This window comes from Cervus canadensis, chromosome 18 (assembly GCF_019320065.1).
Source record: "Cervus canadensis isolate Bull #8, Minnesota chromosome 18, ASM1932006v1, whole genome shotgun sequence".
In the NCBI taxonomy this organism is placed as follows: domain Eukaryota; kingdom Metazoa; phylum Chordata; class Mammalia; order Artiodactyla; family Cervidae; genus Cervus; species Cervus canadensis.
Window position 1 is genome coordinate 24,392,885 of NC_057403.1, and position 116,047 is coordinate 24,508,931.

General features: G+C 54.2%; 4 protein-coding genes and 1 non-coding gene across 10 annotated transcripts; 3 read left to right on the plus strand and 2 right to left on the minus strand.

The window, feature by feature from the left end:
• Window positions 1–14,695: 14,695 nt before the first annotated feature.
• On the plus strand, window positions 14,696–16,965 carry LOC122420868 (galectin-7-like). The gene is made up of 4 exons (XM_043436417.1): window positions 14,696–14,767; window positions 15,164–15,252; window positions 15,941–16,142; window positions 16,779–16,965. Exons 1-4 carry the CDS (start codon window positions 14,753–14,755, stop codon window positions 16,890–16,892), a joined length of 420 nt encoding a protein of 139 aa, XP_043292352.1. The 5' UTR covers window positions 14,696–14,752; the 3' UTR covers window positions 16,893–16,965.
• A 5,464-nt stretch (window positions 16,966–22,429) lies between these two features.
• On the plus strand, window positions 22,430–22,501 carry TRNAE-CUC. The gene has a single exon. It is a non-coding gene; the product is annotated as a tRNA-Glu (tRNA).
• Window positions 22,502–25,917: 3,416 nt separating this feature from the next.
• On the minus strand, window positions 25,918–27,117 carry LOC122421283 (DNA-directed RNA polymerases I, II, and III subunit RPABC5-like). Its single transcript, XM_043437148.1, has 2 exons — window positions 27,111–27,117; window positions 25,918–26,186 (listed from the first exon to the last, which is right to left on the minus strand). The coding sequence occupies exons 1-2, from the start codon at window positions 27,115–27,117 to the stop codon at window positions 25,918–25,920; spliced, it is 276 nt and encodes a 91-aa protein (XP_043293083.1).
• A 1,381-nt stretch (window positions 27,118–28,498) lies between these two features.
• CAPN12 (calpain 12) lies at window positions 28,499–41,943 on the plus strand. 3 transcript variants are annotated; one of them, XM_043438024.1, is made up of 21 exons: window positions 28,499–28,746; window positions 29,608–29,677; window positions 29,848–29,966; window positions 30,142–30,275; window positions 31,010–31,187; window positions 32,222–32,296; window positions 32,370–32,455; window positions 32,527–32,601; window positions 33,354–33,517; window positions 33,601–33,830; window positions 34,328–34,339; window positions 34,538–34,746; window positions 35,064–35,106; window positions 35,229–35,288; window positions 35,763–35,820; window positions 36,173–36,243; window positions 36,333–36,395; window positions 37,239–37,317; window positions 40,101–40,217; window positions 40,322–40,380; window positions 40,465–41,943. In XM_043438024.1, the coding sequence occupies exons 1-21, from the start codon at window positions 28,510–28,512 to the stop codon at window positions 40,489–40,491; spliced, it is 2,166 nt and encodes a 721-aa protein (XP_043293959.1). In that variant the 5' UTR covers window positions 28,499–28,509; the 3' UTR covers window positions 40,492–41,943. The 3 variants fall into 3 exon arrangements, 2 of the variants coding, with proteins under 2 accessions (XP_043293959.1, XP_043293961.1); XR_006263574.1 differs by lacking the exons at window positions 36,173–36,243; window positions 40,322–40,380; window positions 40,465–41,943; XM_043438026.1 differs by lacking the exons at window positions 36,173–36,243; window positions 36,333–36,395; window positions 37,239–37,317; ... (1 more) ...; window positions 40,322–40,380; window positions 40,465–41,943 and adding an exon at window positions 35,995–36,160.
• On the minus strand, window positions 40,895–115,687 carry ACTN4 (actinin alpha 4). Of its 4 annotated transcripts, XM_043438023.1 has the most exons (22): window positions 115,422–115,686; window positions 70,214–70,328; window positions 69,903–70,022; window positions 66,307–66,393; window positions 65,280–65,367; window positions 63,348–63,426; window positions 62,037–62,118; window positions 61,237–61,322; window positions 56,663–56,755; window positions 54,815–55,045; window positions 54,164–54,311; window positions 49,772–49,922; window positions 47,281–47,389; window positions 47,013–47,153; window positions 46,737–46,919; window positions 46,511–46,645; window positions 45,342–45,521; window positions 44,396–44,542; window positions 43,492–43,572; window positions 43,118–43,183; window positions 42,331–42,489; window positions 40,895–42,226 (listed from the first exon to the last, which is right to left on the minus strand). In XM_043438023.1, the coding sequence occupies exons 1-22, from the start codon at window positions 115,581–115,583 to the stop codon at window positions 42,068–42,070; spliced, it is 2,802 nt and encodes a 933-aa protein (XP_043293958.1). In that variant the 5' UTR covers window positions 115,584–115,686; the 3' UTR covers window positions 40,895–42,067. The 4 variants fall into 4 exon arrangements, with proteins under 4 accessions (XP_043293958.1, XP_043293957.1, XP_043293956.1 ...); XM_043438022.1 differs by lacking the exons at window positions 43,492–43,572; window positions 61,237–61,322 and adding an exon at window positions 60,192–60,277 and having other exon boundaries at window positions 115,422–115,687; XM_043438021.1 differs by lacking the exons at window positions 43,118–43,183; window positions 61,237–61,322 and adding an exon at window positions 60,192–60,277 and having other exon boundaries at window positions 115,422–115,685.
• Between the last annotated feature and the right edge of the window lie 360 nt (window positions 115,688–116,047).

A 116,047-nucleotide genomic window follows, 5' to 3' on the forward strand; every position in this document is an offset into this window, starting at 1 on the left:
GTTGTTACGAAGCCTCGGTTTGAGTTCCCTGAGTCATTAATGGTTTTTTAAATGTACAGTTTGGACTTCCCTGGTGGTCTCGCAAATAAGACTCCGCACTCCCAATGCCTGGGATGCAGGTTCCATCCCTGGTTGGGGGAACTAAGATCCCACATGCCAGGCGTGCAGGGGTGGAAGAATGAAAATTTAAAAAATAAATGTACAGTTCAGCGGCATTAGTGGTAGAGAATCCCCCCGCCAATGCAGGAGATACAAGAGACATGGGTTCCATCCCTGGGTAGGGAAGATCTCCTGGAGTAGGAAGTAGTAAACCACTCCTGTATTCTTGCCTGGAAAATCCCATGGACAGAGGAACCTGGTGGGCTATAGTCCATGAGGCTGCAAAGATTTGGACACGACTGAACACACACACACACACACACACACACATACACACACACACACGTATATTCACTTTGAATATCCCCAGATGAGGACTTGGAGAGCAATGGAGACAAGAACCTCCCTGGAGGAGGAACCAGAGCCAGCCTTTGGTCTTCATGTCCAGTGGGCTTGATCTATGCCATGGGCCAGTGTCTGCTGCAAGTATCCATGCTCCCCTGTTTCTGAATAAGAAGCCTCCCCGACCTTAGTGTATTGGGTGTCTGGGCCCAGACTCAGCTGGGGTTGACAAAGAGGAATATGTCTTCCACCCAAATCCTGGACTCCGTGTTGGACATGGAGTTTAAACTTGTCTGCCCTGAACAGGGAGGTGAAAGGCCTGGGTAGGGGAAGAACAGTACCTGTGAATCTCATTGTAGCCAAAGGGGTCGACTGTAGCAGGGAGCACCTGTTGACCATCCACTATTTATTATCTTTCGTTCGTTCTTTCTTCCTTACTTCCTCCCTCCCTTATTTATTTATCTCTATTTTTTGGCTTCACTGCACCATCTCCACAGTCAAAACTCCGAGTCTTAATCACTGGACCACCAGGGAATTCCTATCACTTTCTTTCTTAGTCAAAGACTCTTGACTCAATCCAGGATGGCAATGTGGCTGTTGCATTTCGCAGGGTTCCAGTTACTTTGGTTGTGAGGCTGATTACCCCAAAGCTTTGCAGCTTAAGATGACCATTGTGTATGTGTGGGGGGTGGTGCTCTTGGCCGCTGTAGGTCAAGAGTTTGGATGGGGCACATGGAAATGGCTTGTCTTAGTCCACGATGTCTGGGCAACGTCTAGTGCTAGAGGCTGGGATCATCTGGGCCACCTGCACTTAGCCTCCCTAGGAAGCCTGAGCATCCTCAGAGAAGCCAGACTACCTCCATGGCAACCCAGGGCTCCAAAAGCTAGGGCCCCTTCAGCTAACGTGGTGAAACCTGCCTCTTCATTTCTTTTTAAAGGTTTTTATTTTTTTTTAACATTTACATGATTTGAATGGATATTGATATGATGTGTGCCAATTGCTACTTTGTTTACTTATTTATTTTTATCGGAAATTAGTTGCTTTAAAATGTCTTAGTTTCTGCTGTGAAGCATAGTGAATCAGCTCTATGTTTACATACATCCCCTCTTTTTTGGATTTCCTTTCTGTTTAGGTCACCACAGAGCGCTGAGTAGGGTTCCCTGTGCTATCCAGTAGGTTCTCGTTGGTCATCTGTTTTATACATAGCATCAATAGTGTATACATGTCAGTCCCAATCTCTTAAATCTCTCAATTTCTCTTCCAATCTCTCCCTTTGCCCACTTGATGTCCATACATTTGTCCTCTACATCTGTGTCTCTATTTCTGCTTTGCAAATAGGTTCACCTGTATCGTTTTCCTAGATTCCTCGTATACGTGCTAATGTATGATGTTTGTTTTTCTCTTTCTTACTTCGCTTTGTGTATCACTCCTTAGGTCCATCCATTATTTACAATAGATTTTAAATAAATAATCTATTTATTGCTACTTCTGGATTTTCTGTAGGGGCATTATAGATTGACTCCCACTCAGGGGCCACAGGTGACACTGGTTTAGTCCCTGGGTTGAGAAGATCCCCTGGAGGAGGAGATGGCAGCCCACTCCAGTATTCTTGCCTGGGAAATCCCTTGAACAGAGAAGCCTGGTGGGCTACAGTCCATGGGCTCGATAAGAGTCGGACACGACTGAAGTGACTGAACAGGCACACACAGAGAGGAGGGGGATGTAGCCCTCTTTCCTCTCCTCGCCTCCTCCCTATTGCTGTGTTCATGTCCCTCTTCCCATTTACCAGCAGACGTACAAAGTCACTGTGGCTAGAGCGGTGTTCAGTGTTCACGTTCATGTGACTCTGTTGGCACCATTCTCCAGCCAGCCCTGTGGTGTGCCTGTGAAGGTTCTCCTTTGTGTATAACCTTGTGTTCTCCCTGGAATTAATGATCATCTTGTTTTGTATTTGTTTAGCTTTCTCTGTGCGTGCGTGTGTGCTCAGTCGTGTCCGACTCTGCGACCCCATGGACGGCAGCCCATCAGGCTTCTCTGTCCATGGAGTTGTCCAGGCATGCGGGGAGCGGCCTGAACCAAAAGGCTGGCTCTGGGAGCTGCCTTGATCCTCAAGGGTCTGTTCGCAGACATAGCTCTCTGTCCCGCCACCCCTCTCTGGAATTTATTATCCAAGTTAAATCTTAACAGAACATTAGCAAGCCTTGAATGCACACATGACGCAGATGGATAAGCCTTTCACGACCACCCTTAAGATAAACGGGATGCCCTTCTTATCCCTTGACGTTATCAGAGAGTTCTGGTGATTGTTATCTCAAAGTGATGTTTATGGAAAAATATTTTCTCTTCTTAAGATTCTCTTCTTGGTTTAGTATAAATGTAACCCTGAGAAATAAAGAATCATCGCTGACTGCAGCGATCCTCTCGACCCCATCTGTTCTGTGTCTTTAATTCTTAGCCTAAAGGAACGTGACGTGTTGCTCGCTGAAATCTTCCGGCTGGCCCGGCACAGGCAAGAATATGGGAGTGGGTTGCCATTTCCTCCTCCAGGGGATCTTCCTGACCGGGGGATTGAACCCATGTCTCCTGCGTCTCCTTCACTGCCCGAGGATTCTTTACTTCTGAGTCACAAGGGAAGCCCTCAATACTTTCAGATGCACCTCATTTTCCATCAGTTTCACTTTCTTGGAGATTTTGCCCGAAACTTTCCTTTACTCCAGTCCTCTCTTTCCTCCTCCGTGGAAAGGTCGCTGAAGCCCCCAGGTAGCTCTCTTTCTGCCCAGCTCTCCCTTCTCAACCTCCCATTTTTAGGCCTGGAGAAGCACCTGGTGCCGTGGATTCCTGGGCTGGGCTGTTTGGCAGTTCTGAATTCAATGAGTTTCTTCTCTACTTTTTCAACTCCGGCCTAGGATTCAATTTCTGGGGTCTAAGTTACCATATATTCAGTACCTAAATTTGTCTTCTCTCTCCTCTTCTTTGTCCCTGAGGGTTTACACCTTTAAAAAATCCTTTAGGGACTTCCATGGTGGTCCAGTGGCTAAGACCCTGTGCTCCCAATGCAGGGGTTCCTGGTTCAACCCTTGGTCAGGGAACTAGATTCTGTGTACCGCATAAGACCCAGCTCAGCCAAACTAATTAATTAAAATAGCTTTTAAAAATCCTTTAAAACATAATGGTTAAGGGCCAGAAGTCCAAGATCATTTTTTTTGGTTCGGCATCTCCTGAAGACAGTTGCTTTTCTCTTTATGTTGGTAAATCAGGGGTAACAGTGGTCCCTACTGCATAGATTAGATAAGATTAGAGTGAGAAACTAAACGGTGAATGTCGATAAAGCGCCTAGAGCTGTGTGACACACACCAGGATATGCCGTTTGCCCTGGAGTGGCTGCCTCTAGTGGGTTTCAGGAAGGGAGTCACATTACACACTATTGTTTAGCACATCACTCCCAACCTAGAAGCTTAAAATAACCATTTCCTTTTGCTCAAGGATCCTGTGAGTGAGGAATTCAGCTAGGGTATAGTAGGGATGGCTTGTTTCTGCTTCTCAATGTCAGGGGCCTTAGCTGGGAAGACTCAGTGGTTGGGGTTGATGTGAAAGCCTGGGGCTGGATCATCTGGAGGCTTATTCACTCAAAAGTCCATCTGTAAGTCAATGCTGGCGGTTGACTGGGATCCGACTTCCTTGGTGGCTCAGACAGTAAAGCATCTGCCTACAACGCGGGAGACCTGGGTTCGACCCCTGGGTTGAGAAGATCCCCTGGAGAAGGAAATGGCAACCCACTCCAGTACTCTTGCCTGGAAAATCCCATGGACAGAGGAGCCTGGTAGACCATGCAGTCCATGGGGTCCCGAAGAGTTGGACATGACTGAACGACTTCACTTTCACGTTCAGCTGCATGGACCGGTGGACATGAACACTTTCTGGATGGCTTGCTCTTCCTCATAATATGGCTGCTCACATAGCAGCTCAGAGTTCCAAAAGGACCATCCCAGGTCACAGGAGGGCAACCTTTCCTAACAGTCTCACTTCTTCTGTACTCCACTGGTTACAAATGAGTCAAAAGCCCACCCTGACCCAAGCAGAGGTAGGATACCCATCCTCCCTCCGTGGGAAAATTGGCAAAGTCATATATCATAGAAAAGCCTGTGGGACATGAGATAGTTTTGTGGCCATCTTTGGAAGCTACAGTCATCACATTTCTCAAACTTTTATACATATATATATGTAAAATTTTGTTTATTTATTTTTGGCTGTGCTGAGTCTTTGTTGCTGTGAGGGCTTTCTCTAGTTGCAGTGCGTGGTCTTCTCATTGCAGTGGCTTCTCTTGTTGCAGAGCGTGGGCTCTAGGGTGTATGGGCTCAGGAGTTTCAGCTCCAAGGCTCTAGAGCAAGGGCTCAATAGTTGAGGCCCACAGGCTTAGTTGCTCTGTGGCATGTGCCATCTTCCCAGACCAGGGATAGAACCCATGTCTCCTGCATTGGCAGGTGGATTCTTTACCACTGAGCCACCAGGGAAGCTCTCCTTAAAAAAAAAAACAAAGAAAGAAAGAAAAAGAAAAGATTTATTTATTTGGTCTTAGTTGCTCTGTGGCATGTGGGATCTTAGTTACCCAATCAGGGATCAGACCTGGGTTCTCTGCGTTGGGAGCATGGAGTCTTAGCCACTGGGACACCAGGAAAAGGGAAGTCCCCCTTCCCTAGTTTTCTTGCCTACCGGGGCCACAATGCTTGTAGATATTCAAATGACAGCAGATTATGGTCTGCACATCTCTTGTCTTGCCTGACTGCGTGATCAGACTTTTGTAATGCATTTTGTTATTGTCAGGACTTCCCTGGTGGCTCAGATGGTAAAGAATTTGCCTACAGTGTGAGAGATCCAGGTTCAATCCCTGGGTTAGGAAGGAAGATCTCCTGGAGAAGGGAATGGCTACCCCTTCCAGTACTCTTGCCTGAAGAATTCCATGGACAGAGGAGCCGGGTAGGCTACAGTCCATGGGGTCACAAAGAGTCAGAGTGTGACTCTGACACAAAGAGACTGAGTGACTAACCCTTGTTATTATCATTGGGAACATTTTTTTCTCTCAGTTAATTCTATATATCTGTAAATTGTTTAACTATAGAGATTATCAACATGCAAAAGTCAACAAAACAGAGGAAAATGAATCTCTCACCCTGCACAACTCCTGCCAAAGTATAGCCAATCTTGCCTGACCTGCATGTGAACCCACCTTCTACCTATTAAAGATAACATTCTTTATTTTTATTTCTGATATACTATTAAACCCAACCTCTTAAAGTACACAGTATTGCACAGGGAGCTCTGTTCAATATTATGTAACAACCTAACTGGGAAAAGAATTTGAAAAGGAATAGATACATGTATCCTATGAATCACTGCATACCGGAAACTAATGCAACATTGTTAATCAACTAGACTCCAATATAAAATTTTTATATCCAATATAAAGTTTTAAAAAGTGCACAATTCCATGGTTTTTGCTGTCTTCACAGGTTGTACAAGCATCACCACTCTCTAATTCCAAATATCCCATCACCCCTCAAAAGACTCCGCAGATAATAGAAGTCATTCTCCATTCTCCCCTCCTCCCAGCTTCTGGCAACCACCGTCTCCATGGATTTGTCTTTTCTGGATATTTCCTATGGAATCATGCAATATATGGCCTTTTAGGTCTGACTTCTTTCACTTAGCAGTGTTTTCAAGGGTCATCATGTTTCAGCATGGATTTATACTTCATTCATTTCTACTGCTGATAATTTTCCATTATGTGGATATACCATATTTATACCATTATTTATACCATATCCATCATTAGTTGATGGATAATTGGGATGTTTTCACATTTTGATAATGAATACTTTGTTTCAACTATTATAAGTAATACTTCCATGAGCATTTTTATTTATTATTATTATTTGTCAGGCTGTGCAGCTTGTGGGATCTTGGTTCCCTGACTTGGAACTGAACCAAGGCTCCGGCAGTGAAAGCACAGAGTCTGAACCACTGGACTGTCAGGGAATTCCAAATATATAAGTTTTTGTGTGGACATATGTTACCATTTTTCCTTGGGTATATACCAAGGAGTGGGGTTGTTGGTCATTGGGTAAGTTCACATTTAATCTCTGGGGAACTGCTAGAGTGTTTTCTACAACTGCACTACTTTACATTCCCACCAGCAGATTAAGAGGGTTCCAGTTTCTCCATGTCATTCTTTTTTTTTTAATTCATATTTCTTTTTTTTTTATTTGGTCTTAGTTGCAGCATGCGAACTTTCAGTTGCGGCACGTGGGATCTAGTTCCCCGACCAGGGATTGAACCCGGGACCCTTGCTTTGGGAGCATGGAGGCTTAGCTCCCGGACCACCAGGGAAGTCCCCACGTCATTCTTTACAAAATATTTATTTATTTATTCAGCTGTGTAAGGTCTTATTTGCAGCATGCAGAATCCAGTTCCCTGACCAAGCATTGAACAGCACTGAACTCGGGCCCCCTGCATTGGGAGCTTGGAGTCTTAGCCACTGGACCACCAGGGAAATCCCTTTCTCTATGTCCTTATGTATAGTTTTTATTATCTATCTTTTTTGTTGTTGCCATCCTAGTGGGCTAAAATGATTCTTTTGTAAGATGTTAACTTTGATGTATTAAGTATGTGTAAAGTTTTAAAGAACTTTGGCATATTAAAGTACCCAACTGAATAGCCTTGTGATTCCAACTTAGAGTATATGATTGAGTTATGGTTTATGCTTGTGAATTTTACTTAACAATATGATTTCTAAAACCAGTGCTGGGACATTCAAAAGGACTACAGACTACTTAAGATTCATTATATTTTTTCTTCTTTTTTTTTTAAATTGAAGGATAGCTGATTTATAATGTTTTGTATTAGTTTCAGGTCTACAGCAAAGTGATTCAGTGATAAATATAGGTGTGTATATATATGAATATATAGGGCTTCCCTGGTGGCTGAGACAGTAATGAATCCACCTGCAATGCAGGAGACCTGAGTTCGATCCCTGGGTCAAGAAGATCCCCTGGAGAAGGGAATGGCTACCCACTCCAGTATTCTTGCCTGGAGAATTCCAGGGACCCAGGAACCTGGCAGGCTACAGTCCATGGGGTCGCAAAGAATCAGACACGATAGCGACTAACACTTTCACTTCACTTTCATGCATATATGTGTGTGTGTGTGTATATATATATATATATATGAATTCTTTCTCAGATTATTTTTCATTATAGTTCATTACAAGGTATTGAACATAGTTCCCTGTGCTATACAGTAGGTCTCTGTTGTTCACCTATTTTTAAAAATAATTTTATTTATCTATTTGGCTCTGTTGAGTCTTCATTGCCTCAAGAGGGTTTTTCTCTAGTTGTGGCGAGCGGGGGCTACTCTGTAGTTGAGATGCTCGGACGTTTCACTGCAGTGGCCTCTCTTGTTGCAGAACATGGGCTCTAGGACGCATAGGCTTAGTAGTTGCAGCACGCAGGCTCCAGAGCTCGGGCTCAGTAGTTGTGGCAAATGGGCTTAGTTGCCCCCTTGGCATGTGGATTTTTCCCAAACCAGGGATGGAACCTGTGCTCCCTGCATTGGCAGGCAGATTCCTTCCCACTGGGCCATCGGGGAAGCCTTGTTTACCTATTTTATATGTAGTAGAGTGTATCTGTTAACCCCAAATCCTAATTCATCCCTCTCTCTCCCTTTCCCCTTTGGTAACTATAAATTGGCTTTCTATGTCTGTGAAGACTCCTTATATTTTGATATCACTCAAACATTTGGAAACAATTGCAAACTTACAGATTAGTTGCAAATACAGGACCATGTAAGCCAGTTGCCAACAGACAGCCCCACCACCCTCGAATACGCTAATGAGCGTGTGTGAGGGGTAAACAAGGACAGTCTCTCCCACCTACCAACGGCAGGGATTCACCCTGGGGCCCCTACTGCCACCTGACCTTCGGACCCCTGTCCAGTTCTGCCTGTGGTGCCACCGTGGAGCTGGTAGCAGAGGACCCAGTTCAGAACCTGGCATTGATTTGGCTGTCATGTCTTCTTAGTTTCTGTCCCCTTCAGTCTGGAATATTCCTCAATCTTTCTTTGTCTTTCAAGACCTTGACAGGTTAGAAGGTTACAGGTTGATGTTTCCTTGTCCTTAGATTTTTGGGGCAGAAGTGTCCCTGTGTGCACCTATGAAGCTGCTCACAACCTCCAGGTATCCTGTTGCTGGTGGTGTGGACTCTGAACATGTGATTTGCAGTACCTGCCAGGTCTCTGCACCATCAAAGACATTTGGTCTTTGGTCATTAGTAAACACTTCGTGGGGAAGCACTTAGAACTTACTGCAAACATTCTTCATCCCATTTTTTATCGTTTCTGTCCTTTCTTATGCACATCTGCTACAGACTGAATGTTCATGTTCCTCCCCCTAAGTCCCCATGTTGAAACCTAATCCCCAGTGCCATGGTATTTGGAAGTGGAGCCTTTAGGAGGAGACAAAGGGCTTCCCTGCTAGCTCAGACAGTAAAAAATCTGCCTGCAAGGCAGAGACCCAGGTTCAATACCTGAATCCTGAAGATCCCCTAGAAGAGGGTATGACAACCCACCCCAGTATTCTTGCCAGGAGAATCCCATGGACAGGGGAGCCTGGCAGGCTGCAGTCCATGGGGTCACAAAGAGTCAGACACGACTGAGCGACTGATACACACAAAGTTATGAGACACAGGCCTTACGAGTGGGAGTCTCTTATAAAGGGACCCAGAGGGTCATCCCTGATGGTCCAGTGGTTAAGATTCCACTCTCCCAATGCAGAGGGCCCAGGTTCGACCCCTGGGTAGGGAACTAGATCCCACATGCCACAACTAAAGATCTTGCATGTCATGATGAAGATCAAAGATCCTGTGTGCCAAAACTAAGATCCGGCACAGCCAAATAAACATAAATTAAAAAAAAAAAAAATCTACCTGCCAATCCCTGGTCTGGGAAGATCCCACATGCTGAGGAGCGACTAAGCTCTTGAGCTGCAGTGACTGAAGCCTGGGCACATAGAGCCTGTGCGCCCCAAAAAAGAAGCCACGCCCATGAGAAGCCCACACACCGCAACTAGAGAGCAGCCCCCGCCCAACGCAAGTAGAGAAAACCCGCGTGTAGCCACGAAGACCCAGCACAGCCAAAAATAAATAAAGGGACCTAGAGAGTTCCTTGACCCTCTAGTCAAGGGGGGCTAGTGAGAACCAGGAATCAGACTCTCAGTAATGATAATGGCACCTAGGTCTTGGACTTCTCAACCACCAGAACCACGAGAGATAAATTTCTGTTGTTTGTAAGCCACCTGGGTGATGGTATTCTTTGTCATAGCAGCCCTAACAGAATAAGACAACATCAGGATGGGCTCATGGCTTCCTAGTCTAGTCACGGGGTTATCACTCAGGAATCTCATGGTCCCAGATTCAGTCTGTGGGAGTCCTTCAAGTGATTCAAGTGAGTTCGTACACCTGCCCCAGATGCCCCATCCTTTTGTAAGCGCTTCTTTCTTCTCTGACATAATCAGTTGTTCTCAGCACATCTTGCATGCTCCCTGTCTGAGCCTTGGAAACAGTCATTTCTACAGTAGTTCCTTCAGTAGAGAAAGATATGGTCCTTAGGAACCAAGATCTGGGTGCCAGTGTGTGAAAAGTGAAAGTGGTCGTTGCTCAGTCGTGTCTGACTCTTTGTGACCCCATGGACTGTAGCCTGCCAGGCTCCTCTGTCCATGGGATGCTCCAGCAAGAATACCGGGGTGGGTAGCCACTCCCTTCTCCAGGGGACCTTCCCGACCCGGGGATCACACTCAGATCTCCTGCATTGCAGGCAGGCTCTTTACCATTGCAGCCACCACGGAAGCCTGAGGGCAAGTGTGCTCACTGCCTTTCAGATGTCTCTGCTCCCAGGCCCTCTGGGGGGACCAGGTGGGAATACAGGAAGACAAGTGTATGTCTACATATGGTAGGGTAGGCAAATTTTTACCTTTATCTTCCTTTTTTTTTCCTTTCTTTTAGCAAGGCCTGAGAATTAAACTGACATACCAAATCAACACAGAAGAAATGAATACACATTCAAATGTTTTACATGATCCTGGAGCCCTCATAAGGAAACAAACACAAAGAAGCAGCTACTCCTACAAGTTAAGAACAATGAAAGGAATTGTGGAAAAGTAACTAAACTAATATGTGGGGAGGCTAAAGGAAGATATGAATCTTTTTTTCTTTTTTATAGCTGCAATGACCCTGTATGATCTTAGTTCCCCTGAAGTTAGAGTACAGAGTCTTAACCACTGGATTGCCAGGGAAGTCCCAGACAAGAATTATTTTAACAAGGCTTTCCTAGGTCTCACCTTGCTGATATAATTGTTACTTTCTTAGGGTACAAGTAGAGCATCTTTCACTTGGCAGTTTTTATCTCCTGTTTTCAGGAGAAAAGTGGAGATTAGAATGACCTTCCTGTATTTGCTGTTTTTCAAGTGCTGAAACCTCAAAATAATCCTTATAACCAAAAGGCATATTTTGGGTGATGTATTTGTCACCTTTCAACACACACAGGTATTTACAACTGACTTTCTCTTTTATGTGTATATAATGCTCATCAGTCACAGAGGGCAAGTATGACTCCACTTATACAAGGTACCAGAGCAGCCAAATTCACAGAGGCAGGAAGTAGAATGATGGTGGTCAGGGGCTGGGGATGGGGGAAGAGAAAGTGAGTGTTTAGTGGGTACAGCTTTCAGTTGGGGAAGGTGAAAAAGTGCTGGAGATGTTGGTGGTAAGGGTTGCACAACATGGGAATGTACTTAAGGCCACTGAACTGTACATTTAAAAAATGGTTAGAATGGGGGACTTCCCTGGTGGGCCAGTGGTTGAGAACCCGCTTTCCAGTGCAGGGGATGTGGGATCAATCCCTGGTCAGGGAACTAGGATCCCACATGCAGCAGGGCAACTAAGCCGCAACTAACACCTGACTCAGGCAAGTAAATACACAAATTTTTTAAAATAAATTAAAAAGAAAAGTCCAATTTGGGGGCATTCCCTCGTGGTCCAGTGGTTAGGACTCAGAGCTTTCACTGTCGAGGGCCCAGGGCAATTCCCAGTCCAGGAATAAGATCCTGCAAGCCCAGTGCGTCAAGGCCAAAAAAAAACAAAAAACAAAAAAAGAAAAAAAATCAGATTTTTAAAATGCCGTTTTCTTCACTGGAAAGGTAATTTACGAAACCAAAGCAGCTCCTGGGACATCTTCACTGAATATGAAAACCAACCCAAAGTCACCAAGAAGCTGACATTGACAGAGCCTGGATTCTCAATTCCTAGAGCCACTGTGGGGGTCCTTAGTATTACTTCTCGCCCCAGTTGTTTCTTTTTATTTTTTCTGATCTGGGTCTTCATTGAAGAATGCCGGCCTTCCCTAGCTGTGCTGCACGGGATTCTCTTGTTGCGAAGTATGGGGTCTAGAGCGCTTAGTTGTAGCACACATCGCCCTAGTTGTTTCTTTTTTCTTTATGTATTTTATTTTTTGGCTGTGGTGGGTCTTTGTTGCTGCACCCAGGCTTTCTCTATTTGCAGAGAGTGGGGCTCCTCACTAGCTGTGGTGGCCAGCTTCCCTTTGCGGTAGCGCTCTAGGCACACAGGCTTCAGTAGTTGTAGCATGAAGGCTCTAGAGCGTGGGCTCAGTAGTTGTGGCCCACGGATTAGCAGATCCTCGGCATGGAGGCTCTTCTGGGACCAGGGATCAAACCGGTGTCCCTTGCATTGCAAGGCAGATTCTTAACCACTGGACCACCAGGGAAGCCCTCCCCCAGTTATTTCTGCAGGAGGTGATTCTGGAAGGTAGGAGAGACACACACAACCTGCTGGGCATTCTTCTTTTTATTCTCATGGCAAATGAACGTGTTGGCTCAATGCTAAGGAATGACAGTGTGTCCTGGGGCAGGTGGTAGGGGGCAGACTTTTTCAGGAGATAAACCTTGACTGGGGTGGTGGTTGCCCGGGTCTGTATATTGTCAAGACTCATGTTGAAACCTGGGTGATCTGACTTATGAGTATTGCATATAGCTTGGGAAAACAAAAAGAGTATTGGGAAATACCTATGTTCACCACTTATTTAAAAGTTAAAAAAAAGATAATCAACACAGATGAATAAGAATGCATTCCACATCTGAGTTATGAGAAGTGAACCAGCAATCAGACTGATAACAGATTGAATGCCTCATTTGACCAAACAACAAAAACAAGCCTGGACATGCAGGTCGGCAGCATGTGGAGAAATATCCAGAGACAATGAAGAAATCAGGAAAAGATAAACTACCAGGATACACAGCAATATACAGAATGACATATACAAAAGGTACACGATTACTGATCAGAGTAACAGAACCCATCATTCTGGGAAACTCTCCATCTGAATGGACATCGATGTCATCACCTTAAACCCCACAGTCCTCTCCAGATTTAAAAATATATTTATTTATTTTATTTTGGGTGTGCTGGGTCTTTGTTGCTTCTCTAACTTCAATGTCACTGCTGCAACGTCTGGGATCTTAGTTCACTGACCAGGGGTCGAACTCAGGCCCTCTGCATTGGAAGTGCTGAGTCTTAGCCAACCAGGGAAGTCCTTGTCCTCTCTATTTAAAATCTGCATGAGGTGGGTGTCCTTGGCACACAGATCAGCTCCAGCCCCTGGCCCTGTCCTCCCCATGAGGCCTTGGGGAGAGGCTGGCCCTCTCTAAGCCCACTTTCTCTTCTGCCAAATGGAGGTGACTATAGCCCCCACCCAAATGCAGTTTCCCACCCTTGCTCTCTGAGACACTTGCCCGCACCCGCTGTACCAACTGTGCAGTGATGGGGCTGGAGGCTGAGAGGCTGAGGGCGGTGGATCAGGTTCTGATTCTGCACGTCTCCACCCAAAGTCTCCATTCCTGACTCAGCCCCAGGCCTTTTCTCCCTCTGCTGGGTGGGGCACCAACAGGGGTGGGTGGGGTGGGGAGATGGAAATGGAGTGGTGGGCTGCCGGGGCTTCTAGGAGGAGTTTCTGCTCAGCTCCGCACTGCCCTGTTCCCTGCCTTCCAGAACCCTCTATCAGCATTCTCCCTCTCACACCACCCTTCATACCTGCATGCCCCTTCAGGAGCCTGGGGCTGTGCGGACTTGGCCTGGGCAGAGGGGCCCACATTTTTCTCTTCCTTGGACTGGGTTGGGGGTGGGTCCTGAGACACCCTTCCCCTCCACCCCTCAACTCCCTTCCCTTATCCTGAACACCAGGTGGGAGAGAGAAGGCGATTCTGGGAGGTGGAAGGAGAGAGACTCAAAGAAGAGAAACAGACAGGAACATGTGAGGACAGGAACAGGGGAGGACAGAGACACAGGACAGCCAGAGAGACTAGAGCATCCTGGAGACAGACTAAACCAGGGAGGAACTTCCAGAGATGAAGAAAGTCAGACACACGGTCCACGTGGTTCTGCTCAGCTGTGTTTCTTGGGCAAACTGCTTCTCCTTTCTGAGCCTCAGTTTCCTTATCTGTCAGATAAGGGTGATCAGCAGCCCTACGCTCAGTGGCCTGTCAGAGATCAGTGGTCGCTCCCACATGCAGACAAGCCCGAGGCTTTGTCAGTGGCCCTACTCGTTATCTTTTCTTCTTTCTTTCTCCACATTTACTGAGCACTCACTCTGTGCCAGGCACTGCACTAGGCACCAAGGATACAGCTTTGACCATTGGGCAGAATATCCTGTCCCGCTTAGCTGCCTTTCCTATTATTATCCTTGTTGCCATGGTTATTATTACATTACAGAAGCATCAACTGGAATTTCAGGGGAGACCCATCCTTAGCCCGGAGGCAGCAGGTCCTAACCTGGAAGAGAGGCTGCAGAGTTTCAGCTCACACCTTCACCTCTCAGGACTCAGATTTTCCAAGATGAAATGGATGGGAGAGTCTTCTGTCTCCACCAGGCAGCAGGAAGGCAGGGCTGGAGGGATGGTGTCTCAAGGAGCCTTCCGTGCTGTGTGCTGCTGTTATGATGATTATTGTTAACTGTTCCTATCACTATTAGCTCAAAGGGGACGGACCGTACACCCGGGAATCCGCGGGATGGCAGGGGCATCAGAGGCCCTAGAGAGAGGGTGCTGGGCCAGCATGGCCTCAGGGCCAGGGTCTGTGCCAGCTGTGGGTGGTGGGTGTGGAAAGGGTGAGTCACCAGGGCCAGGCACACCCTGCTTTTACTTAAGGTCCCAGCAGCCATACCCACCACCGCCACTGCCGTCCCGCTGTTCCAGCCATGGCCGGGAGCTTCGTGAGTGCTCAGGGGTGTGCAGGTTGGGGGGTTTGGACCCAAGGCTGCGCTGGCAGAGGGGAGGGGCTGGGGCTTGGCTGAGGGCTCCTGTTTCAAGGAGAAAGTGGGTGTTCCGGGGTGCTGGGATGTTCTGGGCTGTGGTTTCTGGGTTCATCCCACCCAGCCCCATGCTCTCATCCCTCCCCCATTGGTTTCCCCTTCCTTTCTATCTTTCTATCCCTCTGAATGTCTTCCTGCTGGTTCTCTGTGTTCCTCTCTGCCCCTGGCTCTCTTTCCCGTGTCTCTGGGCCCTTTCTCCTCCCTGATTCTGCTGCTCTGGGTCCTGGTCATGTTCTCCCCACAGCTGACCCACTTGTCTCTCTCCTCTGCCTCCCTGATCCACTCTGGCTGCTGCAGAACGTCCCCCACAAGACCTCGCTGCCCGAGGGCATCCGAGTGGGCACCGTGTTGAGAATTCGTGGTTTAGTCCCCGACAAGGCTACCAGGTGAGACCCCCGAGCCTCAGCGCTAACGGGTGGGAGGTTTCCAGGCTCAGTGAACCCCACTTTTACAGCCCAGAGAACAAAGCCCCAGGCCAACTTTGCCCACCAGGATCTTGGAATCCCCAAGCTATTTCTGCCCTTCTGGAATCTGATGTTTTCACTCATCTGTCCCATGACTGTGAGGGTGGGGTCCCTACATCAAAGAATCTGGGGGTTCCAGGGCAATCATATGACTTCCAGTCCAAGACCACAGCCACTCTAGAAATATAACCTGTGATTCAGAGGTGCCCTGGGCATGTAGGAGGCCTAGGCAATCAATCCTAGGGCTTCCTGGGTAGGGATCTTCAGGATTTCTGAGAATCTACAGTGCCTGGGAATTTCGGGGTCCCTGGTATTGTCCCAGCCCTCTGGAAACTGGGAGCACCCTGGTCTTCAGGACCATGAGTCCTTGGCATCTCCCAGACTCTGGAAATGAGGGGGACCCAGGCCACAGCACAGTGACCATGGTCTAGGTGAATGTGTGTCCAGGTCTCCGGTTGGTTTTCCGGTGCCCTGCAATCTGGGCCCCATGGCCTCCAGTCCTCCACCCCTCTTTCCCTGGTGTGTGGCTCTCAGGTTCCTGTAAATATGGATGTGCCCTGGCAAAAGGTAACTCCTCTATCCAATGCTCTTCTTCTCTACCACCTGCCAGGTTCTATGTGAACCTGCTGTGCAGTGAGGAACCGGGCAGTGATGCTGCCCTGCATTTCAACCCCCGCCTGGACGAGTCCACGGTGGTCTTCAACTCCCTGGAGCGCGGCACCTGGGGCGCAGAGGAGCGGGGCTCAGGCATTCCCTTCCAGCGCGGGCAGCCCTTCGACGTGCTCCTCATCGCCACTGAAGATGGCTTCAAGGTGCGTCTCTTCCACAGGGGCGGGCTCCGACGCCCACATCTCTTCCCTTGGCAAGGCCAGGAAGGCCCTTGGCAGAGGTTGGGAGCAAAGGCGTGGCCAAGGTGGGCAGGGCCTCCCCAGTTCCTCACCTCCCCTGGCGCAAGCGCACTACTGTCAGAGGGCAGGCTTGTGTGGGTAGCAAGGACGAGACAGTGAGAGCCAAGTGCTCAAAGGGTGGGTGTCCAGCCGGAAGATGTGGACATCCTCTATCTTGTTCCCTGTCCACTGGCATCGGAGGTAGCAGTTCTGGGACAGGGGAATGGACGACTTGGAAGACAGGACCCAGAATAAGTCCCAGCCGGGGGTGGTCACTGAAGACCCTCCACTACCCGCGCTGTTCTTCACTTTCTGTGCTTCCGAGGAAGGCGATGGATCCAGGAATCCTGGCAACTGTATCCACTGCCAAAGCTTAAAAAGCACTCAGGTGTCAACAGTGAACCCATTTAATCCTCATGACAAGGGGTTTCAGTGAACTTCAATGACTTCTTCCTCAATGCGGGCTTGCGTGCGTGCCCAGGTCACGCCGCGTGGGTACGAGCCGGGAATAACCCCGCAGTTGCCTGGGGAGCCTTAAGCCCTGTCCCCTTGCCCCTGCAGGCGGTGATCGCAGACTCTGAATACCACCACTTCCGGTACCGGATCCCGCCAGGGCGCGTGCGCGCGTTGGAGGTGGGCGGGGACCTGCAGCTGGAGTTGGTGAAGATCTTCTGAGCCTTCCCAGGAGGGCGGGCGGAGACCCGGTGCAGGGGTCTTGGATGGCGAATAAAGTCTTCAGTCGGTCGTCTGTGCGCCTCCCTTGTGTCCGTGTCTCCTTCGTATAGACGAGAGTAGCAGGTTCAGAGAGGGGAAGTGAAAGTCGCTCAGTCGTGTCCGACTCTTTGCGACACCATGCACTCTCTATACAACCCATGGAATTCTCCAGGCCAGAATACTAGTGGGGAGCACTTCCCTTCTTCACGGGATCTTCCCAACCCAGGGATCGAAGCCAGGTCTCCCGCATTGCGGGCGATTCTTTACCAGCTGAGCCACAAGGGAAGCCCAAGAATACTGGAGTGGGTAGCCTATCCCTTCTCCAGAGGATCTTCCCGACCCAGGAATCGAACCGGGGTTTCCTGCATTGCAAGGGGATTCTTTAACTGAGCCATCAGGGAAGAGAGGTAAAGACACTGGCTAATGGTCACAACGTGGCCCAGGTGGTTCCGACCCTGAATCTCCGAGGGCAATTTCTGTTCCTGGAGGCTTGGAGAGGGTGCGGGTGGGGCTTTGACTCACCTTCCTGCTGCACGTTACGGAGGAGCCAGGTGATAATGCGGTGGAGTTGATTGAGGGAGTTTGGAGGAGCCCAAGCCCTCACCAAAGCGATGGACATGAGTTTGAATAGGCTCCGGGAGTTGGTGATGGACAGGGAAGCCTGGCGTGCTGAAGTCCACGGGGTCGCAAAGTGTCGGACACGACTGAGCGGCTGAACTGAACCGAAGCCCTCCCTTGGGCTTCCCAGGTGGCTCAGTGGTAAAGAACCCACCTGCCAGTGCAGGAGATGCAGGAGACACGGGTTCGATCCCTGGGTCTGGAAGATCTGGAAACGGAAATGGCGACCCACTCCAGTAATCTTGCCTGGGAAATCTCATGGACTGAGGAGGCTGGCGGGCTATACGGTCCATGGGGTTGCAAAGAGTCTGAGCACGCGCTACTACTAAGCCCACCCTTGGCGCCCCCTCTGCGGGTACAACAGCCCCCCCCCCCCCCCCCCCACCCCCCGCCCAGTTGGTTCGCCTGCAAACTGGTCCCTTGGAGACCCCGGTCTCGCGGAGATGATGTGTGAATCTCGGCCTCTCTGTGCAGTTGTCCCCGCTTCCAGGCTCCCCAGGCTTTCCAGCCCTCCGCTGGGGCGGGTTCAGGCTTGGAAGGGATCCGGGCGCTGCTGGCCTACTTCTCTGCCCCCAAGATGGGACAATCTCCGCCAGTTCGCGCCCGGAGGCAGACGCGCACTGGCGGGGCCTGGAACGGGAAGTGCCGGCTCCCGTGTCCCTGCTGCCGTCTAGGGCGCTGTTCTCACACTTCTTCCTCCTCGGCTCGCCTGTTGGCCCTGCAACTGCCCCTTCCCCCAGGGATCTTGGAGGGGGAACGGGGGGGTGGGGTACACTCAGAAGCCAAGTCAGCCCCGAGTGCCAGGTGGGGATTTTCTGGCCACTATGGGGAGAGGAACCCATACCACGGGAGCGCCCCCCGCCCCTCGCCAACTCCCGCACCCTCTCTGAGGTGCTCGCAGCGGCGGAGGGTCTCAAGCAGTTGATGGAGAGAGGTTGGAGGGAGCGTGCACAGCACACCAAAAATTGGAAAGTCCAGAGCCGCTCCCCTGGCTGGATGTTTCGCAACCCAGAACCTTGCGAAGCCAGTGACATGCTGCCCCCTCCTGGCCGCTGCCTACATCGCAATCTTGGGTCGGGGAAGATCCACTGGAGAAGGGAATGGCCACCCACTCCAGTATTCTTACCTGGAGAGATTCTCATGGACAGAGGAGCCTGGAGGGCTACAGTCCGTAGGGTCGCAAAGAGTCGGACAGGACTGAAGCGACTTAGCACGCACGCACCTTGAAGAAGGGTGCAAAATCCTGTGGGACCACCAAGCCCGGGCGCCCGTTCCAGCCCTTTCATGACCCGAACTTTTCCTATACTTTGCAAACCAACTGCAGCTACCGATCACCATGCCCCGCCCTTCTTCTGAGTGTGTTTCTGGGCGACAGTGGAATAAGGGGTCCTCTGCGGAGACCAGTCTGGCATCCACTGGGACTACAGAGCTCATTGTTAAGTCGATTAATTTTTATTTTATGTATGTGTTTTCATGTCGTTATTGAACATTTAAAAATGTAGATAATATACCAATACGGTAAAACTTCAAAAAATAGGGTGAAAAGTAAGGCATTTTATTGGCACAACCACAAAAGTGGTTCGGTTCTGAGCAGTAGATGGTAATGATTCATCTGTGTTAATTTCCTGGCTTCATCTCTGTCTTACCATGTATATAGTGGAGAATGTTCTTATTTGCACAAAATACAGAATAAAGTATTTGGAGGTAAAGAGGCAATATATTGGCAACTTATTCATAAATCAATCAGGAAAAAAACTGAAGTTTATATTGTCTTTAAAACTTTTTTGGTCATTTCAAGAAATACATATATATATATGAATTATATCATATATGTATGAAATGATCTTATATGTAGGATTCCCTAAAATTTTCCCCGTGCATGTGTGCTAAGTCGCTTCAGTCGTGTCCAACTCTTTGTGACCCCAATGGACCATAGCCCACCAGGCTTCTCTGCCCACGGGATTCTCCAGGCAAGAATACTGGAGTGGTTTGCCATGCCCTCCTCCAGGGTATCTTCCAGACCCAGGGATCGAGCCCGCATCTCCTGTGTCTCCTGCATTGCAGGCAGATTCTTTAAGGCTGAGCCACCAGGGCAGCCCAAAGTTCCCCTCACCCTATTGTTAGAAGTTTAATGAATGAATGCAGCAAAGTAGCAGGACACATAGTCAACACACAAAAATCAGCTGCATTTCCCTACACTGAGACTTTTCGTCTTCGTTCTCTTTGCTGGCTTCCCAGGGCTCCATTGCAAGGAGTAGCACAACTTATGCCACTTGAAGCCCCCTGGATGTCTACCGGTGTCAAAGCATCCCTTGCATACAATCTGTAGTTTTTCAGTTTCCTTGGACCTACATCAGCCCACATCAGCTTTTATCTTTTTTTACAACCTCCATTGTGATTAGAAAATATATGCATATTTACCGTACAATCTTTAGCAAGAATTTTTGAATCACCCACAATTTCACCACTCTGAAATAACCACTTGATATATTAGTGTACTTTCTTCTAGGAATTTTTCTGTAATAATTTATCTACATTGTACATTCTGGGGAAGCTGGAATATATACATATTCATATACAAATTTAGCTAGTATTTCCTGAGTCCCTACTATGTGTTAGTCGCTATGCTAACCGTTCGTTAAGTCCTTAAAATGACACTCGGAGATAGGTACTTTTTTTTTCATTTATAGAAAGACCATAACTTTTAATTTTTTTAATTTTAAAAATTATTTATTTTTCAAAATGAAGTATAGTTGATTTACAGTGTTGTGTTAATCACTGCTGTACAACAAAGTGATTCAGCTTTACAGACAGACAGACAGACATACAGACAGACAGACAGACATACACACACATACATACATACAGACAGACAGACAGACACACATACATACATACACACATACATACATAAATAGAGATTCCTTTTAAAAATATTCTTTTCCATTTATGGTTTCTCACAGGATATTGAATATAGTTCTCTGTACTACACAGTAAGACCTTGTTATCCTATATATATCCTGTATTAGCCATCCTATATATAATAGTTTACATCTGCTAATCCTAACCTCCCACACCATCCCTCCCCCAAACCCCTCCCCCTTGGCAACCACCAATCTATTCTCTATGTCTGTGATTCTGTTTTTGCTTCATAGATAGGTTCATTTATGTCATATTTTAGATTCCACATGTAAGTGATATCATTTGGTATTCTTTCTAACTTAGTTCATTTAGTATGATAATCTCTAGTTGCAATCCAAGTTGCAATCTAGTTGCATCCAAGTTGCTGCAAATGGTGTTATTTCATTCTTTTTTATGGCTGAGTAGTATAGTATAGTCTTATTATTCCTACTTTGCAAAGGAGACATCTGATGCACAAGAAAGTAAAGTGACCTGCTCAAGGTCACATATAATGTAGATGGCGGAGCAGGGACCAGAGCCAGGTGAAGGGGTTCCACAGCTTGGGTTCTAAACCACTGGGAAATCATGTTTTGTTTCTTTTTTTTTCTTGTTTAAATTTTTAAAATCAGCTTTATTGAGGTGTATTTTTTTTTTTTACAATACATACATATTAATGATTTTTATATGTCTGATCTTTTTTTTTTCTAAACTTTTTATTTTGCATTGGAGTATAGCTGTGAGGTGTATTGCTCATACAATAAAATTCACCCTGCGTGTACAGTGCCATGAGTTTTGACAAATCCATATGGTTGTGGGGCTAGCATCACAGTCAGGGCACAGAATGTTTCCATCACCTCTTCTCAAGCACCCTTAGCAACTGGTAGCCACTGATCTGTTTACTATCATCATAAACTGGTTTTTCTTGCTCTAAACTTGGTATAACAGTGTAGGATGTGCTCTTTTTTGCCTGGCTACTTCTGTTCAGGATGTTTTTGAAGTTCATTCATGTATTTGAATGTAGCAGTCATTCATTCTTTTTGTCTGAATGGTAATCCATTGTATGACCACACTGTGGTTTATCTATTCACCTGTTGATGGATTTTTGAGTTGTTTCCAGTGTTAGTGATGATGAACTAGAGTGGTATGGACAAATCTTTGTGTGGATATGTTTTTTTTTAAGATTTTTTTTAATGTGCACAGGTTTTAAAGTCTTTATTCAATTTGTTACAATATTACATCTATGTTTTGGTTTTTTTGTCCACGAGGCATGAGGGATTTTAGGTCCTTGACCAAGGATCCAACTCGCATCCCCTGCATTGGAAGGCAAAGTCTTAATCACTGGACCACCAGGGAAGTACCTGTCCATAGGTTTTGTTTAAACACGTAGGAGTTGAGTTGCTGGGTCAAATGATGAGTGTATGCTTGACTTCTAAGAAACTGTCAAATTGTTTTCTGGTACTTGAACCATGCTACATGCCTACCTGCCATGAACGAAAGCTCTGGTACCTCACATCCTCATCAGCGTGTAGTGTGGCCAGGTTTGTTGGTTTGTTTAATTGTAGCCATTCAAGTGGATCTGTACTTGTGTCTCACCGTGGTTTTAATTTGCATCTTTGCATTTTCCTGTAACTACTCATGTTGAGCATCCTATTTGCTTGGTGGCCATTTGTATATTCAGAGACTTGTTTATTCAAATCTTTTGCCAATTTTAATTGGATCGTTTGCTTTCTTATTATTAATATATGAGTTTTTTATACTTTCTGGATATAGTCCTTTGCCAAATATACGTATTTTGAATATGTAACATGTATTCTCCTCTGTGTAAACAGACTAAAAACGAAAACCTAAAGTCTTTTCATCATTCATGCTTTTCTCAGAGCAGAAGTATTTAATTGATGAGTTCTGCAATATAAGTTTTTTTGGTTTTTTTTCTGTTATGGTGTGTGCCTTTGTGTCCTATTTAAGAAATCTTTGGGAATTCCCTGGTGGTCCAGTGGTGAGGACTCAGCACTCTCACAGCCGAGGCCCAGGTTCAATCCCTGGTCAGGGAGCTAAAATCCCACAAGCCACTCAGCAACAGCCAGGGGAAAGGGGGGGGGGGACATAGAACTAAGCATAATGAAAAACTATAAATCTTCCAAATGAAAGAAAAAAAATTTTAATTAAAATTAAAAAAAAAAAAATAGAGAAGAAGAGGAAGAGACCCCAGAGCTCTCTTCTGTCTGGGAAGATACATCAAGAAGGTGGCCATGTGCAAGCCTGGCAGAGAGCCCTCAGCCGAACCTGACCACACTGACACTCTGATCTGGGATGCTCAGGCCCCAGAACTGAGAAATAATCATCTGTTGTGTGAGCCCGTAGTCTGTGGTGTTCGCAATAGCTGCCAGAGGTGATGGAGATATCTCTGAAGGTTGGTGTGAGGATTAAATGAGATCATATTTATGAAGAGCTTAGGATAGTGCCTAGTGTACACAGTCACAGCAAGTGCTCAGCAAATAGTAAGCACTTGTTATCATATTTATAACAAATATCTGCTCTCGGTGGGATGTCTTCATTTTCATGATAGCATTACAGGCAAAACCTTTTTATTTTTTTCAGTTTGGCTCGAGTGAATCCTTAACTTGGTGAAACAGGACAACACTCTGCTTTGCTGGTTAGGTCAGGAAGCAGGGGTAGAAACGGTAATTGGCACCGGACCCCTGACTCCATGTCTGTGTCAGATTCCTTACCCATAGGGAAATGAGTTAATCGACATTCGGGCTGGTGCACCGCCACAGAAATCATGCCAACTGAATTAGGAAAGTTTTATTTGGTTGACAAAAAATAAATAAAATAAAAATGGGAAAGAGAGAATTATTGACTCTGTGAATGTAAAAATCTGGTTTTGAGCACACCCAGATGGAGGGGTTCTATACCCCAGGGACTCTTTTTTTTTTTTTTTTTTTTTTTTTTTTTTTTTTTATTTATTTATTTTCCAGGGACTCATTTCTGGCTCTGCTTCTCTGAGCGGCGTCCTCATTCTCAGGCAGGGTCTCCTGACAACATGGCCAAGGTAGAGCTGAGCCACTCGGGGCTTTCATCCATCCCCCCAGCTTACGGGCCTCAGGAAAAGAGAAGCCCTGTCCTCACTTCCAGGCCCTGAAACAGGGAGGGTAGGCGGGTGGGGCGGGGGCGGGGGAGGGCGAGGCGCTCTGATTGGCTGGCTTGAGTCACATGCGCTTCCCTGGAGCAGGTGGGAGGGGCCAACCCAACCAGAGCCATGTGGCTTGAGAATAGCGGACCCGTGGGTCCCCCCAAACATAATGGGGTGACTGATTCCAGAAAGAGGTAAGGAGTGCTGGGTTCACAAACAGCCACTACAGTAACATCAGTCCGTTTTTCTTTGCTTGGCTGGGGAAAGCATATTCGACTCTGGGTTCCAGGAGAGGTTTGGGGAGTGGTAATCACAAGAACTCTTGGGGGCGGAATGGCACCTGCAGCATGGCAGCCAGCGGGGAGCTAAGAAGAGCAGCAGCCTGGAGGGGCCTTTTCAGGAGGGGCCAGGGAAGGAGCGGGAAGGAGCCCAGGGCATCTAACAGTTAACAAGATGGCAGTCAAGTTTTACTAAAAGCTTTCCCCGAGGACTGACGCTAAAGCTGAAGCTCCAGTACTTTGGCTGGGAAGAGCTGACTCATTGGAAAAGACTCTGATGCTGGAAAAGCTTAAGGGCAGGAGGAAAAGGGGACGACAGAAGATGAGATGGTTGGATGGCATCACCGACTCAATGGATATGAGTTTGAGCAAGCTCCGGGAGATGGTGATAGACAGGAAAGCCTGGTGTGCTGCAGTCCATGGGGTCAAAAAGGGTTGGACACGACTGAGCAACTACAGCAGCAACTGTTAGTGATACTTTGGGGCAAATAAAGGGGAGAGCGCTGAGACCTCGTGGATGAGAACATAGAGAACAGATGGAGGGACAGTGGAAGTGACCATGAAAATGGCAGAGATGACCTCCAGAGCCAGTGGTGATAGGTGACCATGGTTGGGATTGCAGGATGTAGTCATGATGTCGAAGGTTCACTGGTCACCAACTATGTGTCAGGCACTGTTCTGAACATGTCCCACACATCAACTTGTTTGTTTCTCAACACTCAGAGGTTAAGTCTTATTATCACCCCAGGATGAGAAGACTAGTCCTACTGGGGTAACCTAGAGTGGGGCTTCCTATCACCCCAGATCAGGGAAAATATGTCCTCTTAGGGAAGTGGCAAATGGTGAAGGCACAGTCAAAGTACATGTGCCCTTCTCCTAATAGACTTTTAAAAATATTGATTTGGCTACACTGGGTCTTAGTTGCAGCGCATGATATCTTTGATCTCTGTCGAGACACACAGGATCTTTAGTTGAGCATGTGGGATCTAGTTCCCTAACCAGGGATCAAACCCAGGTGCCCTGCACTGGGAGCACAGAGTCTCAGCCACTGGACCACTTAGGAGGGAAATCCCCTCCTAGGCAGTTTTGTTGTTGTTCAGTTGCTCAGTTGTGTCTGACTCTTTGCAACCCCATGGATTGAAGCATGCCAGCCCCCGCCCACCCCCGTCTCTCATCATCTCCTGGATTTCACCCAAATTCATGTCCATTGAATTGGTGATGCTATCCAACCATCTCATCTGTCATCTCCTTTTCCTCCTGCCTTCAATCTTTCCCAGCATCAAGGTCTTTTTCAATGAGTGCACATCAGGTGGCCATAGTACTGAAGCTTCGGCCTCAGCATCAGTCCGTCCAATGAGTATTCAGGGTTGATTTCCCTTAGAGTTGACTGGTTTGATCTCCTTGCAATCCAAGGGACTTTCAAGAGTCTTCTCCAGCACCACAATTTGAAAGCATCAATTCTTCGGTGCTCAGCCTTCTTTATGGCCTTGGAGTACTTAATGATCAAGATCAAACTGAGAAAGAGGAGGAAAGAGCTCAGTTTGAGAAAAGGCAGGCCAGGGTTCAAGCTCAACTGATGGCAGTTGTTGTCAGCCACCCCCCAAAGGGTTCAGGAAGATTTACCCATCCATTTGGAGGTAAAACCAACAAGGGGAAATGCTTCAAATGTAAGTCAACTCACCACCAGTCCTGTGGATGCCAGGAGCCCCTGGGTCATGCTCAGCCTGCAAAGAGACCAGGCTCTGGAGAAGGGAGTGACCTCAGTTGCAAATGGGAAAGGGGGGGCTTCTGCTCCTGAGATGGCCATGCTGGACAGCTGAGGTGCCCCCAGGGATTCCAGCGGCTCCCCTCTTCCCCCAAGGAGATGTCTATCTCCATCGAGGAATCCTGTGTGGTCCTGTTTTTGTTTTTTGGCAGTCCTCAGCAACATTTACTGGACCGTTATTTCCAGAGAGGAAGACCCATGCCAACAGAGCCGTGGGCAGGCATGGCTTTCGGCGCCCCACCCCCCAGGGAAACAAGCCATGGGTGAGACACCGCCTGTGGCATCGCGGGGTCACTTCTCCAGGGGCGCGTAGTTGAGCAGCTTCTCGATCAGGTCCACATGGGCAAGCAGCATTTGGCGGCAGCAGTAGCGCTTCAGGCCCAGCACATCCAGGGCGTCCCCTTTGGTGTACTCGGCCTGCAGCAGCCCCAGGTAGGCCTCCCACTTGTTGCCGACGATCTTGCCGCACGTGAAGCAGCGCACGGGGATCTGTTTTTTGGTTTTTTTTTGCACAGAATACAGGAAATTATTTCCCTGAACAGGGATGGAACCTGAGTCCCCTGCATTGGAAGTGGAAAGTCTTAAACAATGGATCACCAGGGAATCCCCCCCTGGGTGGTCCTTAACAAAGCAGATAAGATTAGTTTTAAAAATTGTTCTAAAGGACTTTGGGTTTTTTGTTTATTTTTGTTATTTATTTATTTTTGGCTGTGTTGGGTCTTTGTTGCTGCACATGGGCTTTCTCTAGTTGTGGTACGAGGGCTTCTCATTGCAGTGGCTTCTCTTGTTGCAGAGCACAGGCTCTAGGGTGCCCATGCTTCAGTAGTTGTGACCCATGGGCTTAGCTACCCCCTGGCATATGGAACCTTCCCAGACCAGGGATCGAACCTGTGTCCCAAGCATTGGCAGGCAGATTCTTAACCACTGGACCAGCAGAGACGTCCAGAAGATCAATTTTTTAATCAATACAGGAGCCATTTATTCTGTCCTGGTTTCTCAAAATGGGCCTCTTTCCTCTATATTTGCACAGTAACTGGTGTCAGTGGGAAACCTTGAACCCATAAATTCACTGTGCCTCTCACCTGCCAATTAGAACAGCGTTTGATCTCACATGCCTTTCTAGCTCTTCCTGAGCATCCTACACCACTCTGGGGGAGAGACCTTCTGGATTCCCTCTGCCCCATGTTAGGGTTAAGAGGGGCCTCAGACAGCCCCTTATCTGAGGGGTAGAGCAAGGGCCTGTTCACAGACTGACCTTCAACACTTGTCTTTTTAATCTGCTTGTTAAGTTTGCTTTTTCCAGGTTACAGCAATTCAAGATGATGGTGATAGAGGGATTCCAGTGACTCTCTGAAACCAATCCTGCTGGAATAACAGCAGAAGCTGCCCTGGGGCTCCTTGACAAGAGTGTTCCATGGCCCCAATTAGGTAGGGTGTATAAACCCAATGTCAGCCTGAAGAAGCTACAGAAGATGGACCATTGCCCGTCATCCTCCCAATAATATTTTGGGGTGTCCACGTCTCTCAGGAGGAATTTGAGACAGAAGATCAGGCCCCAGGATGAGCAGCTGCAGCTGGTCTCCTGCTGATCCTCCAAGATAGGATACCAGCAGGAGCACTGGGCCCTGATGCAGTGCATTCTTGTGGGTTTCCCAGCTCAGTGCATGCACAGAGAAGGCCCTCAGTCTAGGGGAAGGACAAAAGGAGGGAGAAGACACCAGCTGGAATCCATCTTGGTTGAGAGATGCTTGCCCATACCAGGACCATATATGGAGATAACTGGCCAGAAAAAAAAAAAACAAAACCCTAAAAACTGTCACTATTCAAGCAACCTAATCCGCCCCTATTGTGCACAATCCCTGTTGCTCTGCTACAGGTGCTTTGCTCCTAATAAACACTTTTATCTTTTTCATTGTTCTTTGTCTCTTCACTGAATTCTTTCTTCAAAGAAGACAAGAACCAAAGTCCTTCTTCCAGCCGTTCCACCAAGCTCCATCATACTTTGGGGGAAATACCGCTTCACTGAGCCCTGAGCCACAGGTGGGCAGGATATGGTGTCATGGCCACTGGTGGGCCTGGCTCCCAGTTTAGGACAGGTAGGTGCAGAGCAGCCCCTCCGTGGTCAACCTGGGGCAACCAAGTTGAGGTCTGCCTTGTAGAGGAGGGGAGAGACAGGAGTCCTGAGGGCTCAAAGTCCCTTTAGGTGACTGGGGAGTTACAGGACAGGGAGAAAAATGGCGAGGGATGGACAGTGGGGCATGCACAAGACGGACAGATACAGAGAGAGAAAGGGAATCAGGAAGAGGTGTAAAGAGAGAGAGATGGAGGTAGCAGGAGATCTAGAGACACAGATACAGATAAACAAAAAATGGAGAAAAGACAAAGTGAGCCAAGAGAGATGACATGGAGGCCAAAATAGAAGAGAGAGATATGATGGCAGGTAGAGAGAGAAATTGTCAGATGGAGAGACAGAGACACAGAGGTAAAGATGTCTCCCTCCCCAAACCTGCCTTCCTCCATCCCACACAGGGAGGTATGCAGGGACAAGCTGGCAGAGACGCACCCTCTACACTGACCTCCTTCTAGGCACTCCCACAATGGCATCTGGTCCTCCCTCCGCTCTGCCCACCTTCCAAACCAACTGCTGGCCAAGCCCATTAAGCTGCTACTCTGGCCACAACTGAAGGGCCCACGCCTTGAGGCGGAAACCACTGAAGAGGCGTCCTTGCTCCCTGGAAACCCAAACCCTCAATTAGTATTAATGAGGGAAGGTTCCTCACTGCTTAAAGACCCCCATCTGGGTTCAGATAGAGGGGAGGCCCCGCCTCTGTGACTCAGGAGGTTAAAGGGCCCGCCGCCAGCCCGTGAGCCCACAATGTCCGGATGGCGTGTGGCAGCAGGAGAGTCACCATCCAGTTGGTTAACGAGGAGACAGGGCCTGAAACCAAGGGCCCAAAGCTCTTTCGGGGCCAGAACTTCAAAGCAATCCGAGCAGCCTGCCTGGATGAGGGGATCCTGTTCCGAGATCCCTACTTCCCTGCTGGCCCTGATGCCCTTGGCTACGACCAGCTGGGACCCCACTCGGAGAAGGCCAAAGGGGTGGAATGGAAGAGGCCCCATGTAATGTGTGGATGGGGTTTGGGCTCCTGGTCTGAGGGAGGAGGAGGTTGGGAGCTAGGCCTCTGGTCTGAGGGAGGAGGTTGGGAGCTGGGCTCCTGGTATGAGGGAGGAGGTTGGGAGCTGGGCTCCTGATCCCTGAGGGAGGAGGGGGTTGGGAGCTGGGCTCCTGGTCTGAACAAGGAGGTTGTGAGCTCCTGGTCTGAGGAAGGAGGTGATGAGTCTGAGGGAGGAGGTTGTGGGCTGGGCTCCTGATCCCTGAGGGAGGAGGGGGTTGGGAGCTGGGCTCCTGGTCTGAGGAAGGAGGTTGGGAGCTGGGCCTCTGGTTTGAGGGAGGAGGTTGGGAGCTGGGCTCCTGGTCTGAGGAAGGAGGTTGGGAGCTGGGCCTCTGGTTTGAGGGAGGAGGTTGGGAGCTGGACTCCTGGTCTGAGGGAAGAGGTTGGGAGCTGGGCCTCTGGTCTGAGGGAGGAGGAGGTTGTAAGCTGGGCCCCTGGTCTGAGGAAGGAGGGGGTTGGGAACTGGGTTCCTGGTCTGAGGGAGGAGGGGGTTCGGAACTGGGTTCCTGATCTGAGGGAGGGGGTTGTGAGCTGGGCTCCTGGTCTGAGGGAATTGGTTGGGAGCTGGGCCTCTGGTCTGAGGAAGGAAGGGTCACTGTGGGAACTTCAGAGCACGGTCAGCCATCCTGGGTCAGGGGAGGCCCAGGGAAGCCAAACACCTGCCCCAGGCTTTACAAGCCTCTCACGGGGCTGGAGGCACTCATTACTCCAGAGCTGGGAGGGCAGGAGGGGGCGCAGGCATCTCACCTCCTGGCTTCTCCTTCCCTCCCCTTCCTGGCTGAGGCCTGTAATCCCTCATCACCCGCAGGAGTTTTGCACTGAGCCCCAGTTCATCTGTGAGGACATGAGTCGAACAGACGTGTGTCAGGGGAGACTGGGTGAGACCTCTGACCCCGTGTTGAGCCCCCAGATCCCACAAGTCGCAGTGGGACTCTGCAGCTGCCCCGCCTCGGCCTCCCCATCCCCATCCCACACCCCCACCTCCCTCTCAGCCTCTCCTCCTCGTGCCTTCTTTCCACCCTCCCTTAACCCCAGCCTTTCCTCCCAGGTAACTGCTGGTTTCTTGCGGCTGCTGCCTCCCTCACTCTGTACCCCCGACTCCTGTCCCGAGTGGTCCCCCCGGGACAGGGCTTCCAACATGGCTACGCAGGTGTCTTCCACTTCCAGGTAAAGCTCAGTTCCTCTGTTCATGCCTCATTTTCCCCCAGGGTGACGTGGATTTCATAGCTCACGCTGTCCCCCTGGGGCTGGAATTCCCGGACTGGTGCAGCAGGGTCCGGGGGGCGGGGGCTGGGGCCCAGCGGGGAAGCTGAGCCCCGGCCCTGCCCGTCCCCCCCACCAGCTCTGGCAGTTTGGCCGCTGGGTGGACGTTGTGGTGGACGACAGGCTGCCTGTGTGCGAGGGGAAGCTGATGTTCGTGCGCTCCGATCAGCGGAACGAGTTCTGGGCTCCACTCCTGGAAAAGGCCTATGCTAAGTAAGGATCCTGATGCCCCCAGCAGCAACCCCAAGTCCTAGCCAGCAGCCCTCAGGCCACAGGGGACCCCTGGAGCCCCCAACTTCTGGGATCCCCTAAGACACCTCACGAAAGATCTCAAACCAAGGACCCTCATGTTACACCATCACCTAATGACTTCCAAATCATGAACACTTCCCTCCATCCATATTTCACACAAAATATTCCTAGATACCCACTAAACACTCATAATTCCGAAGGAGCCTGAAATATCATGTCAGGCCCCGGTGTCACCCTGGAGAACCTGTAATCTCAGTCTCTCCTGATCCATCGAGAAATCCAAGATACCTCCAATATATCAGGTGTAATCCCTGGGACCCTCAGGTCTTTGCTTTTCCCTATTCTGCAGCTCTGAAATCCCTGACAAGGCCCACAGGGATCATTCCCAAAGCAGACATCTCCCACAGATGCAAAATATCAGACACAGCCCCCAGGAAGTCCAGAATTCTGACAGAACTCTCCTATGAGCCCCAAATCACACAGTCCTGGTGGCCCCAGGAGCCACCGGTCTGACTTTCCAGGGCTTCTAGGATATGCCTTTTTCAAGAGCCTGCCAATTTTGGGGACAGCCCCTGGGACCTCAGACTAGAACCTCACAGCCTGAGCCAGAAGCCCCACCCCACCCCGCACATCCCAGGGATTGCCCAAGATACTCAATCATGCCTCAGATGCCTGACCCTAGACTGCTCCCACAGGCTCCATGGCTCCTATGAGGTGATGCGAGGCGGCCACATGAATGAGGCTTTTGTGGACTTCACAGGGGGCGTAGGTGAGGTGCTTTACCTGAAGAAGGACACTCCAAACCCTCCGGGCCTCTTCTCCATCCTGCGCCATGCCCTGGCCAAGGAGTCCCTCGTGGGGGCCACTGCCCTGGTGAGAGAGTCAGACCCCCATGAAGACACCCCCCAACCAGGATCTGAGCACAGTAATGACTAGAAGGAGGCAGTGTCCCATGTCCTCCTCCTCTCTGCTTTCACTGTTGGCTTATTCTCTCTCACAAATCTAACACGAGCCAGTCCAAAGGACATCTATTTGCTCTCAGAACAAGTTAAGCTTCAGGCACAGCTGGATCTAGGTGCTTAGTGGATGTCGTGAATATGTCTTTCTTTTTTTTTTTTAATTCCTGCTTCTGGGTTAGATTCACTTGCAAACTTTTCTCTCACGGGCACAAAAGTGACCCCCACAGTGGTAGGTTCCTCCTACCACTCAGGTGGTATGTGCTCAGTTGCCCAGTCATATCTGAATCTTGGCGACACCTACGGACTGTAGCCTGCCAGGCTCTGAGCCTCCAGGCAAGAATACTGGATCAGGTTACCAATTCCTACTCCAGGGGATGACTAAGGGGTCTAACCCGAGTCTCTGGGGTCTCCTGCATTGGCAGACAGATTCTTTACTACTGCGCCAACTAGGAAGCCCATACTCAGGTGGGAGGAGGGTGAAAACACGTGTCTCTTTCTGAGAAGTTCCATGAAAGTTCCGTGCTCACTTTTCATGGGCTCAGTTTGGGTCACATGTCCATCTGTGACCTAATCACACACTCAAACACTGAGTCAGTCTAACTCATTCATTCATTCATTTACTTAATCCTCTACTCAGTAATTGATTGTCTTGTGCATTTCTCTGCCTCTTTTCCTCTCTGTTCTGTATCTTTCTTTCTTTTTGTTCTGTATCTTTCTTTGTTGCCATTTCTCTGTCTCTCTCATCTGTTTTGGTCTCTTATCTCTATCTGCCTCTCTCTCCCATCTCTTGCCTTCCCTCCCCAACTCCCAGACCCTCTTGGAGCCCGGTGCCATTCAGTTAGGTGCTCTGGATGACTCCCGCCTTGGTGACAGGAGGTGGCAGTGCAGAGAGGAGAAGCCACCCTCCTGTCCCCCACTGTGGCTCACTGTCCCCTGTCCTCTGCCCAGAGTGATCGGGGTGAGTACCGGACAGAAGACGGGCTGGTGAAGGGACATGCATATTCAGTCACGGGCACACACAAGGTGAGGAATCCCCAGGGTGGGCTGGCAAGGGGTGTCCGGGCACCAAACTCCCCACTGACCATGCCTCCCTTAGGTGTCACTGGGCTTCACCAAGGTGCGGCTGCTGCGGCTGCGGAACCCATGGGGCCGAGTGGAGTGGAATGGGGCCTGGAGCGACAGGTGGGATGGATCTGGGGTGGGTGGGTGGTTCGGCTCCCCCCCGCCCCCCCCTTACACCTCAGTCTCTCCAGCTGCCCACGCTGGGATGCGCTCCCTACAGAGTGGCGAGATGCCTTGCTAGTGAAAAAGGAGGATGGCGAGTTCTGGTGAGTGGGGCAGGGTCCCACGTCTGCCTGGGCGAGGGGTGCCAGGCTACTGGGATCAGGGAGGGGGCAAGTCCCGCTTGAAGGAACATGGGAGAAGTTCATGGGGATAAGTCCTAAGTGGCAGAGAAACTGACCATATCTGTGGTAATTTGGGAAGCTGGGTTCTATTTTGGGGAGCTGAAGAATTAGCAGTAATATTAGGGGAATTGGGAAGCATAGTAATCTTCAACAGGTTGAAGAGGGATGGGTGATATTTAGCACAGTTGAGGGAGAGTTGGTGACATTGGGGGCATTTCTTGAAATTTGGCAAAGCTGAGGGGCTGAAGGATACTTGCTAGTAATAGAGAGTCTGAGGGTCTCAGTATCTGGGGAGAAATCTAGGGGAGCTGGTGACACTTGTGATAAACCCACCCACCAATGCAGGAGACCTGGTTCAATCCCTGGGTTGGGAAGATCCCCTGGTGGAGGGCATGGCAACCCACTCCTGTATTCTTGCTGGAGAATCCCATGAACAAAGGAGCCTGGCGGGCTGCAGTCCACAGGATCGCAAAGAGTCAGACACCACTGAAGTGACTTACCACAGCATGCACCAGGGGGGCTGGCGGGGTCTAACTTGGGGACTGATGTGTAACTGGCAACATTTAAGGAGCTCAGGGGGCTTTGTGATTGAGGGGGTCACGGGACAATTTGGGAGACTAGGGCCCTGGGGATGTGAGGGCCCGGGCAGGGTCTGACCACCAGCCACCATCCAGGATGGAGCTGCTAGACTTCTTCCGCCACTTCGACACCGTCCAGATCTGCTCGCTGAGCCCTGAGGTGCTGGGCCCCAGCCCGGCTGGAGGCGGCTGGCACATCCACACTTTCCAAGGCCGTTGGGTGCGCGGCTTCAACTCTGGTGGGAGCCAGCCTGGTGCCGGTGAGGCCTGAAGGGGGCCCCAAAGGCAAGCGGGGGTGGGGCTGTGGCAGGCTGGGTAACCCTGTCTCTTTGTCCTTACCTAGAAACCTTCTGGACTAACCCCCAGTTCCGGCTGACGCTGCTGGAGCCTGATGAAGAGGATGAGGAAGAGGATGGGTCCTTGTGGTGCTGGGGGGCAGCAGGGGCACAGGGCCCCGCACGGGGTGCTCGCACCCCCAAATGCACTGTTCTCCTGTCACTCATCCAGCGCAACCAGCGGCGCCTGAGGGCCCGGGGCCTCAAATACCTGACCGTGGGATTCCATGTGTTCCAGGTGGGACCCCGAGCTGAGCAGAGGCAGTGGGGGGGCAAGGGGAAGACACAGAGGCATGGAGGTACAGAAGGCCAAGGTGGGATCTGAGGGGCGGAGAGGGGCTGAGGAGGCCGAGGGGGTAGTGGATGGGGGCCAAGGATCAGGGTCAGGAGACAGCTGAGGACACCAGAGATTCAAGGAGAGACTGAAGGGCTAGGGAGGGTGCAGAAAGAGACGGGGGGTCAGAGGGCAGAGGGATGAGGGGTCAGAAAGGAGTCAGAGAAAGGGCTGAAGGCAAGGCTGAGGATTTGGGAGTGGACCCGGGAGCAGAGAAGGCACTTGAGGGCACAGATGGGAGATGTGGCCAGGAGGGGCTAGGTCAGGGACTGAGGGGCAGGGCCTTTAGGAGGGGTGGGGTGGGAAGAAAAGAGAGGCAGGGATGTGGAGGGAGCAGGGAAGGGCTCTGCCTGGCGGCTGCCTCCCAGACCCCTGACTCCCGTGGCTCTTCCTTCTTGCAGATCCCAGAGGAGGTGGGTGTCAGAAAAGACCCCAGATTCCATCCATCCCTGAACCAGCCCCAGCGGCTCCTACAACCTGGGGGCCTGAGGCGCGCTTGGGGAGATCGGTGACCAGTGGGTTTGTCCAGGGTGGTGTGGAAGGTGCGGTGGGTCGGAGGTCGGATGGGGTGAACTTGGACGGTGGTGGTCACGCCGCCCTATCCCTCCCAGCTACTGGGCCTGTGGGACTCACCGCGGAGTCGCGCGCACTTGTCGGGCCTGCTGCGCGCCGACCGCTCGCCATTCTGCGCCCGCCGCGACGTGAGCCGCCGCTGCCGCCTGCGCCCGGGCCACTACCTGGTGGTGCCCAGCGCCGCCCGTGCGGGCGATGAGGCCGACTTCACGCTGCGCGTGTTCTCTGAGCGTCGCCACACTGCCATGTGAGCTGGACACCCAGCCCCGCCCCCGGGATCCCAGCCCCGCCCCTGGGCCCCCCAGCTCCGCCCCCAGGATCCCAGCCCCGCCCCCGGGACCCCGTCCCCGGGCCCTCCCCACCCCACCCAGCCCCGCCCCCGAGATCCCAGCCCCGCCCCCGGGACCCCAGCCCCGCCCCCGGGGTCCCCAGCCCCTCCTGCGTCAGCTCCGGCCCCCATCCCACCTAAACCCCACCTGAGTCTCAACTGAGACCCCGAGTGCTCCATAGCCTCAGACGCGGGGTGAGCAGCCCCCTTCCCCATCTCCCGTCTGTAATTTGCAGGGAGGTAGATGATGTGATCAGCGCCGACCTGCATGCCCTTATGGTGAGGCGCGGCTCTGGGAAGGGGCGCTATGGTGTGTGTATGTGGGCTGGACGAGACGGGGGAAGGTGGGGGGGGGGGCCTGGAACTTCTCGGTCAGAACTAAACTACCCCCAACCCCACAGGTCCCCTACATTCCCCTGGAGCTGGAGTTGCAGCAGCTTTTTCAGGAGCTGGCAGGAGAGGTGAGGAGGTGTGGCAGGGCTAAATGGGTTCCCTCCTCTCCCCTCTCTTGTCATAAACATCTCATTTTTCTTTAGTTTCCCAGTCTCTCTGTGCTTAAATATCATGAACTTCTTTTGCCAAAACACTCACAGCTCTTCCCTGCCACAGGGCCTTTGCTCAGTCTGTACCCTCCTGCTGGACTGCTTTCTCTCCCTTCACAACCCCTGCCAGGCCAAGGCCTTTTCTTTCCCCAAACATGTCAGCCACTTGGCCTCTGCGAGTTCCAGCAGCCCAGGGCTTCCCTACTGCAACCCTGACCTCTCTGTGGACACGTCTCCCTCCCTCCATGGACCAGGAGCTCTGACAGGCCCGGGGCTCTCTCAGGCTCTGCCATGTCCCAGCACCTCCCAGCATGCTGTCTGGGCCCCCCTCCCCGGGCTGTTTGTTGAATGACTGCCTGAGTGCATCCTCACAACCAGCTCTGTCCTCGCCAGGAGGAAGAACTTGGCGCCCCTCAGCTCCAGGTCTTGTTAAGCATCGCCCTGGAGCCTGGTGAGTTGGGGACCAAGAGTGAACCCCCAGAAGCCCCATGTGTGTCTATCCACGATGCTGCTGGGAGAAAGCCGCGGGAACCCTGGCCTCAGCCTGCCAGCATCTCCCCTGTGGCCGAAACTGTGGATCCTGTGATGGGACCCGTGGCCACTCATAAGCCTCCGTTCCTCTAAGGGAGAAGCAGGGAGTGTCGCTGCCCTAAGCACTGACCCAGACCGCCTTGCCTGGGTTCAAATCTCAGCTCTGCTAGTTTCCATCAGTCGCAGGACTTTCGGGGATAACAATAATCCTGAGTACTTACTGTGATGGCCAGGATGCAGGAAGTGCTGCTATCTTTTTGTTTTCCCTGTAGCCAGGGCCCATGCCCAGACCCCCAGAGAAATCGGGCTCAGGACCTGTGAGCAGCTGCTGCAGTGTTTTGGGGTATACGATGGGGGCAGTGCCCGGGGAGGGGGAATGGCCTCGGCTCCCCTTCTGGAGACATTGACCTTAACCAGATGCTCCCTCCCCAGCATGGGGGAAGCCTGGACTTGTACCACTTCCAGCAGCTCTGGGGCCACCTCCTGGAGTGGCAGGTAAGGTGGGGCACTGGGCGGGGCACCTCCTCCTGGAGGGACAGGAACCTTTACTAATAGGCCTAGGTGCCCTGTGGGCGAGCGGGATCCCGGGGGAGAAGGGGAACTGGTCAGCACTACACCAACCTTGAGGCATCTGGCTGGAATGTCCCTGCCCCCCCACCTCTCTGCTGTCCCTTTGCGTGTGTGTGCTAAGTCGCTTCAGTTGTGTCTGAGCCTTTGCGACCCTGTGGACAATAGCCTGCCAGGCTCCTCTGTCCATGGGATTCTCCAGGCAAGAATACTGGAGTGGGTTGCCATGCCCTCCTCCAGAGGATCTTCCAGATGCAGGGATCGAACCCGCCTCTCTTATGTCTCCTGCATTGGCAGGCGGGTTCTTTACCCCTAGCGCCACTTTGTCCCTTTAGGGGGCACTAAAATAGCTCAAGGATCAAGAGCAAACTCTGATCCTGGGTTGGAACCCCAGCTCCCAGCTCAGCCCCTTGCTGTCTGTGTGACCTGAGGGGGCCTTTGCTGGTCTGTGGCTGGGAGGCCATCATTCCCTCTGCTCTGGACCTCCGTGAGGAGGAAACAGTCCCAGGCCTGTCCACACTACAAGTGACAAGCCACTGTTCACTGAGCCCTTTGTGGGTAGAATCTCACCTTGTCCCCACAACCCCCCTATTACCACTGGTACTATTATTCCCACTTACGGAGTGGGCAACAGAGGCCCAAAGTGGTTCAGCTGCTGGCATGGAAAAGCCAGGAAGAAAGGGAGGTGGGTGGGAACCCAGGCCCCCTTTCAGCCTTCTTGAGGATGTTCCGGGACGTGGGGGCGGGACTGACCCAGACCTCCCTGCCCAGGCCACATTCGATAAGTTCGACGAGGACGCCTCTGGAACCATGAATTCCTATGAGCTGAGGCTGGCGCTGAATGCAGCGGGTATGGACAGAGGTCCTGGGGGCTCCTGGGGATGGATCTGCTCCCCCACCTCCCCCACACCCCTCCCCTGCACCCACAAAGCCCACACCTTAGTTTGTGCAGGAACTGGGTGACCCTAAAAGAGGCTCAAGGCGGAGACTCCTCTGTGTGGGGGGAGGAGGGCACTGTGGGAGTGGGCCCTCCCTGGAGGGGAAGGGGGTTGCCTAGGGAACTGGTGTCTGAGAGGCCCTGGCCCACAAGGCCTCAGAGTAGGATGTCCTGGACTCCTTGGGTGGCCCTGGGCTCTTGAGTCCACCTCCTGGAGCCTCTGTTTTCCTCTCTGTAAAATGGCTCATACAGAGGGTGGCCAGAAGGAGCCTGTGGAATGGCGCCCACAGGGCTTTTTGCTGGGAACTTAGCTTCCATTCGTGCAGACCAGGTCACCTAAACGAAGGCTCCCATTGGAGCCTTCCTGAGTTCTTGCAGGAGACATAGAACGAGGGTGATTTGCCCCCCACCCCACCTTGCATGGAAGGAGTGAGAGGTGGGATCAGACACGAACTGCCAGACCCCACACCCCTCCCCCAGGGCTCATCGGCCATAGCAAAAGGAAGGATGCAACAAGGAGGGATGGGAGGCTGGGGGGATGTGACCCAGAGTCTGAGAAGCAGAAGGGGGAGGTCAAAGGTCCAGGGAAATACAAGAAAAGAAAGGAACTCAAGAGCTGACTCATTAGAAAAGACCCTGATGCTGGAAAAGATTGAGGGCAAGAGGAGAAGGGGACGACAGAGGATAAGATGGCATCACCGACTCGATGGACATGAGTTTGAGCAAGCTCCAGAAGATGGTGAAGGAGAGGAAAGCCTGGCGTGCTGCAGTCCATGGGGTCGCAAAGAGTCAAACACGATTGAGTGACTGATCAACAAGAAGACAGTGGGAGAGATGGAGTCTGAGAAGATGGGGAGATGTGAGCCTGAGAAAGAGTCCCAGGGAGATAGAAGGGGAAGATGGAAGGTTGTGCTGTTCTCTCAGTATCCCTGGGTAGGGGGTTGGTGTCAGTCTAGGCAGAGAAAAGTGCTCTCGCAGGGATGACATTCTGGTGGTGCGGATACACCAACAAGCAGCGTGTCTGCTGGTGAGGAGTTCTGTGGTGGGAAAAGGAAGCAGGCCAGGGTGCTGGGACAAGCAGCAAGCGGGGTGCGGGTTGAGACAGGGTGGGCAGGGAAGGCCTCACTGAAGTGATGGTTGAACAGAGATCTGAAGGACGGGGAGTGAGCCTCGGGGACACTGGGGAAGAGCCGTCCAGACAGAGGGAAAGGCAGTGGAAAGGCGCTACGGAGGCCAGTGTGAAGGGAGAGGAGTGAACGACGGGGCTCAGTGATGGAGAGGAGGACTGAGGAGGGGATTGGGGGGATGGTATGGCTGGATCCCAGTGGGGAGGGAGAGGTGGTCACAGAGATTGGTGGGGCAAGACAGGAGAGCCTTGGGAGGACAGCTCTTTAGTGCTTACCAGCGGGAGGAGGGAGAGCTAAGTCCAGGATCAGGGTGTGTGTGAGGCTGGAGCTGGCAGGCAAGCGGAAGGCGGCGTGTAGTGGAGGGAATGCCAGGGAGCGGCCAGCGGGAAGCCATGGCCGGAAGACCCTGGCAGCTCTGCGCTGGGGGGCCTGGCAGAACCTGCTCTGACCTTATCCTGTCCACTGCTCCAGGAACACCCCCGCACCCCGCCCTGCTCCCGGCCCTGTGCTGGCTGATGCTGGGGATTCTGTGGTGATCAGGCGCCTTTCCCGGACCTCTCCCCTGCTTAGTCCCAGAGCCACTAATGACTGACAGCCTGGGAAGGAGGATGCTCAGGGCAGGGATGTGGAGGTGCAGGGAGCTGTGGGAGCCCAGAGGGGGAGCTTGATGCTGCTTGTGGGGGTGGGGCTGAGTATCTGAGAGGACTTCCTGGAGGAGGTGTGTACCAGAGTAGGACATGGTGTTCTGGGAGGAGGGAACATCAAGTGAAGAAGGCAGCAAGACAAAGCCCTAGGTCAAGTAAGGGTGGGTGGGTGAGGGGAGCAGGTGATGAGGCATAGCCTGTGTGGGCCACCAGGTGCCTAGGGACAGTGTGGGCCCTGGGGAGGGGTAACCAGGAGGTCATGGTCACTAGGGCCCAGTAACCTGGGTAAGGGGGTTCACAAGTACCAGCTTTTAAAGGCCTCTCTTGAAAGTCCTTGTCAAAGAAGCTTAAACAATATATATATATATATTTTTTTTTTGCTTTATTTTTGGCCACTCCTCATGGCATGTGGGATCCTAGTTCCCTGACCAGGGACCAGAGATTGAACCCATGCCCTGTGCAGTGGGGGAGCAGGAGCCTTAACCACTGGCCCACCAGGGAAGAACCCCAGAGATGATTTCTAAACTCTAGAAATGGCGCCTGATGTGGAGTGTCAAGATATTGACTCCATACTGGACTGGCAAAAATGCTTTGCTGCATGGAGGTATTCTCCAGTGTCTATTAGCAGAAATTCTCAGAGTCTGAAGGGGTAGCAACACTGACATAGTTAACAACGTGCCGGCGGATACTGTCCTAAGCTCTCGGCATCTAACACCTTCACATGCTCACGGGGTCAGGGCTGACCTAGTTCCCATTTGACAGATAAGGAAGTGAAGGGAGTTGCCCTGGGGCCTCACAGCTGGGACGAGGCAGAGCCCGGACTGGAGAGGTGGGGACAGACCTGCATTTCCTGGGTAGTCAGAGGGGGTGGTGCGACCCGGAGGCGGGCAGAGGGCGGCCGGGCCTCAGAGGTGGCCTCCCCCAGGCTTCCACCTCAACAACCAGCTGACCCAGGCCCTCACGAGCCGCTACCGTGACAGCCGCCTGCGTGTGGACTTTGAGCGCTTCGTGTCCTGCATGGCCCAGCTTATCTGCATCTTCCGTGAGTGCCCTCCCCGGCGCCGGCGGGGCAGAGGGAGGTGGTCTCCGGGGCCGCGGGACCAGGGAGGTGGGCCCGCACCTCACCTCACCCCTCTCTTTGCACAGGCCACTGCAGCCAGCACCTGGATGGGGGTGAGGGGGTCGTCTGCCTGACCCACAGACAGGTGAGCCTGGAATGCAGGGCGTGGGTGGCGGGAGGGGGCATGCCGGGAGCCCCCAGCCTCACCCCTCCTCTCTCCTCTGGCCAGTGGATGCAGGTGGCCACCTTCTCCTAGATCTTGGCCCAGGAGCCCTGCCTCTCCCCCTCGCAGCCCAGGCCATGGGGAGGGGGCAGCTGCTCTGACAGTGGGCCATGGTTCCCAGCGCGGCCTTGGGAGCCGGCCTGCCAGGAGCGGATTTCAGACGACACCGGGCAAGTCCCCGCACCTCTCTGCTTTGTCCTCGGGCAGGGTCACACGCCTGTCCTGTGCGGGCTGCAGGAGTTTGCCCACGTCACACGCTGAGAACAGTGGCTGGCCCAGAGTGGGTCCCCACTGGCACCCCTGTGCTCACACACTCACGGGAACGGGGACTGGGGCGTGCCCAAGCCCCCACTTCACTCTGGGAAGGGGTGCTCCATCATCACTCTCAGAAGAAGTGCAGAACAGGGATAGAAAAACAGAGGACGCTGTAGGAATCCTTAAAAATATTACATGTTTTATTATCCTGTCCCCAGAAGGGAGGTTTATCCAGAAACCGAGAAAAAACAAAATCAAGAATAAACTCAAAAAAATAAGGGTGGGGGGGTGGGTAGGGAAGGGAGAGCAAAACCATCCACTAACAGGCAGCTAGGCCAGCAGCCCACCCTCCACCTCAGGAGGGTCCCCAGAGACCCATGCCCGACGGCAGACATCAGAGAGAAATCGGTGAGGGGCTGGGGGAGGGGAGCCAATCAGCTATGTCTTCATTATTGAGAGCAAGAGGCGGCGAAAATATGTTGCTAGGTGAATATATATTTATATAATAAATCCGTAAGTTAATAAAGTAAATAGTAATTCTCTGAAAGGTTGATTTTTTTTGTTTTTTTTTTTGTGTGAATTTTTGTGTGTGTGTGTGTGGGGGGTGGGGGAGTTTTGGGGAAGGGGGCTGGTCCTTAGAAAATTTGAAGAGATACACAGGTCCAGACAAAGCAAAGTGGGGGGTTGGCTGGGGGTGAGGGCTGGAGGCTGGTCTGCCTGGCCCCTCTCCTATCGCAGAAGAGAGGGGGACTGAAGCCCCTCATGTTCTGGTGACGCCAAGTTGGAGGGGAGGCGAGACGGAGCAGGCAGGTCCTCTTTCCTGCCGGGCGGCCTGGGCACCCTCTGCAGGGCCCATCGCAGGCTCGGCGGTTCCTGGACAAGGCACGTCGGGCTTTGGCCTGGATGTGGGAGGCCTTGAAGGGACCTCGGGGGAGGAGGGGTGGGGGTGGGGTGGGGGTGCCGTTTCTAGGGCTTGGAGGGGGCCTGTTTTGCTGAGGATCCACTGTTCCCTCCACAGTTAAAAAAAAAAAAAAAAAAAACCCAAAACGAAACAACACATCATATATATTTACCAGACCAGAAGCGCTGACCCCGTAAGCCTCCCGGCCCCCATCCAGGGGGAGGGAGAGCCGTGCGGCCGGCCAACCAGAGAGAGAGGAGAGAGCCTGCCCCAGCCCCTCCCTGCCCACCCGCCCCCCAGCAAGACCGACAGAGAGTGCTTTGCATAGATACAGAGTCAGAGGAGCGGGCCGGGGGCCCTCGCGGTGCGGAGGTGGGGTGGAAGGGCTCCCCCAGCCCCTCCGGGAGGCTGTGAGGAGTGGGGCGTTTGGTCAGGGGTTCTCCGAGCGGGGCCTCACAGGTCGCTCTCTCCGTACAGGGCTGTGGAGAAGGACTTGTAGTCGAGGGCGCCGGGCACGGCATCGGGGCCCTGGTAGGGCGCCATGCGGGCGATGCAGTACTCCGCCTGGTCGGGTGGCAGCTCTCTCCGCAGCTCCTCGGCTGTGATGAAGTTCTGGGGGGCGGCAGGGTGGGAATCTGGGTCACCCCCCACCCGCCCCCGGCACGTACACTGGCCCACCGGGCCCTGGGTGCCTGCCTGCTGGGTGTCTGGCTCACCTTGTCCCCGGCCAGGACCTTGAAGGAGGCGATGACCTGGTCGGCCGTGTCTGTGTCGGTGGTCTCCCTCGACATGAAGTCGATGAAGGCTTGGAAGGTCACGAGGCCGCTGTGGTTGGGGTCCACCACGCTCATGATGCGGTTGAACTCGGCATCGCCCTGCGAGGGGGGTGGGCGGGGGACAGGTGGCCTTTGAGCAGTGCAGGGCAGCCTGGGCCTAGCCCAGTGGCTGGAACGTGGGGCCGGGAGAACAGGGCCCAGCCCTGGCACACAGGACCGGCGGCGTCGGTAGGCCTCCGAGGGTCCCGGCTCCCCTGGGGCCCACTGCCCCATGCACCCTCCGCTCCATCCCTCCCACGATCCCCACTGGGAAGTGAGGAGTTGGGGTGAGGATCAAACAGGTCTACTGCTCCTCAGCCCTGGCCCACAAGTTAGCTCTGGAGGGCGAGGAAGAAAGAGAGAAAGAGAGAGAAAGAGAAGCGGGGAGTGTGGGAGGCCTGGCCTCCTCTCTCCGGAGACTTCCAGGGCAGGAGGTGGGAGGCTCGGGGTGGGGGGTGGGGGTGTCGTCGGAGGGACCCCACCCAGCAGAGGCAGCGGAGGAGGAGGAGAAGGGGTGGGGGAGGAGGAGGAGTGGGAGGAGGAGGAGCAGGCGGGGGGAGGCCAGGCTGCGCTGCTCTGGTGGAGGAGGGTCCCCGAGGACGCGGAGACTCTGGAGGCGGTGAGGGGGTCGGGGGGGTGGAGAAGGGAGGGGAAAGGCCGAGCAGCAGGGGAGGCAGAGGCGGCATACCAGGCTGTATCCTGTGGAGATAAGCAGAGCCCTGAAGTCATCGGAGTCCATGCTGCCTGTCTGCTTCTGCTCCAGGACCCAGGGACAGCAGAGGAGGCCGGGCCCAGAGTAGGCAAGAGGGGCCGCCCCATGTGCACAGCGGGGAGACAGGACAGAGGCGGGGAGCGGGGCGGACAGAGGCGGCCCCGAGAGACCAGGTAAGGGGGCCGGTGTCCAGAGAGACACAGGGCAGGGAAGAGGCGGCAAGAGAGCCGGTGAGATGGTACACAATGGCAAGGGGTGGGATGGCCGAGGGAAGGGAGACAGAGAGAAGGAGAGAGAGAGAGAGAAGAGCAGTTAATGCCACGGTCCGCTGGGGCCCCGGGGGCGCGTACCTGCCGGTCGTTCTCCACGTCGTAGCCCAGGCTGATGAGGCAGGCCTTGAACTCCTCCGGCCCCAGCGCCCCGCCGTGGTCCTGCCGGCGGCATCCGGAGGCAGGTGTGCACGAGGGGAGGGTGGTGTGGAGACCAGGCCGGCAGAGGCGGGGCCGGGGCCGGGGTCACATGCAGAGGGCGGGGGAGGGGACACACGGGGGAAGGGAAACACAGAGTTAGAGGTGACGTGGACGAGGTGATGGCCGGGGTGGGGGCCTGGAGGGTGCTCAGAGGCCTCACCCCGCCTCCTCTGGGCCAGGGTGGGGCAGGGACTGAGAGGTGCAGGAGTCAAGTCCCAGGACTCCCAGGAGGGAACGAGGGAGCTCTCCTGGCCCCCAGGATCTGGGGTGGGAGACAGGGGACAGCCCCTCTCCTGTGTGGGATGCAGGGCCCCGCTAACCCCTGGAGCACATCCTTCCCACGGAAGGCAGGCAGACACCTCAGACCCAGCAGGGATGGCCTGGGGCAAACTGGCGTGCGGGGCCCCTCTAACGGGGCTACCAGACTATGTCTGACTTTTAAGAACAGTGAGTGTGTGTGTGTGTGTGTGTCTTGGATTCCCGGGGGTGCTGACACTTGTCCGTGTGTGTGTCTGTCTGTCTGTCTGTCTCGGATCTCCAGGGGTGCTGACACTTGTCCGTTCAGGGTTGCCCTGGCAGGTGGGTGAGGAGGCACAGCCCCAGGGACAGAGCCAGGGATTCCCCTTTCTCCTCCTGAGGGAAGCTGGGTCCCCGCCAGCCCGTGAGTGGCCTCTGATACTCAGGGACCGTGATGTGAACAGACAGACAGATGTGAAGACGGAGGGGGCAGGGTGGGAGGTGACAGCGGGGAGGGAGGGAAGACGGGGCCAAGGGAGCCGCTCACCTTGTCGAAGTGGTTGAAGGACGCCCGGAACTCCTGCATCTGCTCCTGGCTGATGCCCTTGGCGTCGCGGGTGAGGATCTGGTTCTCGACCTCGTTGATGGTGCGGGCGATGGTGGTGAGCAGCTGCTCCCAGCCCACCCGGATGTGCTGGGGAGGAACCAGGGCGTGAGTGCGGGCTGGGCCAGCGGGCAGGGGTACTGGGACAACGGTAGCTGCAGCTCAGGGGGGTCAGACTTGGGTTCTCGAGTGGGGGCCATATGTGGCCTGGAGTCAGGCTCACCCTAACTCTTTCAGTGCCAGCCCAGCCGCACACACTCCCGTGTGCTCACGTGCACACAGGGACACAGGCCCATGCCTGCCTCTGCCCGCCCACCAGGGCCCTGGCTCACGCCACACTGGTGTAAGACCCAGTCAGTCACGAGGCAGCAGAGGACAGGGGCCTGACACCCATGCCAGGATCCTCATGGGAACTCTGCAGAGATGTTCCAGGCAACGCTCATCTAGCTTTCTGGGGAAACTCCTTTCCCTTCCTTTTACTTGGTGGCACCCTCGGATTTGCATGGTCTCAGGGCTTATCACCGGGGACCATTTCAAGCTGCCAGTATGACAGCAACCAGCCCTGATGCTGGAACTTCCGCACACGCTGGCTGGACCCACGCCCTCAAGCGAGGACCAAAGAATCAAATGGCTGAGGCCATACTAGGAGGCAGGTGCTGCCTGCCCTCCCGGCTCTCCCGGGAGCTTGTCCTGAGACGTGTGTTACCATGGTGATGGGAGAGTACTGGTAAGGAAATTAACTTTTCAAAAAGTATGAACATGGGATCCAGTCTCTGCGGTCAGAGTGAAAGAGGGGAGAAAGGAAGTGGGAGCCGGCTTTTCTGCAGGGCAAAAACCACTTGGAAGAAGGCAGCAGCCTGGCTCGGGCTGGCAGGGCGAGCGGGCGCACCTCCATGGTGTAGTTGGTGTGCTTGTTGTCGAAGATGAGGGCCTCCTGGATGAGCTGGTGCTGCTGCTCCAGCAGGTCCAGGTTGGGCTTGTAGTCCACGATGCTGCGCTCATACTGCTTCAGGTGGCTCAGCTGGTCCTCCAGTGTCCCGTTCATCTCGATGGAGATGCGCCCAATCTCCTGCACAGAGGAGGGTGGCGCTGGGCTGGGGCTGGCAGACCCTCGGGCCACCACCAGCCGCTGGGAGGAGGCCTGTCGCTGGCCACCGCACTGCGGGTTGGTCGGTGGGGCGGGGGGGGACGGGGAGGCTGCTTCCAGCCTGGGGGTCCTCTCCCAGAGGACCAGGTGCAGCTGGTGATGCTCAATGACTGTCCCCCCACCAGCCCCGCCCTCCAGCACAGCAGCAGTGATCAGAGTTTCTGCCCCAGCGCTTCACAGGTCCACCCTCACCACTCCCTCCCTGTGAGGCCCCGTTCTGCAGAGGTGGAGACTGAGGTCGGAAGAGGACAGCTTATCACAGTACGAGGCAGAGCCGGGATGGGAACCCAGGCCTGGCCCACTTCAGAACCCGGGCTCCTGAGTGCCCCCATGCCTCTGGGCTGCCTACCCCAACCTCTCGGACTAGGTGTGAGTCTCAGTGAGGCCGCTCGGCCAGCAGGAGCCCGAAGGGCAGAGGGGCATGCTTCCAAGCCTCCTGGGGCTGGATCACCAGGGCGGAATGCGTATGCTCGTGAGGGTCTGAGCTCAGACCACCTTGGTCACCATGACACCGCGGTGCTCACGAGGGGGCTGGCGCAGGGCAGTGCCCAACTATTTGCTGAGGAAATGAAGTAACAGTCCCGCCCCTCTCAGGAATGACAGCGCTGAGGAGCAGAGGTTACGTGCGCCTGATTCCGGAGCAGCCGCTGAGGGCAGAGCCGACTCGAGGCCGCCTCTCCTTGACCCCTAGCACCTCTGCCCACTGGATGGCACCACCATTTCCACTGATATAACCTTCCTGACCCTCCTGATCCCACGAGGCCCCCAAGTCCACTGGCCCCACGGAGCACTGCAGACCTCCTGCCAGGGGCGGGCAGCCTCCCATTCAGCGGGGGCTCTTGCTCAATTTTGCTGAGAGTGTCCTGGGGTGCGGGGGCGGCAGTGGCTGGGCTGGGGCAACTGGCCCTCACCTCCATCTTCGTCTGGATCCAGGGCCCCACGATGTTGGCCTGGCTGGCGAACTGGCGGCGGAGGTGCTCGTTGGACTGCTGTTTGCTCTGCTCCTCCAGGAGGGCGTGGTCTCGCTTGGGCACCAGCTGCTGCACCTGGGGAGGGCACATGGGCAGGGGCAGTCAGGGGGGCGGCCCTTCGCCTGGCGGTCCTTCCCTGGCCTGCTGGTGGGTGGGGGCCGCCTACCTTCTCCCACTTGGAGTTGATGATCTGGGGGGTGACGGTGGTGTAGGGGTTGCTGCCCGAGAGCTTGATGTGGTTGCTCTCGGCAATCCGCTGGGCCTCCTTGTGAATGGCCAGGATGGCCTCGCGCTCCCTGTCAGCATCCGGCAGCGTTGACTTGAACTGGTCGTGAGCTGAGATCAGACCCTGGGAGACGTGAAGAGAAGGGGTGAGGGGGCAGCCCGACACCAGGAGGCCCCATGAACCCTGAGAAGGGCGGGTGGGTGGGCAGGGGCAGACCTCGATTTCCTCGATGGTGTGGACGATGAACATGTCCTGGAGGTCCTCCATGGCGCTCTCCATCCAGTTGTTGAAGGGGGCCGCCCGCTTGGCGTACTCCAGGTGCAGCTGGTCGATGGTCTCCAGCTGCTTCTCTGTTTTCTGGTGCGTGTCGGGGGGAGGAACAGGGACAGAGGCGGGAGGTCAGTGGGCCAGCAGGGGGAGTGCACAGTGGGCCGGGGTCTGGGAAGCTCTGAGGGCACCCACCCACGCCACCGCCACCGCTCACCTCCAGGGCTTCCCTGCGACTGTGGGTCAGAGAGCCAAGGGCATCCCACTGGTCGCAGATCTTCTGGCAGCGTGTGTTGACGTTGTGGGAGTCGTAGTAATCCAGCTCGCTGTGGACCGGGCAGAGGGCGGTGAGACCCGGTGCGGGCGGTCAGGGAGTGCCAGACCCGCCCGCCCACACGCGTCCCAGGCCCTGGTGCAGGGGGACACCAACACTTCAGAACATCAGTCGTCCACCACCTCTCTGGTCTGAGGCAGGAGGAATTGGTGGCGGGGTGCGCGGGTGGGGAGAGGACAACAGAGCTTCCTGTCAAGAGCAGCTGACGCAGGGCTCCCAGACTGTGACCCTCAACCACGGCTGCATCTGGATTGCTTTTTGCTTTTTTGGCTGAACCATGTGGCTTGCGGGATCTGAATTCCCCAACCAGTGGTCAAACCCAAGCCCCCTGCAGTGGAAGCAAAGAGTCCTGACCAGTGGACTCCCAGGGAAGTCCCCTGGATTGCTCTTTCCATTTAAAGAAAGTCTAGCAGAGCATGCTGGTTAGAGGACAAGGCTCTGGAGACAAGTTCCCTAGGCGTGAATTCCAGCTCCTGAATTTGAACGTCTGTGACCCTGGGCAAGTGAATTCCCTCTGGATCCCTCAGTTTTCTCATCTGTGAGATGGGGGTGGGGTTAGTGAGGAAACCAAGTTACTTAACACACGTGAAGTGTTTGCTGAGAGCAGTCCTTGGCGCCCAGTGGGTAAAAGTAGGAAGTTATTAAAGGATATGTTTTTATGGGTATTAGGGAAAAAAGTGTGTGACTAGCCTGCAATCTCATGCTAAGCAACTGACAATATATTCAAGAAAAAAAAAACAAGTTGATCAGGGAACAGGTATTATTGTTGCCTTGACTGAGGTTGGGAACACTGGGCTGATACCATAGCTCTTGCCACGCCCCCCAACTCCTGAGCATCAGCCCCACGCCTCCCGCTGCCTGGGGTCACACTTGGGCACTCCCAGCAGCAGGCTCCCAGGGAGTCGGCGCACAGGTCTAGGGTGACCAGACGGTCAGGCAGGATACAGGGGCCAGGGGAGCAGGCAAGGGCTGGAGGAGCAGCAAGGCGGCACTCCATGCAGGGGCCGGGCCGGCCTGGGCCCCACTCCCGTCTCACTCACTCCCTGGCTGTGTGACCCCGGCAGGGCCCGTGGCTTCTGTGTGCCTCAGTCCCAGCTCTGTAAGCGAGGGTCGATGGGGGACTGAACGAGCTGGCACCTGGAGGGCACTGAGTGCTCTGAGCTTTTGTCATTATTATTAACCGCTACGCAGCCGGGCTGCCTACCCAGGCTCATCCCAGGCGGCCCTTGGCCTCTGACTCATCTTCGGGGGAACGGACGCCACCCCAAACAACCCTCCCCTCTTCCTCCAGGGCGACTGTCCAGAGAGTTGCCTGGGGGACCGTCAGCTCCCTGGCTCAGGGCGATGGGTTTCACACAGCCATTCCCAGGGCCTGAGCTGACTGCAAGTCTGTTGCCCACCAGCATCCAAGGGCTCGCCTGTCCCATCCCCAAAACCCCTGCGGGTGGTGGGCGTCTGTGTCCACGACCTCATTCTTGGTCTGGACGTGCCAGGTACAGGGGGCTTGATCCTAGAGGAGCTGCAGGACCCCCAACAGTGCCCAGTGAGGGCGCGTGTCCCCAGGACCATGCCCGTGGTACTTTTGCCCCTGGGCGAGCACATGGGGAGCCGCAGAGCAGCTGGGCAGTGTGGAGGGAGTAAGTCAGGAACATAGCCCTCCCCAGCGTGGAGCTCCTGCAGGCCTCGCCGCTGGGCCCCCGCCTTGGAGGAACAGGCAGAACTTCGCGGATGACTGTGACAGGGTGGGAGGGGTCTGTCGAAAGGCTGACTGCAGCCAAGGATCCTATTTTTGAGCAGATGGCTATTTTGGGAGCCCTGCCGCCCCTCCAGGGCCTGTGGATTTTCCATGAAGTAATGGCCGGGCCTCCTGCTCCCTGGGCCTTGCCTGCTGCTGGCCGCTCGGCTGGGGGAATAAGGCTCCCTTTCACTGTGCTGGAGACTCAGTGTACTAATTGTGTGCACGAGTTTATCTGACTGGGGTGGGGCGGGGAGGGCAGAGAACCGGCTGCCTGGAAGCTCTTACAATAAGTGTATTCTGAGCGGCAAAGGCAAGGGGCCGGGCCGAACAATGGGCTCTCTGTGCGGCCAGAGTCCCTCGGGAGCCATGGGTGGGGGCCGTGGGGGCTAGGTCGCCCACCACCTCAGGGGGTCAGAGACGTCCCTTCTGCTGGGGAACGTAGATCCCACTATGGGTCTCATCTGGGGTTAAGACAGGTGGACAAAAGGCATCACCCCATAAGGCTCCTTCCTAGCACGGGAAAGGAGGGGGTGAGGGTCGAAAGGGCAAGGGAAACCCGTCCACCACTGCCCCACCACCGCTCCGGGCCAGGAGCTGGCAGGGATGCGGGTGATGGGGGACCGCAAGCCCACGTACTTGAGCTCCTGGGCGATGGCGGCAATCTGTTCCACGCGGTCCTGGTGGGCGGCCAGGTCACTCTCGAAGGCTTCGTGCTTGCGGATGAGGGCCTTGATGTCCGACAGGGTGGCCGTCTCATAGTCCCGGTGCTTCAGCATGGCCTCCTTCCCTGAGGTGGGGCGGAGGGTAGGGGTGCTTGGTCAACGGTGTCGCGGGCATCCAACCAGAGGGAGGGGAGCAGGGTACAGACCCGATGCCCTGCCTCGGCGAGGATGCTGCCCCCATGAAGGCCGGAAACCCTGGGAACCTTTTCCCTTGCTCCTTTGCAGGAATCTCTAAGCCCAGCTATAATACCTGCTGGATGGGGCTGGGAGACACTGTGGGGTTGGTGGGCGTGACTCAGATATCCCAACTCAGGCTCTGTGCTCTAGACTTAGTGTCTTTTATTGGTGCACACTAAGTCATTCGGAGAAGGCAATGGCACCCCACTCCAGTACTCTTGCCTGGAAAAATCCCATGGGCAGAGGAGCCTGGTGGGCTGCAGTCCATGGGGTGGCAAAGAGTCGAACACAACTGAGCAATTTCACTTTCACTTTTCACTTTCATGCATTGGAGAAGGAAAAGGCAGCCCACTCCAGTGTTCTTGCCTGGAGAATCCCAGGGACGGTGGAACCTGGTGGGCTGCTGTCTATGGGGTCACACAGAGTGGGACACGACTGAAGCGACTTAGCAGCAACAGCAGCAGCAAGTTGCTCAGTCATGTCTGATTTTTTATGACCCTATAGACTATAGAACACCAGGCTCCTCTGTCCATGGGGTTCTCTAGGCAAGAATACTAGAGTGGGTGGCCATTTCCTCCTTCAGGGGATCTTTCTAACCCAAAGATCAAACCCACATCTCAACGTCTCCTGCATTGGCAGGTGGGTTCTTTACCACTAGCGCCACCTGGGAAGCCCTTTATTGGTAGACGGTAAGAATCTGGATTGGGCTACCAAGGCTGGAAAGGTTGACACCCACCTGCGGAGGGCCTAACTGGGCCTCAGCATGCGGGGTGGGGGTGGGGGACGGCGCAGAGGGGAGGGGAAGTCTGACTTGGGGCTCTTCCAGGAGCCTGACCCCATGCCTGCTCCCTGGCCCTTGGGCGCCAGGCCCTGTTGGGGCGGGAGTCCCACCACACATCCGCTCCACGCTACCCTAAGGGCAGTGCAGTGAGGCAGGGCCCATGTCAGGCCCTTTGAAGGGAGGGAGGAACACTGTTATTAGGCCCGGGGCCTGGCTAATTATACACCCCGGGACAGAAGCTCAGGCGGGGAGCCCTGCACTCTCAGTACCGCAGAGAACTGAGGGGAAGATGCTGGGACCCCTAGCCTCTAAAGCGACCTCGGGCTACCCCCAGAGTACGCACTCAGAGACCAAACCCTCCTCAGCGGGCACCAGAAAATCCCAACAGCTGCCTGCCGTGAGCAGCCAAGCAAGCAGTCTCTCCTGGTCTGCTCCTTCTGTAAAATGGGGCCAATGCCAGCCCTCGGCTAAAGCCCCAGTGAGGTGATCTCGAAAAGGGTGGGCACCAGCCAGGCCCACCCCACCGCAGCTGTCCCAGGGATGGAGCCCCGAACCAGCGGGCAGGGGGTGGCGCGGCCTGGGAGCCTGACTCCACGGGGCCCTGCTGCCCCGGCCCCAGGGCAGCCAGCCCAACCACAAAGGCAAGCTTGCAATTCCCTTCTCCAGATCGCTTTCTCCCAAGGGTGGGAACCAGAAATAGCAGGTTACCACTTCTCTGCCTCAGCAGAGCTGCCACAAGGGAGCTGCCAGGGGGAAGACGTGGGAGGAGGGGGCCACGGCCAGGGCTGCCTGGGATCCGGGCCAAAGGGCAGCCAGGCCGAGTGAGGGAGGGAGGGAGGGGAGGGGGCTCATTTTTGCTTTCTCCCCAGACAATCTGAGACCCTGTGAGGAGCCTCCACATGCAGGCTCACACACTCCTGCAGACTGCAGGGGATGGTGAGGGGGTTACAGGGTGACGGCAGCTCAGTCTGCCCTCTGCCTGCGTTGTACTCGCAGGTAAGGAGCCTGCTCCACCCGATCCCAGGAGTACAGCGGGGTCTAGGGGCCGGCCTGCCCTGTGGTGCATAATTGGTGGTTCAGAGGACAGAGGCTTCAAGTCTTGGGAACGAGAATGGACAGGCCTGCCCAGTGGCTCCGGGCCGACGCGAGGGGGAGGGCTGGATGCCAGAGTGCCTGAGGGGAGGCGGGGCCAGGGCATGTGGAGGCTGAAGCCTGGACACCCACTTCTAAACACCTTCAGGTGAAGGCCGGCCGGGTCCCCAGGGAAGCAGCTCCGAGGTCCCGTCACCCCCCTCCCCTCGGCCTCAGGAGACCCTCTTCCCAGGGCTCTTGGAGCCCCAGGAGAGAGACTGAAGGGTTGACGAGAGGCCCCCAGGAGGCAAATCCACAGGGATGATCCTCAGAGACCAAGGAAGGAAGATGCAGAGAGACGATGACACGGATGATGGCAGGAGATGGTTCAGTCCAAGCGGGGGACACGGGTGCTCTAAAACCCACTTAAATGACAAGAGACCTCTGACAAGAGAAATGGCAAAACTGATTGGTCTCTGAGCTCCCTGGGCAGGAACCCTTCCCTACCTGGGAAACCGCTGAGCACAGCGAAGAGGCTCAAGAGGTGTTTGCTGAATGAATGAATGAAGAACCAACAAATGACCTACATGCCAACTCCCCCTCCTCAGGTCGGAGGGGCAGAACCCATGGGTGTGGCTTCCGTGAGGCAGAGGGAGGCACCTGCCTCCCAGCATGGACTTCGTGGTCCTCGCCTGGCCTTCTGACTGCCCCTGCTCCGCATCCCTCCCCTGGCACAGGAGGGCCAGGGTCCTCAGGAGCTCCTGTGAGGAGGGCATCTGCTGGGCAGCAGCCAGGGACACGGGTGACACGGGCCGCAGTCAACACAGCCTGCACAGCCTCGTGTCCACATGCCGGCAGAGGTGGACAGGCTCCATGTGGGCGCCTCTGGGTGGGTCTTAGCAATTGGCCAGGGTTGGGGCTGCCTGCCAAAGGGCTTCCCAGGTGGTGCTAGTATTAAAGAACCTGCCAGTCAATGCAGGAGATGCAGAAGACTCGGGTTCGATGCCTGGGTCGGGAAGATCCCCTGGAGGAGAGCATGACGACCCACTCCAGTATTCCTGCTTAGAGAATTCCATGGACAGAGGAGCCTGATGGCCTATAGTCCATGGGGTTGCAAAGAGTTGGAACAACTGAAGCAGCTGAGCATGCAAGCACGCACACCAAATAGCTGGGTGGGTGGGGGCTGGAGGAGGCCCCAGGGGCTCAGTGAGGATCTCGTGGGGGACCAGGAGGGTGGGAGGGATGAAGAACCACCGAGCAATGCAAGGAAGCATGAAACCAGTTCGGCAGTGGTGGCAGGAGGGCAAGGCAGAGTGGGAAGGAGGCAGCCAGAGTGGGAGGGTAGGAGCCCCGTGGAAGGCCCTCTGCATTCCCAGGCACTGGCCGTTTCCTGAAGGCTCTCAGGCCCTTGGGATCTGGGATCTCAGCCTGGTGTGGGTCCCAGCTGAGGGCCAGGATGTGATGGACTCCCACAGCCCAAGCCAAGAGAACAGGCAGCTGTGGAGCTGCCGAGAAACCGGAGTTGTGGCGGCCCTTCTGGGAGAAGGCATCCCGTGGGGGGCAAGCCCCCGGGGGGAGTGGGTGGCCCTTGGGCGCCAGGCCCTGCTGAGGCGGGAGTCCTACCGCACATCTGGGTAGAGATGTGTGGATGGGGCAGAGATGACAAAGAGCTCCCATGGGGGGGCCACACTGAAGGCTGGTCAGTGAGTGGCACCTGCAGGTCGGGCAGCAAGGCCAGGAGGTGGCTCCGTGGCCTGTTCCAAGGACCGTGCTCGGGATCCCAGACTGGCCAGGACAGGCTCTTCAATGTGAGGTCCATGGTCTCAAAGGGTGAGGGGGATGGAGGGCAGGCTGTGTGAACCCAGGCTGCTGGAGCAGGGCGAGCCTGCCCCCGGCCCCACTGGCCCGGAGGGGTGCCATTCTCGGGGGAGACGGACAGGCCTGGGGGTCACGTCCCTAAACAGCCAGCCCAGAGCTGCATTCTCAGATGACCGGCCACCAGTGACCCAGGAAGGGGCCCACCCGTGAGTGATCTCCAGGCCAGAGTGGACTGGGGGGACCTGGCCCCAAACTGTTCCTCGCTGCCCAGGGCTGGACACACCCAAAGCATCATTTGTGACACGCATGCTCGCAGGCAGCAGAAAAGGGGGCCTAGCAGACAGACAAACCCTACACAGGCAGCAGGGGCTCTGTGTGTGTGAGTGTCCGTGTGTATGTGTGAGCACACGCATGTGTCTGCAAGCCAGGAAAGGAGGGCGGGAGCAGGGAGGGCTGTACCGTCGGTCCAGGCCTCGTGGATGGAGGCCTTCTGCCGGAACTTCTCTGCCAGGTGGTCGAGCCGCTCCAGCCGGCGGATCTCGTTCAGCAGCCACTCCTCGTAGCCCTTCTCGGCCTGCTCCAGGTGCTGCCAGCCGTTGTTGATGTCCTGTGGGGGCAGGAGAGGGCGGGGCTACGAGGGGGGCTGGGGCACCCCGCGGGGATGCTCACAGAAGGCAGAGAAACGGGCCGGGGTCGCACGTCGCCCTGCTCCGCTGTACCTGCATGCCTGCACAGGGCCCCCTACACCTTCCGATTAAATGAATGAGTGACCATGAATGAATGAATGCCCCCATGGTGCTATGAGTCAGAAGGTGACTGTGCACTCCTGGCAGGGGTGGGAGTCCCAGCCAAATGAGGGTCCACATTCAAATGATTCCAAACTATGGTGTGGTCTTGGGATGAGAGTATAACTCCAGGGAGTGACATGGGGGAAATGAAACAATGTCAAGTGTCAAGTGTATGCCCCACGGCGCCTTGCACCCGGATCTGTGCATTCTAGTTCAGAAAGACTGTGCAGGCCAGACAATACACCTGAGGATGGCCTGGAGCTGCCCCTCCACCCATCATGGGGCCTGTGGCTCCGTAGGCCTCCTGGGCCCAGGCACTCACCGACACCATCTTGCCCTCGGAGGGCATGAAGGCAGGCCGGTTGCTGAGGCGCAGCTTGGTCTGCAGCGTGTTGAAGTTGATCTCCAGTTGGCACTTCTCCTGCACCTTTGGTGGCTTGTGGACCCGCCGGTAGTCGCGGAAGTCCTCCAGCTTCTGCTGCATCTCCTGGATGGTCTTCTGGGGCACGCGGTCCTCCAGCCAGGGGATGGTGCGCCGGATCCACTCCAGGAGCTGTGGGCCCACGAAAAGTCGGGGTGACCTTTGCAGGGGACCCGCCAACAGCTGACAGGGCTGCCTCCAGCTCATGGGCACGTGGGACCTGGATCTTCGCGGACCCCATCTTGGGGGATCACCCCTGCTATCCAGCCTGACTTCTCCATGATTCCCCATGGGCAGCCCATGGCCAGGGATTCTGGGAATATCACCCCTGCTAGAACCACAACTCTGTTCTCTGGCTTCTTTTTACTTCTGCCTTTGCCCTTGGTCTTCCTCCCTCCTCTAAGCAGGGTGGCTTCAATTCAGACATCCCTTTGGGGGCACCGCCCCCATCAGGGCTGCACAAGAATCCACTGTCGCCATGTGCAGCGCTGTCTAAGAACCTTGCTGCGTCCTGTTCACCAACTGTAAGCGCCCCAAGGCAGGACTGGCCACACGCCTGGCTCACTCTGGGGTAGTCAGCGCCAGGCGCAGAGCCTGGGCACAAAAAACTAGACAGTACAACTGAAAAAACAAAGTGACCTGTACTTTTATGAGCCACTCGTGTCTTTGATGGAGTGAGGAAAGGGTACAAATGAGCAAACAAACTGGACATTCCAGAACAATCCCAGGAGAGTAAGATCAGTTACTGTGCAGGTAGATATGCCTGGGGAAGGGGGTCTGAAATGCCAGCCTCAGGCAGGATGAGAAAACCGAGGCCCGAGGTTTCCACGTGTGTTCACGTCCAGGTGCCTGGTGCCTGCTGCCCTCTGGGGGGCAGGGCTGGGACTCTAAGACCCAGCCCCTAACCTTTCCTTGGCGTTAGCAGTGGTGGTGGTGCCAGGCGGCAGCTTTCTCTTGTTTAAAGTATCCTTAACTTGGCAGAAGAAAAAGTCGGCCGCTATGGGTGGGCTGGCAAATACTTTTTCGAGTTTTCCTGGTCTGTGAACTCTCAGAGTCTGGGGAACACTGATCTAGAAGAGCAGTCAAATGACTCCTCCTGGGGAGCTTAGATGCCAAGAGGAGTTCCCTTCTCACAGGGGGCCTGCCGTGACAAACAGCCATCCTGTCTGTCGCTGTGTCAGATCTCGGGTCTCTTTCCATCCTACCAAATCAGGCTTCTGTGTGCGGGACACGGGGACAGGAATTTTTGTATAGGGGAAGGAACTTTTTAAAAAGCTCCTTTAAAAATTTTTTAAAAATAAAGGGACTTCCCTGGTGGTCCAGTGGTTAAGACTCTGTGCTTCCACTCTAGGGGGTGTGGGTTTGATCCCTGGGTCAGGGAACTAAGATGTTTTTTTGCGTGGCATGGCCAACAGATTTTTAAAAAATAAAATAAAAAGCTCCCCAGATGATTCTAACGCAGTGGGGGAAACTGTCCCTAAGTATCTCTGTAGGAAGCCAGGCACGAGACGCCAGGAGTCAGTGAGCACGGTGACACATCACTCTGACCCTCAGTCCTGTGAAACCATGAGCACTGGTGTGGTCAAACTCTACTCTGTAACCCTCTGACCGTCTCTAGAAGGCCTCACTGCCATCTTTGCTCTCTCCTCTGCAGGTGTCAAAGGCCTTGGGCCAGGGTAACGAGAGGGGACCGGACCTTTCAGCTCTGGCGGGGCCACCGGGGGAGGGCAGGGGCGGGGGGTCACTCACGTCGCTGGCCAGCCTCTCATAATCTTCCATCAGGTGCTCATTCTCCTGGTTGACGGCCAGCACCTTGCAGATCCGGTTGGCAGCGGTCTCAGCCTGGGTTGGGGGGACAGGGTGGGGCGGGGGGGGGGGGGGAAGCGCACACAGTCAGAGCTGCCTGGGGGCTGCTGACCCTCCCTCCTGACAGGCAGGTCCCCTGAAAGCTGGCACGTCCGTGGCCCACACAGAAGGCCCGGAGGCAGGGAGGAGAGGAAGCACAGAGCCAGCAAGAGGGTGCCCTGAGAGGCTGAGTCCTGACAGGCCTTGCTGGGGTCCCTGGAGCTGACTGCTAAGGCCCCTGCTTGGGGAGCCGGGCCTGTGTGCCCTCTCGGCCTGGAAGTGCTGAAGCAGGGTGGCGAGCCCCCTAATGTGGGGGAAATGGACTCAGAGGCCCATAGAGAGGAGGCCTGGGTGGGGCTGAGTAGGGTCCTCCAGGCAGCTGAGCCCTGGAAGGACCCGCCCCTTGGCTGCACCAGGGAGCTGTGGGGCGCAGGCAGAGGAGGGGTGCCGGTGTCCCCCAGAGCAGGCTGGTGGTCGGTGCACGGGCAGAGCACGCCTGGCCCCTTTCCTATCCCCCGCCTTGGAGGACACTGCCGCTGGCTGGGTGGGCAGAGGTCCCGATCCACAGGGTGGAGGGGAGCCGGGGCTCCCGAGAGCGGGGAGCAGCGCCAGCAGTGACTAGTCTCTGCCCCGAACTACAGGGTGGGGGTCCTGCTGGGGGTGGGGGGAATGCCAGGACAGGAGGAGGAGGGTGAGGGATGGCACACAGAGACCAGGTACCTTTCAGGAAGCACAGAAAGCCTCCAAGAAGAAGAGTTGAAAACGGCAACAGAACAGGAACAGAAATAGTGAGGAGGGTCTACAGAGCGGTGGGGAAGGAAAACAGAGAGGCTTGGGGATGGCTCCAGGCCCGCTGGCTGCAGGCACGACGCCCGCCTCTCTCCTCCACACACAGGTGGGGAGGGGAGTGGGGGGCCAGCTGCGGCTGGTGTGTACACTCACACGCACACGCACACCTGCTGCATGCTGCAGGACACTCGCCAACAAGCCCCAGAGGGGAGGCTCGCGAAGGCCTTGGCCAGCGAACACCCAGCCCCGAGTGAGCACAGGAAGCAGAACCCAGGTAACAGCCTGCAGGGAAGTCCCTGACCCCCAGCCTGGAGAGATGACCAGACCGGCACCCCAAGTTCAGCTCCGCCCCGCCGGGCAGGCCCCGCCAAGGTGCGGGCTGACGGGCAGGGGTGTTTTGTTTCGAGGCTGAATTCCTGGCACCTGGCTCGGGGCTTGGCGTGTTTGAGGGACTCAGAGTTGATGAATGAATGAGCGAGCAAAGGACAAGGAACAGATGCTTTCGTGAGTAGAAATAAACCATCAGGAGAGGACGGGCATACGTGGGGCAAGGACTAGGGCTGCCCTGCATTCATGAAATGAAACAAAACCCAGAGAGCACTCTTTTAAGAGGCCTGATGGAGCCTCTGGGGAAAAGACGGTGGCAATAACACAAGCATTATGGGGCTCTCCTGAGAAGTAAACATAGGCTGGGGGAAGCTGGAGAGGCCTGTATTCTGCACGTCCCTGTGACCAGCAGCTCCCCAGAGGCTGGCCTTTATTTCCTCCCTCACGAGAGGGGCCCAGCTCCCTCAAAATCTCCCAGATGTTGGGACTTCCCTGGCGTCCAGTGGTTAGGACTCCCTGCTTCCACTGCAGGGGGCGCGGGTTAGATTCTTGGTCTGGGAACTAAGATCCCAAACTCCAAGGGGTAAAAAAACACCAAAAAAAAACTCCCAAATGCTCTGACCTGGGCTTTCGGGCCGGCATCCCCTCCCACAGATGCCTCCAGGCCTCTGGTCCCCCACCCTGGAGTCCTGCTCTAAGCACCAGAGGGCAGTTTGGGCAGAGAGAAGATACTTCTTTCAGGGCAGTGTGGTGGCAGCGAGGGTGGCGTGGGGCCTGCGGAGGGGTGAGGCCCACAGCAAACGTGCTATTAGTGGGGGTTTGTGGCCAGGAATCTCCCACCTCCACCCTGTTTTCCCTCGAGGGTGAGGGGTCCCCTCCACTCTCCCTGCCTGGTGCCAAAGGCAACCCCCCCAACCCACCGCCAGCAGAACACGTCAAACACACACTCCAGCCACGTGCTGGGGAGGCCATTCCCACTGCCAGGCCGTGTGCGGGGCACTTACGGGGCCGGACACTGTCCTGAGCCCTTGGCCTGCTCATTTCACCCTCAGACGATCCTGAGGAGGGCGCTCGTCCGCTCCCCTTTTTACAGGAGGGAGAACAGAGGTGAGGGACTTCTCCGAGGTCACACTGCTGAGCGATGGCAGAGCAGGGACCCTGGCAGACTGCCCGCAGGAAGGCCGTGCTGGACCTGGGGCTCTGAGGCTGGCAGCAAAGTCCCCATCCCGAGACTTGTGTCCCCCTCTTGTAAGTGGGGATAACGGGGCCCGCCCACTCCTGGTGTGAGCATGGGCCGCTGACAGCCCATGCACATGGAGTGTCTGGAGGAGGTCCTAGCATGCAGTTGCGTGTGGGCTACGTTGCTTCAGCTGTGTCTGACTCTGTGCAACCCTATGGACTGTAGCTCGCCAGGCTCCTCTGTCCATGGGATTCTCCAGGCAAGAATACTGGAGTGGGCTGCGTGTCCTCCTCCAGGGGATCTTCTTGACCCAGGGATTGAACCCGTGTCTCTTACACCTCCTGCACTGGCGGGCAAGTTCTTTACCACTAGTGCCACCTGGGAAGCACGCAGTCAGTGCTCAATAAACAGCTCATTTCTTGGTCTTCTCTCTGCCCAACCGCTAACCAGGATACAGAACCAAGTCGCTGGGAATACACTGCTGGCCAAAACCAGACACCCCGGAGGCAGGAGGAGACAGAGGTGTCCAGGCCTCCAGGCGGCAGGGGCAGCTCCGCTGTGAGGTCGGCCCAGCTCGGGGAGGGCCACCCCGGGGAACAGACACTCCTGACTCCCTGCCTGCGGTGGTGGGGCTGTGGGGGGCAGGGGCCCGGTGACCTGGGCCCATGGAGTCAGAGACGGGCCTGTCCTGGGGCGTTTGCTGGGGGGAGGAGCCGCAGAGCAGGGCAGGAGAGCCAGCATTCCCAGTGGGGACACGGCCAGTGCGGCAGCCAGGTGGCCAGGCACGGATCAGGGGAAGAGGGGGACAGCTGAGAGCAGGCACACAGGCCCCAGCTGCACCCCGCTGTCCGAGGTGATACTGGGACTCGACTGCCTCGTCCAGAGAAGCCGGGACCTGCCGCCACTTCACAGGGTGGGCTGTGTCCACGGAGGGACTCGTGGGACTGTCTGCGGCATCTCAGCCCTGGACCAGTGCTGGCTGGGCGATGGCAATGGAGGCTCAGGGTCACAAGAACCTTCCAGGCTGGCTCAGTCCTCAGGCCACAGCTCGGGCACTGGGATGGCGGTGGGGGTGGGGGGCGTGGCAAGGGTGAGTCTCCAGCCACAGCAGTGAAGGTGCTCCCGCCCCCAGCTCACCTTTTGAGCCCCTGAGAAAGCGTGGTAGAAGCAGGACACGTAAGTCATGATGGCTTTCTCATCTGGCCTCAGAGTGCCTACAATATCTGCGCAGAGAGAGAGAGAGAGAGAGAGAGGCAGGAGAGAGTGAAAGACGCAGGAAGGGTGGCCGAGGTCGGGCCCGAGGCTCATGCGGGAAGGATAGCGCTGGCTCTGGACTGGAAGCCAGACCCCGGCTCCGGCCTGCGTGGGTTCGTCTTGCCAAGGGGAAGGGGGGACATCCGAAAGGGATAGATTCCTTTCCTAACCAGGCCCGGGTTTGGGACACACTAGCCAGGAAGCCTTGGTTGGGGCTGGAGGGATCTTGCTTGCACTATTTGATCTTTCTGAAAACATATGTAGGATCCATGTCCTTTGTGACCACCTACCACCTGAGCACAAACCCCCAATCATCTCCTGGGGTCTCAGAATGAAACCCAAACTCCAGGACTGCAATGTCTCCCATAGCCTGGCTCAGTCACCTTCTCTGACCTCATCTTCCTCTCCTCCCCAGCCATTCCTTGGATGAGCCCCGCCATTGATGCCTCAGGGCCTTTGCACTTGCTCCCCCCTCTATCTGGAACACTCTGTCCACAGCTCCTGCTCATCACGCCCCTCCCCACCGGCGGCCCCAGGTGAAGGAGCCCAGTGCATCCCACCATGCTGTGTGTTCTCCACGACTCCTCTCACGCGACGTTACTTTCTCTGCGGACCTGCTCGTTGTCTGTCTTGCCCACTAGAATGTAAGCTCCGTGAGGGCAGGGGCCCTGCCTGACTCGGTCACTGACTGTATGTAACTCTCAGTGCCTGGCACTGAAGTAGGGGGGTGAGCTCTGAGGCACTCCAGAGATACCACGAGCAGACAGAGACTAAACAGGCGGTGATGCCGAGGAGCCGGGGGGGTGGCTTCCAGTTGGAGAGAGAGGCCACTGCTGTCTGCAAGAGAAATGAGGTGAGTGCGGGAGGAGAGGCAGCAGCGGCATTGGGCGGTGGCGGCGAGGTGGGCCTGCCTGGCCCTGCCCGGTACCTTCTGCGCTCCCGAAAAGGCATGGTAGAAGCTGGACACATAGGTCATTATGGCCTTCTCGTCGGGCCGGGCCGTGTTCACGATGTCTGTAAGTGAACGACAAGGGTTAAACCGCCCCAGCGGGGGTGGGGACAGGCGCTCAAGGAGATGCACGGGCTCCCCAGGCCATAGCAGGAGTCCTGGGAGAAGGACCCTCGGAGCTGATTCCATGACCCTGGGCGACTCCAGTGGGCTTGGCCAGCCCCTCGGCCCCTCCATCCCCCATGGTCACCGGAAAGGCCAAGGCTGTGGGAAATGGGATTAAGACGAGGCGACTTCCTTTCTCTGAGAACGGCCTCAAGGGGCTGCTAAACGGTCAGCCCCAGGGGCCGCTGGAGGCCAGAGGCAGGGGTCCCGGCTGGGGTGGTGCGTGGCTGGGAAACGGAGCAAAGCCGGAAAAGGAAAACAACACTCCACTCTGTGGGCTCCAGATCCTCAGCCTGTGGCAGGCAGGAAGGTGGAGGCCTTGGTTATTCACAGGAGCCGACCGTCCCAGTGACCGAGGGGTGGGACCAGTCAGGAAGGGCTTTGGCGGGAGGCCCAGGCCCCAGGGGCGGCCCTGAGAGCTGGTTCCTCCAAGGTCCCCTTCCCCACCATCTCCCTCCCAGGCTGCTCTGGCCTGGGCGCCCTGGGTGACAACACCATCATTCCCGGTTCACGCAGATTCGCTCAGGCGTTCTGGCTGGCTCCGCCAGCTCCGAGGTCACCCCAAGACATGCCCATAAAACAGCGTGCTGACAGAGCAAGGGGGATGTACTTACCCTCTGCATCCAGCATCTTGGGGATGTCGAGGTATTTCTCCGCCACTTCGAAGGCATTGTTCAGGTTGGTGACGGGGTCGTCCTGGGGGAGGGAGGCGAGGGAAGGAGGAGAGATACCGTCAGGGCAGGACGCACAAGCAGAGGGAACAAGGGCTGGCCCTGAAGGGAGGGATCCTGGGGAGGGCTGGAACTGGAAATGTTCCTTCAGGCAGTTCTCCTGTGCTGCTGCAGGGAGCTGGGGGCAGGGCGGGGTGGACACACCTGGATAAAGTCAATTCCCACTCAAAGGAACGCTGCTGGAAACCTTTGGGGGGCTGACTGTGCACCCTTCCTCCAGAAAGAAACACAGGCGTGCTCTTTCCTTAGAATTTCCAGCCATCCCTGGGTCCCAGATTAAGACCGCCTGCACTGAAACACTGATCCAGACCTGAGAGAGCACTGGGGTGTGTGTGGGGATGGGGCTGGGGAGCAGAGAGCCTCCGCGTTCTAAGCTCAGCCCGGCTCATAGATGAGAGCCCACTTCACGCCGACCCTCCCTCACAGGCCTCTCCCGCTCTCCAGCTATAGCCCATTCGATTACTCGACTAGTTGCTGTGGCCTGAGTGGGCTGAGCGCCGGCCTGGGCACCCCTGCCCCCCCATCTGGGATGATGCTTGGCCCTAGGCTGCCTCCCCCACGGGGCCTGCCCCACGAGGCCAGCTCAGGGGCGCCTTCCTTCTTCTGTAGCATGGGTCCCCCCGTGATGGTTCAGAATTCCTCACCCCTCTCCACCGGGCAGAGCGTGAACGCTTCAAGAATCTAGAGGGTTATGGAAGGGGAGCTGGGGACCTCCCTGGTGTTTCAGTGTTAAGAATCTGCCTTCCAAAGCATGGGACTCGGGTTCAATCCCTGGTCGGGGATTCCACATGCCAAAGGGGCAACTAATCCCGTGTGCCACAACGACTGAGTCCTCACGCCACAACTAGAGAGAGGCCTGCCCACTGCAACTAGGACCTGATAATGCCGTAAGTAAATAAATAAATAAAAAGGAAGGGAAGCTGGAAAGCATGGTCAGCCAGGACCTCCCATAACCCCTGGCAGCTGCAATGCTCAAGGAGGGAGAAGGGGACGGGTCCCAAGGGGACCAAAGGAGGCAAGAATCAGCCACTGAGCCTGGTTGCTGATGGCTGGCACAGGGCCCCCCCAGTCTGCCCATCTGAGCACAGAGTTCAGCTCTGGACACCAGCGACGGATGGGCTCGGGGCAGTAGCCCAGAGTCAGGGTCAGAGTCGGGGTGTCTGTGGGCCACTGAGGGGAGACAGAGACACGTACCTTTCTCAGCTTGTCGTACTCGATCAGCTCCGGTCTGTGCCGGTGGATCAGGGCATTGAAGGCAAGACCGTCCTTCCAGCTGAGGATGGAAAGGCCAAGGTTGTGAGGAGGGCCCCCGTGGTCATGAGGGACTGTGGGCCATGGGCACACAGGAATGACTACCTCCTACTTGGTGAGGTGGTCTAGAGCGTGTGCCCGGCTGGCTGTGAGCCTGCCTGCTGGAGGTGGACCGTCTGGGGGGAAATTCCACCCCTTCCGCTCTCAGTGCAACCTTAGGCAAGTCCCCTAATCTCCTGCTACCTCAGTTTCCACATCTGCAAAACAGGGATAATACAGTGCCTACACTTCATCGGGCTGCTGTGAGGATAACTGTGTGAGGCCTAGGCCGATACCTGACGCGTGACAAGCGCTCTGTGACTGCTCGTTACCGGGGTAGCCGTGCCCCGCTGAGCACTGCCGTGCGTGGCCCTGCTGAGCTGCACAGGCCTGCACTGCGGGCCCTCTGCACCTCGGCTGACTAAATGCCAGGAAGTGGCTTGGTGTGAGGGGCTCTGTTCAGAGGGAAGTGACAGCTGGTCCCAGGCCAGACTGGTCACATTTCCCTCCCTGAGAGCCTCTAAGGCAGGGGTCCCCAACTTCTGGGCTGTAGACGGGTATCTCCTGTCAGGTCAGCGGCAGCATCAGATTAGAAATAAAGTGCACAGTAAATGTAATGGGCTTGAATCATCCCAAAACCGTGCCCCTCTCCTACCCTCAGAGAAAGGAATGGTCCATGGAAAAACTGTCTTCCATGAAACCGGTCCCTGGTGCCAAAAAGGTTGGGGATAGCTGCTCTAAAGGCTGGCTCTTTCGGAGGTCAAACTTAATGACGTCTCAGACAGACCCCCTCTCTGACCATGGTACTCTTGCTGGTTACCTTCTGTCACCTTATCCTATTTTGTTGTCTTTGTTTGGCCCTTCTCACTACTTGGAATTAGGCTGGTTTCTTCACACCTTTGTGAACTACTGGTCCCCCGGCTGAGGTGTGACCTTCCAAGGGCAGGGACTTGATTTTGGCGCTGTTGTATTCCCACTCTTGGCATGGAGTAGGCACTCCATAGGTATTTAGTGACTGAATAAATAAACGAATGAGAAGTGCACGGAGGACCAGCTAGCTGGGAAGGAAGGAGACGTGGAGGAGATCAAGGGAGGGACTGCAGGCTACAAACGGCTGAGCACAATGATCCCCAAGGCCTAGTGCAGGGTCCTGGGAAGTCCGAGGACACAGCAGGACCTCTGTGGACGCTGGAAAACCCCGTTCTTCATCCCGATGTGTGTCCTCTCCCTGGACCATCCACCCAGGAAGACAGTAGAAGCTCAGAGGGGTGAAGTCACGGTCATGTCGGATCTGATCTCAAGGCCACCCCCAAAGCCTGCACGCCTAATCCCCAGGCCGTGCCATACTCCCAGATCTCCTACTGATCATGCCTGCCTTGTGGACACACTAATTTTCTGCCCTGACCCGAGGGAGAGCAGGCTTATTCCGGCTGAGTCCTGTTCCTCTAATGGACACGGGGCACATTTCCCCGACACTGAACTCACTAGGACGGCAGGTCCCTCTTGAGAGGTCAAAACAAAGGAAGAGCTTTGCTGCTCCTTCCGAGTTACCAGACTTGGGGAAGGAGACTACAGGGCCTCGCAGAGGTGCCGGGCCATAAGGCCTCCAGCCGGGACGGTGAGGCGACCGCCACCTCCCCCAAGGGACGCGGGGACTTTCCCAGGGGTTCATGGAAGCCAGTGGGGAGGGGCACTCCTGAGAGCTGGCACCTCACAGACCCTGACAAAACCACAGCAAGAGAGCTGGGGTGGGGGTGGGGGTGGGGCCAACCAGCATCTCAAGTCCCGGGAAGCAGCTTCGGGATGACGTTAGCTGGCGCTTAGCCGGCCGCTCACCTGATGTGGAAGTTCTGCACGTTGACGTTCTTGTATGGGGCCGTCTTTCTCTGGCACCAGAGGAGGAGCCCTTCCTTGGCAGAGGTCTCTGCAGAACACACAAGGATGGTGAGCACAAGCTCACAACTAGAGGCGCAGCACCCAGTGCGGGGGGTCACCCTCGGGGCTCAGGCAGAAGGGGCAGAGAGAAGCTGGGGAAGAGGCCCTGGGACGGGGCAGCCGCAGCGTGCGTGCCCCTTCCGCATCCTAGCTGCATGCCAGGCCCCAGAAGCAGTCACTCACCTGGGGTCACCCTGGACGTGACAGTGACAGGGCAGTGTCAGGGCCTGAACCTGAGCCGTTTCTGACCCCAAAGCCTATGCCTGGCAGGACACACTGCCCCACAAGCGCCTGATGCAGGGCCCGGCTTCTGAACAAGGCCCCAAGAAGGGGCTGCCCACGCGGGGGCCAGCCGCAGCTCTGAGGAAGCAGGGTGGGAGGGCCCCGGGAGGCCCCTCCGTCCCCATGGGCAGCGCCCCATGGACTGTGCTCAGCAGACTGGGCACGCTGTGAGGGCAGGCACCACGTGTGTCCTGGTCACTGCTCGGGCCTGTCACCAGGAGCCCCTCCACACGCCGGCCCCGTGGTTTCTCTCACCCTGTGGTGGCCAAGTCCGAGGGTGGGAGGTGGAGTGGAAACGTGGGTGCTGACGCCCCGGAAAACGAGGCCAGGCCTGACTCTATCACGAGTCCGCTCCCAGACTGTAAAATGGTGCGGTCATGCCCACCAGACGAGGGTGGTGTGAGGGTCCACTGAGAGGGGGTGGCCGCACGGGTCCCCCTTCACCTGCACCTGGGCCACACCTCCACTCAGCACTCCCGGGCAGGGCCAGGCCCTGGGAGTCATGTCCGGACTCAGGAAAGAGACTTGAGGCATGAAGACAAAACACCCGAAAGTCTAACCAAGTCCCCAAAACTTGGGGTGGCACTGGGGTTGAGGTTGAGAGAAAAGGCTGCTCTCTGCCAGTTGGCAGGCCCTCGGCTCTCACCTTCCACAGAGATGTCCTGGATGGCGAACCTGAGGATGATGGTCCAGATCATTCCCAGGGTCATCTTCGCATTGCCGTCCACAATCTCTGCATGCAGGGAAAGGGGCAGAGGGTGAGAAGGTTGTTGGGAAGCAGAGGGTGACTCCCCAGGTGGCCCCCGGCCCTGTTCAGAGTTCAACTCCGTCATCTGACAGAGCTGCCCAGGCCTGTCCCACACCACCTGCATTGGGAGGTGTCCCTCAACAGGAAGCGTGGTCCCCAAAGCCTTCTGCCACTTGGCACATTCAGGCTTCCACACACACGTGTTCTCAGCCACACAGGCCCCCTCTTCTCCGGGCAGCTCACTCTCGTGACCCACTGCAAAGGATTGCTCCCAGGCGTTAGGCTTGCATTTCCAGCCCCCTCACCCCTGTATGGGCAAGTCTCTCGACTAGCAGGTGCAGGCCACGCTAGTATTTGTTGAGAATCTGTCCCCTTCCTTCCAACACCAGTGCTGCCACCTCAATCCAAGCCACCGTCGTGTCCCCCAGATCTCGATGCACTGGCTCCTACGTCCCCATGATCCACTCCCACACAGCAGGGTGGTCACTAACAGGTACATCGAATCTGTGTCAAGTGCCTGCTTCAGGCCCCACCGTACCTGAAACAAACCCTGTGTGTTGGAGGTGGGCTCACAAGGCCTGCCCTGTGTGACCTGGCCCCTCCCTTCCCAGCACTCTCTAAGCTCCATCCTCTTGGCGAGCCAACGTTTGCTTGCTTTAAGGATCTCACACCTCCTGTCCGCCCACAAAGTGCACCCCTTGTCCCTTTCCTCAGAAGGCTGGTGGTCCTTCCCAGCCTGTTCTGTCTCTCTGCTTCTGCGTCACCTCCTGGCTTCCCCGGCACCCTGCTCCTGCCCTCACACGCACACACTGGCTGGTCTGTCTGCTTCTTCATGGGCTTCCCAGCTGGTACGGTGGGAAAGGAACTGCCTGACAAGCAGAAGGCATGGGTTTGATCCCTGGGTCGGGAAGATCCCCTGGAGAAGGAAATGACAACCCACTCCAGGATTCTTGCCCGGGAAATTCCACGGACAGAGGAACCTGGCAGGCTACTGCCCATGGGGTCACAAAAGAGTTGGACACGACTGAGCGACTAAGCGGCAGGAGCAGCTGCCTGTTCACCGTCTGCCTCGTGGTCAGTCCTGCACCCCCAGCACCTGGCCCGGCCCTCAAGAGGGAGAGAGAGAGAGAGCGGGAGCCGCAGGCAGCAAGGAGCATGGGGGCACAGGGGCCAGCTGCTGAGCGCGTGCTTCCTCAGTTGACTGAAAACCACTGTCCCAGACTCCCAGGGGTGAGAGAGAAGGGTCTGGACCACACGTTCCTCAGCTTCAGCAACTTGGAGAAAAACCACTTCTGTGATGCTCAGGCACCGTAGGGTCTGGGGCCGGGTGGAGAAGTGCGTACGAGCAACTGCAGACCAGAGCCCATCGGCCTGACACACCTGCAGCGGTCCTCTCAGGCCTGCAGCCCATTGCGCCTCTCCCAGTCTGGATGCAGGAGGGAGACTGGCAGAACGGAGGGATGCTTCAAGAGACCGTGCTCACCGGCCTCGAGGACAGAAAACTCTAGGTGGGCTTGATTTGAGGAGGAGGAACGAAGGTCCCCCAGAGGATGGGGCCCAGCCTTCCCGGAGGACACACTCACTAGGAGGTGGGGGGCTCTTTAGTCACCGGTGAGGCCCCCCCAGGGAAGCTGCAGGCTGCCGGCTGAGGGGAGCTCTCGGTTTGAGGGTTTGGGGAGAGGAAACACATGCAGCCAGCTGCCTGGAGGCAGGGGAAGGACACAGTGTCTGTCCGCACCTTTCCCTGGGCAGAGAACCCCAGGCCTGGAAACTAGGCTGAGCCTTCTCGTGGGGCGAGAGCGGGGATTCGTCCAGGAAATCCACGCTGTGTTCCTCCTGGGGGCTGGGCACCCCAGAGCTGGGGATGGACACAGGCTGGCGTGGCGGCCGCAGTGCCCGTTCCCAGCTGGCGCCCGAGCAGGCTGGTCACGGAGAGCTTAGAGAGTCCCCGTGACTGGGAGGGAAGGCGGCCACTCTCATGACACACCCACCAGCTGCTCCCTGGACCTGCAGCTGTGCCTCTGCCTCCCGACCCCACTCAAGAGCCCCACGAGGAAGCCATGTTCCTGCAGCTGAGACGGTGTGGAGGGACAGGGAGTCGGGGGTGGACGGGGGTGGGGGGGACATAGATCAGGGCTCTCAGGTACCCCAGAGATCTCAGAATGGCTCCGGCCGGCTGCCCACCAGAGGCCCGAAGGCCACGGATGTTGGGAGCGAAGCGGTCTGGGCATGAACGGAGAATGTTTTTAGACTGAGTTTTTCTCCAAATGAAAACTGATGACTGCCATGGGTCTCTCCTCTCACCCTGTCTGTATTTACAGGCTAGCATTTGAGCAAAATTAAAAAATGCAGCTGTGAGAAGCAGGAGGCTGGAGGGGAGCCAGGAGGAAAGATCCATGCAAGGACAGAAAATCTCAGGGCCTGATTGAATTCGGGGTTTTGTGTTTTTTTTTGTTTTGTTTTTTTTAAACAAACACCAACCACCTCGACCGTGGCATGCAAGGCTTGGCACCCCTCCTTGGAGAGAGCCCAGGCCAGGGCAGAGCCTTGGAACATGGGACGTGCATTCCTGGCCTGGAGTCCCGGCCAGACTCTCAGAACCCTGTCATTAACAGCAATTAGTTTTCTTTGTTTTTCTAAAAGCTGGGACAACATGGATGTCGGGGTGTAGGAAACCCTGCTCTGACTAATGAGCAAGACTGTGAGCCCAGGCTGATGGGGACCTTCTGGGATCCATCAGGCCTCGCCTGGTCTCCAAAGGCGCCTGGGAAGCTCAAGACAAGAGTTCTAGCTGCTGGAGTGAGGGCATGCCGCTGCTCCCGCGAGGGCCCGGAGACAAGGTCATGGTGCTGGCTGGGCACCCGCATGGGGCCCAGAGGGATCCTGGGAGTCCCGTCAAGAGGCCACACTCTCCCAGGCCACGTGGCCAGCAAGGTCGGCTCCCTGACCTCTGGACCTATGCTCCCTGCCGCAGAGCCCAGACACTGGGCCGCAAGTGTCCTCCCCTCCTCTGAGCCCCTCCTGCCCGCGGACACCACGCAGGGCCTTAGGGCAAAGGTGCTGCTGGCTCAGAGAGACGGCGGATCACCTATCAGGCCCAGCACCGGGAGGGGGAGTGAGGTGTCCAGGGTCTGAGTCAAAGCCATTCCTCCTGTGCCCCTCATGACTGGGTGAACCGGATTCTCTGCTCTTGGACTGGATTATTCTCTAGGGGAAGGAAAGCAGGGGTGGGTAGGGTGCCGGGGCTGGGGGTGGTTTGTGAACCCAACGCTGCATCAAAGGCAGTCACTGTGGTCACCACTTGGTGTATCCAGCACCCCCATCTTGACCATCAACACAACTTTTTTTCTTTCCTGGCTGCATGGCTTGTAGGATCGTAGTTCCCTAACCAGGGATTGAACCCGGGTCCTTAGCAGTGAGAAAATAGAGTCCTAACTGCTGGGCCTCCAGGGAATTCCCCCAACACCACTCTGCTCCGGGCCCAATCCACTCACCTTCTGCCCCGATGGAGACCAGCTTGACTCCTTTGCTGGCGATGAAGTCCAGCGCCTTGTTCACGTTGTTGATCTTGTGCACTCTCATCTTGCCCCGCTCTGGCTTAGGTAACCGCTCCCCTGAGGACCGAACACCATGAAAGGGAGAGAGAGAGATTTAGGATCCCCACTGCTCCCCAGAACAGGCCGATGCCGGCGCAGTGTTGCTGCAGCTGGCAGAGGCCTTGCTCTTGCCCGGCAGCCGTGGGCAGGGCGGGCGCTGTCCTGGGGGCACCTGCAGGGTGGTTGTGGGGCGGGGGGGGGTGCCTCACCTGAAATGACCTCCAGGAGGAGCATGAGCTTGAGCCCGTCTCGGAAGTCCTCATCGATGTTCTCGATCTGCGTGCCGGCCTTCCGCAGGTGGGAGTTGCACCAGGCTGTGAAGGTCTGGGGAGGCAGAACAGAGGGTGGCCGGGAGGGTGAGTGTGGCTGTTGGAGCTCTCCAGCAAAAGGGCCGGGCCGCAGCCCTGACTCTGCATCAACAAGGTCACCCTGGGGCCAGGCCCTGGGCCCAACCTCTATCTACGCTGGTGCCGATCTCCACAGCGACCCAGGCAGGCTGAAGGGAGGAAACTGAGGCTCAGGCTGGGTCCCAGACCACCGCTTGGTCAGCGGGATAATGAGTGGCAGAGTGTGGACTGGAACTCATGTCAGCAGCCCAAGTCCAGAACCAGAGCAGAGAACACCAGAGGACGGGGCCCGGGCGTGGCGTCCGAGGTGACGGGCGCTCAGCCCCCTGCTGACTGGGGCCTCTGTCATCATCGACGCCAGCGCCAGGGAAGTGCGTCACATCAGTTAAGGTGGACGTGCCCAGACACCTTCCAGGGAGACGGGCCCACGCAGCCCGGGCAGCAGGGTCTGGGAAAAAGCCCACGCCTGTTTCCCACGGGAGTCCCCTGCCCTGTCCCCGCCAGCCTGCAGGCCCAGCGTGGACTTGGGCCGAAGGCCAGGAATGCACAGGAGAGCCCACGCTGCGCCTGGGTGCAGGCAGAGGCCATGTGGGGGGCGAGGGGCTTCCAGGGAGACACTGGCCAAACACCATGTGTTTTGACAACTGTCACCAGAACTGCACACTGGGAGACTCAATGCAAGGCCCCTTGCAGACAAAGAAGCCGCCTAATTAACACGCCACAAGGTGGGTGCAAGCAAGGGTTCCCTCCAAACGCGATGATCCTTCCAAACCCGAAGAAAGGGGAAGGGTTGCGGGCGGCTAGGCTACCCCACCCGCCTCCCACCAACACAAAGAAGAGTTCCACCGCCACCACCCCAGAGAGCCAGAAACCTGCACGCGGGTGTCCCCTCCGCTACGGGCGCCTCTGCCCGGCTCAGTCCACACCTACCCCCCCTCAACATCAGCCCCTCTGGACGCCCACCCAGGCTGACCAGCCTGCCCCACCCCTCCTCTGTGCAGGTCTGTCAGAGGACCACTGTTTCACTTTTTTTTTTTTAGTATTTTTATTTATTTGGCTGTGCCAGGTCTTAGTTGCGGCATGCGGGATTCTAGCTCCCTGACCAGGGATCAAACCCAGGCCCCCTGCACTGGCAGCGTGGAGTCTCAGCCACTGGACCACCACCAGGGCAGTCCCTCTGCTTCACTCCTAACAGTTGCATGCTGTTTTCTGCCTCCTTGCAGCCGTGAGCTACTCAGGAACAGGTTCTCAGCGAGGTGCGCACGTATCCGCCTCCCCCACCTCACTTCCCTCGCTCCTTCCCCCGAGCAGCTCTGAATTCACACAAACCGGGGCCAGACTGCTGGTTACACCACTCCTGCAGGCAGGTTACCCAACCTTCCTAACGTCCGTTTCCGCATCTGCAACGTGGCAGTGAAGACACCACCTGAGTCACGTCCGGTCAGCGCAAGGGTTCGCGGTGTTGACCCCTGTGGAGCTGGGGCACACAGCAGGGGCTCAGTTCTCTGCACACCACGCCTCCCGGGGTCCCCTCCTCTCCGGACACCCTGCCCGCCTCTCCCAGAGTGTCTTCTCTGCCCCCTGCCCGCCCTCGCTACCACACACAGCCCTTGGCATCTCGGACAGCGTTCTCCAGTCATTTGGGGTCTTGCTGGATATTACGTGCATATATACGCGTGTGCTCCCAGGGGTAGAAATTTAGTCTCACATCGCACGTGCCTTTAGAATGCCCAAAGCACAGCGGCCTTGGGCCTGGGCAGTGGGCAGGCGTGGCGCTCAGCCGCCCAGTGGGCAGCAGCAGGCCAGGCTGGGACAGGAAGTGGTGGGGAATGCCGGGCCTCTGCTGTTCCCTGCGCCCGAAAGATGCAGGGGGGCAGCAAACTGGCCATCACATCCCCGGCTGAGGACACAAGACGGCAGTCCCCTGAGACCAAACCCCCAGTGCTTCTGGGCCGAAATCGAGGCACCGGGTCTGCAGGGAGGGCACCTCTCCCCATCAGCCTGCCTGTGTTACACCTGAGGTAATCCTTCAGGGCTTGAGTGCCGGCCCCTCAGCTTACTTCTGGGTTTGCAACCAGGAGACTTGGCCTACCTACACCTCAGCATCCTCCTCTGTAGGATGGACTTATCAGAATCTACCGCCTGTATTTGCTGTGGGATTAAATGGGGGGTGGGGAGGAGAGGAATGCTTTAAAACATCCACCACAGAGCTGGGCATCAGTTCCCGAGAACTCACACACCTGGGACCACATCCAACCCGGCGGATTCCCACTCCATCCCTGGGAAGGGTGGGACCTAGTCTCTCTGCAAAGTCCCTGACCCCACCACCATGGTTTGGAGAGGAAACAAGAGTCCAACCTAGGCAGGCTCTGAATGAACTTGGCCTCACTGGGCTCAGGTCGTCTGTTCTCAGAAGATCACAACACTGCCTACGCTGCACACATGGCCCACCTCCACACCTTCGCTCACCTTCTCTGGGCAGGAAACAAGAGCTCTGGCTGGGGGCTCACGCAGACCTGCCTTGCCCACTGAGGCCACCTTCCAGCGGGGTAACCTCGGGCAAGCAAGAAGCCTCAGGTTCCGTGCTGGGTGAAACGGAGACAGTAATCTCCCCTCTTAAACGATGACTAAACAAAATAATGCAAGTAAATCACTCAGGACTGTGCCTAGCACAGATGAAGTATTCAGTGTTAAACAAATGTCAAGGGAAAGACTACTTTTAGATAAATGATAACTCCGCCTGGCACTCGCATCTCCCTGGCCGGAAGCAGGCGGAGGCCCAAGCAGAATGCAGAGCGAGTGCTCGGGGAGAATGCCCACCAGTGTGGCCTCGGTGGCAAGGAACCCGACACATGATGGACGGGAAGGCCGCCGACAGGCCCCACGCCCGCACTCCGTGGCCTGTCCGGCCGTTTTCTCCTCCCGGAAGACCGGGAGCATCTGCTGACGCTGGAGACTCAGAGGGCCCCGCGCCCGGGGTACAGTGGGCAGGAGTCACGAGGCCCTCCTCGGGATCAGGCCCACCGCTCGCAGCCCCAGCTCCATGCGGCACGACTGTGAGTAGGAGCTGGAGTTCCAGTGGGACATGAAAAATTCATAGCTGCTTCTACTTGGTTACAAAAATAACATTCTGCTTATTCACTCCCTCTCCCTGCCCGGTTTAGACTGAAATGTGCGGGGTGGGTAGTGTGGAGGGTGGTTTCTATAGATGGAGGCCTCGTGGGTCCGCTGTGCCCCCGCCACTCTGCAAGCTCTGTCACAGCATAAGTTGTGGAGCGCGGCAGGCCCTGCTGGCTCCACGATGCCCAGGGCGCCGTGGGGCGGGACACCCACTCCCGAGACGGGCATCTGCTGCCTGCCGGCCGGGGCCAAGCCTGGCACTGAACCCACCACGCTGAGCAAAAGCAGACCCAGGCTGCACGCTAAGGAGCTTCCAGTGTGATGAGGGACAGAACTCATCTCATTAACCAAGTGATGACTCAACTACAGAAGTGACACCCTCAGGAAAAGTGGGAATGGTAACAACCGCAGCAGACACTCCCATAAGCTAACTATGCGGCCCGCACTGTTCTAGGCACTTTGCCACATGTTAATAACGTCTCTCATCCGCACAGCTACCTTGTGAGGTGGTTACCATTTCTGCCCCATTTAACAGGTGAGGACACCGAGGGTCTGAGAGGTAATGTGATTTGCCCACAGGTAGTCATGTACCTGTAAAGTTACAGAGCGAGATTTAAAGCCAGGGATCCTGGCCCAGCTCCCCAGGTGGCGCTAGTAGTAAAGAACCTGCCTGTCAATGCAGGAGACAAGAGAAATGCTGGTTCAATCCCCGGGTCAGAAAGATCCCCTGGAGGGAGGGCATGGCAACCCATTCCAGCCTTCTTGCCTGGAGAATCCCATGGACAGAGGAGCCTGGCAGGCTGCAGTCTACAGTCAGAAAGAGTCAGACATGACTGAAGTGACTTAGCACGAACCCTGGCCAGGCAGCCACACTCTGAGGCATCACCGTGCATTTGTCCTCCTTCCTCTCTCTCCTCTCAAAGAGGGAGCTCACGTCCCTGAGGGTCCAGCGGTTAAGACTCTGCAAAGTCTTAACCCCCAGAGCAGGGGGCCCAGGTTCAATCCCGGTCAGGGAACTAAGATCCTACAAGCCACATGGTGTGGCCAAAAAGAAAAGAAAAAAGGGGAGGAAATCCTGGGGAACAGCTCCTGACCTTCTGGCCAGGCAGACATGGGTAAGTTCCCCTATGGAGAATGAATAGGATAAAAATAAGAAAGACATTCCAGATAATGGGACCAGTATGTGCAAAGGCCCTGCAACAGCGAGAAAAGAGCCTGGCCCTGGAGAAAGGGAGGGAGTGAAGGAGAGCAGCCTGTGTCCTGAGGCTGGCAGGCCCACTCTGATGGGGCTGCTGTGTGGGGACTGAGCCAGAGGGGCAAGGGTCAATGTGCGATGACGGGTGGGGGTGGGTGGGAAGGGTAAAAAGCTTCTTCTAAGAGAAACCTGGCAGGAGGAGGAAGGCCAGGGGCCATGTTAAAGATGCCAACAGCGGTAACCAAGCAAGGCAAACTCAAGGTTTTGGTTTCATCTGGGAGGGACTGCTGGCCCTCTGAGGGAGAAGGGAAAGGCCATAAGCATCTAGAGCTCGTCTGAAGGTCACTTCAGGGGCAGCACTGGTTCTGAGCAGTGGCTGTGTCCCTAGCACCTCATCTAAGAGCTCCCGGTGCAATCGACGAGCCGACAAAGCTGACCTGGAGCCCCGATTAGGCACTGGAGGAAGCGAAGCAGACACAGAGGTTACATTCTGGTGGTGGCAGGCGGTGGGGAGGTGGCGGAGGAAGGGTCTCACTGAGGGTAAATGTGCATTAACTGCTGATTGCTAGCTCTTACCATTTACGCGTGCTTGCCTTGTAGCTCAGTTGGTAAAGAATCTGCCTGCAATGCAGGAGACCCAGGTTCGATTCCTGGGTTGGGAAAATCCCTTGGAGAAGGAAATGGCAGCCCACTCCACTATTCTTGCCTGGAGAATCCCACCGACAGAGGAGCCTGGCAGGCCATAGTCCATGCGGTCCAAGAGTTGGACACGGCTCAGCGACTAAACCGCCGCCACCACCACCATTTATCTACACGTGGTAACAGTTTAAAACCCCCAACCCCCCAAAAAAAATAAATAAAAAATAAAACCCCCAACCCCGTGGTCATGTGAGACACTATCATCTCCGCTTTACAGGTGAGGAAACTGAGGTGGGGGAAGGTTAAAAGACTTGCCCAAGGTCACACAGTCAATAAACACAAACACAGGGCGGACACCCATTCCTCTGAGTGGGATGTTCCCTACTGGCCTGGCAAAGCGAAGTCAAGAAAGGTCCTGTCCCCATCTCAGTCCCCAAGCTGAAGCTGAGCTCACATGGCGAGGAGAGGCAGGCAGGGCCTGCTTTTTTTTAAATTCTTAAAAACAAAGTTTTGATCTGGCTGCATGGCACATAGGATTCTAGTTCCCCCACAAGGGATGAAACCCACGCCCCCTGCATTGGAAGCAAGGGGTCCCAACCACTGGGCTGCCAGGTAAGTCCCCCATCTGCTTCTTAAAGGCTTGGCCTGAGCCCAGCGTGGGAGGCAGGCAGACAGTACCTAAGTGGTGGCCCTGCCATCCTGTGAAGGGGGCCTGCACACAGCCCTTGACCTACCTAGCGAGGGAGGAAGGATGTGGACTCTGCCTTTGAGAACACATGTGAACAAAACCACAGAGAAGAGCTTTCAGAACTTGCCTCTGCACACTGGCAGCCTGTTAAAGTTTCTTCTCTGGTTGTTAAAATAGCACCAGGGTGTGGGGGAGTGGGGGAGGGGGCGGGGTGGAAGAAGAGAAGACGAGCTTGTTGGTTGGTTTGGGCTCCACTGGCACATGAAGGCAAGCCTCAGGAGCACCCACCTCCCCCCAAGCTGCTTCTGCTTTGTCACTGTGTGCTGGGGAGTGGGGGGAAGGCCAAGCATCACTGGTCATAAAGTCCTTCCTGTGTCACAGGGACCCCTCCCAGTGGCCAGGATGTGGGGCGGCTGGGTGAATGAATGATGGATATTGTTTGGGAGGTGACCTCAGCGGCCAGGAATGTGGCAGCAATGGGCTTTAATGAGCCATTCATCGGTGACTCCCTCCCCCAACCCAGAGAGGTAAACCTTCTGGACTCCGGGGCAGTCCCCAGTAAGAAACCAGTGGCCCTTCAGCAGGCAGGGTGATGGCACAGGCCGAGGGGAAGGATCCTGGCGGGATGCAGCTAACCCAGCTGAAAAAACTTTCCTTCCCTTGTCTTCTCAGCGACTACGTGTTACAAGCCATGTTCTTAGTACTGGAGGGGGTGGCGTGAAAGGAAATGTCGGCTGGAGACTGGAATTCCACTAAACCCAGACTGAAGGGAGTCTCCTGCAGTCAGCTGGGACCCGAGGCTCGGGCTGGGGCACACGCCCTGGCTCTGCTGATCGTCTCTGGCGAAGGAGCTCCTGACCAGGGCTGGGGCCGCGCTTGCCCGACCGCCAACGGACGCTCACATGTGGATTCCATTGACTCCACGCTGGACGGGACTTTGGGAAAAGCCGCTGGCTGCCTCACGCTGCATCCCCGCCTTCCACTTTGTATACCGCCCACCCCCTTAGCCAGACGTCCCAGGCCAGCAGCCTGACCCAGAAGGACTGGCTGCCTAGCTGAGCCCCGGCAAACTCTCCCAGGGCACTGGCAGGCAGGATGGGGTTCCCTGGGGAGCTGGGAGTTGTCAAACCTCGCCTCTGCAATACCGTGTTGGGTTTGCCGCTCCGCTGGGGCATCAGCCGCTTTGAGGGGGAAGGCGCCGTCCCGCCTCCTGAACTCCCACCTTGCCCGCTGTGGCCTCGGCCGCTGCCCATGGTTCCTGCTTCCATGGGTCCTCGGTAAGGGTGTCCGGGGCTTGGACATAGGGGAGGGACAGCTATTTATTCCTGGGGTAGGCATCCACCCTTCTTATCACCCATCTGCCGGCTACTGCCAGGCTTTGGGAAAGGCCTGGCCCCAGCGGGGCATCTTCTCAGGTCCTGAAAGCAGGGGCTGCTCCCCTGGCCCCTGGGCTTCATCACCAACCCTAAAGGTGCTTTCAGGGTCTGAAAGCTAAGCCTTCCGGAATCTGGGTTACCAGTGGCCCAGGTGAAAAGGTGATTGACCTGGCAACACCCGCATGGATCCATCCAGGAAGTCTGTGAAGCCTCTGGAATAGCTCTGAGATTACACATGGGAGGGCTACTTTGAAGATCCACTGCCTTTAGCAGATTCTGAAGATAAAAGCCAGGGAGCGGGCTGAGAGAAGAGAAAATGAACCAGTCATGATGACATGGCCACGACCGACACAGGTGCCGCAGCGTGGGACTCGGATGGCCCCGCCGGCTCAGGTCATCGGGGCTGGCGTGGCAGGGGCACAGGGACACTTCGGTTGCCTGTCCAGTTCCCAACTGCACACGCAGCCAGGGACAGAGCTGTGTGCCTGGCCCCTTGACGAAAGAACCTAATTTGAAAGCAATTACAGGGAAATGTGGAATGCTTCTTTCTTATGTCCTGGCCTGCCGTTGCCTTATTCGGAGTTTTTCTCGGCCTACATGAAAAAGCTGACTTCCCAGTTGGAGGAGAGGTATAAATACCGCGGAGTGGAGCAGCGAGCATTCCAAAGGTCCTGCGTGTCCGTCCAGAAACCATCTCTTACCCCACTCCCTAGTCCCCTCCCGGTAGCCGGCGTCCCTGCCTCTTCCAACCCCCCGCGAGGCGCCAGAAAGCAAGTGAGTTGTTGCTGCCAAGGGCTGCCTCTGGAGTGCTGGCCATTCCTCCTTGGAAACGCTGGGCTAAGGCTTTCTTCTCGGTCTTTACAGGCTGCTCGGTTCTCATCACTCAGGGCTCCCCTCAGATGCCACTGTCCCAGCGAGCCTGCCCTGCCCCTGCTATCACCTCCACCAAGCTCTCACTTCTCCGCTTTGTTTCACTCGCCCCGCTTGTCACTATCGGAAACGAGGTTCTTTGTCCATAACCCATCTCCCTCCCACATGCAACAGATGCTCCACGAGAGCGGGGTCCTGTTGGCTGCAGAACCCACTACCGGGGCATGGTACCTGGCACATAGTAGGTGCTGCAGAAATCCTAGCACGAATGAAACAGGGCTGGGGCTTCTCGTGGCCAGCCATTTAGGACTTCACAATTTCTAATCCCATTTATGCTGGTGAGGGTTCCTACTTAGGGATAAGGCTGCTCGCTTTCAGGAACTCACAGAAATAATCCTGGGGCTGTACACTTCCCCAAAACAAGCCAGGGAAGACCCTGCCCTTGGTGTACCACCCCCACAGAATAGAGGTGCCTTCAGCAGCCCTCTCCACTCCGGCATCTGAGGCCACTGGACATGCAGAGGCCCTGGATCCAGAGGAGGGGAGCCTTAGGACTTCCCTGGTGGTCCAGGTGGTTAAGACTGCACGCTGCCAGTGCAGGAGGCCCGGGTTCAGTCCCTGGTCAGGGAACTAAGAGCCCATGTGCCACGTGGCATGGCCAAAATTTTTTTTAAAAACAAATAAGTTTTAAAAAAGAGGTGCTAGGTGAGGCAGGGGGAGGAAAAAAATTAAAAAAATAAAAAATAAAATAAAAAAGAGGTGCTGGGCTTACACAGGGGCGGAGCAGTAGGTGGGCTAAAAGGAGGCAGGCTGAGGAGCTGGTAGACACGTGAGGACATCCACCTGCCAGGGTCTGCAAGGCGGAGGGGAGGACACCATGGCACAGTGCTCCAGAGCAAGGGCTTCCAGTCTGAACAAACGTGGGTCTGCATCCCTGCTCTGCCACCCACTGTGTATGGCCACAGAAGATGACCTTCAGCTCTCTAAGCTTCAAGTTCTTCCTGGGTAAGATGAGGATAATAGACATGTGGGCACTCAACAGGATAACAAAGGAAAAACACTGCACCCACAGCCTGGCAGAGTGGTTGTTCAATAGAGCCTCTATTAATTACTGGTGATTTAGTCGCTAAGTCGTGTCCGAATTTTGCTGCCTTATGGACTCTAGCCCACCAGGCTCCTCTGTCTATGGGATTCTCCAGGCAAGAATCCTGGAGTGGGTTGCCATTTCTTTCTCCAAGGGACAGTCCCAATCCAGGAATCGAACCCTGGTCTCCTGCATTGCAGCCAGACTCTTTACCACCTGAGCCACGAGGGAAGCCCCTTTCATTACTACATTACTCCTGTTCTGGAAGGTGCCATCATTGGTATCAGCCCTGCGGTTGGTGGAGCCAGACCCCCTCCCCCCGCCACCCTGGGATTCACCAGGCTAGCTGGCTGCTTTCCAGTGACTAATACACAGCGGTCTTCCCCCAAACCTTCCCTCCCCTTGCCTGGCCACTTGACTACCAAATGAATAAACGAATATAATGATCAGCTCTGGTTCTTCTTGCTTCAGAGAGCCTTCAAATCCAGAGGTTCACAACCCTGGCTTTACAACAGAATTATCTAGGAACTTTCCTGGTTTATTTGCATTCTCTCTCTAACTGCCTTCAGCCATTAAGCTTTGAAAAGGCAATTTGTTACGCAGCAGTAGGTAACTAATACAAGTCGAGTAGCTAGATCACAGGCGTGATCTCTTTTTAAGCATGTACTCTTTTTAACCACATGCAGTTTGGAAAATCAGTTTTTTAATTGAATTATAATTCACATATCATAAACTCACCCCTTTTAAAGTATATAAAGGTCAGTGAGTTTTCGCATATTCATGAGACTGAAAAACTATCCCCACTATCTGACTGCAGAACATTTTTATCACCCCAGAACTGTTAGCATTAACTCCTCTTTTCTCCCTCCCTCCCCAGCCCGACAACCACTAATCTACTTTATGTCTCCATGAATTTGCCTCATCAAGACATTTCATACAAATGGAATTACACAACATGTGGCTTTTTCTGACGGGTTTCTCTCATTCAGCATGTTTTCAAGGTTCATTTACATTGTAGCACATTCCTTTTTGACTGAATATTCCATTGCATGGACATATGACATTTTGTCCATTCATAAGTTGATGGACATTTGGGTTATTTCTACCTTTGCTATTGCATACAGCTGCTATTATGAGTAATGCTGCTACTGACATTTATGCACAAATTTTTGTGTGAATATATGTTTCCAGTTTTCTTAAGTATATACCTAGAAGTGCAACTGCTGGGTCGTATGGTAAATGTGTGTTTAATCATTTGAGGAACTGCCAAACTGTTTTCCAAACAGGCTGCACTATTTTACATCCCCACCAGCAGTGTATGATGACTCCAATTGCTCCACATCCTCACCAATAGTTGTTATTAACTGACATTTTGATTACAGTCATCCTAGTGGTTGAGGTGGTATCTTCTTGTGGTTTTTGATTTGCATTTCCCTAATGACTAACGATGTTGGGCATCTTTTCATGTGCCATTTTCTAACTGTATATCTTCTTTGGAGAAATGTCTGTTCTAGTCCTTTGTCCATTTTTAACTGGGTTATTTGGTCTTTTCACTGCTTCATTATGAGTTCTTATATATTCTGGACACTTGACCCTTACCAGATGTATGACTTGCAAATATTATCTCCCATTCTGAGGGATGTCTTTTCACTTTCTTTTGTCCTTTGAGGCAAAAGGCCTTTTTTTTTTTTTTTTTAAGTTTTGGAGACTATAACACCTATTTTTCTTCAGTTAGCCTATGTTTTTGGTTTATCTAATAGACCATATCTAATATCTAATGGGCTTCCTTGGTGACTCAACTGGTAAAGAATCTGCCTGTAATGAGGGAGACCTGGGTTGGAGACCTGGGTTTGATCCCTGGGTTGGGAAGATCCCCTTTAGAAGGGAACAGCTACCCACTCCAGTATTCTGGCCTGGAGAATTCCATGGATTATACAGTCCATGGGGTCACAAAGAGTTGGCCACGACTGGGCGACTTTCGCTTTCTAATAGACCACTGCCTAACCCAAGGTCATGAAGATTTGTCTATGTTTTCTTCTAGAAGTTACATTTAGGTCTTTGATCCAGTTGGAGGCACTTTTTTGCATATGCTATGAGGAAAGGGTCTAATTCTATCCTTCACAAACAGTTGTTTTGGCACTATTTACTGAGAAAGCTATTCTTTCCCCAATGCATATGTCTTGGACCCTTGTTGAAATCCAAGCTACAATAAATGTAGACTGGAGAGCTTCTTTAAAAAATGCCTGAACTTCACCCCAGGACAAATGAGCCAGATTTCTTGGAGATGGATCCCAAATAACAATATTTTACAAATCTCTAACCAGAAGCTAGGGTTGAGCCTAATACAAAAGTGAATCTAACAGAAAGGCAGGGTGGAGAATCACCACTCAGACCTAACCTTTTGTTCTAAAAACGAGGAATCTGAAGCCCAGGCAGAACCAGGGAGCCCTTGCCACTGCATGTTAGTCTAGACCGGACTCTTGGAGAAGCAGGGGACAGGCAGCCCAGGGTACAGAGGTGCCCCAGTCTGGGCCTGTCTCTGTTCTCCAAGGGGACCTTTCTGGAGCCCTCTCATGCATAGAAAACCGAGCCAGCAACCCATAGCTACTCAGATTACACTCCACAAACTGGGTCCTCCCAGGGTGGGGGGAAGCTTGCTCCCCCCCCCCAACAAACACACACACACACACATGCACACACACAGAATCCACAGGGAAGCAAAGGTCTGAACTACAGGCAGGCGGAGCCCGTGGGGGGGAGGTAGGAGGCACCGCTCCGCTTTCAAAGGAGGCCTTCTCAGCAGGAAGAGGAGATGGGTGAGGCCTACCTTGAAATAGCTACCTTTAAAAGAGAGAACTTCCACTCCCAAAAGGCAGTTTTAAAATTAGGGCAGCAGCAGCAGAGGCTGGGGCCCTGCCCTCTGTCTCCTCCAGCCCCATCTGGCATTCTGCTGTGAGACAGTCGGGCACAGGAGGCCCTTCACCTGGATAACAGGGAGTCTGAGCCACAAAAACCCCCTTTATTTTCAATGGCTTACAGCGGGGCTCGGGTTTCAGCCTTGGGAAGGGAGATTAAAGATCGTCTGGTTTAAACTTTGATCCTTCAGAAAGATAGCCAAGTGAGCCAGTTCTGGCCTCGAGACTGTGAGGCTCTGAATCCGAACAGGTGCCTAAGAGGACCGGTCTTTAGAATTCGCACCTTAGCCGGGGCAAATCCGCCTGTTGGATGGGCTCGTCCAGGTAACAGGTGTTTGGTATTTGGGGAGAAAAAGTCGGCGAGGGAGGCACTGACGGGACTTGAGTGTCTTCTGCCCTGGGCCACAGCAGCCCACCCCAGGAACTCCCCAACAGAATTCAGGGGTGCAAAGAGTACCCGAGGGCCAGGGCCACCTGACGGCAGGGCAAACACACCCATTCCCACATCCTACCCTCATTCATCTTCTAGCAGACAACGTATTTTCCACTGCAGTTTACGTGATCCCTCAACTAGGCCTTGTTGGTAGAAGGGCAAGCAACTGGGGCCGGCCCCGAGTGATCCCTAACGGTGCTGCTGGCTTCCCCTTTGACATCTAAAACTCCTCCTCGGTGATCCCTTTCCTTTTTCCTGTTTTTGGGACATTCTGATTCATCAGTCAGCCAGTCAGGTCAGAAGCCTTCTCCCGCTTCCAGTGCAAAGCAGTGGGGTGGGCGACACGGCTAGGGTGGAGTGGGTTGGGCTGGAAACCTTTGCTCTGGACACACCGGGGGGAACCGGAACCCGGGCCAGCACTCACAGACGTGCACTGTTTCCTATATGCTCTGTCCCACTGACTTCTCCCTCTCACAGCCTGGGAGTAAAGACGATCCCTATGGGAAGCAGGGCAAGCCTGGAGGGTGAGTGAACCCAGGCATTTATCTGCAGGACCCATTCTCCTCATCTCAGTGTGCACCAGCACCGGCGGGGGGACCATGGAGGTGCTGGGTGCTTGTCAGCCCACCTGCCTTTGGCTGAGGCTCATACTGGATAAGAGAGTGAATGAATCCATCGGTCAATCTGGGAGGTGCCTCAGACCAGAAATTTCAGGCCTGGAGTTTGAAGTTTGCCAACAGGCAGTTGGAGGTGTTCAGAATTATCTACTCTTGCCCTGCGTCCTGCCTCGCTGACTCTGCATCCTGGTGGGGTACTAGAATGGTGCTGGGGGTGGGAGGGGGAGGCATCATTTCTGCAGAGTAAGAAATCACTCTGGATTTGGATTCCTTTTTTTTTTCTTTACCATAGGCACTCCATCTTAGACCCCTTTGACACATGAGATGGACAGTATCTTAGGAGGATTTTAAAAAAAGAAAAACCAAAATAAGGTTCTATAGCCAAAGGGTAATTACAGGACTGGGAGGAACCAGCAGAGAGAGACTGAAACCTCTGACTCATAATTGCTCTATTAAAAATGGTGAAACCATTTGCCCTGGCAGAGTGACAGGGCTAGACTGTCACCCTGGCTCGCCCAACCTACAGGCCTTCCTGGGGCTGGTACAAAGGCCTGGCTGGACCACACGGAACCACATGGCAGTCATAAGGGGCGGCGTCTCTAGCATGACATCACAGGACAAAGGGGCCCCTGCCGCTCTCGGCCGACTCCTGGCCCTGAAACGACAGAGTGGCTTGCTCTGCATGTGTGTGGGAGTACACACGGGGGGAGCTGGGGGATGAGGGGCCACTGTGAAGTTGTGGGTTCGGTTTTCCAGGGAGGGACTCTGAGGACCAGCTCAATCTGCCCCATTAAAGCTACTAAAGGGGCTGAGCCTCAAAGGAAAACAGCAGAGGTGTTTTTACGGTTGGGTGGGGTATACCTTGACACAACTGCACGGATGACTCACATTTACTGAGCGCTTACTATGTACCAGGACTTGCTCTGAGCCCTCTACATTTTACAGATAAGCCATCTGCCTGTGGTCACACAGCTGGTAGGCGTCAGAACCGGGGCCCACATGTCTCCTAACCAACCTCGGGTCTGGCCGAGGCTGTTTTCCGTCTCTGCTTCTCGCTGTGGCAGGACCCTCTGCGAGGCACCTCACTTAAGTTTCTCTCCTTTGAAAGCATACACCCAACCAAGCACAGTCCTGGAGACCCTCTGCCAATCCCACCCCCCACCGGGGCCACCAGTGCCCCTGGTGCATCTCCGGGCTAGCGCCTGCAGCTGCAGGGTAAGTCACAGAAGAGGGCGGGCGGGTCAGGTGACCCAGCAAGAATCAGAGCTATGCTGAGGTGGCCCGGTTACCTTGACATTCCTGAGATTCTGCCAAGGTAAAAAGTAACCCGAGGAGTTTGCCTTATATGGGCACAATGACAGATTTCGACTCGACAACGTGTTAACTGACCCTGTATCAAATATCAAATCTGTTCGGGGACTGCATAGGAGGTGCCCGACAAAAGCCTCTCTGACAGTATAGGAAAAAACAATTTATGATGGGCTACGGCCAGTGACTCATACCAAGGTGCAGCCATTGTGTGCCCTGACGACAAGGAAAGAGAAGGCTGGCGGTTCTCCGGCCACACGGCTCCATCACTCTCTCCCCAACACGTGGTCAGGGAGGCCTGGCTCCCAAGGCTCCCTCTGTTCACAGGGTCTGGCTCAAGGCAGGGCCCGGAGGGAATCAATTTCAGGCTGGGGTAGAACAGCAAGTCCTGCCTGGACTCCGAGTGCCCGGACCACCTGCTTCGTCCCAGAGGAGCCCCCAACAGGAGAGGCAGGGGCCGATCTGGAGGCTCTGGGGATGACAGGACTGGGTCTGAGTGCCCCGACACTGCCCGAGAACAGAGAAACTGGCCAGACCCAGGATCCCAGAGAGTTGTCCAGGCCTGGGCTTGGGCTCCCATTGCTGGCGTCGGACCCCTCCTCCCCGGGGGCCCAGCCCCCAGGAGGGGGAGACTCATGGCTCAGGAGCTTCTCCCAAACTTCACTCACTCACTTCCAGTAAAAATGCTGCTAGCTCCTCGGCACTGGGATTAAACAAACATCCCTGCCTTCACATACTCTACATTCTAGTGGAGGGGACGACACGGAAGAGAGGAAGATGGTGGTGGTGCAGTAAAACAGGGCTATGCAACGAGAGGAACTGAGGAACTGGGGAGGGAATCCAGGCGTCAAGGAAGACCTCTCCCTGAGCCAACAGAAGGAGCCGGGCGGCTGACAGCAGGAGGGAGATTCCAGGAGGAGAGACCCCAGGTGGGGACAGGCCCGGTGGGTGTGGCTGGAGCCCAGAGGAGGAGCAGAAGCCTCACAGGCCCCTGGAGGAGGGGTGGGGACTTAGAGCCTAAGAGTTGTCGCTGTAGCCCGCCAGGCTCCTCTGTCCAAGGAATTCTCCAGGCAAGAATACTGGGGTGGGTAGCCATTTCCTCTTCCAGGGGAATCTTCCTGACCCAGGCATCAAACCCACATCTCCTGCGTTGGTGGTTTATTCTTTACCGCTGAGCCAGCAAGCAGGGAAGCCCATTCAAAGAGGGGCAGGAAGCTTTTGCAGGGGAGGGGGGCCGCAGCATGACTAGATTTAGGTTGTGAGAAGACCCCCTGGTGGCCGTGGGGACAGCAGGATTATAGCAGTGAAGATGGAGAGAACCCTGAAGGCAGAGCCGGGAGGACGCGCCCATCCTATGTCAACGCCTCCTCCTTCCCAGATCCAGGTGATGGTTACTCCACACAGCTTCGAGCAGACCCGGGAACCCCCCCCACTCCCCGCCCCCACCAAGTCATCTTCTTTAGAAACACACAGGCCTGAGAGTGAACCCCAACAGGCTTCACAAAGGGACAGAGGACCTCCTCTCTCAGCTGAGAAGCAGATGTGATGCCCAGCGTTCCGAAAGAGCTCAGCTGTGAGGGGTGCCGGGCGGAGGACGGGTGGGTAGGGAGGGAAGCTGCCTCCCTACTCTTTTAACCTCAACCGCTATTTATTCGATTTTATAACATGGCAGATCCATGTGGGATTCGACTTGAAAGACAGCTGTGCCACTGAAAAAATGTCACTGCTTTAAATCTTAAACCCCCCGTGCAAAATCTATTCCGAATGGCTGCAGCCCCTTCCACAGTAGCCCCTGCGTCCCACGGGAGGGAAGGAGGGGAGGACGGGGCAGGAGGAACCCCATCAGTCCCGTTCCCGCCCCTGCCTGGGCCTTTGATCCTCTCTGCGCTGTGGGTGGCAGGCGGCTGCAGGAAGGCAGACACGCCATGTGCTGCCGTCCTGTCTGAGATGACTGGGGCCCGCTCCCTTTGGTAAGGTGGGGCTACAAACAAAAGGAGGATAAGAAGGCCTGTATCCCAAAGTGCACCCCACCACCGCCCCCCAGCCGCTGGCCTGCTGCCCACAGATGGAACCTGTTGGATAGAACCAGGGAAAAGGCAGCCTGAATTCACAGCAGACAGACCAAAGTGGGCAGCTGTTTCCCCTCACTGGCGGGAGCGAACCCTTGCCATGAGTCTTTAACTTCTACAGCATCCTCTCCTCTTGGAGAAGAAAACAAAGAAAAAAAGGAAGTAACGGAAGGTGGAGAGAGTAAGAAATCCCGTTTACGTAATTAAACATCGACAAAGGTGACACTGGCCTTCAGGTAGCTTCCCATCTCCTAGAGGAACAGACTCAGGACAAATAAAGGGAATCACGAGGGTCTGGGGAGACTACAGAACTGGCCGGTCTGCCCTGGAGGAGGGCACGGGCCGGCTGGGGAGGGACACCGGTGAGCCAGTCACTGCGGGGCAGCGTGATCCGAGGACAGCAGAGGTCAGGCGACACCGGATCCGGGCACTGAAAGAGGAGCTGTTCTGATAGGTGGTGACCTGGGAACAGGGTCATCCCACACAGTGGGAACGTCAAGAACAAGACGACATAAATGTGCAAGAGATCTTCGGGGAACTCCTCAGGGAAAGATGGCTTCCCTTGTGGCTGAGCTGGTAAAGAATCCGCCTCCAATGTGGGAGACCTGGGTTCAATCCCTGGGTTGGGAAGATCCCTGGAAGAGGGAAAGGCTACCCATTCCAGTATTCTGGCCCAGAGAATTCCAAGGACTGCATAGTCCATGGGGTTGCAAAGAGTCGGACACGACTGAGATACTTTCACTTTCAGGGAGAGACGCAGGAGATGGTGGCAGCTGGGGTCAGGAGGTAGAGAGGCTGAGGAACTCAGAATTTGTCCTCTGGGAAGATTCCTCCGAGTGACCCGGTTAGATATGAGTCACATTCATGGAGCCACCGAGATTAACTGGGAGATTGGAGCAAAGCCAGTTAGGAGGCCGCCGTGGGAGACCTGGCCTGGTGTGGCCAGGGTGGTGATGACAGAGCCAACGTCAGAGCACTTCCCGTGTGCCCGGCAGGGTGCAAAGGGCGCACAGCACCAACTCGCTGGAGACTCCCCACAGGCCTTGGAGGCAGTCATTACCCTCACGGAGTGGGCAAGGCATGTCCCTGCTGCCACCCAAGCTCAAGGTAGCGAGAGCAGCAGCACTTGCAGTTTACCCCCAGGAGATCTGACTTCAGAATCTGCATTTTTCAAGCATTCACTAAGGGGCCCTGCGTTAGCAGTAGCAAAGAAAAGGAAGAGGGTCAGGATTCTGATACTTGAGACAAAATAAATAAGTAAAATCTGGTGCCCGTGACAGGCTGAGGAGTCAAAAGATGATTCCAATGTTTTTGACTTGGACATCAGACCTGGATATGAAGAACCCAGGGAGAGGGGCTTGGGAACGAGTCTGGTTTGGGACATGCTGAGTGTGAAGTATGTGCTACAGAGCTACTCGGCGTGTAAGTTTCAACTTACATCTAAAGCTCAGAAGAAGCGGCTGAGAATTCAAATGCCTTTCAATGCAGGGGACGCGGGTTCGACCCCTGGTCAGGGAACTGAGATCCCACGTGCCGTGTGGCAACTGAGCTTGTGCACTGCAACTAGAGAAAGCCTGTACACTGCCATGAGGAACCTGTGCAGCCAAAATAAAAATAATTAAAACAAAAAAACTCAGCAGAAAGGCCATTTGTTTGCACATGCATTCACTCAGTCATTCATTCGAACATTTTCTGAGCTTCTCTTAGGGTAGGGCATGGTGCTGGGGATACAGAGAGAAATGAGGTGGGGTTCCTCCATGAAAGCCCTCAAATCTAACACGGCACAGAGACACATTAGCAGACGAGACTGCAACAGAGCATCAGACTAGAGGAGTGAGGACTAGAGACCTGGGAGTCATCCACTCTGGCGTGGGACTGAAGGCCAGGGGAAGGCGGGAGACGAGATTCTGCTGGGACTAGCGTGCTGTGAGATGCCCACATTTCAGAGGTGGGGAGAGGGAAGGGATTCAGAGACTGAGGATGGGAAGGTGGGGACAAGAAGGGGGAGAAGGCGATGTCAAGGAAAGCGAAGGGGAGAACTTTCTGTTTTTCTTTTTCCTTGAGACATGCTCAGAAGCATCCAGTACAATGGTGTGTGGCTCCGTCAAAAACACAGACACCGTATCCATTAGAGAAACATACGGAAGCAGTTAGGGGTGATGTCTGGGGTTGCCTTTAAAATAGTCTGAGGGGGGAGTGTGCTGGGAGAAGCTGATGAAATAAGTTTGGCAGAAGGTTAGTAACTGTTGATGTTGATGATGGGTACATAAGGATTCCCTCCGCTTTTGTATATGTTCATGAATGTGTTGGTGTGTGTGGGGGGGGTGGGTTGAAAGGACCACGTACTGCAGAGAGGCTGACAAAGAGGGCAGGGGCCCCTGCCGCAGCCCAGCACCTAATACAGTTCCTGGCACTAATGAGGCGCCTAACACATCCAGAATGGGTGCTGCTGTGCCCACACCCTCAGGGGTAGTAATTAGCCAGTCTCTGGAGATCTCAGAGAGGACAGATTCGGGGGAGCGGCCAGGCTGGGAAGTATTTGGGAAGTGAGGAAATGGAATCAGCCAGTAGAGGCTGACACATTTTTTAAATGCATCGAGGCCAATAGCCAAGCATATATCTTTCCCCCAGGATAGAACCCAGCTGCTGGACCATCCAGCACTACTGTACTACTTTCCTGCAAGGGACAGACAGATCAGGCTGCTCTGAGGTGAACTTCTCCCCCCACCCTCACCGCCCCCGTCTCCACTCCCCGCCTCAGATTCCCACCAAGTCCCCCGTATTCCTCTCCTCTCATTATCCGGCAAAGGCTGCCGGGCAAACGGGCCCTTTGCAAAGGTGTATCAAGGACACCTCACTATCGTCACACGAACAGGCACTTCTTTCTCACTTTTCTCCTCTCCTGCAGAACAAAGTTGCATTTAAAAGGAGACACAATCTCAGGTTTTGTTCTCCGGAACAGAGAGAAGGTCCCAGGGGCCCGAACTCGGAACACGGAGCAGCTCATTCCCCGGGCGTCGCTCACACAGACAGCGAAGGAGGTGTGGGGGGACGAGGGCGAACACAGCCCAGGGCCGAAGCCGACAGCAGATACTGGTGGCTGGGTCTCGCCCTGGGTCCCGTGGCCCCGAGAGCCCGAGGAGCTATCGAATTCTGCTCAATGGCACCACGGAGCCTCTCTCTTTCTCTAGATTTTCCACGGTCCTGACTACTCTGCCAATGCCCCACAAATAACAATGGCCACCAAAGATAGCCCAGACCGCGCTTCCTCTCCTGGTACCCCGCATCTCCGGGCTCTGCTCAGGACATGGAAGCGAGTGGGCTGCCCCAGGGCACCGTACCACAGTCAGCCAGGCTTCGGGAAGGCGGCCAGCAGTGAAACCACAGGGCTGGGTTTTTAACGTCTGCAGCTATCTCGAGAAACAAAACACTTTATTGTCTCTTGCTATACTAAGTTAATTTGCCCTATAGGTAGCAATCTTTGTATAAAAGGGAAAAGTTAAAAAAAGAAAAATTTAAAAAAGGTCTCCCTGTGTTTAGCCTCATTTTTTCAGGGCAGGGGACTTCTCCTGTGTTGTATCCGGAGGCCTGGACCACTGCCTGGCACACAATGTGTGCACACCTAGCTTGGGAAGTGTTTGCACAAAATGGGATGAATTCTGTCCCAACAACGTCGTCTCTCCCACTCTCCAGTGACAGTGATGTCTCCCCTCCTTTCCCCACCTGAAAAGCATCCTCTTTGTGTTTCGTATCTGGCAGGCACTGATGCAGAAGTCAGCCAGGACAGCTGGCTGACCCCCTGGGTCTGGGGAAGGACGGCTTATGACCTTCTGGAGCACATGGCTTACCCGGGGCCTGCAGAGGGACTCCTTCCCAGAGGAGCTGAGGGTGAGCGATCTTTACCCTTAACACCAAGCCGCTCCAGACGAGGCACTCAAACAGTGGGTGAACAGACAAGCGGCAGGTCCATTCGACTTGCCTGATGGACTGGCTAGTAATCCACGTGGAACAGATATAGGTGTTTGCTGGAGCACCTGTATCTGTGCCACGTGCTAGGAGTACACACAGCAAGTGACAAAATGAGTCTGCTCTCATGGTCCTCACAGCGTCATGGGAGGGTGGAGAGATCACAACATGGGTAAAGCTAACCGGAGGAAAGCAGGTGACCGGCGTGCCCCCTAAGACAGAGACCTAGCCTGGAATGGAGGGGTCGAGTATGACTTGCTGACAAACAGTGGGGTAGAGCTGCAGATCTCAGGAATGAGGAGGAGCTGCGTGGGGATCCAGTGAGTGAAACAGCCCTGCAGGTAGCAAAGAGTGTGGCGCAGAGGCCGCCGGTGTGCCCGAGCACAGAGATACGAGCGGGGGTGGAGACAGACAAGGCTGGGGAGGGAACAACAGATCCCACAGGGCCCGGGGGCTTCCAGACTTGGGACACGGATCAAGATTTCAAGCAGGGTATTTTCTGTCTCCCACGGGGAGATGGGATGGGGGCGGTCACTGTCGTTCAGGCTTCAGGACGGGCCCTGGGGCCACACTGGTTCCGCTGCTGCTCGGGGACAGTGAGGCTGCTTCAGGGGAGCCGGTGGGACCTCAGGGCTTCCTGAGATGAAAAGCCACAAGCCGGGCCTTTCCGGGCTCCACTGTGGTAAAGAGCAGAAGGGCTGCCTGTTTACCTTTCACATCCGGCCCTGGAGGCCCTGCCCGGGTAGAAGGCTTCCCAGAGGGAAGGACGCATGGGGCACTCTGCAGGACACACAGTACCCCATGGAGCCTCCCTGAGGCCCGGCGGGGCTCCTCTGGCCCACTCCCAGGACACCGAGGTAGTAAGCACGTGGCCCATCCCGGCTTTGCTTTCTCGCCCAGAGCCTGCCCATGAACCACGGGGCTCCATCCTCCACCCTGGGCCTGAGACTATTAAGGATGAGCGAGACACTGCTGCCTCTTTCTAGGATCCTTACTTCCAGGCCCCCTTCAATGCTTAACACGTCCATATCCAGCAACTGAACTTGTTCGATCTCTGAGTCCATCTTCAAAGAGCAGGGGTGCGGGGTGGGGGGGTGGCTCAAGAGGAAGAGGATATATATATATATATAAATATAATTATGATCGATTCGCAATATTGTACGGCAGAAACCAACACAACATTGTAAAGCAATCATCGTCCAATTAAATTAAAGGCCTCATCTCAGCAAAAAAAAAAAAATTTTTTAAGTCAGACAACGAATATTAGTGGGGAAAAAAAACACAAAAACCAAGAGCAGCTGGCTTCATATTAGAGACCATAAGAAGCTCTATCATCTTAATTCTCTGGCTGCTGTTTCCAAGTTGAACAAAGGTTCCCGGCATCCCCTCCAACCCCCAAAGCATCACTCCTGGTGGGACTCCAGACCCCACAGGAAGAGACCTCGCGAGGACTCCGTCCTAACCACCCCCCCCAGTAGACAGTGTCTGAGCAACAGAGCCACTGTCTCTGCACCTTGGTAAACATGCCCCACCCCATTGCTTTACTGAACCCTGGCCCTGAGGTCAACACATTGTAGACGAGGAAACTGAGGCTTCCCCGCCCAAGGTCCAGCTGGCAGTAAGTACAGCAGCAGGGTTGGCATCTGAGCCGCACCCTGGCTCCATGGCCCGTGTCTGTGAGACGCCATGTCTGCAGGGCAGGGGAGCCGGGGAGCACACGTGGGCCCAGCTTTGGCCTCTGTGTACCCAGGAGTCCCTGTGTCCTGGCCTTGTTCTCCCTGCTCTGAGGCCTCCTGACTGAGTGATGAAGAGCTGGGTCCATCCAGATGACCTTTTATCACCAAACCCTCTGGTGGCGGCTGCAACCTCTGCCCAGCACCTCATCAGCCAAAGTGCGCCCGATAGCAAGATGGACTTGAGCCCTCGAGGGCTGACGGCCTCGCTGTCGGCCAGAAGGAACGCGGCTGGAGGCGTTCACAAAAGATCCTCCCCTCTTAAGAGGTATTTCTGGGCTTATTAAAAAGCAACAAAGCGGAGAAGGCGATACACAAGCCAGGCTGGCTGTACCCTCACCCTGTGCTTTTCAGGCCGCGATTAATTCTTTGGCTGATTTCAGACCTTCGGTTTCAAAGATATCTAGTTTGTGCTTGTCTGCAAAGGAATGTAGCTGGGCACCTCCCACCAGCAACACAGAAAACAACTCCTCCTGCCATCACCTGTTGTTTGAGGCCCAGCCATATATAGGCAGACGGCACCCGGAAGGTTTGGCCAGGCTGCTACGTCAACTCCCCAGCTCCAAGCCACCATTCAGACAAGTTTCGCCAGACATGTAGGTCAGACGAATGCTTGGCTCCCACCCAAGACGCCACGGGAAAGGTGAAACGCACAGCTCTGGGCCACTGAAGCGGGGACGTCACCAGCCCTGTCCTGCGTCCTGCAGGGCCCAAGCCATGGGTGACTTGATGCCATCACCTGCCTCAAGTCCAGGGATCACCAGGAGCCCCTGATTCATACCACCGGGGGCATAAAGTCACAGAGAGGAGAGAACCAACCCCTCAGCCCTGACAGAGGAGAAATCCCCTAGACGGAGAAGGGTACGGTTTGATCCCTGGTTCTGTCGTATATCGGCTGAGCGACCCTGGGCAAATCACATAACCTCTCTGAACCCGTCTCCTCATCCATAAAGTGGGATAAAAACAGGCTCCTGCAAAGTTTGCTTTTGTTTTTTGGGCTGTGAGGCACCGCTGGCAGGATTTTAGTTCCCTGACCAAGGATCGAACCTATGTCCTTGGCAGTGAAAGCACAGAGTCCTAACCACCAGACTGCCAGGGAATTCCCAAGGACTATATTTTAAAGTGCTATAAGCTTTATGAGCTGGCACAGGATTTGTCCCAGCATCGAAAAAGAACAAGCTTCCATGGCGTTCCACTTGACTGGGAGCCCCAGGAGGGCAGGGATGGTTCTGTTTTATTTTTAGACAGCTATATAACACAGTGCCCAAAACAGTGACTTGTTTAGTTCCCTATGGACTGTGGCCTGCCAGGGCCCTCAGTCCATGGGATTTCCCAGGCAAGAATATTGGAGTGGGATGTCATTTCCTTCTCCAGGGGATCTTCACGACCCAGGGATCGAACAGGTGGATTCTTTACCACCAGTGCCAGCTGGGAAGCCTTGCGACCTCACAGACTGCAGCCAAAACAGTGACTGCCCTGAAATAAATTTTTGTGCAATCAATGCTTTTTCGTTCATTTAGAAGAAAACCCAAGATCCTCACTGGAGGCATGTTCTGGTGGCTGTCACCTTTCTGTGAGGCTCTCACCTCACACCACCCTCCCCGCTGGGCCCCAGCTGCCCTGGTCTCACTCTATTTCATTCCTCCCACGCTTCGCAGGCCCAGGACACTCTTCTCCCAGGGTGGCTCCTGCCCAATCCACGGCACACTCCTAAAGGGCTCTGCTCTTTTCCTTTAAAACAAGGATCACCATTTGGAACACTGTACATTTGGCAATTTTATTGTTTTGCTGCTGTTTAATGCCTATCTTCCCCATTCGACGGAAGCTCCATGAGGACAGAAAGGACTATCTCGCTCACCTCTCTTCACCCAGTACCTTGTTTATGGCACATACTGGAGAGATGCTCAGCAAAGGCTGCAAGGGTGGACGACGCCATCTCCATCAATCATGCTGGGATCGATTACTTAAAACTGGTGTTGAGAGGTTCTCTTCCTTATCTGTTTGACCTCCCTTCCCCTCCATAATTCATCTCCTTCTTCCTTCATTCATTCCAAATCCACCAAAAAAGATACAGATTAAAGAAACCAAACAGAGCCTCCTGTAACAAACACCCCTGGGTGGCCTGTATGGCTGGCAGTGAAGCCCACTCCTACCGACTTGTTCTCTATCCTAAAGCACCTTGGGCTGCCGACTGGTGGAAAGCTGGAAACTTTCTCAGCCCAGGCCCTGAGGTATGGTGAGAGCCCACTGGAATAACACAGCAGACCAGCCGAGGTGATAAGGTCTTCCCCACCCAGCCGTGTTCCTGGGTGGGAAGTCAGTATCCTTGCAGAGAGACAGAATTTCCATCCACTGGACAGGCAGAGAGCAATGCAAAGCATTACAACCATTTTTCCTCCAGCTATTTCGAGGCACACAAATAACATCTAAGGACTCAAGGCCAGCTTGAGAAAACAATCGAGCCAGGAAGTACTCGGACCAGAGAGGAGGTAACAGAGCCCAAAAAAGTTAAAGCTGAGGGCAATGCCTTTATGGGGAGTTTCCTGGCCTTTCCCAGCCAGACAGATGCAAAGCTTTCTCAAATGCAAAGCTTGATAAGGATCTTTTTTTCTGTGGGGCCATTAATCCAATAAACAGAGGACTTAATTAGAGCTTAGGAAAAAAACTGCATGAATTTTCCAGGGATAAGTGTCCATTTTTTTTTTAAGTTTTTTAAAATTATTGCACACCTAGTATGTCCCATTTTTCTGAAATCCATCAATTCTCTCATCAGTGATTAGTGCTGTGTTCTGGTTTTTCTGTCTATACAGATCTTAGAATTGATCTCTTTCATAAAACCTGGGCTGCCAAGACCTTCCATAAGTCAAATTTAGCCGAACAATCCTAAATGAGTATTTTGGTACAACTGCCACTGGGGTGCAAAATTTGAACTGGCAGTTAATTCTGAAGGTTGGCATTGTTCACCAGGTCATTGTGTGTGAGAATAGCTGCCTTTGTGTGAACGTTGTTTGGAGCCTTCTAAAACAAAAACAAATGAAAAACAAAAAACAACTTTCCACTATTTTTGTTCACAGAAATGCAGAGCCAGATCCTAAAAATCCATATATGGTGAGAGGAATTTTGAGGAGCCGATCCTTTTATCTACAGGAGTGGGGAAAAGAGTCCAGAGATGGGAAACCAGACAGGGCAAGCCCTCTTTTCTAACCACCATTCATTTCAACCACCTTTTATCAGAGCTGTCACCACCAAGGAGCAAAAGAAAATGGATTTTCTCCTTCCCAGTAAGAGGATTAGCAGTGGCAATCCAGTTGAGAGGAAAGAAGGAACTAAAGGAGAGAGGGAAAAACGAGACCGTGCCAGACGTTCGGGGTCAGAGGTCACAAATCCGTGGCTCTGAGGGCCCATTTCAAATGGCCCCCAGGTTTGGAGTGTCAGTTTTTAAACTGAATGAATTGCCCTGTAAAACTCTGGATTTCCAAACTTCTGGAAAATGAAGTTCCAGGCCCACAATCAGCGGAAGCTGAGTAGTGGCAGCCCTGGTCCCCACCCAGGCTCCTTCACTGGTTTTTGTCACCTGCCCTTCGATAACCCAGACGGCAGTCTCTCCGCTCCAGAAGAAAACCAGGAGCGCTCACATCGCCCCCCCCGCCCCCAAATGGCCCAAAAGATAGGGCCACCCACCCGGAGGGACACCCTACACGGCACAACGGAGCCAGCCCTGTCCCACCCCTCAAAAGAGGACGAGGGCAAAGCTGCCCTGACTCTGGGCCCAGCCTCCTCTGACCACCCTGCCCAAATCCCAGCATCTTCTATGCACCACAAACAGCCTGAAACTCCGGGTGGGGTAGAGGGTGTGGAAACCCCACATTTCTTGGAAGACCTAGAACACACGCTTTCCAGGCCCCAAATGATGGGGCTGGGAGGCTGAGATGGGTGACACGCAAGCGAAAGGTAAGGTCGGGAAGACATTAGGAACGCCAGGCACACTGGCTCCGAGGGGCCCTGGAGGAACGATCCCCTTCAGCTGCCAACACTTTCCAGCTGGTGCTAAGAGTGAACGGCTATTTCCATGAAAGATCAGGAAAGCACTTAAGTTTTCCATATACGTTGGAGACTTTTTGGCTGGGCTGCACTTATTACCTCTTCCTCCTCCTCTCAACTCCTGCTTCGAGACACCTAACAAGCAAGGGAGCCAGCAACCCAAAAGAGGATTTCCACCACACTGTCCCCGAAGGACAAAATCCCAGGGCTCTGCCCATGCAGTGTCAACACTGGTATTGTAACCTGCCCTTCAAAAAGCAAGCGGTGTTAACCTCACCAACTTCCTGAGGCCACAGCGGGCTCAGCTTCCTGGCAGTTACCACAAGACCGGGGCTCTACGTGCACAAGTCAGCTCCGCAATGGAGCTGCAGCCCGAGCCATCCAAAGGCAACCTCCTCCCCAGGCGCTGGTGTGGTGTCGGCCGCCAGCCCCATCACCAGCTTCTCCCCAGCCTCATACACATCCTCCATCTGAGCAAAAGCAGCAGGTCTGCAGCTTCCAGACCTGGCCCCTATCCAGCCACTTTGGACTGGACTAGGCCACTGAAGCTTTTCCCACATAGATGTTCTAGAGACGCCACTGATGGGGGAATGCCTGCCAACTCTGGTTTCCTTGGCCAGGAGGGGCCTCCTTCTTGCCTAGATCTGATGGCCCTTTCTAGCGATGTGTCCCATGCCAGGACAGTTCCAGGAAAAGCGGGATCCCGAGGTGACTCCTCGGCCCTGGGAAACTTACAAAACCACACACCAAGAACCAGACATTCAGGACTCAGCTGGTGGTGGGTTTCTAAGGGAGGCAGCTGGAACACCCGAGCTCCAAGACACATAGGTTTGTTGGGAAGATCCTTTCCGAACCCAGGGAGGCAATGTCAACAGGCCTATAGACTGCAAACTCATTCTACCTATGGTCCACCTTCCCCTCAACAATGGAACTGCTATGAGGATGGGAGTTAGGCTGGTTTTCTTTCCTGCTGTATCTTTAAACCTAACTCTGTGTCTGGGTAAATGTTGGTTGAGTGAGGATGAAAAAAAAAAAAGAACACTAAGCGATTACAGGATGTGAACCACAGGAAACTTACGGCTATCTTATTCAATCCTCAAACTTCCTTCTAAAGCTGTTAGGATGTTTTTTAAGGAGGGGAGGGTTCGGGGTGCGGGTGGGGGCCACTCTGAACTGTATCCTGATCCTGTATTAGCATTTCAGAGGTTTTAGCCAGAGACTGAACTGGGCAAAGCATGAAACGAGACACAGCATTACAACCCCGTCTGAGTACATCCCCCCTGGGTTATTTGAAATTCTAAGGAACAGGCACCTCAAAAGACATAACCCTCCTTAGCCCAGGCCCAGATCTCCTGATGACTGCCTTGTGCCATATAAATAGTAAGCTGGCTGGCATATTTTGCATTAATGTCTTCACGCAGGGCTGGCTCGAGTTTATTTTTGTTGCTTTCATTTGAAGACTATGTTTATGCCTCTCTGTTAGACTTCCAGCCAGCAGAAAAAAATGACAAAATGCACAGCTTGTCCTTTTTTCATAGATACTCCAGACACTTCCTGGAGGCACATGGGAAGGTTAGCAGCTCATAGATGCCCACTTGCTGGCATTGGGTGATTTTCCGAAATGGTTTTTGTGGAAGAAGCAGATATGGTAATCTAATCCTGTGTCTCCATTTCCACACTCAGTGATGGAGACTCTCCTCCTGAGAAAAGCAGTAGTGAGCATTTACCTGGTGTCTAACTTCCTGCCTGTGGGCCACAAATCCCAGAGTGTAACAGCCAGTTACCCAAGAAAGCACAAAACAAGGGATGGCTCAGAAAAGGCTGTCTCTGAAAAAGCAACAGCATTTTGAGGAGCAAACATAGTAACAGAGAATTTTCTTAAACTTGGAAAAATAAGAAAGTTGAACCTAGCTAAGAATATTCCAAAGACCTCCCCCCACCTGTGATTTCTCTCCCACCCAGATTTTCAGTTGACTTGCCTCTTCTAGACAACACACACACACACAAACACACTTTCTAATCTCACCAGCCCTCCTCCCCCAAGGCCAGGCTTGGCGGTGACAGCCTCGAACAATGACATCACCCAGGTCTGCCCCCTTGGCAGGGTCACCAATATTGTCTGCAGTGAATTTCCTGTAAAGATTCTTACAGCAGGAAACTAGTCCTGTGCCTTGAATCCTCCGCCTGTTCTAAGCCATCCTGTCAATTCGAAACAAAGGCTTTTATGTGTTTTTTCCTTCAATAAAAAAATAAAATAAAATAGAACCTCCCTGCACTTTTAATGAGCACCTTAATTACAGCAAAAGAATTAGATGTATTTACGGATGACCTCATGCCTGCTGATAATCAGCCATTTGAAAGGCCTGGCACATCCTTAGACCTGGTTCCTTCTTCATCCCCTCCCTGAAGCATTCGGGTTAATTACTAAGCTTGACCTTCCCAAACAAGCAGGTCTGGCTCAGCCGGCCCCCCTCCCCGGGGCTCCCCCAAAGACAGGGGCTTGTCCCTCCTTCCATGGAGAAAAGGGAGAATGGAAACTGCATCAGGAAAGGGTTGGGAAAGGGTTGGTGTGCCCCAGGATAATGATGTAGGAGGGGTGACAGGTTTCGGGGGAGGGGGGCCACTCTAAGTGTCGACAAGTTTTCATTAACGCCAGGGCTAATTTAACCCTGGCACAGTTGAGGGGAAGAAAACTGCTCATCTCAGAGGCAGAAAGGGTTAGGATCTGCAGAGTCCCAGTTGCAATGGAGGGGAGGTGTCTCCGAGCACACGTGTCGTCCCCGCCCCACCCCAGGCGTGCGAATCCCGACTGGAGGTGCAGCTGATGTTACTTTCCTCACACTTCAGCGTGTGAGCAGGGTGTCAACCACTTGATTTGGAAAGCGCAAACCAGGTGGCCCTCCCGCAGGGTCCCGCCTGCTGCCGGCAATGGGCAGCTCTTGAAAGCCGGCCCCACTCCCACCTCCCACCAGTGGGTTGTCGCTCCCGTTTTAACATTTTCCAAATTTGCTGCGGGCCTGCGCCCTGTTAGGGGAGAGGCTGGGAGGCGGACATTCTCCTCATTCTTTTTCCTTATTAGGTTGTGGATTTGATTGCTTTTGGGGGGGATAGGGGCTAAGTTGAGGAATGGCATCAGGAAGTGACCTCGGGAAGGGGAGGGGGAGTGGCAGGAGGCAGGCGGAAAAGAGGATGGAGCTGGCCAGCTGGCCGTGAGAAGTGCTTGGGGGAAGGAGGCGGTAGGACTCCGCTAATCCCTCTAGAACAGGGGTCCCCAACCTCTGGGATGTAATGCCTGATGATCTGAGGTGGAGTTGATATATTAATAATAATAATAGAAACAGAGTGCACATTAAATGTAACGTGTTTGAATCATCCTGAAACCATCCCCCCTTCCCCGGTCTGTGGAAAAACTGTCTTCCATGAAACCGGTCCTTGGTGCCAAAAAGGTTGGGGACCAGTGCTCCAGAAGGTCCAACATTCTGGACCAGCAGCTGAGCAAGGCTCTTGTCTGACAGCACTTCTGGGAAGTTATTTTGGGGCTTATCAGTGGGAGGCCATTCTTCTTTCCACTTGATTACCAGTTGAAAGAAGGTGCCCTGACTCAAGGCTGTAGGTTGTTTCTAACTTGAGTTGATAAGGAATTTTTTTTTTTTTTTGCTTTGTGGGGAAGGGGACGGGGAAACAAGAGGACCTGAGGAAGAGTCCCGAGGCTGACTGCCAACTTAGTAACAAGCTGACTTACCAAAAAAGCCTTGCCGGCCCTGCCTGTGGCTCATGCAGACACAAAACTGTTTAGGGCTGGCAACTCAGAAACACAGAGCCACGTCCCGGGTAACAAGGCCCAGATGGACCCAGAGGCTGGGGACAGGGCTTCGTCATGTCACTTGCGTCTCACATTCCAGTTGCCCCTTGACAGTGGATGCTGCTTTGAAGTCCCTGGCTGGGTTCAGGGTTCAGAGCTCCCTGGGGGAGGGCTTTAGGAAAGGGGATACGTTACATTTTGGTTTTCCACTGAGCGGCACGTTTCAGCAGACCCTTCCAACTCCTTTGAAGAGGAGACGCCAGCAGCAGACCCCACCTGGATGTAGGATGGTGAGCTGCCAAAAGAATTCTGAGAAGCTACATGAATTAGGACTGACAAGGTGCTAGGCACTGTGCGAAGTGCTTCAGACACACTCTTTCTCTTATTTAATCTTAGAATCATCCTGTGAGATAGGATGGTGGCCCTTTTCAAAGGAGAACACAGGCTTAAGCCCTGCCCACAGCCACGCAACCAGTAGGTGGAGGCGATGGGTACTGAGCCCAGTTCTGTCCCCCTCTGAAGGCTCTGCTCTGACCTTCTACCCACCCCATACCTCTCATTGCCTCCTGCTTCTGTCGCCAGAAGCGCCCTCACACAGTAGCGGCAGCGCTCTCGACACCCCCTCCCGGGTTGCAGCTGCTGGAGACAGGAGACAGCCTGGATCCCAGTGACATCTGAGCCGCCTCCTGGCGTCTGGTGGGCGGGCTGGGTGCTATCGGCTCACCCACCCACCAGCTCACCCACTGGCTGAGCGGGCCTATCTTTCCAGAGCCTGGGTTCCTGCAACAAACTTTCTGTTCCGGAATACTCTGCAACATCCCCCGCCCCTGAAACCTCTCCCCAAGTGTGGGTAGAGCAATGTAGATTCCCCCGCTACAAACTAGTGAGCCCCTATTCTCTCCTGGAAGGAAGTCCACCTCCCTCCCCTTGGGGGAAAGAGACACCTCTTAAGGATTAAGGCAGACTCCGCCTGGAAACCAAAAGGAAACAGAAACTGGCTATGCTAACAGCCTGCAGGTCTGACAGCAGAAGCAGTGCCTCAGCGCCCAGGCTACAGAGACTGGCTCATGACAGGCGACACTTGCCACTCTCACTGACCCCCCAAATCCTTCCATGGCAAACCTCCTGATCCCAGGAGAGATCGGAGAGATGGTAGCCAGGTTCTACTAGAAGATTTCAGCCACGACATGCATGAACTGCGCTGTCATGACTCCCAAGCATCATCTGAAGGGAGGAAAAAGCCCAACCTGAAACCACACACACCGTCTAAGAAAGAGGCCTGGGCCAGCTACCCCAGCCTTATCTCATAGTAAGGCCAGCGTGACACTCAAATATGTCAATTTTGGGAAAGCAAATGAAGGGCACTGCAGTATTTGAGTCACACATTTGGCCCATGAGCACCTGAACGAGGAGAGTTTGTTGGTTTTCTTTTTTTTTTTAAACACACTTGAGTATTTCCTGGGATGGGACTCCTACACTGCACAAGCCAGTTGAAAGCATTTATTTAAAGAAAAGAATAGCACCTGGAAGCTGAGCTGGCAGGCAAGAATAAACTCTTGAGGCAGAACACTTGGAGGCTACCCTCATGCCAGCAATAGTGTGTCTACTGTGGTGTGCCAAGCCAGCCAGCCCGCGGGACTTGACCCCATTCATTTCCGTGATCAGCACAGAACCGCTGTTCCCCACTTAAGAGTGTCATCTGGACTAGAAGGCAGTGCCGAGCGTCACCTACCCAGAGGTAAGGCACAAGGCCTGAAGAAACCCTGGGGCAGAAGAGGACAGGAGAAGGGGGTGTTTCTCTGCTCCTCTTTTCTGAAGCCTGTGCTTATTCAGAAGGGACCGTCAGCAGGCTGCAAGCACATGCCTCACAAGGATTAGTCAGAGCTGACGCCTGCCTGGGGAGAAGGGTCTGGCCTGCCCCCTAAGGGGGTCCCTGAAAGCCGCAGGACCTTTGAGTGGGTAGGGACTCAGAAGCTGGAGTCCTGCAATGCAGAGGTTCAAACGCATGGGTGGCTGAGACATACTGAACATGGTGCCTTGCCTCGAACGGGAAACTCCCTAAAGAGACGGCTGACTGAGGGGAGGAACTGTGGGAATGCTCACAAGAAGCAGCTAAGGAAGGCTGTTCAAACTGCACATGCGGGATGGGATCCCCTAATGCCTGCCCCCAGAGACCTGCCCGCACCACACTCACCTCCTTTATGAAGGTTTCCATGACTGACCCACCTGCCCCTATTCACCCTTCTCCTCTCCCGGGACACGGCTAGAGTGCTGTGGGCTTGTCTGTGGGCCGCCGGGTGTCCTCCTGAGGGCTCATGTGGCTCTGCTCTCTGCCCTGCCAGCTCCTTGAGAGCACAGGCCGAGTCTCCGGTTTCTCTCATACCCCCAAAGGCTCGGCGCAGAGCTGAGCTCTGCACAGGAGCCCAGCGAGGGCTGTCGAGGGCCCTGCCGGTCATGTTTCTACCTGAGCGCCGGACTCCAAGGCCCTCGAAGCCCCAACTCATGTTACACAAGATGCTGGTTGGCTATCAAAAGCAGACCTGCTTTGGTCAGCGGCCCCAACACTGCTATATGAGTGAAGTCATTCAAGAGACCTTCCAAGGCTCTACAGCATGTTGAAAAGAAGACAGCTTCCTCCCTCAGAAAGCTTTTTTGTATCTGCAGGGACAACTTGGAGCAGGTTCACCTCATCATAAACGCATAATAAGCCACCCACCGTGGAAACTTAGTCGTCTCCCAAACACGGGGTACGAGCTCCATATAATTGGACCCGTTTTCCACTTGCCGTAGACTTTCTTCCCACTCCGAATCAGTATTATAAGGGGGGAGGTTTTATTTTTATATTTAAGGGGATAAGGATAAAAACACACACCTTTATCTCCCCTCCTATACGGCTACTTAAAAGATTTAACAAGTTCACATGGGTGTGGTGCCAGGAAAATGGAAACCTCGCCGTCTTTTTGCCAGTGGAAGCAGCGGGGCTGGCCGGGCCGTCACAGGCCAACTTCATATTAATTTGCTCCTTTAAATTCTGTCAGAAGGGATGGTTTTTGCTGCTGGATTGCAGCTAGGGGGCAAGGCAGAGAGAACTCCAGCCCAAGTTCACCTGATGGACACTGCATGATCCTTGAACTTGGCTTCTTGCCAGGCGCCGTGTGTATGGAGTCAGGAGTGTCCATGGCTAGCCCCGAGCTCTGTCAGCGTTCCTCCCTTGCTGAGTCAAAGCCACACAACTAGTTTGACAAGGTGTGCCTTCTGACAGGGGAGCCACGGGCCAAGTGAACACTACGGTGTTCCTGGACCGGCTTCCAGCGAGGGACAGAAGGCTGGACGCCTCAGAAAGAATCAGCCTGCAAGTCCGCCTCTCTGAACTAGAGGCGTCCTAGTTACAGCCCCACCTGACCCGAGGAACCGAGGGTATCGAAAGAGAGGTTTACAACGAAAGCGGGGCGCCTGGAAGAGCCAGTTTAAAAAAAAAAATCGGGCTTCCTGGCTTCCCACTTCAAAGGGGGGAGACACAACATTTTTACCAAAGATACGCTGTGAACCCAGCAGCCTCTTGATGAGCCGGAAGGGAGCTGGAGTTTGATGGTGGGGAGAGAAGTTAAGCTCTCTGAGACACGACCAAGCCAGATGAGAACACGGTGCCATAAAACTCCAGATTCAAAAGTTACCAGCGCTTTAATCAAACACAGGTGTCTGTCTACTGGAGCAGTGATCATGGAGATAATTGAAGTCTTTGTTTGGTGTAATGCTCTGTGGTACTGGGCTTCCCACTTTAGAAGTCAGGTCTGGTTTGGCCTGTCTAGGGGGCCTGAGGGGAAAGCGTTGGCAGGGCCAGATTACTGGAAGCGTGAGGTTCCTGGCCTACTGGGGTCTAAGAAGGACTGCGTTTACAGACCCTGGGCCTCATCACCACTTCCAACAAAGCTCCAAGAGAGCTGGCTCTGCCCATCTTCTCTACTGTACATGCCCTGCTCTGACCATCCTGAACTTTCTGTCCCTCGGGGCCGCCATACTTCCCTTCCCTCCACTGGAACAGCCATCCCCCAGAGCTCTCCTGGCTCCGTTTTTCCCATTCCCTGTGACTGTTGCTGTTCAGTTGCTAAGTCATGTCTGATTCGTTCATGACCCCACGGACTGTAGCCCGCCAGGCTCCTCTGTCCATGGGATTCTCCAGGCAAGAATACTGGAGTGGGTTGCGATTTCCTTCTCCAGGGGATCTTCCCAACCCAGGGACTGAACCCACGTTTTCTGCGACTCTTGCATTGGCAGGTAGATTCTTTACCACTGAGCCACCCTTCTCATCCCTTCAGTTCAGTTGCTCAGTCGTGTCTGACTCTTTGCGACCCCATCTCATCCCTTAGGGAACAGCTAAACTGTCAAGTCTTCAGAGATCTTCCTCTTGATCCAAAGTACCAGCACTGCCCTCCTCCCCTGACGGACCTCTCCCCAGGCTATTCCCAATTACCAGCCTGTAGTGTAGTGAAGACATGGCTTGAAAGTCAGACCCTCTAGGTTCAGATCCTGGCACTGTCACTTGGGCAATGGCTTCAACTTCAAAGGATTCATTTACGCACTTGTCCTGTAGAGGTGACAATACCTACCTCACAGGATTACATGAGTCAGTCCACATAAAGCTCTTAGAATAGTGCCAAGCCCAGAGTCCTAGCTAGCTGCTATTATTATTATTATTAAATTCATAGGGCATAATCCCGTCTGAAATTACCTTGTTTTATTTGTGTGCTTGCTGTCTCCCCACCAGCCCGAGATCAGGAACATAAAGAAATGAGTTGGGAGATGGTTCTCGTTTGGTCATCTGATTTCCTTGGTGGCCAGGGGCCAATCCCAAAGTGGGGAACCAAGCTCCCCAAAGACCCTCAACTGCCCACACTCTGACGTAACTGAACCCACGAGGCCTGAACTGCGACTCACAAGTCTCATGTTTAAACTATGCTTGGAATGTTCGATAGGAACATAGACTTATTTTTAGGCAAGAAAGTTGTCTCCTAGGCTGACCCGGTGCCCCTGGAGCAGGCCGTATTTGGCAAGGCCGGCTTTGTGGCTGTTTATAAAAGAGGCCCAGAACTTTCTCAAGTCTAAGGTAGCTGCGAAGAGAACTAAATGCGCTGTGAGTCGTTAGTCTTGTATTTTTATGGTCAAAGCTGGTTCCCTTTGAATCTCTGGGGTGTTTCCGTACAGCGGGTAGGAGCCCAGTGCCACTCCCTGACCTTCCACGGCTCTGGGCCATGATCCATCAACCAACCATTCTTGAAATGTTTCACCGCTCTCAGCGGGCTGAATTCTCTTCCGTGGGCTGTCCCTGAGTCACTGATTCAGTGAAAGTTACAAAAGGAAAAGGAAAACTTGCTTCCCAAAATGGTTAAGAAGGTTCCCCCGGTCCCAACTGGTCTAGGTATTTCCTCTCACTCCACCAGTAGACTCAGTGCTGGGTGACTACAGGCCTAACATTTCAGAAAAACACATCTTGAATCAGACCTTTCTAGACCTTTCTGTTTTACAGAAAGTCACATCCTACCAGACTTGGCTGCATAGCTCCAGTGATCCCTCCTCCTCCTCCCGCCCCCAACCTCACATAGGAAAAACTGCCTGACGGTCCTGGTGATGTTTACCGGCTGGATACCTTCCAGGGCTGGTTAGCAGACAGCCTGTAAGAAGGGTTGATTCATCAGACTGCCCTTGAACTAGCCTGGCAAGCTGGCTGCTTCCAGACATTTTGAATTTTGAAATGGAGTTTATACTTCATAGGCCAGAACTGGAAGATCATACCAGCCTGTAAAATTTCTTTTAAAAACCTGACTCTTCCCCACATAATCCATGCCAGCAACAGCCCAAGAGGCATTTAATATTTCCATCAGACACAAAGGTTTGATGTAAAGATACTCATTTCCTTAAAGAAAAGAGAGTGGGGGAAAGAGGTGGGAGTAATGGGGGAGAAAAAGGTTTATTTACTGGCAGAGTTGGAGGAGGAAGGATGTGGATTGTTTAAAAAAAAAAAAAAGTTATCATGGGATGAATTGTGCTTGGGATTTGCTGGAAACTTTAGAGTTCTTTTTAAATTTGTCAGTGTTTGCGAAAGCAGGCAAAAGATGCAGGCACATTTTGCCCTGCTGTTGAGAAGTCACATAGCTGAGATTCCAACTCTAAATGCCTAGAGAAAAAGCACTCGCCTCAGCCACAAAGCCAACGGCGGCTTTCACGTGTACTCATCTTCTCCTCTCTTACAAATACACACCCTCCTCATCGATAAAACAGACTGGCCTGACCCGTGCACCAGAGAACAGAGGCTCCTGGTCCCCCGACCCAGCTCGGCCACCACGTATGTGGATACCTTCCCGGGAGACCGGCTGACAGCACCATTTCTACCCAGTAGCCCAGCATTCCTCCACGGTGCTGCCTCCAGCACAGGGGCACATCTCTCAAATGCTAAGCACTCTCGTTTCCACGATGTTATCAGCTAAAGACCTTTCACACACACCTTGACTGAGACCGATCAAAGCGCACCGACGTGCTGGGGGTTGCACACCATGCCGAGGGCGCATACCGAGGCCGGGGACACTGAAGCCGGCTTCCCGCACTGCCCGTGGTGCTTGGTAAAGGGAGGCCTGTTTTTTCAATAACACCAGCTGGAGACCCACAGACTCCTGGGGTGACACCCCCTCAGGCAACCTCCCGGGGTGGCTCTGGTTGCTCACTTTCAGGCTTCCTCCTGTGATGTTTCCCCTAACCTCGAACTGGCCTTCTCTGCCACCAAATGAAATGTGTATTTAAAAAAAAAAAAAAAGAAGTGGGGGGAGAAGAAATGCATTTATTTGACTTCCTGCCATGCCCCCATCCTGGATGGCTGTTAATTAAGACATTCTTGGAGCTGGAATCAAGAGACTTTACTGGTCAGGAGGTAAGATATGGAAACCCTTCATCTTGGGCTCTTTGGAGGTTAAAAGACCAAATGCGTTCCCATCACACATGGGGAACGAGAAGGAAGGCGTACGGCCTGCCTTCTGCGCTGCCTCCCATCCACCTAGACTGCAGCTTCCACCCACTCTCACCAGCCCTCAGGGAGGGGGGGAAAAGATGAAAAGAAAAACCCACTAGAAAGCCAGAAACAGACATCACTCAGCCCCACACCTTTTACGGGGGGGAAACTTTAAAAAGCATAAAACAAACCACAATGTCTTCTTTATTCCTGCCCAAAGCTGAAGACACAAATGCTATTGTGTTGTGTTCTAGCATCCCATTCAATTGTTTCAACACCATCAACGATACTTCCCAAAGATGACTTCACTTGTGCTCTGTGGAGCAGAAACTGCCACTTACAGCTACTTCTGCCCATGTCCAGAGTTCCACTCGGAGACAGAGAATCTGTTCTGCTCTCTTATTTGGAAGCAGAACATTGAAATCAGCCTTTCTTAACGCGGCAGGAAGGCACTGCTTTCCTTTCTGAAACGAGAATGCAAATACCCAGATGGGGCAGCAGGGTGGTTCACGCAGAGGAGCAGCCAAACTTCAAGTGTGTTTGTGTAAGGAAGCTGGACCCTTAAAAAGACAAGGCAGGGCTTCCCTGGTGGCTCCGTGATAAAGAATCTGCTTGCCAATGCAGGAGACAGGGGTTCGATCCCCGGTCCAGGAAGATCCAGGGCGACACAGAATAACTAAGCCTGTGCGTGCGCCCGAACTACTGAGCTTGTGCTCTAGAGCCCAGGAGCTGCAGCTACTGAAGCCCGTGCACCCGAGAGCCTGTGCTCCGCATCAAGGCACCGCGATGAGAAGCCTGCGTGCCACAAAGAGAGGGGCCCTCACTTCTGCAACTAGAGAAAAGTCCACACAGCAACAAGGGCCCAGCGCAGCCAAAAATAAATGAATAAATAAAATTTAAAAAAGAAAAAGCAATGTGAGGAGCAAGGGATAAACCCACAATTCTTTTATTTAGAATGTGGCCCCGAGTTCTTAAAAACAAACAAACAAGAAACCGTTAACATTTGAATGCAGAGAAAAATCCAGTGCCACTCAGTCCTGGGAGATGTGTTCGTGGGCAGTACACTGGGAGGCCGGGCAGGCAGGACGGGTGGCATGTTCCCGGGTGAGTCACTCTGCCCTGCCACTCTCGGAATGTTTCCAAGGTCAAGTGAGAGAAGGTTTTTTCCACGCATGGCAAGCACACCATGGGAGATTTTAAGAGTTATCCACGCTCTCCACTGAAACTTGAATGACTTCGAGAAGATTACTCCCTTTTGCTTCTCGGTCTACCTACTGAACACATCAAAGAGAATGTCTCTGCTTGGTTCTCTGGGTCTCCAACACCTCGCCGACACTTGCCAATCTCCTTCTGACAAAGGGAGCAGGCCTCAGGCCTACACCCTGCAGCAGGCTAGAACTTCACATCATTGTTTTCTTTCCAGCCTGTTTATTTTCGCAATTTCCTTCTATTTATGGCCAGGGAAGCTGGGGTTTCCACTGGCAATACTCATATAAATTTCCCCTTTAAAACTTAAGTTTAAAAAGGCAAAATTGACTTAGAAGAATATTATTAAGTATATAAAGGCAAAAGTGGGCTATGGAAAAAATCACAAATGACTGAAGTTTAGGAAGTACGGAGCCAAGCATGAGGTAGGGATGAGGAGGGCCGCTCTGGCTGGAGAACCACTGTGCCTTCTTGGAGACACAGGATGGTGCTCACTCTTGGGGAAGCTGGGGCTCATCCCATCCCAGGAACGCAGGAGCCAATACAGAAACAGGTGGCAAATAGCAAATCACAAGTTAAAGCTCAATTCACTCACTTTTAGAGGTCCCTTCAGTAAATTACATCTAAGGAAAAAAAGGCCACTGGCCTCTTCCGGAGTAACTGCTGCTCAGACTAAAGAGATGGCAACCAAGTTACACCAACCGGCTTTCAAAGACTTTCCACGGACATTCCAAGTTAATGCATCTGTTGTTTACGAGGGAAAGGGGAGGGGGAAGGACATGAAAGAACAACACAACCGAAAAAGGCACAACACCAAGACAAATGTCTGTGGGGTTTTTATAAGCCCAGAGAGACTGCTACTTGGACAAAACTTCTGCTAGGAGGACACGTTTGCCGGTTAAATATATGCAGTTTTCCCTTTTCTGGAGGAGGCGGATCCTTCTCCTCCCAACCAGTTGGTTAATTTTTCCTCCCAGTAAGATCACTCTTTAAACAGAGGCTGGACTTTTTAAATGATTTCTGTTTTCCCTTGACTCACTGAACCTTATACTTCCTGATACCTGGATTACTAACTAAAATGTAACTCATAAACCTTCCTGAAGAAAAAGCAAGTGTTACTTGTACCACTTGCAGACACTTTATAACAAATTCTGGCGTCTAGACAGGCAACACTGTAAAACTAAGTTTCCTTATAATTGCACTGGAGGCTTTGATGTTTGGACGTTGAACTTCATCCTGAAGGAGACTGATCTGGAGTTCTCAAACTACTGGGGACATAAAGACGTCTTTCAAACCTCCCTGGATGACAGGATTTGTATCAACTCAAGTGGAAGCTTCCGCCCACCTTTTAGTAGGTCAGTGTTTCAGTTACCACTGCCATTGAATTACCAACTTGCTATCACTCGCCTCCTATTTCCATGAAAAAAGAAGGGGGTGGGGGGCAGGGAGGAAGACTTAAAGTAACATGAGTGCTTTTGTTATTCTGTAAAATAAATACATAAAATACAAGTGACAGAAGGGAAGTGACCAGACAGATGAAAACAGGGACATCACTAAGTGAAGGAAATAAGGATAAAGCTGGGAAAACCATTGATCTAGAACATTCCGAATGCCAGAGAAGAGATAAACATGCTGATTAATTCAGCCATTCAGAAAACCTGAATGAGCAATGACACTACAGCAAACAGCTGTTCCTTAATTATCTTTGCCCTTTCCCTCTCCTCCTCCCCCACAAAATAAAAGGGAATCCTTTTAAAAAAAACAAAAAACAAAAAACAACCCTAAGTCTGGTCAAAGGCTTGTACAATTCCCGGCACATTATAAATCAATATGTCAAAAGCCAGAAGTGGTCATCTCAACGGTCTCAGAAATTCCTTGAGTCTTCCCAAATCGATTCCCTTTTGGCTTCATTCTCTTTGCTGTCATCTGCTAGACCAGCGCTGCCAGCTGACTTGTACTACTCACTCACTTAACTCTGCAAAAGAGGGCTGCCTGGCCAAACTCAGCCGTGATTGGAGTATATGTTTAAATGGTAGAACTCCCCACCCCAGAGACTTGAGACTGGAATCCAGCCTTGTTCCTGCTCCTCTGAGGTCCGATTCAGGGGGCACTTTGGGCGGCTGCTGTTGTTGAGGTTGTCTTGTACGCTCAGCTGTGTTCGACTCTTTGCAATCCCATGGACTACAGACAGCCAGACTCTCCTGTCCATGGAATTTTCTAGGCAAGAGTATGGGAGTGGGTTGCCGTTTCCTACTTCAGAGGATCAACCGGACCCAGCGATCAAACCCACGTCCTGTGCATCTCCTGCATTGGCAGGCGGATTCTTTACCAACGGTGCCACCTAGGAAGCCCTTTGGGGGTGCAAACCTACATTTTCACTGACCTCCCAGACTGCATCTCAGGAGTTAGATAGCACCAGCCGCACCCGGATGTTAAAACCCCATCCTCATTTCCAGGGTTGTTTTCCTCCAATACTTCTCACCAAACTTTTCCCATGAGGCAGCCTGCTCGAGGCCAGGCCGTCAGCTGCCATTAAATGGAACTATTTAGCACCAGTTCCAACTGCACAGTGAGTCAGCTCCCCGCTGCCAAAGGAGCCTCCTTGCTGGTCTCAGGGAGGGTGTTTCAAAAGGCAGAGGGCAATCCTGCCCATGCCCTAGAGCGCAGAGAAGGAAACTAATTAGATGAAGCAGTAGGCGCCACTCCACAGCACCAACTGGATTTCAACCCTCACCTGAGGGCTGAGCACATTCAACACACCTTCAACCTACATTCAACACACCTGAATGGGTGTGAGTGGCTACAAGGGGCACTGCACTCCAGCCAACCTCCCTCACCTCGCCTCTTAGGCGGGCATCAGAAAAGCCCTGTTTCTTGCTCTTTTCTTTAAGTTAATTTTCACTGGAGTACGGCTGCTTTACAATGTTGGGTTAGCTTCTACTGCACAGAAAAATGAATCATTTTGTAAAGCGACTCCCTCCTGGACTTCCTTCCTGTTCAGGTCACCACAGTGCATGAAGCACAGTTCCCTGGGCTGCACAGTAAGTTCCCATCAGTTATCTATTTTAGACATCGTACCAACAGGGTATGTGTCAATCCCAACCTCCCGACTCCTCCCACCCCTTACCCCCTTGGTATCCATACATGAGTGCTCTTCGTCTGTGTCTCTAGTTCTGAGAAAAGCCCTGTTCTTAAAACTTGGGTCGGGGGGAGTGACCGAGGACAGAAGCTAGCAGCTGAGTACATTTCCCTACCCCTCTCCCAGGAAGGCAAACACAATACCTGCCCCCCTTCTCACATAGGGGTGTGTGTGTGTGTGTGTTAGTTGTTCAGTCGTGTCAGACTCTGCGACCCCATGGACTGTAGCCTGCCAAGTTCCTTTGTCCATGGAATTTTCCAGGCAAGAATACTGGAGTGGGTTGCCATTTCCTTCTCCACCTCACATAGGTACAGTCTTTAATTCTAGATGACAACTGAGTCTGGGTCTTTTTTTTTTTTTTTTTTGGTTTTGGTTTTCACTAAGTAACTTATTCCATTTTTAAAAACTGCTAAGGATCTGCTAGTCTCAGCCAGATCCTAAGAGGCAAGCAATTAAGAGTAATGGAACAAAATAACAGATGGCTACTCTGAGGTCTCTATCATCAGCCTAAAAGAAAAAAAAAACAAAGAAAGAAAAACAACCCTACTTGGAGAAAAACAAGACACCATCAGAACGGTTCAAATAATTAACTCAAACCTAATAGAGCCCAAGCCAAAGGTCAGGGTCTAAACACTGAGGCCCTGTGAGCAGTCAGTGATGTTTCAACGACCACGCCACCTTAGCAAAGGAGGCAGTTCCTCTTGCTGCGACGAGAACTTCGGGAGTGGCTACCAAGTGCCCTCACCTGTCCAGTAGAGCAAGGGTGGCAAGGCTACTCAAGCCTCTTTCAGAAACTGGGAGAGGGAGCTCTGGCCCAGAGCTATAATTGCTCAAGAATTTGCTCAAAGACCAGACCAGTCCTTCCCCCCGCACCCCTGGAGAAAACATGCAGAGCCTTCCCAGATCAGAACTGTTGCATAACCTACTTATCAGGTAATGCCTTGGTTACAAGGGTCCCCAGAAGGGCTTCAGGTGGATGTGAGAACCACTGGGAACCTCAGGCACCCTCTGACTTGGGCCAAACCCTGCTTAATTCCTAGAAGAATTCAATTGCCACACGCTTTAAGGGGCCCACAGCTGTCCTGGACATAGCTTTTAAGAGCGTGTGAGTACACACAGGACCGCCACCCTCTCTGTGGTCCGTGGCTCAGCCTCAGAGGGGCAAGAAGGGCAATCTGTCACTTGCCAAAGTGGCACTGCCAAGCAGAAAAACCCAGTTTAGGGGGGATGGGGGTGGGGTCCTCTTGGAAGAAAACAGCACAGACTCGTCTCTATATTCGTTTCCATTACTCCTTCTCCCATTTCAGAGAAGATGCCCACCCCCAAATAGGTAGGCACACAGCAGTGAAACAATATTCCCCCCAAAGTACAGTTGCGTGTAAATATTTGCTGCAGTTGTATAAAGTCGGACACGCTAAGATCTGGCCCGTCTTGAGAATCTAAAACAGCTGGTCTGAGAGGGGCTGTGAGCCACCCTTTCCTTCCACCATGCCTGGTCCCTGAGGATGGGAGGAGGGGGGGATGACACAACCGCAGCCAGGCCTGGGGATGTTGGTGAGTCCCGCTTCCTGCCCCGGCCTGAAGGGTGCCCTGGCCTCACCCAGCGGGCAAGGGAGACTAGAGTCATGGAGGAACACACAGCCGGACTCCCAGAAGGGAATGGAGTGAGCAGAGAGTCACTCTGGGACGGGTAGGAGTCAGCAAGGGAGGGGGAGGGAAGGTTCCTACTCCCCACCACCTGAGTCAAGAGGCTCCAAAGCTTGTTCTCCGCCAGGACCGGGAGCTGGAGAAGAAGGAGCTCAGGTTTTCTCAAAAAACAACCCCATGGACCCCGCCTTGTTCCCTTCCCAACTTCCCAGGTCTCTGAGCAACTCATAACCTTTTTCAACCCAGCATTGCCTCCGGCAGTAAATTATTGTTGAGACTGGAGGCTAGGTCTCTCCCCTCAAAAAGAATTTTTATGTCAGATTATCTCAACCTGCCCACCCGGAGGTAGGTGGGGCAACAGATAAGGACACCACCACGGAGCCGCCACCCTTCCCCCCCTCCAACTACCGATGAGGAAATTCAAGCAGAGGTTGGTAATTTACCCCAAGGTTAAGCCAGGCCCCACCCCGGGCTGCCTGGCACAGCTGTTCCTTTCACCCTTTCCCCGCCAGCCTGGGCTGCCTGCATGGAACCCCCAAAGCAACAGCTCACACCCTCAAGAGGCTTCCAGCCACACTCAAACCCCTTGCTACTCTCCCAACACCATACACATCCACCCTTGTAGAATCACAGAAGGGACTCCCTTGACCCCTCCTCATTCCACGGATGACAGAACCACACTGAGACCAAGGGTCTTGCCCAAGGCCATGGAGCTGGTAATGAATCTGGGAAGAAAATTCAGGTCTGAAGAACCTACGACATGCCTCTAATAGTAAGTACCTCCCACCCTCTTCACACACTTTGAAACAGCCCCCTCCCAAGACACACACACCCCTCAACACCTTCCTTTCTTTAGCTCTTCCTGCGCATGCTAAACCCTCTCTTCTAGCAGCTTGGAGCTCCCTGCTCTCTACCACCTTGGATTATATGCACACACATACACCTATACACATACACAGATACACACAAACACACACCCCACCCTCTCTGCACCTCCCACTCCTTTTGATCTACCTCTCCCCACTGTGAGTCCCCCGAAATTGCCTCCACACCCCAACGTGCCACCTGAAAACAGACCCTGCTTTAGAACAAGCTCTTCATCACCACCCCTGAAAGACAATTCTTCTGGACACTCTCAGCCCCTCCTCCCCAAACAACTTGTTCTCCCTTCACAACACATAAACACACTCTCCAGTCCTGGGACAGCACCTCCAGAAGCCCTCACCCCCAAATTCCTCTCTTGGTCTATCCATCACACACTCTCTTTCTAATGAGACTTTCATTACTCCAAACACCTCCCTCCCACCATCCGCCATTCCGACCATTCTCTCCCGCCATTCTCACCTCGTTCAGGCTACCTTTGCCTCCGGCAACGCCAACCCTTTGCTGAGCTTTGTCTACGTTCCATCAATTCTTCAGAACCCCTCCTCAGAATACTCCAAATTCTCTCTATCCCCCTTCGGCCTCTCATCAAGGAGGCCTTGGCGTCACCAATACCTCTTCTATCTCCCAATCTTCTCCTCTTCCCTGTAGGACAGGGCATCCCTGATAATATCTCGCCCCTTCAAAACCTCTTATTCACAGCTCCCTGACTTCTCCCACCAGAGCCAGATTTCAGACCTCCTTAGCGGCCTCCCCATCCTCACCCACCAAGCCCTGGGTCCCTTCACACCCACTCTAGAATCTTCATCCCCTTTAGAATGAAGGGGGCTTCATCCCCGGGGCTCCCATAATTCCAACCCTCTTCAGAGGATTCTGTAATCCAAGTAACGCCCTCCATACTCCAGCTCCTCTTCGGACTCCCCCGATGCCGAATTCTATCCTGACCCACACATTCCAGGTTCCCCCTTTTCCCTCTGACCACCTCCAGTCCATCCTGATCCGTCCATCCCGCCTCAGACCCAGTTCCGTTCTTGAGTCTCCTCCAATCATCTCGCCGACTTCCCCTCATTCCCAGGCCAGACGCTCCAATTCCTTCCTCGGGCTCCCTGATTCCCAGTTTTAGATTTCCATATCCCCTACTCAGCCGCCAATTATTTTTTCAGACTCCCAATTCCCCTCTCAAGTTCTGCAACTCCTTTCCAGGACTCCAAACCGCTTCCCAGACCCGCCGAATCCTTCTCAGGACGCCCAGTTCTCACCACAGACCCTCCGAGCCCCTTCCCGGTCCCCAGCCTCCCTCGGAAGCCCCCCCCTCCAGCCCGTCCGGCCGTCGGGCCGCGCACCTTGCGCTGCTGCTTCTCCCAGGCCGGGTCCAACAGCAGGTCCCGGTCCCAGTCGTCCTCCTGGGCCATGTAGTCTCCCATGCTACCCCCGCCGCCAGCGCCATTGCTCCCGCTGCTGGGGCCGTACTGGTACGACTGGTTCGCCGCGTGGTAGTCCACCATTCCGCCGCCTCTCCCGAGCCCGTCCGCTCCAGCCTCTGCTCCCGCCCCTCTGCCTGAGCCGCTGCCGCCGCCGCCGCCGCTTCAGCTGCTTCAAGCCCGCCCTCCGCCGGCGCCTGCGCACTGCCCGCCGCGCCTGCGCACCGCGCCGCCGCCGCCGCCGCCCTCCCGCGCGCCCGCCTCCTAACCCAAAAAGGCCCTGAGACTCCGCCTCGGGGCGTTCGGAGCCTGCGCACAGCGCGCTTCCCCGCCGCCCTTCAGCTCGTGGACGAGCCGCGTCCCCTGTTCCCGCGTGAGCGCGCCCGGCCTCGGCGTGTGGGCGGGGCCGGACCGCGGATGATTCTTAAGGCGGGTCTCGCCGTCCGACTAAGAAAACCCGTTCAGGCGTGGCCTGTATCCCATCAACAAGAAAAATCCAACAAATATTTATTAAGCGCCTGCTGTGTGTGTTGTACTTAAACGAGATA

Bases quoted from the DNA above. Each gene is read 5' to 3' on its own strand.
- CAPN12 (XM_043438024.1), top strand. From the start codon at position 28,510: ATGGCGTGTGGCAGCAGGAGAGTCACCATCCAGTTGGTTAACGAGGAG. The intron at 30,276-31,009 runs GTAAGGATCCTG...CTGCTCCCACAG, and splicing joins CTGGAAAAGGCCTATGCTAA to GCTCCATGGCTCCTATGAGG. The intron at 32,297-32,369 runs GTGAGGAATCCC...TGCCTCCCTTAG, and splicing joins CAGTCACGGGCACACACAAG to GTGTCACTGGGCTTCACCAA.
- ACTN4 (XM_043438023.1), bottom strand. From the start codon at position 115,583: ATGGTGGACTACCACGCGGCGAACCAGTCGTACCAGTACGGCCCCAGC. The intron at 62,119-63,347 runs GTACGTGTCTCT...TCCCTCCCCCAG, and splicing joins AGTACGACAAGCTGAGAAAG to GACGACCCCGTCACCAACCT. The intron at 47,154-47,280 runs GTGAGCGGTGGC...GACACGCACCAG, and splicing joins GTCGCAGGGAAGCCCTGGAG to AAAACAGAGAAGCAGCTGGA.
- LOC122420868 (XM_043436417.1), top strand. The intron at 15,253-15,940 runs GTGAGACCCCCG...ACCACCTGCCAG, and splicing joins GTCCCCGACAAGGCTACCAG to GTTCTATGTGAACCTGCTGT. The intron at 16,143-16,778 runs GTGCGTCTCTTC...TTGCCCCTGCAG, and splicing joins CCACTGAAGATGGCTTCAAG to GCGGTGATCGCAGACTCTGA.